At 39.6% G+C, this 143,001-nt stretch overlaps 9 protein-coding genes across 11 annotated transcripts in view; 5 read left to right on the top strand and 4 right to left on the bottom strand.

The window, feature by feature from the left end:
- scara3 (scavenger receptor class A, member 3) overlaps nt 1-813 on the bottom strand; it is a 21,763-nt gene extending 20,950 nt beyond the window's left edge. Inside the window, exon 1 of the mRNA XM_030721504.1 lies at nt 300-813. Within this exon, the coding sequence (XP_030577364.1) occupies nt 300-306 (7 nt within the window). The 5' untranslated portion in view covers nt 307-813. The remainder of the gene's footprint in view (nt 1-299) is intronic.
- Nucleotides 814-25,541: 24,728 nt separating this feature from the next.
- clu (clusterin) lies at nt 25,542-35,452 on the top strand. Its single transcript, XM_030721157.1, has 10 exons — nt 25,542-25,677; nt 28,851-29,026; nt 29,995-30,143; nt 30,464-30,634; nt 30,970-31,140; nt 31,268-31,481; nt 32,433-32,573; nt 33,830-34,050; nt 34,416-34,588; nt 34,871-35,452. The coding sequence occupies exons 2-10, from the start codon at nt 28,906-28,908 to the stop codon at nt 34,881-34,883; spliced, it is 1,374 nt and encodes a 457-aa protein (XP_030577017.1). The 5' UTR covers nt 25,542-25,677; nt 28,851-28,905; the 3' UTR covers nt 34,884-35,452.
- Nucleotides 35,453-38,818: 3,366 nt separating this feature from the next.
- On the bottom strand, nt 38,819-60,529 carry reps1 (RALBP1 associated Eps domain containing 1). Its single transcript, XM_030721676.1, has 19 exons — nt 59,795-60,529; nt 58,320-58,443; nt 53,632-53,861; nt 52,569-52,731; nt 51,128-51,258; nt 48,975-49,137; nt 48,823-48,886; nt 47,368-47,522; nt 46,737-46,858; nt 46,255-46,335; nt 44,779-44,866; nt 44,170-44,271; nt 43,345-43,405; nt 42,953-43,151; nt 42,640-42,849; nt 42,016-42,105; nt 41,283-41,437; nt 41,091-41,196; nt 38,819-40,995 (listed from the first exon to the last, which is right to left on the bottom strand). Exons 1-19 carry the CDS (start codon nt 59,945-59,947, stop codon nt 40,927-40,929), a joined length of 2,466 nt encoding a protein of 821 aa, XP_030577536.1. The 5' UTR covers nt 59,948-60,529; the 3' UTR covers nt 38,819-40,926.
- Nucleotides 60,530-63,395: 2,866 nt separating this feature from the next.
- Nucleotides 63,396-70,065, top strand: abracl (ABRA C-terminal like). Its single transcript, XM_030721589.1, has 3 exons — nt 63,396-63,498; nt 65,231-65,296; nt 67,690-70,065. Exons 2-3 carry the CDS (start codon nt 65,236-65,238, stop codon nt 67,872-67,874), a joined length of 246 nt encoding a protein of 81 aa, XP_030577449.1. The 5' UTR covers nt 63,396-63,498; nt 65,231-65,235; the 3' UTR covers nt 67,875-70,065.
- A 2,559-nt stretch (nt 70,066-72,624) lies between these two features.
- heca (hdc homolog, cell cycle regulator) lies at nt 72,625-90,567 on the top strand. The gene is made up of 5 exons (XM_030721729.1): nt 72,625-73,034; nt 76,063-77,134; nt 78,684-78,850; nt 81,374-81,528; nt 90,078-90,567. The coding sequence occupies exons 1-5, from the start codon at nt 72,896-72,898 to the stop codon at nt 90,240-90,242; spliced, it is 1,698 nt and encodes a 565-aa protein (XP_030577589.1). The 5' UTR covers nt 72,625-72,895; the 3' UTR covers nt 90,243-90,567.
- A 2,269-nt stretch (nt 90,568-92,836) lies between these two features.
- Nucleotides 92,837-95,452, bottom strand: mtif3 (mitochondrial translational initiation factor 3). Its single transcript, XM_030721730.1, has 4 exons — nt 95,352-95,452; nt 94,189-94,648; nt 93,834-93,985; nt 92,837-93,494 (listed from the first exon to the last, which is right to left on the bottom strand). Exons 2-4 carry the CDS (start codon nt 94,643-94,645, stop codon nt 93,246-93,248), a joined length of 858 nt encoding a protein of 285 aa, XP_030577590.1. The 5' UTR covers nt 94,646-94,648; nt 95,352-95,452; the 3' UTR covers nt 92,837-93,245.
- Nucleotides 95,453-101,708: 6,256 nt separating this feature from the next.
- Nucleotides 101,709-114,846, top strand: LOC115774636 (adhesion G-protein coupled receptor G2-like). The gene is made up of 13 exons (XM_030721992.1): nt 101,709-101,721; nt 101,912-101,992; nt 102,255-102,408; nt 103,557-103,719; nt 104,289-104,423; nt 104,497-104,607; nt 104,702-104,738; nt 106,368-106,468; nt 107,452-107,573; nt 112,302-112,570; nt 112,688-112,790; nt 112,884-113,164; nt 114,104-114,846. The coding sequence occupies exons 3-13, from the start codon at nt 102,287-102,289 to the stop codon at nt 114,244-114,246; spliced, it is 1,587 nt and encodes a 528-aa protein (XP_030577852.1). The 5' UTR covers nt 101,709-101,721; nt 101,912-101,992; nt 102,255-102,286; the 3' UTR covers nt 114,247-114,846.
- On the bottom strand, nt 114,751-119,986 carry knstrn (kinetochore localized astrin (SPAG5) binding protein). Of its 2 annotated transcripts, none has more exons than XM_030721994.1 (9): nt 118,034-118,084; nt 117,380-117,444; nt 117,161-117,296; nt 116,859-116,888; nt 116,671-116,770; nt 115,607-115,721; nt 115,461-115,522; nt 115,092-115,166; nt 114,751-115,008 (listed from the first exon to the last, which is right to left on the bottom strand). In XM_030721994.1, exons 2-9 carry the CDS (start codon nt 117,399-117,401, stop codon nt 114,880-114,882), a joined length of 669 nt encoding a protein of 222 aa, XP_030577854.1. In that variant the 5' UTR covers nt 117,402-117,444; nt 118,034-118,084; the 3' UTR covers nt 114,751-114,879. The 2 variants fall into 2 exon arrangements, with proteins under 2 accessions (XP_030577854.1, XP_030577853.1); XM_030721993.1 differs by lacking the exon at nt 118,034-118,084 and adding an exon at nt 119,757-119,986 and having other exon boundaries at nt 114,752-115,008.
- A 69-nt stretch (nt 119,987-120,055) lies between these two features.
- knl1 (kinetochore scaffold 1) lies at nt 120,056-134,380 on the top strand. 2 transcript variants are annotated; one of them, XM_030720858.1, is made up of 33 exons: nt 120,056-120,230; nt 121,503-121,537; nt 121,681-121,717; nt 121,809-121,868; nt 121,979-122,061; nt 122,141-122,196; nt 122,276-122,300; nt 122,415-122,458; nt 122,546-122,598; nt 122,744-123,419; nt 123,728-123,780; nt 123,992-124,373; nt 125,039-125,076; nt 125,189-125,789; nt 125,919-125,965; nt 126,221-126,937; nt 127,055-128,524; nt 128,784-128,898; nt 129,022-129,080; nt 129,176-129,274; nt 129,372-129,487; nt 129,755-129,845; nt 130,037-130,153; nt 130,263-130,350; nt 130,703-130,765; nt 130,852-130,891; nt 131,005-131,109; nt 131,204-131,304; nt 131,483-131,542; nt 131,897-132,006; nt 133,035-133,156; nt 133,273-133,398; nt 133,599-134,380. In XM_030720858.1, exons 2-33 carry the CDS (start codon nt 121,509-121,511, stop codon nt 133,693-133,695), a joined length of 5,880 nt encoding a protein of 1,959 aa, XP_030576718.1. In that variant the 5' UTR covers nt 120,056-120,230; nt 121,503-121,508; the 3' UTR covers nt 133,696-134,380. The 2 variants fall into 2 exon arrangements, with proteins under 2 accessions (XP_030576718.1, XP_030576717.1); XM_030720857.1 differs by having other exon boundaries at nt 126,221-128,524.
- Nucleotides 134,381-143,001: the final 8,621 nt, after the last annotated feature.

Genomic DNA, 143,001 nt, shown 5'->3' with positions numbered 1-143,001 from the left:
TTATAGAGATTTAGAGCTGACTGATCAAAATATCACATCCAACAACAACACACATGCACTTTCTCAGGATCTGCACTGCCAAGTTTCACAGCTGACGAGAAGCATATGTGGTCGCAAGTTCCCTGTGCAGGTGCCTGCCTGTATCCCAACACAACAGATGCTTCTCCTAATTATATCTTTGTTTTCTACACTGGGAAATGCACCCAGGTGTTGGTAAGACAGGACTTTTGTACCATAAGCTAATGAAGTAAGACATTTATAGATGCTAAGATGTAATTTTCTAGGTGAAGTCTCTTTACCTTTCATGATTTCTGGCTCCAGATGTCCTGTGCAGGATTGCCCACTTCGCTGATGCTCAGCCTAATGACGTTGCAGTCTTTTTTTCCTTCTCACAAATCAAGTGCAGAGCAAAAGCAAAAGTAGTCAGCAGTGTACCAATTGGTCATTCATGCGAAATGTTCCAGTTGTAACCAAATCTCCAAAGAAAGGGGAAAAAAGTGCCTCCAGATTTGAAAACAGAAGCAACTCACTCACAGAAGGGTTCACGCGCATCCAATGTGGTGGGAAGAAAAGATCCGCTCTACAACTTAAACTATATCATTATTATTAAAAAAAAAAAACGATGTAATTTCTAGATTATTGGAAATATTCTTAAACATCTGTCAATGCCAAAGGAAACTGGTCAAAGCTCATCTAACTTTTGCACGTGTGTTTGTCTGCAGCTCTCTGGCATTATCCCTCTCCCATCCAGAGCCAGAGAAAGCTAAACCTTCTTAGACAGAAACCATGTGTAGCTTTAGAGAGGGAGGGACAAACAGAGCATGGAGGGATGAAGAGAAGGAAGAAGATTGGTAAGGCAGATATAGGCAAATAGAGAAAGAGAGAGAGAGTGCGATATGGGAGGGGAACAAAGAAAGTGGAAAACGAGGGAGGGACTGGAAAAGGGACAGGATAAAAAGGCAAAGGAGGGGGAGAGAGAGGCAGGGAGGGTCCATGTGTTTTGTTGAAAGTCAGTTTTGTGGCCGGCACTAATTGCTAACAAATGTTTGAACATTGTGGACTGAGCACCTTGAATATCTGTGGCCTTGGCCTGCGAGACAGGAAAATAGTTTCTGTGAAAACACACCAATGAATACACTACAACACACATGTCAAAACCATAATCCAGACCTGACACCAGTTTGCAGGCCTCTCAGCTTGCTCTCCTTAACCTTGACTACAAGTGAGTTAGACTAACAGCAGGTGTAATTCTCTCACACACACACACACACACACAAACACACACACACACACACACACACACACACACACACACACACACATATAAACATCCGGCCGATCAGCTGACAAGGCAGCTCCAGGGGCTGTCTGGCAAACTTACAACTTTTGCTTCTGTCTACCCTCTCACTGTGCAATCCCTGTGCATTTTAATGTAGCAGTTTACTATTAAATAAATAGATAACAGAGAGAGGCTAACAGAGAGTTACAGCAATTCAAATTCAAATCAGCATAACATAAAAAGGTATTGTGCCAAGCTGTTTAAAACCATATATGAGGATGTAAATACACTCAGTTGGCAGTTTATTGGGTACACATGGCTAAAAACCTTACAGCATAATACAGTAAACCTAACTTTGAACTGAACAGCAAAGTAAACCATTTGACCACAAGTTCCATTTGTTCTGAACCATTTTATTGTATTAAATGATTTATCATTTGGTAAACCTGTTCATCTGCTCATTAATACAAATATATAAATATGCAGTGGTCACAAAAAAGCTAAATTGAAAGATACTTTTTCCTCAGTTCTCAGGATGATATCTACTAGGCCAATCACATGGTAGCAACTCAATGCATTGGCAAGGCATTGTCAAGGCAACCTGCTAAAGAAAATGGACCCAAAGAGGGAAGTGAGTTAATTCTCTTGGCAAAAATGCCTTGTTTATGCCCGAGTTCAGTAGAGAATGGATATACTGTTTGGAACTAAGAGGAAGGCAGCAGTAATTCAAATAACCACTTGTTACAGGTGTGGCCCAGTTAAAAAAGGGAAGTGAGAGAGGAAACGAGAGGAGCTACCGTAGAAGTGTGAAATCTAGTAGTGATGGGAGGCAAAAGTTTATGGCTACAGACATTTTGGATTGTTGGTTAGATAAGTCAGAGACTGTCGGCATTGCAAAACAGCAAATGTCGACCTGAAGTTTGCTGCTCATTGAGTGTAGAGGGTAGCTTAAGTGAAAAGAGTAGCTAATGAACAGAGCGACAAGACTGTAAGTGGCTAGTAGCTAACCCAGCTTCAAGATAGTTCCCCTGTCTGGAGATTTTCTGGGCCTCCCGGCATACATGGGGTTGAAGTCTTTGGAGTGTCTATGAAAACCACAGCTTGTGAGTGCCCAAAAACAGGATGCAGTGATTAGAGCAGCTTTCCAAACAGTTCAAAATCAACAATGGTCTGATGATACAGAGAATAATCCAGAGCTCTCCCAACTTAAACAGGAAAAGGATAAGCTGATAATAAAGGATGGGCTGCTTCATTGAATAAGCAAGAAACCTTCAGGTGAAGAATTCACTCAGCTTGTCCTATTAAAGGAGTTTCATGAGGTTGTGTTGAAGTCATTGCATGATGATTTAGGACACCTTGAAATTAAGGTTAAGATCATGGCTGAAATGTTAAGAATGTTAAAGGCTGTATTTGTTTTAATTATTGTATCTTTCTTTTGATTTAACAAAAATGTATCGCTTTGAAAGAGTGTTTTTTTTTCCCCAGTGGAAGTGAACTAGTCACAGGGACAATGGCATCTCTGAAAACAAATCAACTCCCCAGAGTCACACTAACATTCAAAATGCTCAAATCACAGGTCGAGGAGGAGAATTAGCCACAATCTTCCATTCTAGCTTAGTAATTAATCAAAGACAAAGTTTTAATTCTTTTGAAGGTCTGACTCTTAGTCTTGTCCATCCTAATTGGAAAATTGAAAAAACCCATTTTATTTGTTATTATCTTTCTGTTTCTGTATGATTTCTCAGACTTTTTATCTGATTTAGTGCTCAGTTCAGATTAAATAATTATAGTGGGTGATTTTGAAATCCATGTAGATGCTGAAAATGGCAGCCTTAATACTGCATTTAATCTATTGGTATATTCAATTGTCTTCTCTCAAAATGTAAAGGAGCCCACCCACCACTTTAATCATACTCTGGATCTTGTCCTAACATATGGCATAGAAACTGAAGACTTACCAGTATTTCCTTAAAGCCCCCTCCTGTCTGATCATTTCTTAGTAACATTTACATTTACTTTAATGGATTACACAGCTGTGGGGAATAAGTTTTATTACAGTAGAAGTCTTTCTGAAAGTGCTGTAACTAAGTTTAAGGATCTAATTCCTTCATTGTTATGCTTTTCAGTGCCGTGTGCCAACACAGTGCAGAGCAGCTACCTAAACTCTGCTCCCAGTGAGGTTGATTATCTCGTCAATAGTTTTACATCCTCACTGCGTACGACTTTGGATACTGTGGCTCCTCTGAAAAGGAAAGCTTCAAATCAGAAGTGCCTGACTTTGTGGTATAATTCACAAATGGGCAGCTTAAAGCAGATAACCCGAAAGCTGGAGAGGGAATGGCGTCTCACTAAATTAGAAGATGCTTATTTAGCCTGGAAAAATAATTTTTTGCTCTATAAAAAAAGCCCTGTGTAAAACTAGGACATCTTACTATTCATCATTAATTGAAGAAAATAAGAACAACCCCAGGTTTGTTTTCAGCACTGTAGCCAGGCTGACAAAGAGTCAGAGCTCTGTAGAGCCGAGTATTCCTTTCACTTTAACTAGTAATGACTTCATGGATTTCTTTACAAATAAAATTTTAGACAGAGAAAAAAATATTCATAACCATCTCAAAGACCCATCCTCATGTTCGGCTGCTTTCAGCACTGCTGGTATTTGTTTAGACTCTCTCGCTCCAGTTGATCTTTTGGAGTTAACTTCAATAGTTACTTCCTCCAAACTATCAGCGTGTTCATTAGATCCCATTCCTACTAGACTGTTCAAAAAAGTCCTTACATTTATTGATACTTCAATCTTAAAAATGATCAATCTGTCTTTATTAGTTGGCTATGTACCACAGACCTTCAAGGTGGCTGTAATTAAACCGCTACTTAAAAAGCCATCAGTGACCCAGCTGTCTTAGCTAATTATAGGCCACTCTCGAACCTTCCTTTTCTTTCAAAAATTCGTGAAAGAGTAGTTGTAAAACAGCTAACTGATCATCTACAAGAGTTTTAAGAGTTTCAGTCAGGTTTCAGAATTCATCACAGTACAGAAACAGCATTAGTGAAGGTTACAAATGATCTTCTCATGCCCTCTGACAGTGGACTCATCTCTGTGCTTGTCCTGTTAGACCTCGGTGCAGCTTCTGATACTGTTGACCATAACATTTTATTACAGAGATTAGAGCAGGACATAGGCATTAAAGGTACTGCGCTGCAGTGGTTTAAATCATATTTATCTAATAATCTCCAATTTGTTCATGTAAATGGAGAGTCTTCTTCACACTCGAAGGTTAATTATGGAGTTCCACAGGGTTCTGTGCTAGGACCAATTTTATTTAGATTATACATGGTTCCCTTAGGCAGTATTATTAGAAAGTATGGCATACATTTTCACTGTTATGCAGATGATACCCAGCTTTATCTACCCATGAAGCCAGATGAAACACATCACTTAGTTAAACTGCAGGAATGTCTTAAAAACATAAAGGCCTGGATGACCTCTAATTTCCTGCTCCTAAATTCAAATAAAACTGAAGTTCTTGTGCTCTGCCCCACAAATCTTTGAATACTTACTCTGGATGGCATTACTTTGGCCTCCAGTAACACTGGTCATTTTTGACCAGGATATGTCCTTCAATGTACATATTAAACAAATATGTAGGAAACATCCTGTCTCAAACTGATGCTGAAAAGCTAATTCATGCATTTATTACTTCTAGGCTGGTGTATTGTACAGTAATTCATTATTATCCGGCTGTCCTAAAAGCTCCCGAAAAAGCCTTCAGCTGATCCAAAATGCTGCAGCTAGAGTACTGACAGGGACTAGAAAGAGAGCGCATATTTCTCCCATATTGGCTTCTCTTCATTGGCTTCCTGTTAAATCTAGAATAGAATTTAAAATTCTTCTTCTCACAAACAAGGTCTTGAATAATCAGGTCCCATCTTACCATAAAGACCTTATAGTACCATATCGGTCCATGTATTTCTTGGCCAATGGATTTTCGTTCAGAAAACAAAAATTGGAAAATGGCTCATTTCCGGGATATCATTGTAAAATTGGTAAACAAAAAAAAAAGAAAAATGAGCCGTTTTTTGATTTGTCAAAAACAAATGGAAAACAAAAAATGTACCATTATCTGATTTCATTTAAGTGCTTAAAAATTAAATTCTAGATTTTAAAAATCTGGTGTGGAAATCTTATTTCTCATTTTGTGGTGAAGTTTTTGTATCTACCCAGCATCATACCTGTCAAGTTTTGTATTTAAAAATACGGGAAATTTTCCCTGAAAATAGAGGTCACTATATGACGTCATCACCTAATTTGCATAATTGTTCATTTGGAGGTACTGTAGTTGCGATCGAGGCTGCAGGAGAGAGGAAAAACATCTTTGGAGAGACAAAAAGTGAAGAAAGAAATACCATAAATATGTTTAGAACTACAAATAAACTTTATGAAATAACTTTAATGCTTTGCCTAGACCCACATTACATAGATCAATTTTGTCCCATATTGTTTAATGTTAGAATACCAAATTTAAAACACTGTGGGGTGAGACTGTTAGCTACATTCAACCCTCCTCCTTTATCTGGGCCAACTTGTGTAAGAAAACTCACTGTCGCCTGTCTCAAAGGTTGATAAAGGCCGAAGTGAGGACCGGGGATGGGAGCAGGTGGGCAGGTGTTTAAGTGAGGTTCGGGGGTTGGAGGGTGTAGACAAAGTGAGGTCTGGGCGATGCCAAATCGTAGGAAAAGACATAGTAAGAAGGCTTTATGTACACAAAACGTGGTGACAACGGAGGATTTTGCTGTCTCTAGTCGCAAAAAAAAAGACCGCTAAGTTGGCAACACTGAGCCCAGCTGAGATCCAGTTGTTTTTACGGGGTTGTTCCAGCTGTCGCCACTAACCTAGTGACAATTCAGTTTGGAGCGGCACAGGAATGCTTTAAAAAAAAACTGAAAATTGAAAACTGAGAATATGGGAAAAATACAGGAAATACAGCATTATTTAAACACCACAGTCTATCTAAGTATTGTTCCTCACTATGTCCATTATGGCTGCTTCCAGCAGGATAGCATGCTATGTCACAAAACTCACATAATCTCAAACTGGTTTACTGTATTCAAATGGCCTCCACAGTCACCAGATCTGCAGCAACTGTGTGATGACTGAAATCTCTGGGTAATGTTTCCAACACTTAGTTGAATTTATGCCACAAAGAATTACATTTAGGTCAAAAGTCACACGCGAGCAAAAACACAATCCGCTCAAATAATTTCATTTCACGGGTGCAGGAATGCATTCACATTTGCTCAATGAATTTCCGCGCGTGTAAACTTTGTAGCCATGTGCACAAAGAAGCCAGTGCGCAGGTGAGATTGTCTGCTGTGCACGCACTGCAGCAGTTTCACGCGCCCGTGGGTGACTTTCTGTGCACAGAACAAAATTCTAAATGAGCGAAGAAACTGACTTTTGACCATCCGGGGTGGAGCCCAAAGGATTCACAAGCCCTCACATGATTGGTCACTTTTAAATCGATCACGCCCACAAGGTGAGGGCCGAAGTGGGCGTGATTTAAAAAGTAATTATGTTTTATTTTGACTACAGGCCTCTATAACATTCACAAATATTATTGTTTCGAAGAAACAGTTGTGCAATGTTACCTAACATCTTAAATTATTTGAGCGGATTGTGTTTTTGCTCGCGTGGATTGTGTTTTTGCTTGCGCGTGACTTTTGACCTAAATATAATTCCATAGGTCCAACCCATTACTTGCAAGGCATACCTAATAAAGTCTCCAGTGATTGTAAATGTTTCCAAATGGTGTGGCCTGGAGCCTACATGGTCTAAGAGACTGGCTGACATCAAAGGGGGCATTGAATAGATGAGGACCAAAGCAATATAAAAGTCAACAAATAAAGAAAATCTATTCACATAAATACTGGGGATTGGTCTAGGTCACAGGTGTCAAACTCAAGCCCCGCGCTATAATTATGTAAGGCCAACAAGATAATTTCATATGGATATTATTAATGGCCCACCGGAAAATGGTGCTCCACCACTTATACAGTGTTTCTCGGTTTTCTGTTATGCCCCCCCCAGGAAGAAGAAAACCTTTTGTGCCCCCCCACTCTGCCGCGACTATAAATAGTCATGACAGAGCCTCCTCTACGTTGTGAGTAGGCAAAAAACGTATACCATGTGCATACTCTGACAATAAGAGCGCCACTGCCACCTACTGTAGTGGATGTGCAATTACACTTCATTCTAGTACGGCAAAAAAAAAAGCATGTTCCCCGGGGTCAGACGTGCCCCCCCTGGTAGCGCACCGACTTAAGCATTGACTTATACCCCAAGGGGGCGCGCCCCACTATTTGAGAAGCACTGACTTACACCAATCCCACTATGCACTGCAACAGCTGCAGTCCAGGTCAAGACCTGTGCACTGACCCGTTTTCCTGTGTTTCCAATGACAAACTGATCAGTGGTCCGTGGATAAAAAGATCGGTCAGAACATTTTACAGGGATATTTAAGCTAGCTTGATCCCCAAAAATTGTCCAAACTGTCACGCTTGGTGGACGAAGCTCTAGTGGTCCCAAATGTAGCTGTGGCAATGACAGCACTTATAATAAATTGAGTTTATTAAGTACATAAACTAGAAAAGGTACTACAAAGAAACTTCTAAGAAACGGGGCTTTAATGAGTCTGTCAGGAAGCCAACTCTGAAACACCACCAGTTCAGAGGTGGAGCAGTTCATGGATGTGGGGGGGTCACTCTAATCAGAAGATGCAGGATTAGTAGTGTGAAAACAAATGATGAAAATCCATAAGTAGGGACGATATGCTGTAGTAACGCGAGACTTCGTTAATCTCAGCAGTATTGTACAGCGCGACTATCGCTACAAACTCTTGAATATGTTTTTTTCGCCAACTTATTACTAGACAGCCTTAAAAGTAATAAATATAGATAGTTTTCTAGCTTAATTTCAATCACCTTCAGCAGTCTGGAGTACAGTGAATCGGACCTGGACAGTTTGCTGCATTATATTGACGGGTGTTTGGAGCAAGTCGTCATGGGGAAAACGGACAAGACACCGACTCCCTCCACCAGCAAAGGAACAAAAAGAAGCTGTCTTTGCTGTTTTTATTCATTTATTTATTTTGTCTTTTTCTCATTATTCCCAGTTGGTTTCATTGTTTGTATCCTCAGGGCTTTTAGTTTAGTTTTCTGGGTTATGTTCTTGGCTGTTGTTCACTTTCTTTTTAAACCTTTGTTTCATTTCTCTGGGTTCTTGTGTTTCTGTTTGGTGCTTTATTGTTTCTGGTTTATTCTCCTTTTAAGTGGATTTAGTCCTTATCTCTGTTTCTTGTGCCTTAGATTAAGTCCTCCTCTTGTGTCTATGATGATCTTATAAGAGCTTAATAACATATTTCTTGCACTTCTTGTAGCATTGGGCCCATTTGCTGACCATTTGTGTTCAATATTATTCCATTGATTCTCAGCAATTTTGTATGCAGAATAATTATTATTTACATATTACAAATGGCTTATTTACTAGTCTGTAATTAGCTGCACCTTCAAAGTTATGCAAAAATATACATATTTTGGATGAAAACAGTCGAACGTGTCCAAAAGCAGGTCAACACCCTTAATCACAGATTTCCTAAACAGCTTATGCCCTCTAGATTGGACATGGCATGCATTGATACTTGTCCCAGAGCTTGATAATCCAAAACACATGGAAAAATGACTGCATATAGCCACAGAATCTAGACAAAACATGTTAAAACTGAAGCTGAATGAATGAAACTATTAGGAATTTAGAATCTGCCAACCATGAAAGACATCATAGCACATTTTATAGAGACTATTTATATAAAGTCAGCCACCCTCTGACATTACCCAGCATGCATTAACATAATGACAGATTCAAAAGTTATAGTTTATAATTACACTATCTGCTGTAATTTTCCCCATTGTAGTTATTTACATTACATAATTTATTGTGGTCAGTAGATGTCACTATAATGTGACCTTGGAGTCATGTCGTAGACATGGAGGGAGCTCTGTAGTGCTCAATTATGGCAAGCCAAAAGGGTCATAATTTGCTACTTTTCCCATAGTATCTGGTAAAGAAATGCTGAAAAAAAGGTGTAAAAGTCTGCAAAAATCCCACCAGAATGCTGGATTTTATGGCATTTTATTCATAATTTCTTTACCAGACACGTTGGAAAAGTGGCGAATTATGACCAGTTTGGCTTGCCATACTCAGTGAGGGCACTGTTGCCAACTTGGTGACTTTGTTGCTAGATTTAGCGGATTTTCAGACCCCACTAGCGAGTTTTTTTCCAAAAAGCGACTAGCGACAAATTTAGCGAGTTTTCCCGGTGATGTCGGTGACTTTTGGAGAGTTTTTTGTTAACCTGAAATCCTCCGCTGTCGCCAGGTTTTGTGTACATACAGCCTTCGTACTGCGTCCGTTCAGACGCTTTGGCATTGCCCGGACCCCCAAGAGTACCTGGCTGTTGGTATGTACCGTAAGTCACGTGACCTTAATAGCGGAAGTGAGTCTGTTCGTGTCCTCTGCAGGCGGTGGATACAACGCCGCATTGAGCGGGTGGGGTCGTTGCTGTGATACGTCAGCATATATGTCTATGGATTTACAAATCCTGCTGACTGAAGAATGGAAGTTTGTTCATTCAATCTGTTTACATATTTTGTTATCTTACACAGGAGGAAGCACTTGGGTGAAGTCTACTTCACTGCAGACTGGCTTTTTAAAGAATCGGTCAGCCTTTTGCTATTTTTGCTCTGTATCTTTTCTGATTACATTTTAATAGCACGGCTGTGAGTCTTTTGTTATGGAGGAAAAAAGCATTAATTTATTTGAGGAGCATTGTTATTTAAATGCCAGTGGTTTATTTTTGAGCAATTTCTCATGTACATTTACAGCTACAGCTGAATGTTAATAAAAGAGCCTGTGTGACATTTGGGACATGTAGCTTTGACTCAGAAGTGCCTTTTTGTTTATACCTTTGTGAAGGAAAAACATATCAAGATATATTTCGTAAATCACCATTCAGGTAAAAAATATTGAGATATTATTTTGGTCCATATCGCCCAGCCCTAGTAGTTCTAAACATATTTAGGGTGCTTTTCTTCACTTTTTGTCTCTCTGAAGATGTTATTCCTCTCTCCTACGTCCTCGATTGCAACTACATGCAAATAACCAATTATGCAAATTAGGTGATGACATCATATAGCAACTTCTAGCGACTTTTAGGACAGCCAATAGCTACTGTCCTTGCTGAGGAGTTGGCAATAGTGAGTGAGGGTACCCGACACATTGATCAATGAGGCAAGGTGGCTATCCCACACGACATGTGATGCAGAGGGACCCTGACTAAGCATCTATATGTGACAAGTAAGGAATGAGAACATGTTGAGCATGTGTTCCACCTATGGGAGGCACAGATGCAAAAGGGGAACTTATGCCACTTTCCATGTTGCCAAAAAAAAAAAAAAAAATCATAGACCTGATCTCCACCACTGTGTTTCCAGATGTGCTTTTTGCTGATAAACTAGTAAGACTGTGCACTGAGTTTATGCAGCACTTTGCCCAACATCAAAGTGCAGAAATGTAACTTTGAACTGCTCAGAAGTCCATTTGCAGTTGACTTCAAGAAAGCTAACAACCAGATGGAACTGACAGAATTGAGGCATACTGAGGGCAAGTATGACTCTGTATGACGTGCACCCAATTCATTCCTGACACAATGCCCCAACTCAGCCTAGAGGCTGCTCGAATTCTCTGCATGTTTGCTAGTGCATACCTGTGTGAGGAACTTTTCTCTGTGATGAAGATGAACAAAACCACACAAAGAAGTCGTCTCACTGTTGCACATCTCCACTCCATCCTGACAGCTTCCACAGCTCAGAGCCCAACAACAAACATAAATGAACTTGAAAGAAAAAAATTCCACACATCTGGCTCAGAGAAATGGAATAAGAAAGAAAACTAAATAGCTTCTTGTTGCTCAACTTTTTGCTGACATCGCATCACAGTTTTCATAAGCTTGAAATATTCATATTTTGCCTGATGTTTGTTATTTAATGTGTTGAGGGAAAAGCTGCTGCATTCTGGCCATTCAAATTCATTACTGATTAAAATATTTTCAGCTTTAGACTGTTCAATAAAGGTTAATCCTGTTTGGCCCACAATTTAGACTGTGTTTTCAATTTTGGCCCGTTCTGTGATTTAGTTTGACACCCCTGGTCTAGGGTGTACCCTATCACTTATCCAATGTCAGCTGGGAAAGGCACCACCAGGAAAGTGGTTAAGAAAATGTATGGATGGACTTTCCAGTACTGAAATCTGTAATAACTTGAAGGACATTCTTTGCAGTCAATACTATAGTAAATACTCTTATCTGGATACTTCAGTGCTGTTAAATGGTTTCACATTGTATCATCAGGACTGTTTTGAGGATGATTTACACATCAGCTAAAATGAAGCCCTATGGACCTCTCAGTTTGTAAAAAAAAGTTTGAATTCCATGATCTAATTTCTTTACATGAAGCCACTGGCCTTTGATGACAGTGTGTCATTTTTTTATTTATTTATTTAATCAGCTTCGCTGACACATTCCAGCACACTTGCACAAAAACTCATTCTTCCCTAAATTGATACCAGAATCATCCAAATGTTTGACGTTCTCCTGCGGTCTGCTAGCTACAGACATTCAGCACACCAGTGGGACCAATTAAGCCTGCTGATAATTATGTTTTGTGTTAGAAGGCAGCAGAGCAAGCCCTCTTCTTGCATGTGTATATGCTGAAATACTCAAAGTCATGGCACCAACTGAGGGTTGGCTCCAGAGCTGTGTAGTTTCAGTTCAGTAGTTATCCAAGTGAACACGGCTGCAGCTTGGCAGCTCACACACACACACACACACACACACACACACACACACACACACACACACACACACACACACACACACACACACACACACACAATAATACACCACACTTACACAAAAAACATATATGCACACTGGGCAAAAAGTGCATTTGCTATGGGTCACGCAGCACACAATTGATTTAGTCACACTAAATTGGTTGCTGGTTGCCATCAAAACTGAGCTAAACAAACTGAGCATACCTCCAGGCCAGAAACATTCAGCTTCACTTGAACACTGCTGGACTGTGTGAAGTTAAAATGTTGAACTTGTAAAATAATTTCCTGCCTTGTAGCTTTTGGAACCACATCACACTGTTAACAGCTCAAACAGAGGAAGCAGCTTTCAGGTTTTTTTGGTTTGTCGCACATTGTAGTATTTGAGCAAGCATATGCAGACATGTGATATCCAAAGGTTTCTGTAAGAGCATATGTAAGCTGCCATGACAGACTGCTACTTCTGCTGTACAGTTTTATACTTCCGGTTACCCAAAGTCAGAACCTGAGTTAATGACAAAATTCGGTTACTTTGCACTGTAATAGACGGCTTTATTAGTTGGAACATGAGCTCGGGTTCAACTTGTGCTGTTGTCGGTTGTCACTACACCAGTCTGTACATTTTTTCAGATTATTTTATTCTGTAAATTTGTTCTTTTTCCCCAAAATTATACTACCCAGTTGCACATCCTATTACCGTATTTTTTCCTTATGTTTTAAGTTTTCCTTTAATGTACAACCAATTATTTTTTTATTTTATTTTATTTATAGTGTGACACTACAGCGTACAGCCTACACAAAGCTTAATCTGAACATTCTGATATCCAGATAAGTGATATACCTTCCACAGAATAGCTGCCGCATGATTACATGATTTCCCTAATCTGCGATACAGGAACAGCTGACTGTCTCCACTACTCCACTTTCCCTTAGCATGACTCCTGCTAAGTGCTTAGCTTGGCCAATGCTCAGTGTTGTCATCTTATGATTCTGTGTACATCACATTAGGTGACATAATGATACTACTTAATGAAGGAACGTCTTGTGCGCTGCAGACCGATGAAGACCGATGAATTTGAGAGCTTGAGAAAATGAACCTCCATAATGAATTTACTGCAGCTGATTTAACACTGTTTTTGAATGGTTCTTGCTTTAGGGATGAGCGTGGCTGTAATGTGGGCTATGCAGTTGTTTAACCCTCAATGGCATACCATTGCCCTGAGGCAACAAACCACTATTTTGGCCCTCACACCACCACCCATGATGGCAATATCACTAGGTGATAATGAGCACCAATTTTGAGCCAGGGCCACAGCATGATCTGTTTTAACCCCGTGCCTGCAGCCTGATAAAGGGACAAACCAGACCAATCCATGATCTCCAGAATATTTGGGAGATGGGAGTCTGGAAAGATGGGCCTTGGAACTCAGCCCTGTGCCAGCACCTTCAGGCGTTTGGCTCCTGAAGCCCGAAGGCTCACCTCTAGTCCTGGTTGGGGGGCCTGCATGGGGGATGGGGTGTGGGGGTGGCACTTCCCCCTGGGCACAACAATTCTGTAGTGAGATCAAGATGCTCCGTCTGTCCTAGCTGTCCTATGACGGATCCCTGTCGCAGGATGGTGGTACACAGCACAGCCAATGGGGGCCTTCCAGCAAATGCAGTTTCTCATACCCTTCCACCCTCAGGAACGGCTATCTTCCAGCCACTTGGGCTCTGGGGGCAGGTCCACATGGCAGCTTTCCACCTAAAAGCCTTGCCCTAGTCAGGTCTGTACGGGCTTCAAAGCACAAATTGGAACACAGCTCCAAAGTGCCCCTAATCTCTAACCCACTGACTGAAAAACCATTCGCGTCTAATGTTTGTTACAGTAAGAATTGTTAAAATAGTTGTTTGCTGTTGGAATAGAACTTCTTCTAATGTATTTATTGCTTGTTCGTTCCTTATTCCACCTATTATATGATTTAGAAAACCTTGGTGTTTTTGTACCCTCATCCCATTTTTTTTCTAAGATAAAAATTCATGCCATAGAGCCAAAGTAGGAAGTTATGGACAAGCATTCATCAGCCTCAAGGGGGGATAATATAATCGCTGAAGGAAATTAAAAAGTGAGGCTGATGATTTGCTATGTCATTAGTAACAATAACAGTGTCAATACTACTTTGGTATTGGTAATACTGTGCAGAAAGGTTGGTCAGTCTTGTCTAAATATGATAGTATAATTGGTCAGGTCAAAATTTTGTCACTAAATCAACAACAAATATTTGCTAAGAATCAATTAGAGAATAAGTAAAAGCTGTGTAGCATAGTAAAACCCAGGATAATAAGCTCAACTAAACCTGCACGCAAACAAGTATAAATAATGTGCCAAAATTTTTTAATGATTGAGAGTCTGAGGTACTCTTATGTGAAAGGGTAAGTTATTCCAGAGATGAGATGCCACCACTGTGAAGGCTCTGTTGCCTCCATTTTCTGCCTGGATTTAGGCAGACTGAAGTATAGTTGGTTAGTAGACCACAGATAGGAATAAAGGGTTTCAAAAGTTCAGTTAAATGACCAGGCGTAACAAAGTAGCAGCTGATTGCATCTAACATATAAAGAATTCTAATGGTTTAAAAAAAGAGGTAATCAAAGCATAAAGTACTCTCAAAGCCATGTGACAGGGGTAGGCCTTCACTTTACTGAGGAGCCTTAATTGAAAGAAGCTCAATTTAATACCAGAACTAACTGATTGGCTAGGCAACTTGCCTGAACCCCTTGGAGGATCCAGTGTGAAGAAGATGATAACACTGACTGTTTGTCAGTTGTTCTGATAGGTAAACAGCACGTGGAGAGGTAAATTGTGTGTGTGTGTGTGTGTGTGTGTGTGTGTGTGTGTGTGTGTGTGTGTGTGTGTGTGTGTGTGTGTGTGTGTGTGTGTGTGTGTGACAGGATTTCCACCTGCTATCCTGCATCACCTGTTTGAAGGTGTGGTTCCTGTGGAATTGGCACATTGAAAAGTCTGATCCCGCATCCATGATATTTAAAAAACCTGTGAATAATCTGTATGAGAAAAGATGGTTTCTGTGTATCACATGTATTTCATTTGAATAGACACATGTTTGATTTCAGTTTGATTGACTTTAATCTGAAACTGATTCTAATGCGATTCCTCTGCTGTGCTTTTTTCCTGAAAAATAATAATTACAGAATACTAAGTGGAGATGAATAAACATTCTCTTGAGAACCACAAAATGTTTGAAAATTGAAATGTCAGCTGTGAGTGTTCAGCATTTAACAGATTAAACGTTTAAGTTGTTGGTTTAAGTTGTGTCATAGACAATCGGTTTCCTCAAATAATTTGAATTGAACTAACTCATCGGCTTTTACAGTGAACTGTAGATGCCATCCCGTCTGTTATGCACTATAAAAGTTTAAAAAATAAAGAGAAAAATGTATAAAAAGCAAGAAGGAAGGGAGAAAAAGGAGAGTTTTGTTTTAGGCGAATATAGCACTGTATGTTACGGATATTATTAATCTTGTCTTTTATGTTATAAGCAGTAATGGAAGTCCCATTCAGCCCTACGTGATTTACGTGGTTCCTCGCCATCAACACCTTCAAAAAAACAAGATAATTGATAATGTCGATGTAGCAGACTTTGGGCCATAGTTTCATATCATTTACCCAGTCAGTGAGAAGTGACGGGTGAGGCACTGTTACTGAATTGTCCTCGCTGCTTTTTAAAACATCCTTGCAATGTATCCACCTCCGATGTGGTACCATTTACGCCAGGTAAAAGAAACTGCAGTGTCAAAATGTTTAAATGAACGGCAAGTGTGTAAGCCTGCAACCGTAAACAACAACGCAAACGGAAGTAAAATACCGGCTTCCCCTATGAATTACGGGTAATGGCGCGAAGTCAGGAATACTGTGGATAAGAACTGCATTTAAGTCTGATTTTGATTTGTAAAATCTAGTTTTGGCCCCTTGCTGTGAGCTGTGAACACCTGTAGGGGTAGGGGTGGGGCTTGGTTAATGTCTACTCCTTTTTGTCATTTTGGAACACCAAAATGGATAGAGAGAAGTGAGACTTAATTTGAAATGTATTATCTTTTAGTTTTTAAAAAATATGCCTATGTGGCTAAAACCAAACCCAACCCATGTACTTACCTAGCATTTTTCATTCCTTTGAAGTCATGTTTTCGACAGCTTTGCAAATGGATGGCCAATCTTCTTTTACCTCTGTTTTGGTGTTCACCAACTCATGTGGCAATAATAACAATTATGGGGCACTTTTTAAACAAAGATTTTTATTCAAGCAAAAAAAATACAAACCATAAAATGAGTACTATGTGTTTCTTTGGCAGCTAAATGCCTCACTGTGTTCACCATCCAGTTCCTAATTTGACTGACATACAGAAAACTTTGAAGCTTTTATTTTTTCTTTGTTAGATAGTTAGATTAGATCATTGTCATTGTGCGCACAACGCACACAACGAAATGATCGTTCCAGATCACTCATCCAGAGACGAGCATCTGCGGTCATGCAGCCAGAGACCGGCGCTACCGTTGTGCTGATAACAGCTAAAACAAAAACATTGAAATCACTAAAACTGAACCATAACAATAAAACTGTCAAAAAATCAACTAAAAGTTGCAAAAGTATTATCCAGTATCCTGCAGCTGATGTGTAGCCCAGACGACTTGATATGAGTTCAGAGACTTGATATGAGTTGCAGATGACTAATTTGTCCAACCTTTCTGACTTGGTTTTCTATTACAAACCAACTGTAAATTTAAAACACATTTCCCAAAATGCCTGAGTATGATTTTATTACTGGTTTAGTATTTCTCTCACTTTAACTCTCATTTACCCCTCTGTCATTCTCACAAATTCTGAAACTGTTAGGGAGGGTGAGGCCATTACAGTACTTTCTTGCTGTTTTGTTGGATACAGCAGATATCCTGCATTCCTTGTTTAATGTCAGCTCACCAGTCAGAGGAGCCAAATTTTTGAATTGGTTCTTTTAAAGGATTTTTACGGAATTTAACCGCAGCAAGCAGTTTTTAATTTCATGGATCTATTCCTGTCAGAACCCAGCTGCAGGAGACACAGGCCAGTGTATGGGTAGGAAAGAGAGAAGGAAATGTAGGCAAGTAAAGATGAGAGTAGGGACTGGTAAAAGGGTGATGGTTTGGAGGTGTTGGCACTGACAGAAAGACAGGAGGTAGAGCTTGAGACGGCAGAGCTGAAGATGCTAAGATGTTGGGAGTGACCATGACGGACAGGATAAGAAATGAAGGGCAGCACAGGTTGATTGATTTGGAGATAAAGTTAAAGAGGCATGCCTCAGATGGTTTGGACATGTGCAGAAGAGAGAAATATTGCACAAAGCATATGTTGAATATGGAGCTGGCAGGCAGAAGAGAAAGAAGAAGATCACAGAGAAGGTTTAAGGATGTAGTGAAGGAGGGTATGCAGAGGACTGTGTGACAGATAAGGGTAGGGTGAGATGGAGACAGACGAGCCGCTGTGGCAACCCCTAAAAGGAGTAGCCAAAAGAGGATGATATCCTGCATACATTACATGTAAAAGAGTCCAAAACACTTCAGGGTGAGTAAATAAAAACAAAGATGTAAACTTCCTTGTCACTTCATTAGTTACACCATGCTAGTGCCAGGTTGGACCCCCTTTTGCATTCAGAATTTCCTTAATTCTTCATAGCATGATTAACAAAGCGCTGGAAACATTCCTCAGAGATTTTGATCCATATTGACATGACACCATCACACAGTTGCTGCAGATTTGTCAGCTGCACATCCATGATGTGAATCTCCTGTTCCACTACATCCCAAGCTCTATTGGATTGAGATCTGACTGTGGAGGCCATTTGAATACACTGAACTCATTGTCATGTTCAAGAAAACTATTTGAGCTTTGTGACATGGTGCATTATCCTGATGAAAGCAGCCATCAAAAGATGGGTACACTGTGGTCAGCAATAATACTCAAGTAGGCTGTGCCATTTAAATGATGCTAGGTTGGTACTGATGGGCCCAGAGTGTACCAAAAAAACACTCTTGTTGATACAAGACAGGATGGATCAGTGACGTGCGGTGAGGGTCGTGACTGGTGAGGCACTGACGTCATCACATCAGATTTACAAACATATAGCTTATTCACCATTTGATTGGCAACAGTTGTTTTGTTTAACATTAACATAGTCTGAAGCAAACCTTTTAGCTCCGGTGTTGGTCTTCCTTTAATTATTATCTTCTGCTTCGATTGAAAGTCCAGTTTAGAAAATTCTTTCAGTTGAGTTATGTAATCTTCCATGTTGAACATAAGGCCAAGCAACAGGAAAAACTAACTGGCCTTGCTAACTGTTTATGGTAGCTTGCCGCCGAGGAGTCGTAGAGTCCCTGGGATCACCAGCGCCCCCTACCATGAGGCACGAGAACTGCGTGCCTCACCTAGTGTCTCTTCGCAGCAGTTTCATGATCGCTCAACACAAGAATGCATTACACACATACAGTTGTTAATGAAAAAAACAACAAAAAAAACTGTGCATTATATACACCAGCTAAAATATGGAAATTTAGTTCATATAGTAAAAGTGTTAGAACATTTTAATAGCCACATGCAAAGGGAAAGTAATCCGGTCTCACTGCATAGCATGCCAGCACAGTTAGTAGTCATTGGCAATGACTATACTGAGCCGCACCACGGATTGCGCAATCCGTGGTGCGGCTCGCCGGGCTGGTGCCTCACCGTTCGTCTCTTAGTATTTGACCGGCAAATGCAAAAATTCAGCGATTTTGAAAAAACTAATCTAAAAATGGTGTAGTTAAATGGAAAAGAACTTTAAAATACAAATCACTGAATGAATATAACCATTTAATTTATTTTTTAATTTTATATTTCCACGATGACAGGTGAGGCCGTGCCTCACCTGCCTCCCCTGACTGCACGTCACTGGGATGGATCCATGTTTTCATGTTGTTAATGTAAATTCTCACCCTACCATCCAAATGCCACAGCAGGAATCAAGACTTATCAGCCCAGGCAATGTTTTTTTCCTATCTTGTCCAATTTTGGAGAGCTCATGCTAATTGTATTCTTAGTTTCCTGTTCTTTAGCTGAGTTACTGTTGCCTTCCTATCAGCTTGAAGCAGTCTGGCCATTCTCCTCTGACCTCAGCATCAACAAGGCACTTTTGCCAGGAGAACTGCCACTCACTGGATATTTTCTCTTCTTGGGACCATTCTCTGAAACCTCGAGAGAAGGCTCTGGCTGTTTCAGCAAAAATTGAGGCTCATCAGAGCAGGCAACATTTTTCAAATCTTCTGTTGCCCAATTTGGTGAGCCTGTGTAAATTGTAGCCTCAGTTTCCTGTTCTTAGCTGACAGGAGTAGAACCTGGTGTGGTCTTCTGCTGCTGTAGCTCATCTGTTTAAAGGTTTGGCATGCTGTGGCTTTAGAGATTCTGTTCTGCATACTCTGGTTGTAAAGTCTGGTGTCTTTTTAAGATCATTCTATGTAAATTCTTGTGATGGTTGTGTGGGAAAATCCTACTAGAGCAGCAGTTTCTGAAATACTCAGATCAGCATGTCTGGCACCAACAACTATGTTACATTCAAAATCGTGTTTCTTTCCCATTCTGACGCTAAACAACTGGATTGTGGAAGCAGTTTGTCAAATTCAGTGGCTTTTTTTAAACAGTTAAATGGTATCAAATGAAATGTAACAAAAGCTCTGCTGGGAGTTAAAAATATGGAAAAATGACACAAATGTGACTTTTTGTTTTACAATTACTTTAACAAATTACAAAAAAAAAAAAAAAAAAAAAAATTAAAAAGCTGTCACTTTGTGCAAGACTTTGGAAGGATGAACAATATTAGTTTTAGTTCACTGGACTAAAATAGTGCATGTTTTTAAGAACTGTTTATCAGAACCATGTTGCTAAATGATTACTCACTGAATGTTCCATGCTGTATATTTTAGCTGTGTTTTTTTAAATACAGCCGTGTGGTGAGCAGCATTATTCAGGTGTTTCCATGCTGTGGGTGAGTCCAAAAGGGCTGAAAATCATCAAGAACAAACAACACAAGATGCTCCAAGAATCCCATCCTCCACGGCCTTCTGATAGCAATTTGCACTGTGGAAATAATATCATCTTGATCTGGTGAAACGGCATCCAGAGTATGTCGTAAAGATGTCATAAAAAGATCAAAACTCCAACTCCAGTCAAAACAGAAAAAGTTAGTGTTGCTGTGTCACTGTCACCACATGATAACCATCATCTAGGTCACGAACTTTGTTTAAAGCTTTGTTTAAATGCTGATGTTTAATGTCACGGTTGATTCACACATGGACTATGGAAAACATTTTGTACCTTATCTTATGTTAACAGATGTTTTGGTTCACTGTTGGTGATTCACCCTGGTACAGTGAAATGCTGCAGCTAACGAGAAATTATCTTTGTTGTTGTTTAAATTATTAATAATAATAACATTCAATCTACTGTATGGCTTAACATTACATATTGGCATTTATATTTGCATGCCAATGGTACATTCCCCATCCAGAATAAAGTCAGTTCCAAGGCTACAAAGGTGCATCTAAACATACTTAATTTAAATTTGAATTTAAAGGCAGTAAGGTAATACACATGCAATTACCTGTTAACCTCCACTGGCAAACTAACAGGAGCTTCGGTTTGTAATATAAACAATTATTAGATTCTTCTTGTCACCTGAATTTTTCTGCTTTTTCAAGGTCAAGATGTAAAATCACTGGATTAAATACATACTCAGTGCCATCTCATCACACTTTAAGTTGGAAAAGTAACCATAAGTGATGTTTCATGATGCCCTATATTATCTGTGTTAATGATAAGAATGTACTGATAAGCGATATTTGGTAACAAGAGCAGAAGATCTGAGCAAAGCATTAAGCAATCTGGTCAGATGTCTTCACTGTAAGCCTTAAAACTTTAAGCCCTGGGTGGAGGAGCGCTTATAAAAATGGAGTTTGTGCCACCTAGTGTTGCATCCTTACATTTACACTTAGTCACAAACAAACGTGGAAACATAGTTATACTATGTGTTTATTGCTGCTCATCTGTGTTAGCCCTTTTTTGTTGCATTGTTTAATCTAGTGGTATCAAACCCGTGGCTGTAGAGCCGCATGTGGCCCTTTTGCCCATCTCTAGTGGTTTCCTATGACTTAAAAACAAAAGCAAACGTGATGAACATGGAAATCAGCAACGGTTACTTTGTTTTCTTAAGATTTGTCTGCTTTCACCGCCAAAGCTGCTGGCTTACTTATGTGTTTGGGATGCAGCTGTTTTTAATTAGATTACTTTTCACAAACACAGGTAGGACTCAAAGTGGTCTGCATAGCTCATTATATTGATTAAATATGTTTTGCAACTCCATATAGAGTTTTGGGGACAAAAACTGCACATTAATGGTTTTGATAGTAACAGTTGCCAAACTGTTACATGGCATCTGTCTTTACAGGACAATAAGTACCATTCAGTCTAATCTAACCCATGAATTTTAAATTACATAAAGTTCCCCAAGTTTGACCAAACCACTCAACTCCTGTCACTCCAAGAGGAAACAGATGTCTCTACGAACATTTTATCAAAGGATATTTTGGTGAGAAAAGATAAATATGTGAAGAAATTAATATATAAAAATATCACCGGGGGGGGTGTCAATATTGAAGACATCTGGTGCCACACTCCAATCAGCTAATTAACTCAAAACACCTGCAAAGGCCTTTAAATGGTCTCTCAGTTCTGTAGGCTACACAATCATGGGGAAGACTGCTGACTTGACAGTTGTCCAAAAGACCACCATTGACACCTTGCACAAGGAGGGCAAGACACAAAAGGTCATTGCTAAAGTGGCTGGTTGCTCACAGAGCTCTGTGTCCAAGCAAATTAATAGAGAGGTGAAGGGAAGGAAACGATGTGGTAGAAAAAAAGTGTACAAGCAATAGGGATAACTGCACCCTGGAGAGGATTGTGAAACAAAACCCAATCAAAAATGTGGGGGACATTCACAAAGAGTGGAACTGCAGCTGGAGTCAGTGCTTCAAGAACCACCACGCACAGACGTATGCAGACATGGGTTTCAGCTGTCGCAGTCCTTGTGTCAGCCACTCTTGAACAAGAGACGGCGTCAGAAGCGTCTCGCCTGGGCTAAAGACAGAAAGGACTGAACTGCTGCTGAGTGCTCCAAAGTTATGTTCTCTGATCAAAGTCAATTTAGCATTTCCTTTGGAAATCAAGGTCCCAGAGTCTGGAGGAAGAGAGGAGAGGCACAGAATCCACATTGCTTGAGGTCCAGTGTAAAGTTTCCACAGTCAGTGATGGTTTGGGGTGCCATGTCATCTGCTGGTGTTGGTCCACTGTGTTTTCTGAGGTCCAAGGTCAACGCAGCCGTCTACCAGGAAGTTTTAGAGCACTTCCTGCTTCCTGCTGCTGACCAACTTTATGGAGATGCAGACTTCATTTTCCAACAGGACTTGGCACCTGCACACATTGCCAAAGCTACCAGTATCCAGTTTAAGGACCATGGTATCCTTGTTCTTAATTGGCCAGCAAACTCACCTGACTTTAACCCCATAGAAAATCTATGGGCTATTGTGAGGACGAAGATGCGATACGCCAGACCCAACAATTCAGAAGAGCTGAAGGCCACTATCAGAGCAACCTGGGCTCTCCTAACACCTGAGCAGTGCCACAGACTGATCGACTCCATGCCACGCCGCATTGCTGCAGTAATCCAGGCAAAAGGAGCCCCAACTAAGTACTCAGTGCTGTACATGCTCATACTTTTCATGTTCATACTTATCAGCTGGCCAACATTTCTAAAAATCCTTTTTTTGTATTGGTTTTGAGTAATATTCAAATTTTCTGATACTGAGTTTTCATTAGTTGTCAGTTAAAATCATCAAAATTAAAAGAAATAAACATTTGAAATATATCAGTCTGTGTGTAATGAATTAATATAATATACAAGTTTCACTTTTTGACTTTTCATGATATTCTAATTTTATGACCAGCACCTGTATTTCCATAAGACTCATCAAAAGGCACATTTTAAGATGGTCTTATGCTGCAGAGCTGTTTAAAGACTGCTGAAGTTTTACACTGCAGATCACAGCTCTGCAGCGATATGACTGCAGCTGACACACAACAAAAGAATTTGTGTGTTTTACCCTCTGTGTTTGTGTGTACGTGTGTGAAAGAGAGAGATTTACTGGAACATCCATCCCCTGAGATGACACAGCCCTTATGAGTTGTTTTTCAGGAGGATTAATTGTGTTTAAAGACACGTTGGCTTTAAAAAATACACTGTTTGAAAGGAGCTTTAATCCATTTTCCTCATCTCCTGTTAGATGTGTGTATTTGTGAGTGTGTCCTTATGTTTTAACCTTCCTACACTCCTGGGTCATATGTTTCAAATTCCCCAAAATTCCCCCTCATGCTTATAGAAAGCAGGTGCAGAATGACTAATGTCAAAAACAGCCTGAAGTTCAGTGACCTCTGAGTTTTTTTTTGAATTGGAGTTTGTATTACATTACTTTCCTGGGACAAACATGCAAATGCAAAACATCAGCTGTGCATCAGCAAATACAAACCGCTCTGTTTTTCACCTTAAAACCAGATAATTTCCCAGAATTATCTGGTTTTAAGGTGTTTGTTTTGCTTAAAAATATATGAAAGTCCTTGAATTTATCTGAAGAACTCGCTGTCATCAGCAAAACACGAGCCGACTCACAGCCTTGTTGAGTCTTTGTGACGCTTTTAAAAATAAAATGATGAATGATGAGTTTTTTTCCACAGCAGGTTTCACATGCTCAGGTGTGGTTAGACTTTAGGTGTCCAATTTTATTTAAAAAAAAAAAAAAAAGAAGTACAAGATTGTGACTGCCTTTAAGTCTTTTAAAGTTACCCTGAATTCATTCATTAAAAACCACATGATATTTTTGCAGCAGATGTCAAGCAGAGGGAGCAGCACAAACATCCTTTTCTGCAGGATTGATAGAAAAAGGGAAAGTTAGATGTGCAGCAGCCCAAGAATAGACCTCTAAATAAAAATATTTTGTTGTTAATCATGCTGACTTACTATTCATTCAATCTTCATTTATCTTATGAGTGACATCAAGAACCCTCTTTTAGAAACTGCAGCTGTTGCAGAAAAAATACTGCAATGAAACGGTGTGACGATGCTGAAACAAAATTACTTAAAATGATGCTAAGCAGATGTATTTTACTCAAATGTTACATTTAATGCAAGTACTACTATATTTATTACTGTAATCTTACTGCTTGGCAACACAGATTTGGAGGTTTTGTTGCCCGTGTTTGGAATATTGCTTGTTCCGTAGTTTATTACAAATAGTACATTGTTGGTTGTTATGAAACAGTGTTTTTCCAGTACGGTTTGGTAAAGTGGCGAAAAAAAAAAAACGTTTTAAATGTTGAGTCACTGTCAGGATGAGTCCAGTGTTTGTGTGTCTGCTCACCACCTCCGAGCGCTGCCAATAAATTACAAAAAACGTCTGGAAAAGTCTTCCGTTCTCGTAAGTGTCGATTCGTGAGCTGCTGAACGCCGCGGAGACAGGAAAATTCATTTTTATTTCAAAATAAAAGTCCGATTTGCTTGGGAGCTGGAAGAAGCATGGAGGAAGAAATCTAATTAATTAATATAGATTTGGCGAACAAATTAACACACAATTCAATAATCAAATATTCACTGAAGACTATCTTACCAGGAACAAGATTTCTTTACGTCTTACAGATGGTTTTTTACTACTACAAAAAATAAAATAAATTTAAAAACTCTACATAATGAAATACATATTTTTTAACCTCATTATGTTTGCATTCAGCGCCATACATTCTAGGCTTGTATAACCAGTTAACAGTCACAGAGTCTAACATTAATATTTTTAATAATATTTAAATTTATATAGATTATAGATCCATATTATATGAAGGTCAATATATTTGTAGAAATTTATTTTATTATTTTTTTGCTTATTCTTATATTAACCTCCAAATGGTATAATTTTGGTAAATATGCTAAAACTAATCTGGTTACTTTATATGTTCATTTTTTTTTACATAAATATGAAATGAAAACATATTTAATAAGCGTATCTATACTGCCTAAAATATACGACAGGCAAGTAAAATGACTGAACTGTATTTCCTAAATTGACACAGTGGAAAATTTTTCTTTCGTTTTGTCTCTTGAAAACGCTTATTTTGAAGGGTACCACGAGAAGTTGGTTTTCACACCGTGGCGCTTGTGTGAGCGTGGATATAGCGGCAGCATGTTTGGTCAGTGAATCACATATCTGCACCGTCCCCGTTATCCGCCGGTATAAATAAGAGCGTCAGCGAGTCTGGAGCAGCTTCAGACGTGCTGGAGTCTCAGGAAACAAACAGAGGTGAGTCAGAGGGGCTATGGTTTTTGCAGGTCGGTGATGCTCTCAGGAAATCTGATCTTTTTATACGGGCAGACTGCGGTGGTTACAGTTTTATACAGGCTGCAATACATTTGAACAGAATAGAGCAGCACTCGTTTGCATTTTGCAGGTTTAGCAGATAAAACGTCAGAGTGTTAAAAAAAAAAAAAAGACTTCTAACTTATTAATTAAAGCATGTCCTGTTATTTTCACTACAGGCACTTATTTTCCATGATGCAAAAATACTCCCTGTAGGTGATTGTTGTTTAAATTGCTTACTCATGGGCGTGACCTCTATCTCTGGATCAAAACAACTGGATTAGGATGGATGACGTCCTGCGGTGGTTTACTTTAATAACACACTAAAGCATTTTACGCAGTGCTTGCTGCAAAATAAGAATATAAACATGCAACTAAATGATAACTCTGTGATGATAGATATATGCAGGATGTTAAAATTTTATACTATTACAGCAATACAGCTTTATTATTATTTCACATTTTCTGGTTTAGAAATAGCCCTGATTCCTCTGTGCCCATATGACAATTAAGTCCCCAAACACTTTAAATAATGAGGCCAGTGTCCCATTTATGGCCAATAGAGCCCAGATTATCTAGATTAGTCCATTTTTCCTGCTTATTTCAGTACCTGGAAAGTCATTAGTGGGGGGATTGATTTGAAAATAGAAGCAAAACAAGATCTTTTAAAAACACATGAATTTACCCAGGTAAAACTGCATTCTATTATTGCAAAATGTTAAACTATATAAGTGAAATGTGCAAATAGTTGTGCAGCAATATCTTGTAGGGTAACAATGACATAAAAGTAATGAATAAAGTAATATTATATACTACACTAAGGGATATACCATAGACTACACACAGAAATTATGCAATGCAATGAATAAATGTTGCAATTTTTGAAAATAAAAAGATGCAAAAAGTTGCAGATTAAAGATTAATTTCTCCGGACAAAATGGCTTTAAAGTCGCCTTTTATCAATAATCGATGTGAGGATCAAATAAAATATTTGTAGCAATAAATGGATAAATAAATAGTTCCAGAAAACAAAGGTGATGCGTGGGAGAGTGAGCGGAGGGTGCGATCATACATGGTGATTGTCTAAAATTTTAAAGCTGATGCTGAAATTTCTAGAAGAACATCTGGAGTGGAGGAGTGTTGGTATTTCAGTTGTGTAACCAGGCTCCCTGCAGCTGTTATTCAGCAAATAATGCAGCTCGGCCCCTGCATTGTTAATAGTTTTTATTTGTTTAACTTTCTCTCCCTCTCCCACACACTTTCCCTGTTTAATTCATCTGTGTTGTTCTTTTCAGCATTGTTCATTCTGTCCCCTCACTGAACGTCAAGGCTTACTCATCTTTTTCCCCCGTTCCCGTTACAAAAGGCTGGGCTGGACACATTCTGTTTACAAACCTTCCACTAACTGGCATGCTGTAATTCAATTCAATTCAATTCAATTTTATTTATATAGCGCCAAATCACAACAAACTGTCGCCTCAAGGCGCTTTGTATTGTGGGTAAAGACCCTACAATAATACAGAGAATTAAGCAAGAGGTTTAGTATTATGTGGATAATGACCTCGCCGTGTTTGCCATGTGTGTAAAGGCGCTTGCAGTTCACATAGGGAGGAGAAAGTGGGACATTTCTTTGTTCCCAGGTGGACGTCCTGTCCTGCTGAATTTGGAACTGCTGATGGCGTTTTGCTATTTTTGAAGGGCTGCAAAAATATCCAGGAAGGTCACACCAGCGCTGATTTGAGATTATCTGTAATGTGACCAGCTAATCATAATCAGATCATTTTGGGGTGTATGCAAAAGTTCTAGACATTTTTGGGGTGTCGCACATTGGTATGCATACTATACTCTGCTTGTTTCCATAGAAACAGGAGGAGATGGTGGGCGAGCGACTGCAAACAAAAATCACTGCAGAAGATGAGCAAATCCTCACAGACAATATGAAAGATACTAAGATACAATACTTTTATACTCTGTGCGAATCCTCTGTTTCACCTGAAATAGTTTGAACTTAGTTGTGCGCAGACTGACTTGAAAAAGCTTGAAAACAAACAAACAAAACCCTTTTGATTGGTCAGAACTCTAAATTAAAGAACTTTATTAAAAAAAAATTAACAGTTGTAAAAGCTGCATCCTGTTTAATCACAGCAGCAGTGGGGGCTGTTTCCAGTGTGTTGCCAAGTTGTGCAAACTTGCCAAAGTGGTGGTGGGTTACATTTTAAAAGCACATTTAAAAAGAAAAAAATCAGTACAAAAAGTCTTCTAACTAGATTTTTTTTTAGCTTTCTGCTATGTTTTGTGTCCTTCATCAGCGGACAGAGTTTGCCAAGTAAGCGTGTGTGTTATCTAATGGTTGACACAAGTGTGTAATTTTGGTTATTACAGACCAGTAAATGCTAAGCAAACCCTGATAAAGACTAAGCTCCAGAAGGCTCCAGAAAAACCCAGAGAATCAGCAACGCTCAGATAGACTGCCACATGAGTTTTGAGGAAAAAGAAAGATTATAGCTGACTGCAGAAATAATCAGCAGAGATTATACTCGCACAGAGAGAGATTATTACTTATACTGCCTAGGAAAAAGCTGCACAGAGAGGGGAGTAGGCTGCTTCATCCCACTGATGAGTTTCTCTGGCTTTGTCTGTCTTATGTGAGTGTGAGCAGGGTAAAATAAAAAGAAACCAGAAGCCACAGTCATCCGCTGCTGAATATGTCATTGTTGGGCAAACGGGCACCTGACCAAGCACACGTCAAAGAAGAAACGGGTGAACAGAAAAAGAGCCTACTGTTGTATTATATAATGCCTCTGAAAGGCACATTGGTCAGTGTCGCAGGAAAACACTGATCTGAAGTCAGAACATCATTTAATGGTTGAAACTGGGGATGCATAAGATCAAGTGTGAATTTGAATTATTTAGTGTTATCGATTGGTTATTTTTATCTTTTGCCAAGTAAGGGCAGAAAACTGCTGAGCAAACATGATCATTTTTTACTGCGTAGCTCCCTGCCTGCTTTTCTTCCAGCTTATATCGCCCTCTGGTGAAGATGCAGAGTCACTACACTGACATTTCAACAGAGTCAGGAGACGGTTTGGACTGAAACGGTTTGATTTATATTCCAGGTCTTTTGCATCATTTTCACATCATTACCTGCTGGCCCTGTAAGAGTCAGAGAGGATGCTAATGATGATGATGATGATGAAGAAGAAGGGATCGAAGGAGTCTTTGGCCTTGGTGGCTCTTCTTCTGGCCTCAGCCAGCTGTCTCCTTCCTCCTCCTTCAAAAGAGGATCTTAATCGTAAGTTTGTGCGGTGAAATAAAAAGAATGATCTCATATAATTCCACACTCTCATCTATGATAATAATATGATAGAAATGGCAATAATACTTATTTATAAGCTTATTTGGATAAGTTGTTCCTTTAAAAGGCAACAAATGCTTTTTTAAGCTGCAAAAGCTCTGAATAACAAAAAATTTCCAAGGCACTTTAGATTAATAATAAATGTTTTCATCATGTTTAATCCAAAATAACACTGGTGGGCATGTTTCAGCTTCACAAGCCTTTCTCATGGTCTTCCACTAACAGGAATCTTCCACTAGTGCTATAACACTAAAGGTATAGAAGATGACGTCATTTTGGTCCAGCATATTTGCAAAAGCTGAGTCAAAGAGCAGCACAAAGGATAAAAATAGCAGTAAGAGTTAATGTAAATAAATGTATATAGAATAAACAAACAAAGGTATTAAAAATCAAGGCCCTCATTCAGGCCTGGACATTTAGTGGCTTTTAATTTATGACAAATCTCCTTGCCTGTCATCTTTTGGTGATTTGTGCAATGCCAAGGGCTTATAATATGCATTCATTACTGTTATGGAGGTCTATGTAGTGTCTAGACACAGGGTAGTTGATATTCTCTCTGCATAAGCACATTTGTGGTCTGTTAGTCTGTCCTTTAAAGGTCTAAAATACACTGCAGCTGGGACATTTGCAGTCTGCAGAGGACAAACAGGGTTTTAAGCTCGATTTAATGATTGTAAATTCCTTCTAAAAATATAAATCATAAATGTCTTAGTTTGTGTTAAATTTGTGCAGTTATTCTAAATACAGGACGCTTTAGGTTTTGCAGAATAGAAAAATCTTTTGAAGTGACTCACATGGGAGCAGAGAGCAGAGGTCGACAATGAGTGCTATGCCAAAATTATATATTTGATTCAAGGGCATTTAATAAAAATTCACATTTTTGGCATGTTTTATGTGGTTTGCAGAGATTTCCATTCAGGGAGAAAAGTATCTGGAAAAACAAATTGAAAATGCCATTAATGGAGTGAAGGAGATGAAGAGTGTGATGCAGAAATCTTCACAGGAGCACCAGAAGTTTTTGGATGATCTGGAGAAAACCATGGAGAAGAAAGAGGTACAGTAGCACTAATGATACGTACTATATGCTTTAACAGTGCCTTTGGTGTCACTGCTGTAGGGACACGAGGAAAGCGAAGATGTCTAGTGATTGTTTTTTGGCCACGACAGACAGCAAAGTAATCTTTAATGCTCGAGTGTTTTTTTTAAGTTTTTTTTGTAGCAAGTACAAGCACATAAATCTGTCCCTGCTACAAATAAGCAGTTACATATTTCCTGAGAGAAAATACTTGGACAAATCTCACATTTAAGACAAAGGGACAGAATAACTGTTACCAAAGACGGCATGAGACTAAGTTTACATGTTTTAATGTATAGGAAGCGATGCGTACAGCTCAGGAGATGGAGGCTAAGTTGGAGAAGGAGGAGGAGGTTTGTAATGAGACCATGAAGGCTCTGTGGGAGGAGTGCAAGCCTTGTCTGAAGAACACGTGTGTTAAATACTACTCCCGAACCTGCAGCAGCGGATCTGGACTGGTGGGGCGTCAGGTCAGTCACTAAAGAAGATAAAATACTCTGCATCCTGCATCGTTCATAACTGGTTTACTGCAATATGTCTATAGAGCACTCAGGACAAAGTGGCTCTGATTTCTTTCCATATCATGCACAAGAATATGTTTCATAGTAGTTTTTAGATTTCATTCCAAGCCCCAGAAGATCGCCGTTAGCAAACACAACCAAACACATTCAAACTAAAGCACTAATACTTCCAGTACAGCACTTGCTCTCACCTTCCTCGTGCTTCTTCTCTCCCTCTGAGATTTTAAGACATCAAAGATATTTTAAGTTTGATTTGAAATTAAACCCACTACTTTTATCTGCAGCTGGAGGAGGTCCTGAACAGAACATCTCCCTTCTCCATCTGGATCAACGGAGAGAAGATCGACATCCTGGAGCAGGAAGGGCAACGGCAGAACAAAGAGTTTAAGAACCTGGAAGAAAAATACACAGAGATGGCCGACGGTGTGGACAGCATATTCACAGATAGTATGAAGGTATGGTTCACCTGCACGCTGGACTTGCTTTTACATATTTCCTTGTTTGCATGCAGAATAAATCTTTGATCACAGCCTTCTGTTTGAACACGCTCCCTACTTCAGTCTCTGTATTTCTTGCTTTCAGGTGGCTGATCATGTGCACTACAGCCCTCCTGTTTTCTATTTGCCTAACTTTCTGTCACCGTACACTCGCCATGGCAGAAGCATCCGCTCTCTGTTCCATGATCCTTTCCACGGCTTCCAGAACTTGTTTACCCCGATGATGGGAATGAGCAGGAACTTCTTCAGTTCCATGGGCTCCATGATGGACATGGACAGTGATGCTGTTCCCAATGAGGGTACGTTTTTCTGCCAGGCGCAATTTTTTTATTCAGAAAGTATTTGGAGAGTTATCGGCTGCAGAATCACAAAGGCTGCAAACGCACAAACCACTCATTTTAATTAAAGTGATGTGTGATGAAAGCTTTAAGTCTAACTACAGACTTTATACATTTAAACATAAGGTCTAGATCTTGGGAGACCTTTAAATTGTGTTCTAATGGCCAGCAAAGGGGGGGGGGGGGGGGGGGGGGGCTCGTCTGGTTGCAAAATAGTCAGACTCTATAAAAGCCTAAAGAAATGACTCTACAACTCACTTGATCTTTGATCTCAATAAACAATTTCCTGGTAGTTTTATGGTCTCAATTAATAGTTAATACTTGTATTCATGCCAACATTACAGTTGGCATGAATACAATCCTCTTAAAAAAAAAAAACAAATGAAAAAGAAAAAATCTGCCAACATATGAATTATATATATGTAGGGTTTGTAGTTCGCTATGCATTATTGAGTATTTTCATTTAAAATTGAAAAAGACAATAAATTATAAACAGTAACTGGTCACACCTGAGTACCAAATTTAATTGCGATAGATGAAAATTTCACTGAGATGTGAATTTTAAAAAGGTTGCCAGGGCTGAGAGATGGCCATTACTAAATATTTAAATATTTTTGGTGGACTTGACCTTTGACCTTGAAAATGAAATCATATGATCTTGGGCCCCTAGGGAATATTTCCATGAAGTTCCATCAATTTTGGTTCCCACCTTTTTGAGTTGTATTGCTAACAGACAGAAACAAAAAAAAAACCCCACAGGGGTGAAAACATAACCTTCCTCTACCGATCGGTGAGCGAGGTGACAGTGGCATACGGACAAGAAACATTCACATTCATGTGCAGAAACATGTTACCACTGGATTTTATTTTCATTTGAAACACTCATATTCTGTGTTTACGCCATCCACACAGATGGTAACATGAATGAGGATGTGATCATCACCAAACCTTACGGTAACGGCAGGATGACCTGCAGAGAGATCCGCCGCAACTCGGCCGGCTGCTTGAAGTTCCGCGATGAGTGTCAGAAGTGCAGAGAAATCCAGCACATTGGTAAGATGGTGTCTCATTCAAGGGTTAACTGACAGGACAAAACAGGGTTCTGACACAACAGACTTAGAATCTATTTACAGTTTAGACACTTGGAAAATACAATCCAGAGGGATCGAACAGATAGCTTTGTCTTCCCCTGTTTCTCATTTTTAAATCAGTGATATTTTCACACACACACGCGCGCGCGCACAGTGTGAAACAAAGTGCTGTTTAGCCATGCAAGCATCAAAGCTCTATTTATGGTGGTTTTAACTAAAATACTCTACTCTGGACAGAAGTATTGATTAACAGAGTCTCTTAATCTTAATCTAATTCAGGTGTCTTCAGCCACACTGCCACAGGCATATAAAATCAAGCACCTACCCACAAAGTCTGCCTTTGCAAACATTCATGAAAGAAGGGGTCATTCTAAAGAACTCACTGAATTCGAGTGTGCTGCTATAATCGGATTACACTGTTGCAACAAGTCACTTTGGGAAATTTCTTCCCTCGTGGATATTCCAGGGTCAGCTGTAAGTGTTATTACTGCAATGTGGAAGAATTTAAGAACCACGGAAACTTAGCCACAAAGTGTCAAACCATGTAAAGTTACAGAGTGGGGTCACTGAGTGCTGAAGCGCATAGTGCGGAAAAGTCAACAACCCTCTGCAACTCACTAACTGCAGGGTCAAAATTTTGCACAATAGCTGCAAGACATATGAGATTCCCATCTCTCTATATGACTTTTAGGCTAATTATATGCTAACATGTTAACAGTCAACATGACTATGGGAAACATGGTCACAGCTGCTAAATATCAGCAAGTCTACATACCTATAGCATATCTGTAGACTGTTCTGAAATCGAAACCTGACATCACCTTTGAGTTAATGCCTTAAAGATGGCTTGTTCCCCATCTTGTGTAAAGTATCTCTATCCTTTTATAAATGCAGAGGAGTCTGCCTTTTTCCTCAGTTGCAACAAGCACAGACTAGTGTTTTATCGTTTACTTTGCCTTTAATGAACTTATTGGATAGTAGAAGGTAGAGAGACGTGCTACAAAAGTCAAACTAGGAGACTGCGTTAGTGGTTGAATCATCCGTGTCAAACAAATTCCACTTTACTTCCTAAAAACAACAACAACAACAATTTAAAAAAAAAAAAAAAAAAAAAAAAAAAAAAAAAGCTCAGCCTTTGTCTAATTCATTTAAGCCTGATAAGCCAGTTAAGTGATTTCCCAACCTTACTCGAGCTCCATGATGTTGTTTCCCACGCAGACTGCTCCGGGAAGAAGCCTCTGGAGGGCCCCCTGAAGGAGGAGCTGGAGAAGGCTCTGGCCTTGGCCGAGCGTTTCACCCAGCAGTACAACGCCCTCCTGAGGAGGTTCGAGGAGCAGATGTTCAACACCTCCACCATCATGGACGAGTACAACAGGCAGTTCGGCTGGGTGTCTTCTCTCGCAAACACCACCAGTGACGGCATCTTCCGTACTCAGGCGGTATGTAGGACCACTGTGAAGGTCACTGTCGCTCTGAATTATCGCAGTTTAAAAAAAAATGCAATTTTAAGGATGCAATTTGTTATCTAGATACAGTTATGCTTTCAAACACTGTTCTTTTTCTTTTTTTTTGATCTGAAAGGTCTGAAAAACTGGTATGAGGTGTCTAAATGCCAGTATCTTCCCATGACTTGTTCTCACCAACTATTATAACACAAAGAAAAGCACCAAAATTCTGCAAAATTATACTTCTGAGAGACCTAGAAATGATTTTTCTTTTTAACACCAGTCATTTAAATAATTCTTTCAGTTGTAACTTGCAGAATAACCCGACAAGCTGAAACCCCCTCCTCCTGGTATTGCAGGTGATGTGCAAGGACTCAGATGAGAAGGAGCCTGGAGAAACCAAAGTGAGCGTGAAGCTCTTTGACTCACCATCTATGAACTTCACTGTGCCGGGCGAAATCCCCTGGACCGACCCCAAGTTCTCTGAGGTGGTAGCTCAGGAAGCTCTGGACCGCTACAAGGAAACCAGTGTGTGAGTGTCAGAGGACTGCAGCAGGCTGAATATCATCGTTTAAGGGAATATTTAAAAACTTTATGGAAGAGGACTTATTAACTTTATTGCTTAGAGTTAGACAAGAAGACTGACACCAAACATGAAGCCAGTAGAAGTATTAATTTACCTTTTCTTAACCCAGCACTGTTATTTTTATTTGATGCCCTCTGTGATGTTAACAGTATCTGGATTATATAGGATGAGAATTCACACATCGGTGGTAAATTCTGATCTCCATCTCTCTGTCTCATTTTCCCCCAGTGTGGTCAAATAAGCTCGCAGCTGGATTCACACCTGAACCTTCATTGTCTGCTGACTGGAGAATGTTCTGGATTCATCCAAACACACCCGAAACCCTGAAGCTAACCCACCGTTCCTCTTTAAGTCCTGCTTTTGCACAATTTAACCTCAGAGGTTTATATTGTTACAATAGGCCTGCTGTAAGAGAAAATATTTAGTAGATAACAGGCCCCACTGGTGTATAGTACCTGCAACAAACAGCCTTGCACAACTGGCAAACTGGTCATCTTTAATGGGAGTGGGGGTGGGGTGCATTGTGCAGTTTTATTTTTCTGGATTTGGAAAGTTATTTTTTGCATTCAGCAGCAAACATGAGATTAAAAATAATATTTCTTCCATTACAGATTCTGCCAAGTTTTGAATGGTTGCAATAATTTGAAAAAAACTTGATCACTGAAGTAATTTAAACTGCCTGATTGTCCCTTTTACAGAGCTCAGATACTGTCTGAGTTGGTTTAAGTGATTTATTGGCTGCCGCTCTGTAAAACAGCCTTGCAATGAAGCAATACGTAGAGACTGAATAAAAACTTGCTCAAACTTTTCTCTCTCCTTGTGCTCTGTGCTTCTCTTAGAGGGGTGATAAATAGCTTTGGTAAACAGAGAACTGCTGCACAGGTAAAACTTTCAAAGTTGTTGAACAGGTTTTATCTAACAGATAATTAACAGAAAGTCTTTTTGGAGACTTTTTTTTTTAATAACTTGTGCTGCAGTGGTTAGCAAGAAGCTCAGCTGGGACCTCTGAGTGAACTTCCTCCAGACTTCCTGTGGTGGACTTACTCTCAGGTTGATTGCTGATACTAAACTAGCTGTAGGTGTGGATCTAAGAGTGTGAATGGTTGTCTGTCTCTCTTTTATGTTACAGATTTGCAACCTGTCCAGGTTATACCCCTCCTATTACCCTGTGACAGCAGAGATTGGCTCCAGCTTCTCCGCAACCCCAAGGGGGATAAGCACTAAGCTCTGTCTTATAGTCAGGTGCTATATGTTTTTTTTCTTGCTGTGATCACAACTTGTTTTAAGTCTAACAAAGGATAGGGCCCAAAATCCCCAGATATGACCAGTTTATCTAAAGCCAATATAAACTCAACTAAGATTTGGATAAAGCTGCTTTCAACAGCTCTTTTGTTCACAAGGGGTCACCACAACAGGTCGCTCCACATGTTTGATTTGGCATATTCTTCCTGACGCAGTCCCAAAGGGATTTCTCTCTCCTCCAGGAATCAAACCAGGAATCTTTCTCTCGTTAGGCAAAAAGTCTTGGATAACCATACTAATCTGTTTCTTCCTAACACCTTCAACTCTCAGTGTGATAAATTTAAAATAAATTTGCTCCATATTGACATTTCATCAACATACTTTCAGCAGTTGTCAGATGTACATCCCTGCTGGCAGTTGGGGGAGGGGCCACTGAAGACCACTAACATGGTCATAAAAACAGAAGAGTTGAGTTTCTTGGCACAGTGTCCTGCTGGAAGTACAGATTAGAAGATAAATGATGTTTATTACCTCAACAGGCTGCCAGTCAAATCAGTAAGTGAACTCCAGTACTTGTGGAGTTAAAGTCTTATATGCTTATGAGGTGAAAATCCAGGAGACCGGCAATTTTATAAATGCTCAGAGTAGCCCATCTGGCATCAGCAATCATACCATGGTCAAAGTCACAAATGTATAATGTGAACACGAGCTGGAGCGCCTAACCTCTAAATTGTATCCATCACATTATTTAGTGATTAATGCATTAACAACCACATGCACCTGATAAAGTGCTCCATTTCCCCATGTTTTGTAAGGCCTTATTTTAGTGCAGTTTCCTCTTTTTACTGTTCTTCTGCAGCTAATTAAGGAAATGTACAGAAAGCTGTAAGAACGGGACATTAATTTACCCGTTTGAATAATTATAGTGAGCAAAACTTGTTTTCATGTAGCCTGTTTATTTATGAAGTCTATCTGAACCTATGACTTAAGATTTGGGGAAGCACCTTGGTGAGTTGTATTCCTAAAATGGATACACCATATTGACATATACTTACCAACCACACCATTAGGTGTGCCTGTTCAAGTGCTCATTAACACAAATATCTCATCAGCCAATCACATGGCAGCAACACAGTACATTTAGGCATGTGGACATGATCGAGACAACCTGCTGAAGTTCAAACCAAGCATCAGAACGGGGAAGAAAGATGATTTATGTGACTGAATGTGGCATAGCTGTTTGTGTCATGGCTGGTGAGAGTATTTCAGAAACTGCTGATCTACTTTCCCACACAGCCATCTCTAGGGTTTACAGAGGATGGTCTGAAAAAATAACCAATGAGCGGCAGTTCTCAATGACAGGACTACTTTGAGCTGATAGGAATGCAACAATAATTCAAACAACTAGTTGTTAAAACCAGGATATGCAGAAGAGCATCTCTGAATGCACAACACGCCAAATCTTGAAGCAGATGGGCTACAGCAGCCCCAGGTTCCACTCCTATTAGCCAAGAACAAGAAGCTGAGGTTGCAATTTGCATAGGCTCACCAAAATTGGAAAAACATGCGTGCTGGGGCATTTGGATGGTATGGTCAGAATGTAACTTATACGACTTAAAAGCACAGATCCATCCTGACATTGTATCAAAGGTACAGGCTGTTTTCTTGGTACATTTAGGGCTCCTTGGTACCAATTGCGCCTAAGTATTGCTGCTGACCATGTCTTCCTTCTGTGACCACAATGTACCATCTTCTTATAGCTGCTTCGAGCAGGATAACGCAGCATGTCACAAAGCTCAAATCATCTCAAACTAGTTCTTGAACATGACAATGAGTTCACTGACCTCAAATGACCTCCACGGTCACTTGATGTCAGTCCAGTAGAGCGGTGGTAGAACAGAAGATTCTCATCATGCGATGCCATCATGTTAATATGGACCAAAATCTTGAGGAATGCTTCTAGCACCCTGTTGAATCTATGTGGGGCTAACCCAGTATTAGTAAGATATAACCAAGTGGCCAGTGAGTGCACTTATCTTCCTTAGTCTGTTTTACTGCACTGCTGCTGCTTTATACAGAGAGGATTTATGCAAGCTGTGAGTCAAAGTTTAGAATCACGAAAGAAAGCAGCGAGTAAAGAGAGTAGTTTTTAAAATATTGTGCCGTTTTTTTTATTTTTGTGTAAAAATCACACAGCTGCTAGTTGAATCTGCAGAGATACGGTACATCCATGCAGTTAAACATCTAGGGTTCCCACAGCCAAGAGAGAAGGAATTAAATAGAATATTCTTCCGCTGTTAGTCAGCAATTAATGCAAATTTACATATGAGTCCAAAAGTGAGTATCATATACAATATACAACACAGATCTGGGGGCGAATAGCATTCAAAATCCCATCAAAGACTTCATTACCGACTGATTGCTTCTGCCTGCCTGGATTGCCTTTTTTGGGTTAAAGGATGAGGAGGGAGGTGTTGTGCTAGCAAACAAATCAATCCCACTTGAATGTGTTTAACAGGGTTTTAAATGGTATTAGTTCCAGGTCTGGAAACAACATGCGCACGCGCACACCCACCCACCAAGTACAACATCGTCCTCAACAGCAGAAAAATAAAAGAAGGCAAACCTTGATACGACAGAAAAAAAAAAAAAAAGAGGTCAGTCAGCTGCTGTGGAAACCTGAATGCCAGTCAGGGAGAGTAAGGCTTCATAAGAAGATTGATGTTTCACCAAAACACAGGAACAAAACATAAGAAAAATTCACTGACCAAACAAAACAGGGCATTTTATGACACTGGCACAAAATGGAGGAAAAAAAAAAAGTGGTTCATTATTTTTTTCATCTTAAAGCATCTTTTTTTTTTTTTAAATACACATGAAAAGACAACATGCAGGTTAAAAGTAAGCAAAGAGAGACAATGAGGGACGGGGGGGGGGGGGGGGGGGGGGTCAGTTCAAAGTGCAGTTGGGTCATTCAGGTCTCCCATTCTGTTGACTGGTCTCCTATTAAGCTTCATCTACACCCACATCTTGCAGATTTCAGATGAAACTGCCCTGATGAAACACTGATCTGGAGTTTATTTCCCTCTGGAGCTGGGAGCAGGGGGAAGTGGACTGCATGTCAGTACCAAAAAAACCCAAAACAAAAGGCAAAATGAATTACAAACATACAGTAGATGATGTTCTGGAAGATCTACGATACAAAAACCAGAGTATACTGTTCACGCGGTTGCTACCATCATCGCACAAACACTTCAGTACAGTTGGTCTGTGAAGATGTATCGCCCATTCTTGCATAGTGCTGACTGCCAGATTAGAAAACTGCAAATTTACCTATTGTCAAAATTCAGCTCTACCTGCTGCATCAGTTTGGATCTGTGCACGTGTGTTTGCTGAAGAGAAATCGCAGGCAAACTTCTCCCCGATCAGCAACAAATGTATTCTTCATAAATGCCGCCTCCTGCAGTCAAGCAGCTGAAAAATCTTCAAACCCTTCACATGAATGTCTGTGTTGACTCATAAAGGTGAAGTTAAAGACTTTGGGGGGGCTGCAGCATTAAAAAGAAAGCTGAAATGTCGAGCCACAGCCAGGTTTGAAATGAAATTAAGAAAAATCTGTAAGGAGAGGGAAAAGAAAAGGTTGCATTTTTTTTTCTTCAAACACAGCCCGAGTGGAGGTGAAAGAGTGAAAGTTCAGTCATTTGGCATAAAGTTAAACCATTCAGTCACGACGATCCCAAAACACTAGAACATGTAGAAAAACCAGAAGACACGGCACTTTCACTCACTGCATCACGCCATCAACCACACAAATGTTTACATGTAGACTTGAAGGGGCAGTAAGAGAGAAGGGTGGGCTGAGTTCATGTCACAGGATGAGTCCAAAAAAAAAAAAAAAAAGCCTTCACCGTGTCGGTTTAGTCATTAAAGCCCCACACAAACACACACACACATACAAAAGGTCCTGTCTGGAGATAGCCCAGTATGCTTCACAAAGAAGGCAACGACACCAAACTCCATTAAAAAAAAAGAAGAAAAAATGATAAAAATAACACAGATTTATCGTTCCTTGCTTACTGACCGATGTAGATTTGTGCTGTAGACTTTCTTCTGTCTTCATATGTCCCACTGCAAGCCCATAAAATCTGTGTTCTTTGGATTATTTCACAATAGTGGACAGCCAGTGACATCCAGGCGCCACATGTTCAGCAGAACAGACCACTTACGAGGGTTGAAAAGGAAGAAATGCCTTCAGAGCACTACAGTAGTAGCACGGATCATAAAGTGAAAAGACATTAAGAGGAACAGTTTGACTTTTTTTAACCAGAAACTTATAAGTTTAAGCACATAGTGCTGTTTTGTACTTTTCAGTGTCCCTACAGATTTAACCCAACCTGTCAAGCTCATGATATTAATATCTGAAGATATTAGGTCTAATACCTTTACGGATCTTCTCAGTCCACTCTCACAAAGAAAGCAACACAAAAAAAAAAAAAAAAGCACATTTTCCCCAACTGGTTCACACTTTCTGTAAATTTGCCTGATTTTCAGCAGGAGTTTGGTGCAGCCAAGTCACACATACCGGTGCTAGCCTCCAGCAACACAAATGCACAAACAGTCACACATACATGACAAATACACTCTGCATTTCTTCTTCAGTCATTCAGAGAGTGAATTAATCAAGACACCAGCAGTTTTATCTTCAGACCGGACTCGGAGCTGGAGCGCTCCGTCTCTCAGTTTGCCGTCATCCTCCTCACCTTCACCTCTCTCGAGCAAAAAAGTGAAAAGTGCCAGTTTGTAAAATCCCCTCCTGTCGCCTCCTCCCACTGGTAAGACTGTGCTCTCAGGTCTGTCCGGTTTATGATTGAGCAGTGTGTGATTGAGCGTGACATTTTTAACGGAACACCCTGCGGCAGGTTGATGCCTCCAGGAAAAGCCGGGGTGATGGAAGGAAAAGGAGAGGAGGGACGGGGGAGTCACATCGAGGGCCACAGCCTTGATTCGGATGAACTACAGTAGAGTTGCTCTTCATATGTTGGTTAAAGATGGGAAAAAGGTCTGAGTTGCTCCAGCTGGACTTCTAGAGATATCCTCTCTTCGAGCAGGTCCTGGAGGAAGAAAACAGGTGTGAGTAAAGCAGGAGTTTTAAGGAGAACAAAGTCTATTTGCCTAAACTAGAAAACTTTGCTCATGTCTTCCATACCTTCAGCTGTTGCTGCAGTTCACTGTTAAGTCGTGCCAAAACTGTGTTTGTCTCCTTGTTTCTTCTAATTGAAGCCTGAATCGCCTTTTTGTCCTTTCCAACTGACCTGTAAACACAAAAATACACTTTTTCCAAAGTGCTGATAATCTCAACATCCTGCAAAGGGTCCTCTACCAAAACAAGTTTCCCCACCTGGGAATGGAGGGCTGAGTGGCCAGGACGGCGGCTATGACGTTTGATTTCTGTGGACCGTGCTGCTCGTCCTCCGGCCGCAACTCGTCTTCAGACTTTAACCTCCGACGTACAGGTTTGGGGGGAGGAGCCAGGGGCCCGGAGGAGCCTTTGGTCTGATAGGAAAACAAAGAGTTTACCTCGCTGTCACTGAATTACATCAGCTATTCGCAAGGAAGCAGCTTTCAGTTGTCTCTCCCTCAAAGTTAACAATCTTTCAGTGGAATATAAGATTGTGATGACATGCGTTCAGATCTCAGTGGCTATATGCCTGTAATTTAGGTTGTCTATTGTAGTGATTCTAACAACTCCAGGTGTAACAACTACACCTTATTTTGTAAAACACAAGTTCTTTAAAATTCTGTCAAAGGTAACTGCAGTCTGTCCACCATGTTGCTGGATGGTGGGAATTATGAGAGCACAACACACAGAAAGCTCTTATTAACAATAAGAAGGGTAATAAGGAGAAAAATTGATCACTTTCTTGTGTGAGGCAACCCACAGAAAACCACAGGTGACCTAGCTGTCATGCTAGGTCCAGAAGCCACAATCGGGCTGCCATTAAAAAACCACAGTCAAAAGAAGAAGGGATACAAGTGTGCCTTGAAATTTTCAATTACGATTTGATGATCCATACGCACACAAAAGATTTGAAAACCACCAGTCTCGATGAGTTTATAGTTTAAAGACATACAGAGTTGACTGTAGCTGAGGGTCTCTCATCTGCTTGGCCGTCGCTCTTAACTGTTCTTAAAGGGCCGGCACCCTCTGAAGGCTTGTCCCCCTGTAATATGGATTCTTATTAGACTTAGAATTTGGTTCCTTAATAATGAAAAGCAGAATATGCAATTAGAAGATTAAAGGACTCAAAAAGGTTTAATACTGCAGGCAGAAGTTACAGTTAAGATATTTCAGCTTTAAATTTTAACAGTCATCTTTAGCATCATAATTCATCACTGATCTCAATCTTGAACATTTACATTTATAGGCTGGAAGGTTTTCAATATGTGATTGGCTCTGAGACTTTGTAACAAAACTTACAAGAAGTCTAATATGTAATACTGGAAAACAATTCAGATAATACGGAAAAAATCTGTCAATACACATGTGGGTTTAAAAGATTTTATAACAAATGGAAGGACAACTAAAATTAAAAACCACTCAGGTTTTTTTGGGACTAATGAAGCAAAAGGAATAAATACTTAACAAATCAACAATAATAGTACAGAGATGGTGAAAAAAGCCAGACTGACAGATGAAATAATGCCTAAAGAAGCATTGTTCTAATTCTTAACCACGTCTCCCAGCACCAACCTACCGGTCCTGCCTCGATGTGTTTGTCCACCTCTGGCAAGCTTGAGGGCTGCTCAGAGGCAGCAAAGGCCTGAAATTGACTGAAGTCTGCAAAGTTGGGCTGCTGGGGAATCTGCTGTGGGGAGGTTGTGGTGAGCACCGCCCCGCCTCCTGGTATACTGCCTCCTGGTATACTCTCCGCCTCTACGCGATGCCCCGTGAGTGGTACTGATGTCTGGGGAGGGGGTGAAAGGGTGTTTGCGACGGCTTTTATAGCATCAAAATCAAAACTGTTGCTAATAACAGATGAAGCACAAATTATTATTATTTTTTCTTACTTGTGTGGGTAGCGGTCGAGGAGGCACAGCAGGAGGGTAAGCTATCGTAGAGGGCTGGGCCTGTCCTGTGGCAGACGTGGCTGCAAAGGTGCGATTCATGTCCAGAGATGAGGAGCGAGAGTGGGAGGCGTGGGGGCGGGGTGGAGGGGGAGGCGGAGCTACCACCTTCAGAGCCTCTGGGGACGTACCCGACTGAGACCTGAACACATTAACAGATTTATGCATAGAATGCAATGTTTTATATATGATACAATTTATCACAATTCAGGTTGAGACATGACAAGATGACCTACTGCTGTAGCAATAACAGTGTGAGGACGTTTAAAAACCACAAGGTCTCCTGTCAGTACTTGTCAGAAAAGAAAGAAGAAGAAGAAGAAAAAAAAACTAACCTTTGCCTGGTGATTGGCTCCTGGTCTGAGGTGAAAGAGTCTGAACTGCTGTAACCATCACCTTCATAGGGGGACCCAAAAACATGGGATTAACCCACTGAGCAATAAGACCAAACTAATCAGCTCATAACACAAATTATATAGGCATAACAACAAATTATGAGGCATTTACAAAACATTTAACTGACCCTAAAATATCTTTCACAAAATCATTTGACATTAAAAGCAGTAAATTAATTCATTTTGGCCAAGCTGTTGAAAATGATCTCGTTTCATCTTTAATTAAATTAAAGATACAGGTGTATTTTTTAATAGCATATAGAATAAAGCCATATAACAGAGAGGAACTAGCATTAGCTGCTACTAGCGTAATAGCAATTCAAACCTCTGGAATCTCAGCCTGAATTTGTAAAGGAAATATAAAGATGGACTGGTACTTATATAGCACCTTTCTACTCAGTTTGAGCACTCAAAAGTGCTTTCTACTAGTCTCATTCACCCAATCAGACACACATCTGTACATTGCTTTTTATCTGTGCACTTTCTAACACACACACACACACACACTGGGGACAACTTGGGGTTCAGTATTCAGTAGTATGCCCAAGGATATTTTGACATGTGGACTGGAGGAGCCAGTGATGAATCCACCAGAGTTTTCTTTTGTAATTAAAGAGGCTGTAATTTTGCTTCAAATGGCTTTACCTTAAAATATAAAATGGATTAAGATGACTAAACAAAATAAAGAAGTGAATCACGTATCTGATGTTGTTTTGGGAGCACCATGTTAAATCTCCCTGCCATGGTAGCACATCTGATACTCACCTACAGTGTTGGCGGCTACAAACTTCATGGAGGCAGGCAATTTGGCTTCTTCAGACAGTTCTGGAGGTTTAGCCAGCAGAGGACTGGTGGGATGGTTGTGGTCTAAATGTTTGGGGGGGAAGAATGGAGGAAAATGTTCAGTCTGCTATAAGCAGTGCTGATTAACTGTTAGCAATCCTGCTGTTAGTTTGGACCCAAAGTGCTTCAGTAGCAACCACAGAAACATGTTTACGAGTAAAAACTGCTGCGTGTGACGACTGAGGTTCTGTTTACTGATTTCAAATTGCGATCTTTAGGGTTGTTATTACCTTTCTTGAAGCGCAAACTCAGCAAAGCACACAGTAATCTGACTGTACTGTAACATCTGGATGTTTTCCCACCTGTTACAAACGGGTCTCTCAAGTCTTTTTTCTTTTAGATGTACCAAGAATACGCTGGCATGGTTTCTAATGTAATTAGGCCATATACTGTATCTGTTTCAATCATATTAAAGCTCCTTCGAGTTTTACTCAGAAGAACAGATTTGCCTGCTGCTGCACTCGTGTGTTGATTTCTCATTTATTCAACTGTAAGTCAGGATTTGGACAGTCAGGCCAGACAGTTTCTCACCGCTGGTCGTCCTCTTCAGCTCCATCTCCTGCATGTGAATCTTACTAGGCGTCATCCGGATGGGAACTGGGTGGACGATGGCCGTGTCCTGAAGAAAAGAGACACACAGAGGGTCAGACAGACAGGAAGAAGACGGCCACAGTGAAATATCAGAAATAACAGCTGGTGCATCAAACACTTAAAAAGTGAAGATGTGAATCGCTTTAGACTCCTGATACAAGTTGATTCTCACTTCTTGCTTAATGTGCAGGTGTTGTCACTTCAAGAGCATAAATGCAGATAAATTTTCATTCTTTTAACTTTTTTGTATACTATGACAGGTCACAGTAATAAAACTGTAAACTTGTTAAGGCAGGACATGTGGTTCTGGTCAGACGGGGTGAGCTGGTTTGCTGCTGATCCTGTGAGGAGGGAGGTTCAACATGAAAACCTGTGTTGCACCCTTTTAGGAAAACATTTTTGCTGACAGGCTCACTGAGTATCTCATCAAGCATTTTAAAATGAGAGGATTTAAAAGGATTTAAAACATATTTTCTGAATTAGTTTTTCAAGAAAAAAAAAAAGCCAATATGGTTATACCATTTTCAGACAAAAACTCATTTTTTTCACAAGTGATTTTCTCTTATTAGTGTGTTCTTCACAGTTGGACAGCAAAAATTTCAGGCACCAATCAGGATTTGGTGCATGGATGGTGGTGGTAGAGGATTTGGCAAAAAATGTCATTTGTGCAGTTTGGTTCTGGTGTTGATCCAGGGTTTTTCCAGCATATAAGAGATGTTGGCACATCTACATGCCTCTACAGTCCTGATGAAGCAATCAAAGTCAATGTCTGGGTGTGAAACGCTTATTAAATAAATATCATTGTCTATTCTGACTGTTTTAAATTCAATGGTTCATTCCTACTAATAAGGATTAAAAACAATGTAGGCCCATTTATGGGTCAAATTTGATGTCATGTTTTTTTTTCTCTGTCAGTTCAGAGTTGGAGTACATAAAAAAGGATGCAATAAAACAAAGATTGTTGAAGTCAATTTTGTCAATGGTGCAGAGCTATTTTGGAGGCACTTATTGAAAGAAAAAAAAAATCTGCCTCATGGACCCAAAAAAAACAAACAAAAAAAAAAATGTGGACTTGGACTGTTCAAAATTAAAAGCACAACAAAATTGTGAACAATTTTCAGTACTTACAGCACTGATCATGTGAGAAAAATACATCTTTTACAATCTGAAAATAAAGTAGTGACTGGTGGATGTGACTGTAGAAAAAAAAAAAGGTGATTCCAATAGAAACTAAGCCAGCCAAATCACATACACTTCCACTGCTGATGCACTTAATTGCACTTTAAAAGAACATCATGCAGACAGTGAGACAGAAAGAAACAGAGAGATCGAGAGAGAGAAAAGGAAAAGAGATCTGAAGAGGGTTAATGACTGTCCATTAATGGTGAAACCATGCACACTAAGTGATTGACTTACAGGGTCAGCTGGTGCAATGTTAGAGTCAAATTGGGTCAGAGTTTGTGAGCTGGAGGAGCGCTCGCTAAACGTCTCCCACTGCTGCAGGAGACAGACAGACAGTGAGAAAAAACACGTCAGTCAGTCAGCCAGTGCAGTGACATCACACATTTACATCATCAGTCTGAGCCTCTGCTGTGATGTGGCACCGGTCATTGCCACATGACACGGCGGGGGTTAAGAAAAAAAAAAAAAATAGACATTGCCAACTTTCATACACAATCTCAAGAAGTGAGAGAAGAGGTGCTGAATTATCAGAAAATATGCTCGATGGTGAGGAGGATGAAGTTGCACTCAAATTACAATGGATGGATAAAGACAGAGCTACCTCCCTTAATTAACCCTGAGCAATTAATTAAGATGAATGGAATGCAAACATAGTAAAAGCAAACAGCATAGAGTTTAGAGGATAAATTAATCATGTGATGTGTGCATGTTGGAACCTCATTGCTCTGGTTCATCTCTGGCCAGGCTTGGTTGAGTGAAGGCATAGAGGGAGACTTGCTGGGGGTCACCTCCACTGGTGACGCAGAGTATCCAACATCAGCAGCCGGCTCTGGGACTTCTGAACAAAAAAAATACACATAAATAAACTCCAAAATCCAATTATGACATTACTTTTGGTTGTGACTGTACATGAACTTCAGAGGATGGTTTGAGATAAAACATTTTTAGCATGTACTCAAAATGAAAACTATAACAACAAGCCATGCCTGATAAAGTCAAACTTCAAAGTGCAATAGTTTCTGCTTCTGAGTATTGCATAAATACATACGGAACAAATATTATTTCTGTGCCGTTATTCTGATATGTAGAAACAAGGTCAGCACTGAATTATAACACTTGATAAACATGTTTATTACGGCTATGAGCAAATGAGTGAATGTCACATTAAAAGGGCACCAGAATATGAAGCTCTATCATGGATAGTGCAGCCCAGCCCAAATCCGTTAACTACTTCCAAGATGCAGGTTTGCACAGCAGCACTGTTACCCCACAGGTTTGATGAGGTCTGAGGTTGGGGAAATTAACAGAAGGTGAAGCAGAGAGAGCGAGAGAGGCGAGCCTGTGCACCTGCTGAGTCATCGAGGTCAATCAGCTTTGGCATCAGGCTCTCGGGAAGCTTCTCCGGGAGGTCGTAGCCATTCTTCCTGGCCACAACCAGGTGGAAGGCAGCACAGAATTCATCCAGCGTCAGCGCTCCATCTTTATCAAAGTCTGACAGCTCCCTTTAAACACACATTAGACAGGTAGAATATCATATATGTCATTACAGCTGGCATTGAATCTGATCTGACTGGCTCATTTACATGCCACATTTAGTGCTTAGAGCAAACGATACTAGTCATAATGAATCCTGTCAAAACAAGTTGTGACAGCTGGCACTGCATGCTTCTTTGGAAATAATGGCATAAACAGGAACAGACAACATGCTCTATTAGCCACACAATTATCCACAAACACTTTACTCTGCAAAAATAATGGCAGCTTGGTTTGGAGTTCAACAAGGAAGTGGTGAAACAAATTTCTGCAGTAATTACATAATTGCAAACCGTCTCTGCTGATGTTGGACATTTCTTATTAAAAATTTGTAGCAGTTAGATTTAACGGCAGGCTGCACAGGCTGTCTGATCACTGGCACGACATTCTGACAAACTGAACAGCCAAGAAATGCATTCAGTTTCTTAGTGTGTTTTTTTTTTTTTAGAGAGTTAACTGCCACTCACTGCACTTCACTGGAAAAATTGAATAAAGCTTTTACTATGGTTTCATATCAAGTTTTATAACTATCAAATGAGGGAACTTTCAATAAAACAAAGCAAGAAAACAAAAAACAAAGCAGCACTGACTTATGACTTATCGTAGTTAATCTCTGTACTGTATATTTTGTAATATTGTATTATAGTTTTATACTTCTCTCTAATCTCTGTGCTGTATATTTTGTAATATTGTATTATAGTTTTTATACTTATTTGTTTTTATGTAAGCACGAAGTACCGCAGCAATTTCCTAATGTTGTGAACCTGTTCACCCATATGGCAATAAAACCTTCTGATTCTGATTCACTGGTGCAAAGATTGGGGCCATTCTGCCCTAACGTACATACAACTTATCAGCATGTTAAACCCTTAAATAAGATAAGAGATAAGATAAAACTTTAATGATCCCACGACGGGGAAATTTGCGCATTACAGCAGCTCAGTATAGAGAAAAATGAAAAGGATGAGTAAAAAACAAATGAACTAAAATAGAATAGAATAAAATAAAATAGAATAGAATAGAAAAAACTATACACATATACATAAGCACTATATACATAAAATATATATATCAATGTCAATACACACATGTACATATACACACACATCAAAACACTATATACAAATATCAAAACATTATATACATTTGTTATATAAATGTGACCATCAACTCCATCCAGGTGGCTAAAATGTGTATATGAGGTACTTAATCTCCCTTAAATAGACAAACAGAGCAGAGGCCATAAATAGAAAAAGAGCAGTGACTCACCAAATATGTGACAACTCTAAAATCGGTAGCTTTGATTTGGTGAAGAACTCTTTTGCTGCTGAACCTGAAATACACCGAAACCACAGTTTATTAATAACCCGTGTTTTTGTTTGGTTTTTTTTTCATGATAGCTTGTGTGTGTGTTTTCCTACCAGGTATGAAGCCAGTGAGGTCAGGCTGAATTGTTTTAAACTGGTTAATGTAATACTGCCTCTGCTCGTCTGTGATCTTCCACGGATCATCGTACGTGCTGGACTGTCGCTGGATCTCATTGGTCGTTGCAGCTGAGGCCACTGTTCTTATCGTTGTGCTGTCCTACGGGAACCCATATGGGACATTTACAGAAACATTTAAGAAAGGAAAGCATAATGATGCGCATAATTAAGTATTAAGAATAACACTTTAATCTATGCAAATCCAGTTTCTTCACCGTTTGCATGTACAGTGTGCGTCTCCCTGGCCGCTATTCAAATGTCATTCTAAGAAATCAAACCAGTAAAATACTACTACAGACTGAGAAACAACAATGTTGGCAGAATTTGGGGCTTAAAGCAGGACTGACTTTTTGTCTTATTAGCTCAGAACGACAAGAAGAAACTAAAAGCGGGCATTACGTGCACCTAAAATTAGACACTGTGTACAGAGGCCTTTGCCTGAGCAATGTCACAGAAGCTGCTCAGGTTTCAGTCTAGCAGCGCTTGCAGATAAAGCACCGATACAAGATGCTGGCTGACACTCAAGGCCTGAATGTGGTTACTGAGATATCTCGTGCTTTATGTTTGCAGTTTCTGATGGCTGCTTTTCTGAGGCTTATCACATTTTCCAGTTACAATACTGTGTGTGGTCATCCTGTAACTTACTGAACTGTGTCACCTTCTCTAGGTCTGTATGCTGAGAGTGTGCATGTGTCTCTCAACAATTTATCGTCTTATTTTGCTGTCCTCTTGTCACAGCGCCCATTTCTGCATTGTGAAGGGCTAATGATGGTAAAGATAAAATATATACAAAAATCTTGTGGGTATTTGAGCATTTTAATAATTCTGTCTTGACAATGACCTTACTTAAAGCATTCAATTAATTGCATCCAATTAATTCATATAAGGGGCAAAGAAATTCATGGGTTTAAAACTAGATGTTCAAAACAATATTATCACTAATTATATTGCTTCTTCATATGTGTATAATGTCAAAGGAATAATTTATTGGTAACAAAGTTGTGTACTTGGATGGAGGTTCTGAAAGTAAAGATCCCATAGGGATTTTGACCATTAGCCATAATATTGTAAGCGTCCAAAGCAGACCTAACACGAGCTACAACACTGTGAATGACTGGAATGTGCTCCAGCTATCAGCTTTGTTTTAACAAAGTCTCTTTTATTTGCGATGTTGCAGAAAATAACTACTCTACCCAGAATCCTAAATTGAAACAGCGACAACTCTGATTGGTTGAGATCTCTGTTACCATGGAAATGTTTAAACCCTTGAATGTCAGGTCGCTTAGTGAGCAGAAAACTTCAGAAACAGAGTGGCGACTGCAGTCAGGAACAATTCACTGTAACATATAGATAACTAGGGTATAAATTAACACACACACCGAACTGTATGAAAAGCTACACTACTATTCAACACCACAATAATGAAAATAAAAAGGATTCAATTTGAGAAGGTTGGAAGCCTTTTTGTGTGGAACCTGGGGTTTGCAGTGGGTTAAGGGTTGAGTAGTTCCTTCACTGTAAAAGTAATTATGTATACAGTCCTGTAGCTTTGCCTCGTTTTTTTATTTTCCTTCATAATTTTTTTTTTAATCCATCATCTTTTTATAGTCATGATTCACCTCATAGCAGGTTGGTTTGGTTCAAGGCTTAAAAATCTTAATATAAAGTTTATGTGAAATGTCAGTGGAGAGAATAAATGGAAAATTCACTTCTGTAACCAGAGCCCTTAAATAAAAGTGGGCGGTCACTGTGCTGTGAAAAAAGAACACTTTCACAGGACTATATGATGTCCTGTGAAATCTGAACAAACCACAAGACTTCTGGAACAATGACAGCTGAAGCTTGGCCTAAACTGGGTCACGCAACAGGACAATGATCCCAGTTACACCAGCAAATTTATAACAGAAAGGCTGAACAAGAAAAGAGGGTGTTGCAATGGCCCAGTCTAAGTCCAGACCTCAATATGACTGAAACCCTGCAGTGGGACCTTAAGAGAGGCTGAGCAAACGAAGGCCTGCAAACCTGATAGAGACCGATAGCTTCCTTGTTTAGTGAAGCTAGCTGAAACAGTTGAACAAACACCACTGTACCTGGACTGACGAGGGGTGCATTGCCGGGAGCGTGCTGGATGGCGGGGTGTCTGCTGTAAAACTGACCCAGCTCTCCTGACCTGGAAGAGGAGGCGAGTGGGACACCCACATGCCATCACCGGTCACTGGACCTGAAAGGAGGAGGACAGGAAAATGTGTTTTAAAATTTAATATTATTCAAAAGTTTTGTTTTCATACATTTTTTTGTGCTGACAAGCAGAAGTACATCGGCCCCCTAATGACAAACTGCACCAAGTGCCTTTCTTAGCAAACATCATTAACAGCATGTAGGTGCTGCGAACAACAGGAAGTGGCACAAACGACAAGTTTATCACGTCAGTCACAGTTAAAAGCAACTTGTACTCCACATCTGTCACTTCTGTTCACCATTACAGACGTTATGGTTATCATCTGCTGCTCATTACAAGTGAAACCCTCTTAATCTCCTATAGGAAATGATTTGTTTTGATAAAACTCTCTCCTAAAAGAAGCCACTATCACTCAAATTGTGGCGATTTTCTTTTGTTTTCAATTAGGTCCTGCTGATCATCTTCTTAGATAATCATTTAGTCTATAATATGTCTGAAAACAGTCTAAAATGTCTCACGATGACGTCTTCAGATGTTTCCTTTTGCCTAATCAATTAAATCTGAAAATCATAATATATACAGTTTAATTTTTTTTAACCAAAACAAGCAAAAAACAAATAAATAATAATCTCTCATTAGGAAAAAAAAAATCTAACTTTTTAATTCTAGCTTCTTTTTTTTCCCCCACAGCAAATTAATTTGCACTCAAACTAATGGTTGCAGCTCTAATTTAAAAGAAAGATGCAAAAACATCACATAAATTATAACAGTGTGAACAGAATTATTGATATTAAAGGGGACCAACAAGGATATTCCTTAATTCCCTGTCATATATACAGTATATTGTTACAGTGATGAATGCTCAAACATGGCCAAAGTTGCAAATAATGAGGTTGATATGGTATATGTGCAAGTACTGAGTTTTACACAACTTTTTTTTTCTACTCTTGGCTCTGTATGATGTCAATGACTGGGAATATCCCTAATTTGGTCATTATATCTAAGGTTGCTGGCTGTTGCCAGGTTAAATCAGTGCAAAGAAGGTGCTGCACTAAAAGTCTCCTTGTGATTGCTTTGATCTTTAGCAGAATGCCACAGTCACCTGTAGTTTGCAGGGAAGATGACGACTGGTCTGCAAACACTCGCCATTTATTCTCTGAGCTGTAGTGAAACTTGAGAAAGTGAGCCACAAACCGGAAATGGGGAATTTTGTCTTCAAAGTAAATGATGTGCCTTACCACAGCGACCGACACATTTCAAAAGGTGGAACTTTTACTTTGTAGGGGAATGTTCACCATTTCCAGTTTGTGGTCTGTGGTTGCCACATGGTCACAGACAGAAGCCCCACTGACCTGTTTGTGGTTCTCTGAACTGCGTCCACACCGCCCCACTTGCTGCCACCACTGGTTGTCTTTCTGCGTTTCCTCCACTGTGTTGCCGCTTGTGTTTCCTCCAGGAGTGAGGCGAGGTGGGGGGAGACTGGTGAGGGGAGACCACCGGGGACGTTGGTTCAGGCTGGTAACGTAAAAAAACATTCAAACACATGAAATAAACAAGAAATTAAAGACATTTAGTATACATATGAGGAATCAGCAAACTTTAATATGATCTTGCTCAGAAGAAAAAAAAATGCTAATTCAAACAGTTCAGTGTTATAGGCGTTAACCTTCAGATTCTATCTCATACACTACAAGCCTTCAGTCTTCAACACGCCACATCCAAACCAAGTAACAGCTGATAAATACTACATCAAATGCTTCTTATCTGCATCAGCACAGATAAGGCTCCAGAAGCTAGTGAATGAGCATTTCGCAACAGATGCAAAAAGATACAACTTCAGGAAGACATCTAAATAACTGACACACATGTCAACACACTGTGAAGAAAAGTCAGCAGCAGAAAACTTCAGAAAGCAATTTAAACTACAAGTAATCAAACATCAAAGTCCTTCTAGTGGCAAGTCTTTCCACTCTGGGCATTTATTTGCAGTGTTACTTTGAAGAAATATATCTATATTAACTTTAATTTCAATGAGTTATTGAAACATAAAAGCAACACAGAGATTCACCACTCAACTCTTGTAAAGATCATTTAAAAATGTCACGACTGTTCCCCAAACTAAGGTTTAGCAAAGCTTCTTCCTTGGAATGTATACTTCTGTCACTTTTTAGCTGCTGTGAAATTCTAACCCTAGTGTCATGTCTCTCTCTTACAATGTCTCTGTCATACATGCACAGGAAAAGCACAGGAAACACAGCAGTGCTCCAGCAGCTTATCTCTATGTAACCACTGGGTTCAGCTGCTCAAAAAAATATTAACACTGATTCTTCATTTTCCACATAAAAATGTATATTTTAGTTCAGCACATGACACACTGACTTGTTATCCTGTTATCATGCATATGCTACTACAAACCTGTGATTCTATGGTAGGTGCCAGGGGCTGGATGACCTCGTGGACAGGAAGTGAAGTGGATGAGGGATGTCCTTTCTTGTTTTGGTGACCCCTGCCTGGTGGCCTGGGTATTACTGCAGTACCAGAAGCTGGGTACAATCCCTGGCTGTCTGGATCCTGGTACAGTGCAGCATGTCTTGCTTCTGCCTCATTCTTCCCCACCACAAACCTCGGCAGCGGCAGATCCTTGACTGGCGAGACAGAAAATAAATTTGGTTTCATTCTGTGTTCAACAGCTGACGCAATGAACTCAACTGGGTGACCAAATCAAACTGTTTATAGGGTTTGTAAAGAGAGTGACTGCTATAAAATGGGAACAGTAGTACAGCTTTCAAAAAGAGCTGCTTCCTCAAATAGAAAATGAAGCACGCTGGCACAGTAAACTCTTGTCAACTCTTAACTTTTGATGCTGCACCACTGAAAATATCTACTTTAGTCCTGGTCTGAACACCTTTATTTTTTTTTAAAGATCAGTGTTAAACAAGGAACACAATTGATGACAGCATGCTTCCACCAAGGCTGAAAATTCCCACTACACTTTAGTTTGTGATATTTTCTTGAGAACATCAATGTGACACATGCCATTTTCTTTTGTTTGCACCATCTCGCAATGATAAAGAAAAAAAAATCCTAGATCCAGATTGAGTTAAAAATCAAGATCAAGATATCCAAATTAGCTGATCCTGGCTGCATATGACCCACTACGGTTTCGGTGACTCAACAACAAATGAATTAGTTAATAGAAAGAAAATGATCTGGATCTTTCATATCTTTTTTTATTATTATTTTCAGAAAAAGAATCAGCTTTACAAAGCAAGAAATCTCCTTAAAACCTACTTACAATATCCTCTTATACTTGAAAGTTGATTAAAAGACTGGTTAAATGAATTCTTTCAACAAAGGATCATTATGTGAAAGGGTCTGTCTTGTAGTAAGCACAGACACCAGACCCCCCCCCCCCCCCCCCTTTTTTTTTCTTCTGAACACACAGATTATTACCCCAAAAGCCTCAGCTCCAGAAATAACTTTCTATTTAATATTTTGGAATAACTGTGCTGACTCCAACCTTTCTGAAAACACAGAGTAAACTAAACATTTTTACCAAATCCTATAATTAACTGTCTACTTCTCAGACAGCACCAACTTTTCAAAAAGAGAGTTGAGAGTGAGATTTCCAAAGACCAAAAATCCCTAAGTCTTCTATTAGGAGGAAGTGAACCATTTGCTTACTTATATTTTCATCAAATTATGAAATCAATTTTGCAACATATTCAGGCCAAACGAGTCATGTTGTGTAGAGGATGACCGTGACAACGTCCTCTGTGTTTTTGTTTTGTTGAGCGAGGTTGCACCAAAGACAAAAAAAAAGTGTAATTTTGCGGTCAAACCCTCCAGGGCTTAGACTACAAATGTTTGTTTAAGATAAATAGGGAAGTCATTGAAACAGCTCATACCATCTCACTCATCCAGTAACACAAATACTAAGATAACAGTGCAGAATGGCCAATCCTGTTCCACATAATCAGTAACTTGATGCGATTCTGCCCCATCAACTGATCAAGATGAGCTGTTTTTCATTTGTTTCCTGTCAGCATTTGAAAGCATTCAAAAGGTTTAACCAAAAGCCTTTTCATATAATGGTTTTTACAGCTTACTTTTGATGTACCAGTATTTCTTTTTCCCAGATCTAGGAACACAAAGTTATGAGGCACCCCATGTGTCAAACATCAAGAGTATAATTTACTAAGTCGCTCTTAGTAAATGATTTAATAATTGTTCAATGTATTGATTTATTCTGCCTAACAGAAACTTGGTTACAGCAGGATGAATATGTTAGTTTAAATGAATCAACGCTTCCGAGTCACACTAACAGAATCCCTGAAGGACAGATCGAGGAGGAGTAGCAGCGATATTTCCCTCCAGCTTATTAATCAACAAAAGACCCAGGCAGAGTTCAATTCTTTTGAAAGCCTGACTCATTGCCTTGTACACCCTAAGTGGAAAAAGAAAAAGAAAATATATATATATATATTTTATTTGTTACTATTGTCCATCTGGACCTTGCTCAGAGCTTCTATATAATTTCTCAGACTTTTTATCTGATTTAGTGCTTAGTTCAGATAAAATATAGTGGGTGATTTTAATATCCAAGTAGATGCTGAAAATGAGCCTCACACACAGCACACACAGAACACACAACAGTGGGGAATAAATTTCATTACAGTAGTTGTCTTTCTGAAAGTGCTATAATGAAGTTTAAGGATATAACTCTTCCACTGTTATCTTCAATGCCATGTGCCAACACACTGAGATATAAAAGATAATCATAACCATCTCTTCATTACATACAGCTACTTTCAATACTACCGACATTTATTTACATGCTTTCTCTCTGATTGAGCTTTCTGAGTTTAATAGTTACTTCCTCCAAGCCATCAACATTTTTATTAGATCCCATTCCTAAAAGATTGCTCAAAGAAGTCCTACCATTAAATATGATCAACCTATCTCTATGAATGGGCTACATAACACAGGCCTTTAAGATGGCAGTAATTAAACCATTACTTAAAAAGTCATCACTTGACCCTACTGCCTTAGCTAATTATAGGCCCATCTCCAACCTTCCTTTTATTTCAAAAATTCTTGAAAGAGTCGTCGTAAAACAGCGAACTACAGCAGTATTAGTAGAAGGCATAGCATACATTTCCATTGCAATGCAGATGATATCCAGCTTTATCTATCCATGAAGCCACCATGACACACACACCAATTGGTTAAACTGCAGGAACATTTTAAAGACAAAGGCCTGGATGAGGAATTGTACTCAGCCAAACAAATCTTAGAAACACTGTGTCTAACCCAATACTTAGTTTGGATGGCATTACTTTGGCCTCCAATAATACTGTGAGAAATCTTGGAGTCATCTATGACCAGGATATGTCCTTCAATGCACATATTAAATAAATATGTAGGACTGCTTTCTTGCATTTTGTGCAATCTCTCTAAAATTAGAAACACGCTGTCTCATAGTTATGGGGAAAAACTATTTTATTATGCATTTATTATTATTCTCTTCTTTGGCTCCGTTAAATCCAGAATCAAATTTAAAATCCTTCTTCTCACATACAAGGTCTTGAATAATCAGGCCCCATTTCATCATAAAGTCCTCATAGTACCATATCACCCCAACAGAGCACTTTGCTCTCAGACTGCTGGCTTACTTGTGGTTCCTAGGGTAAAAGGAGAATGGGAGACAGAGCCTTCATCTTTTAGGCCTCTCTTCTGTGAAACCAGCTCCCAGTTTGGATTTGGGGAAACAGACACACCCTCTCTATTTTTAAGATTAGGCTTAAAACTTTCCTTTTTAATAAATCTTATAGTTAGGGCTGGATCAAGTGACCGTGAACCCTCCCTTAGTTGCGCTGCAATAGGCCTAGGCTGTTGCATGATGTTTCTTCTTCACTCACCTCTATTGTAGGTTCTTTACCTTACAAATTAAAGCACCTTGAGGCAACTATTGTTGTGACTTTGAATTGAATTGAACTGAATTTGCTTGTGCAAAGGCTGAAAAGTCCCTGAATCCTTCTGGGTGTCTGCATCTGTTTGATATTTTTTCTTAACATAAAGAAGATGCTACCTAATTTTTTCCATTTTAATTTGATAACCATTTTGAGAGGGAGGCAGGCATAACAGTCAAGATGCAAGAAGTAGAGGCAGTTAGAGCGTGTGAGTGAATGAGTTTAAATACCTGGGGTCAAACATCCAAAGCAACAGAATGTACACGCGAGGTGAAGAAGAGAGCGTAGGCAGGGTGGAGTGTCAGAAGTGATTTGTGACAGAAGAATAGCTGCAAGGGTGAAAGGGAGGGTTTACAAGATGGTAGTGAGACCTGTTATGATGGAGGTGGAGCAGGAGGTGGTAGAGTTTTTCCTTGGGAGTGAGCAGGATGGACAGGATTAGAAATGAGTATATCAGAGGGACAGCTCAGGTTGAATTTGGAGACCAAGCTAGAGAGGATAGGTTGAGATGGCTTAAACATGTGCAGAGGAGGATGGAGCTGTCAGGCAGGAAGAAACGAGGAAAACCACAGAGGAGTATCGTGGATTTAGTGAAGATATAACACAAAATGTCCAACTTTGCTCTCTCTCACAACATAAAGCATCCTTCAAAACGCTCTTTGATCCAAATCTGGATTGACTCTGAAAGTTAATCACTTCTAAAATGGACCAAGCCTCATCCCTGGTTTAAAAAACAAAACAAAACAAAAAGAAAACCAAACAAAAAAACACAAGGAGATGCTTATGTGGAAATCTTAAAATAAACTGCGTACTTAATAGAAATACCACGTGGATGAAGTTTTGAGATACATTTTTGTCCTGTCCAAATGACTCCTTTAAGATTTTCATACATAAATGGTAACTTTAAGTGTATTTCATAGATGATAAAGATACCACTTACCACTAAACATCTTCCTAAATGAAACTCTAAATTCATTAAGCTGTCATTTCTAAACTGAAACACTTTAACCAGCCTGAGAACAACAGTCATCTGTACCCAATGTCTTAAGGTACTTCAGGGAGAACCGAGAGCACTGTTGTGCAATGGTATTGTTTGGAAACACAATGACTCACTTCAATTTATGGACTCACCCGAGTTGAGGCTCTCCACCCTCAGAGGCAGCCCGGACTGGGCGATGGCGATGAGCTTCAGAGCAATGTAGAACTGGCTCCGTCCAAAGTGACCCAGCCGAGTGGCTCCGCATAGCTCTGTGATCTAACCCACACACACAAGGACAAGGAAAACAGTTAACAACATTGTATTCATCTGAAAGAGCTGCTTTTACCTCTTAGCAAATATTCAAATAATAAACAGGAGAATAAACAACACCTATCATTTAGGGTCTTATTAAATTATCTGATAAACTGTTTCCTTAACAGTGCATGGACATTGTGCTTTAAATCACAAATATGGACACAAACAATGGTTTCATTTGCAGATGTCCAGTGGGTCTTACCAGTAAAAAGCCTGATTATCACATACTTTGTTGCTTTTTACATGGCAATGAACCGGCTTTCTACACACAAAAGATAGAGCAGTCACACAAATAAAAGAAACATACGCCCAGCTGAAACCTGTGGATTAGTACCACTGCTGGGAGTTCATAACATTAAGATAACTCATCAAGAGGAAGTCCTTCAGTGCGATGAGGCACTCAATCAAAAACCCACCACAGCTGACCGATCCCTTTCTCGCTGACGAGGGATTTTATCCCAGTATGAGTGGATACAAAGCAGCAGTGACTGTTCTCAGCCTGTTACAACATGACACTAGTAGTTTGTGTCTCACGGGCCAATGCAGAGCTCAGTGTAGATTTTGAAAGTGGCAGGATTACCACGCTGCTTAATTCCCCCCACCCCCTGACCTTGAAAAGGATGCTGACTCATAAACTGCAACTATTGGCCCTGCTGAGCGATCTGGAGTCACAAGAATGGGCTGCTGCAGTTTAACTGGCTATTCATGACTCTCAGTTGAGTGTGAAGGGACACTCTAGAGCGGATCACTGCAAACTGACCGAGAATCCAATATATATTTGAGGATTAACACACAAAGTCTTCACTTTTATGGCTCACACAGGCGTGTAGGCATGGGCATTTCCACCAAGTCAGCCAGTAAAGAACAAAAAGGCAGATGTTGATGGAGGGAGAAGACAGGAAAGAGTGGGCAGCAAGAGCAATGATCATTATTTACAGCGTTAGATACACAGTTCAACACATACCCACAGAAAGGTAACTGGATAAAAGGCGTACCATATGTATATGTATGTATGTATATATATATTATATGTATAAGGTGTCAGCTAGAGGCAAACAAACAAACAAAAAAAATGAACTATGTGAGTTGAGTGCCTACTCTCTTTGGCTAAGGCTAACATTAGCCAGAAGAAGGTGTGTCTCTCTTGCTGCGCAGCTCTGCTAAGCACCCGGGCTAACTAACCACAGCTACACTGGCTGACAGGTCAGCTCTGACAGCCCGCCTGCCAAGTTTTGCCAAATATCCCCCCAACAGCGCTGGGTTTTGTGGCCAGCTTCACAGTCTGACTGATATCACGGTTGCGCTAGCTTACCTGCAGGACAACTTCGCTGGGTAGCTGGGCCGCCCGGAAAAGGTCAAGAACTCTCCCGTTGGAAGCCACTTTTTTGGTGTTGTCCGTGTCGCAGTAAACGAACAAATCCGAGTAATATTTCTGCTCGACATCACTCAGCGTTAGACTTTCCATCGTAGTACCAATTGAGCCTGAAAACCAGACAAGTTGGCTGTTGATTAGCCCTTAGCCAATGGCTGGGGCAGGATCCAAAAAATGGGCGAGACTTCAGGTTCCCAACTTAGCTAAGCCGAGCTAACGTTGAGGTTAGCTGTTGTAATGATGTTCCCAACGCGCCTTATCCCAATCTCTGTAAACGTCCCTAATACTGTGTACCGAGCAGGAGCGCGATCCCGACTCGAAGATTCAAATAAAGGCTGCTTTCACACAGTTAATAACTTGTTGGGCCAGCCAAGCCAAGTAGTAGCCAACAGCTGGCTAGTAGTGCAGCGGGCTAACAGCTACCTTGAATCAAAGTCAGTGCCACTAACGTTAGGCTAACTAGCAAAGTGCGTCCACCTCCTCGACCCGGACATCTACCGCCGTGATCTCACGTTACAGCACTTCTTCTCCCTGTAATCCGTTACGGGAGGGTGTTTCTGCCTTACACTAGAAACACATTCCTCTGCGGGGCCGTCAGAAGTAAAGTTTCAGGGTCTCTTGGTTCCTTCCTCTAATGATCATAGCCGCCATTCCTGCCACCAGCGTCAAGTCACTCGGAGTAAAGAGGGGACTTCCGGTACGACTCTTCAAATTAAAATACTCATCGAGTACCAATCCTCACCTATTCACTCAGAAGCATCTAGTTACCTATATCTTCTAAAATAAAATATATTTTATTGCTCTAGGAGTGAACTACATGTAATTAAACGCTTGACTACTTTTGCAATCACTTGCTGGCAGTTCAACTATTGTCATATTTGCATAGTGATTCAAGTTAAATTATTGTTTTGCAATGAAAGCGCAAAAACTTTTGGGCCTTAAAAAGAAGATAATTTTATTTTTTATGCCACAATTGCCACTGCAATTGAACTTCTTTTGATGAACCAGTTACAATGATGAGAAAAGGTATTTGTCCCCTTCCTGATTTCTTTTGTCACGTTTCAGGTCATCAAACCAATTTTAATATTAGACAAAGATAACCCGAGTAAAGATACAATGAAGTTTTTAAATAATGATTTCATTTATTAAGAGGAAAAGCTATCCAAACGACCCATCATCAACTTTATTTTATTTATTTATTTATTTTCATCCAGGAGGTCACAAAAGAACCCAGAACAACATCTAAAGAACTGCAGGCCTCACTTTCCTCAGTTAAGGTCAGAGTTCATGATTCAATAATAAGAAAGACTGGGCAAAAATGTCATCTATGGGAGAATTCCAAGTAGAAAATCACTGCTGACCAAAAAGAACACAAAGACTGGTCTCATATTTGCCACAAATCATCTTGATGATCTCCAAGACTTTAGGGTAAATATTCTGTGGACTGATGAGACAAAGATTGAACTAACAAAGGTTTGAGTCTAGAATCTAGAAAAAAACTAACACAGCATTTAAAAAATCAACAGTAAAACATGGTGGTGGAAGTGGGATGGTCTGGGGCTGCTTTGCTGCTTCAGGACCTGGATGACTTGCTGTAATTGATAGAACCAGAAAATCCGGAAAGAGAATTCTGGCCATCAGTTCGTACCCTGAAGCTCAAGCACATTAAAAAAAAAAAAAAAAACATTTAATTTAGTAGTTCTCTGCCTAAGTCCAATGTCAGGTGAGAGTATTTTAAAGAAAGAAAAAGAGAAAATCTGGCCGTATGATCCATCCACGTCTGTTCAGATCTTCCACTGAATGTTTCATTTTAAATGCTGAATAAATAAGCTATCTAAATGTCAAGTTCATTTGTCACTGGCGTCAAAACTCCGAAACATTTAAAAAAATCAATGAACTGGAAGAAAAACACAAAGTTTTATTTTATTCTGAAGGCAAACTGTTTAGATTTCCGGTCACATCACAGGTTTCTTATGAGCTAACTTGACACGTCGCGACGTCCGAGTCAGCGCGAGCCTGCTTGGCCTGCAGGGTCCCGGATGAGTGATTTCAAAGTAAAAGCCGCACTCGTGGTTTATAATTGAATAGAATAATAGAGACGCGACTCTTTAGGGCGCTGTAGTGGGCATACAGATATTAGAGTATAACCACAGACATTATTTTCATAAATAGGTCACTCATTGTTGTCTTTTTATGCCTAATAATCTGACAATAAATTCGAATGATTAGTAGTATAGCCACATATATTGTTTTCACTCATAAAAACAACGCAGTGCATCGTTTCCTTGAAGCCTTTAAAAAAATCTATTAATTCAGTCTATGGCCTGGAGGTATAACAGTCTGGGTTAGTTTTTGTTTGTTTGTTTGTTTGTTCTTTAATTCAAACATTTTCAGCTCTGTTCCTCCCGTGCAGTGGCCATTAAAAATAAAATAAAATAATGGTAATTAAACTGCATTTTGACACAAAGAACCTCTTCAGTATCTCAAGTTTTTCTTTTATTTTAGAGTTCTAAAGCTTTTTGAATCGCTGGATAATGTTTTTTTTAAAAACTTGCAGAATCGAGCCGCCAAACACAACTTTCATTCCTTTGCCCGGTGAGCCATCCTTCTCATGTTGAAGACTTTCTAAACATAATGATGCTGGAGTCGCTGTTTTATTACTTGCAGTGGATGAGAGGTGTAGGGACGGGGTCGAGAGGAGGAGAGTGCAAAAATATGCAGAAAAAAGAACATGTGCGCATTTATTTTATTTTATTCTATTTATTTTTTGCCTGTTCTTCATGCTGCACTCCATGCGTTGATTTTTGGAGTCAGCACGTTATTCTAACGACCTAACATGTATGTTGCAGTGGGATTTTCTCGCACTGAGCACCTGTTTAACCGACTGTGTGAGCCCTTCTTGGAAATGCACAAAAAAAAAAAAGAAAAAAGCTTGGAAAGGTAGAAACGCAGGACAGCACATGATCTCCTGCCTCTTCAATGCCTTATATGGATCACAGCCCGTCAAACTCTCGCACTTTGTCACGGTGAAGTCAGATGCGCGCTTGCGTTGCCTTCACTTGTTGTAGGAAATTTGTCCCAAATAATAAAAGTAAGCCAGTAAACGAAAACAGTTTTGACACTATACCGTTACCAGTAGGCACTTGTTACTTAATCACGGGAATGTCTGAAATATGCGACTTGTTGCAAATACCTGGTGTATGTAGGATGAAAGCTTTAGTGCTGCACAGTTTTGGGGGAACATAACAGACCTTGTAAACTGCAATTTGTGGGAAACAACATACATCACAAATCTTTTCCAGCACTGTCTGCACACAAGAAGTGTCTTCAAGGTAGGTTGCTCTTGAACTACAGTGATAGGAAGCTAATAGTTACTCCACTTTTTCAATCTTCAATGCAACTAACACTAGCATGTATTTTATATAATATCTATCATTATTATTATTATTATTAGTAGTAGTAGTAGTAGTAATAGTAGTTGTATTCGTTTAACATTTTTCCATGTAAGACAGCGATCCATTGCTCCATTTCAAAAGGGGATTTTTCGAGCACACCCTGAACGCAACGACGTTTTCCACCGGTGCCGATTCATCGTAAAGTCGTCCATCACCTCATTACAAGCAAAAAGAAGCACAAGTAATCAGGTAGATTTCATTTCTCTGTGTCGGTGTCATGTTTGCTTGTGTTACATCGTTTTCCACCATTTATTCCACCCGTTTATTGGTCTGAACAACTCCGCGCTCCCGTCTCAGCGGAGCATTTGTCGGAGATTAGAAGCTAATCATGCCGGCGAGCTCATATTTACCTGTTAAAGGAGTCTTTTCTTTTGCGCCTGAAGTCACGTAAAACATGCCTGAGCTGTGGATATTATTGAGTACTTAAGAATAACTGCACATCTCTGAAAGTAATTCATTATAAGTAGCATTTGTTCGCAGATTTGGCTAGCCGTGAGCGCTAATCCTTACTTCCGCATTGATGATAGTCCGCCCTGCTCATGTTGGAGCTTGTTGCAGTGCTGCAGTCAGTCCTTCTTTTAAACGTTATGCTCATACTGAGTACTTCTATGTGCCTTTTATATATTTAAATTGCATTTTTTATTAATTTACTGGATATTAGACGTGTTTTCTTTTTAAGGACAGAATCCCAGCTCCCCGATCACTTTTCGCAAATGTAACAAAACTGAAAAAACGCCTTTCTGATAAGCCCATTTCATGATTAGATTAAATGTTCAGATTTTATATGAATTATGAACTATCGTTTGGAAAATTCGGCGCACATTTGATGACCAGATGGAGCTCTTCAACTAACTTAAATCACTGCAATCGCAATTATCACTGCCATTGTTTGTCCAATGTTAGAAAAGTTGACATTTCTTTTTAAATAATCGATGGATAATCAGTTCAATTCAGGTTTATCACTCAGTAAATCAATCAGATTTTACTCGGATCGCACCTTTCTGCAGGTATGTTTACGGATGATTAGAAGACAGAGGTACACAGAAAAAACAAGTAATATATGCTATTAAAACAATAAAATTACATTTAAATTACCCTATAAGTACAATAGAAGTGCATCAATAAAGTAAGGTCAATCAGCAGATAAATTAGCTAATAATATTACATAAAATAATGGTGGATAAAATGCACTGAAACACAGAAACATCATAAATAGAATTAAATGTGCAATCTATAAGTGCTAATCAGTGATTTAATAATGCAAACTAGATTTTAAAAAATGACTTAAAAAGCCAAATATTAAAATTAAATCTACAGATTAGATAAAATGAAAAAAATAACTAGAAATAAACTGTCTGTCAAACAAACACTTCAGCTGCTCTCTTTCTCTCCAGCAGACTCTTCCTGCAGGCTCAGGGTGCAAAAGCTAAAAAGCTGCCTCCTCAGATGTTCATGCCGATGGACCTTAGGGTCCTTACTGCTTCATATGCTACGAGCATGTGAGACATAAATACTTGAGTAAGAAGACCGTGCTTTTAAAAACAAGTAAATAGACTTTAAAATCGATACGGAAGCTGACAGGCAGCCAGGTTTTATGTAGTCCGACCAAGCACTCTGGCAGCAAACTCATAAATCAAATGTAATGGTTTAAAAACATTTTTAGGTAGATCAGAGAGCAGAGCATTGCAGTAGTCGAGCCTGCTATTTTCTCATGAGGCACATACCGAGGTGGGTGTTTGGCCTTAGTGAAAAGAAAAGACACACACTGATTTTTAAATAGACATGTTGGATTAGAATAGGGTGATACAGGTTTAATCGCTCCAGTTTCATGTCCTGTGCACTTAAAACAATGAAGACATATTTACAGCTAACACAGCTCTTTGCATTGACGTTTGTCTCTTGATTTTGTTTCACCTTCCAGCAACAATGAATGTCTCACATGAAATTGATTTGCTGGTTGAGGAGATCCAACGACTCGGCAGTAAAAGTAAGTCAAAGCTGTCATTATATATATTGCAGAATGACACATTTGACCTACCTTGATTTATCATTCCATCAGTTTTAATAAACATGCATGCATGCATCCAGTGTTTATTAGTGGCTCTAGCAGACCACTTCTAAAGCTGGACGTATGAATAAACCGCACCAATTATGCCATTCGTAACAGGGGTGTGTCAAGGTTTTTTGTTTTGTTTTTGTTTTTTTAAATGGGGTGGCACTGACTTGTTTATGGAGGGTGGTCTCCATAAACAATGTAGTGGAAGGTAGTGGAACAAACCACTGTCGGGTTAGAGAGTGTGTCCATTAGTTTGATTTACAAGTACAGCTGCAGTCAGAAGTTTACATGCATCATCATAGGCATGAATGTTATGGTAATTTTGGGCTTTTAATGTTTTTTTTTTTTTAAATGTTCTTTTTCCACGGTGGAGTGATTGTACAGCACTTAAAAAAAAAAAAACAAGAATTGGGAGTACAAGTTTGAATTTATTTAGGATTTTCTTTAGTCCTTACTGGGTTAAAAGTGTCCAGACTGGCTAAAATATAAATACTTACTCACTTAAATCTTTTAATAAGTGGTGCTGAAGGTTCTACAATGTCTTTAGACTCAACGAGGCGAAGGCTTGTCAGTTTCTCATTAGTGATCATAATTGACTACAACTGGTAAAGAATCACTGGATTGACCAATACTCAGAACAATGGGAAAGTCCAAGGAACTCAGAGACAGTCTAGGAAGGAGAATTGTAGAAACGAGTTGGGAAGGTCTCTTGGAGCCATTTCTAAATAACTGCAGATTCCAGGATTATCACTTCAAACAAATGTATGGAAATAGATGTTATTCGGATGTGTCAGCAGTTTGCCAAGGTCTGGAAGAAGAAGACCCAAACTCAGTGATCCCAGACACACACCAAAACTGGTTTTGGAATGGATAAAGCAGGCTAATATTAACCTTTTGGAAACCCCTGACCTCAACCCTATTGATAATTTGTGGACTATGCTTAAAAGTCAGGGCTGTACCAGGAAACCAACCAACCAACCAACTCTACCAATTCTGCCAAGAATGGTTAAATATCCAGCTGGAATTATGCCCAAAGCTTGTTGATGGCTACCAAAAGCATCTGGGTGAAGTGTAACTTGCTAAGGGACATTTGATCAGATATTAGTGGGTGTTGTTACACCCCTCTGCAGTCCCTACACTCCTTGTTGTGGCAGTGGAAAAGTCTTCAGAGGCTAAAGACATGCCTTTGGTTGACTTTGGGGAGACACCATTTCTTGCCTTTATAATCAATGGGTTGTAACAGTTTTAGCTGATATTATAAATTTGGAATAAAACCCATGTTTCTTAAAACTCTGGTATCTGTCTCCACATTATGTTGCAACTTTGGGGCCGGGTTGTAACAGGGTGTATGCATGTATTTTGGCCTGTATGTGTACTTTTGACCCTGTGTGGATTAGAGAAAATCCAAAATCAATTCAAACTTGGGCACCCAGTTCTTGTTGGGGTTTTTTTTGTTTGTTTGTTTGTTTTTTTAAAGTCATGCATGCTGTACAATTATTCAGAAAAATACCAGTTCAAAAAAAAATACTTAAAAGCCCAAAAATACCATGACATTCATGCCCATGATGAGTGTATGTAAACTTCTAAACCACAACTGTATGCCTTGATGAGAACATAAATCCCTGTTTTCTTTTCCCAGAAAAGAACTTTCTGGACTTTCTTGTAATTTCCACCCACGGTTGCATTCATATGACAACACAGTGCCACCTCAGGCCCCAACTTTAGCCCTGCCCCTGATTCACAATGCCTTGATTGTGGCCCATTTATGGTTGCCGCATTGGTTGCTTTGCGTGCCAACAGTTACAGCGAGTATAGTTCATTTGCAATCTTCTCCAGCACTGTTGCAGAAATCTCCCTCCCGTGAGTTCTGTGCCATCTGGGAGTCTTCGTCATATAAATCCCTTTACAGGTGAACGTGCTCACACAGTCTTGCCTCAAACTTACAGTTCGAGCATAAATGGCGCCTTAGGAAGACGAACAGACAGAGAGACACCACAGCCGGGAAGCCATTCCTCTTACACTTCTTCAAAGTCTGTCACCTGGGGCACATGCATAGCTGGTACATTGTAATCAATAAATAAGGAGGCATGGCAGGGACCCTCACATTCACAATCTCATGACATAATTTACATCCCTCAGACCCTAGTGGACTCATGGGTGCAGAAAGCATAATCAAGGCTTTCGCTTTAACTGTGTCATACACAGTTTAACTGATTTAGTATGATATTGAAATTGAACTGAGATTGAAATCCATACAGCAGTTGTTTAATTATCTGCCCAAAGCTGTAATAATCATTTAAAGCCGCACTTATCTCTTATTTCAGATGCTGATGGTAAATTTAGCGTAAAGTTTGGGGTCTTGTTCAGTGACGACCGTTGCGCCAACATCTTCGAGGCATTGGTGGGCACCCTGAAGGCCGCCAAGAAGAAGAAGGTGGTCGACTTCCAGGGGGAGCTGCTTCTGCAGGGTGTTCACGACAACGTTGACGTTATCCTGCTGCAGGAATGAGAACCCGGTGTTTGGATAGACCGGCCTTCAAGCAGCTGTGGGTCTTTGCTTCATAAGGCTTAGTATTTGAACTGAATTGCAATAACCAATCAGATTTGACTCCCAGACACAGCTGGCATGTCTGCATAGGATTTTTTTTTTTTTTTTTTTTGCTTTCGGTGTGCCAAATTTGATAGTTTATGGTTTTCAGAGGCTAAACTTTAGCGATATTGAACACAAATCAGGAATATAATACTTTGTGCAAATGCATTCATTTGCCTCCCTCTATACTTTCAGTGTCATGAAACTAAATGACACAAAGGATAGCATGCTCAGTAGATTTAGCAGCTTTAGCAAACTTCTGTACACTTTTTTGTTTGTGATGGCTGCACTAGGCTAATTCTCCTTTTGGTAGTGGGAGCTACGACTTCATTACCTGGTGAGTGTAGCTGTAAGACAAAGGGTAGTGTGTGTGCTCTGCAACTGTGTCACCAAATGGCCGTATCATTAATTGTTTACACGACACATGTCTACTACCTCTTATTTGACCAGGGCTTTTGGAAATTCAGCAACTCCTTGATAGAAACTATTACTAAATGAAAGCTCAAGTGCATTTCAAAAGAATACTTTTTTTGTACTTGCTTGAATGTGCTGAAGTCGTTTTTATTCCATCTTTTTGTACATAGTTATAATGAAATTTCTCTGCTAAACAAACTCCAAAAATTGCCTTTTGTAGAAATGGCTTAGCAAACGGTGAATGTATTTCTTGTGCAGTTTTTATTGGTGTATAATTACAGGGTGCCAAATGCTAAAGGTGAATCTCAGGACCAAAACAACACAACCAAAATGTGTTTAACTATCATGCTGTGGCTTAAATTAGAGACACAAGATGTGCATTTACAGTTTTGTCAGTTTCTTTAATTTTAGCACTCTGTTTTGTACTGTAGGTCAAACAAAACTTGCGGATCAAGCATGACCGCTCCTATATCAAAACTCATCACTTGGAGGTGATTTATTCCACTTGTTTTATGCCTTTTTGTTATCAGTTTTGCTGAAATATCAACAGCCATTCTTGGCTTGTATGGAGGCCCAAAGCAGTCAAAATTATTTAAAAAGGAAAAGAGAAATTGTGAATCTGGTCATTATTTGAATAAATATTAATAACCATTAATTTCGTAATGCTTCAAAACTAACTTCCTTGCACTAAGCAGAGTTTTTTTTTTTCCTGACTGAAAATGCAGGAAAATATTATTCGGACTATTCTTGTTTTATGACCACTCTGTCCTGTAGGTTTTGATTGACAAAGACATGGCCATGAAAAATTACATTCACAAGTCATTACAGATAAATTCCTTTGTTAATACTAAATAAAGAGCAGGGTGAGTCAATGTTTTATATTCATGAGCTGAATTTCAAAGATTAAGGGCTGATTTCCACAATTTCTCTGTTTACTCATGTAACATGAATTTGTCATTTCATTAAAATTTTGAGCATTTTGGGCCTCCATACTTTAGGAAAAACTTGTAGCTATTTGAACGTGAACACAGGGACTATGTATTAACCTTTTTGCTCAGTGTAACGTCCCCCAATTGACACCTAGTTATTAAAATCATACCCATTTTTTTTTTTTTTTTTTTTTTTTTTTTTTAAGTTTTTAAATTAGGCCTTGGTCATGTTATCATTTGCACATTATTTGTTTCCCTTGGTCATGAGAAACATGTTATGAGCCTTGTGAAATGACGCCTGGTCTGCGAGTTTTGTAAGACCCATGTCACATTAACTGCTGTTGTGTCAACTTTGCTTAATCTTTTACATTCAGGTGCTGCTTAAGCTTGACTTGAAATGTGCTCCCCCCCCCCCCCAGTATCTGTGGCACAAATGAATCCAACTTGATTATGAATGAAACTGATCTGTAACCTGATTACAGAAACGTGCCGCTTGCCGTCCTGCTGGTGCTCTGGCGCGAGTTTCAGCTCACTCTCTAAGCACAAATGCAAATTTGGCAGGCGACAGAAAGTAATGATCAGTGCTGAGCCAATACCTTGAGTCATTTCTGTGAACAAATGGGATACCTGCGTGATGCGTTCCAAGTGTGTCATTACTGTGCTTTGTATTGGCAATAACACATTCCTAGAAGAGGTTTCTGTTACTGTGGAATTCAGTCCAAGGAATAAAATCTCTACACGTGAAGCTTGAACCTGCTTTGCTGTATGTGTTCTTGTGTGTTTTGACTCTAGATCTTAAAACTGGGGAAGATGCTCATCTAAGCGCTCGACTGCACTGTAATAAAAGATTGTGTAACGGTTTACATTTTATGGGCCACTGTGGCATGGCGAGAGAAGATTGTGGTAATGGCAACATTATTAACACCATTATTAAAGCATTTGTTACTTGGGGTGTTGGCTGTAAGCTGAATTATAGTGTGGCTGCTGCTACTTTGTAAATCATCCTTAGTCAGGTTTTATGAGCTTCATGTAGTACCCTACAAGCAAGAAATCTTGAAATTGTCTGATTTATGAATGGAGTCTGGTTCCCCCTAGTGACATTCTCTCCATTTTAATCAATCTTTTCATTGATCCTGGTTGTAAATTATCTGCTTTAATAATTACTTTGGTATACAGATGCGTTGATTTACACATTTGCTGCACCCTTGAATGCTGTTTTGCTGTGAAGCTCCACATCAGTATTTATGAAACATTATAAAATATTTACGATTCCAACTCCTAAATGAGGCAGTGATGCTTCCCTACAGGTATGTGGTGCTGATTGCTTCCTGTCTCTTCTGCTCTTCAGTTTATTGTAAACTGAGCCTGCTGCTTCGTTCAGGCACCGTGGGAATATCTGGCACCGCAGTGCCAGCATTTAAATAGTTAACCAAAGGCAGTGTAATGTAATGTGTTTTTATTCTGTGTGTGTGTGTGTGTGTGTGTGTGTGTGTGTGTGTGTGTGTGTGTGTGTGTGTGTGTGTGTGTGTTTTTTTTAATGATCACCCCTTACGCATGTCCATGGAGATTGTATAATTACAATATTTACAATACTGTTAACAGCAATAGTTACTATTGCTGTGAATATTTCAATAGCACCTTGAAGGATTAACTTTCCAATAATCTTGAGTTGATATGTTTAAACTTTTTTTTTCCTAGATGAAGCACTATGTAGAGAAACTTTGAGGATGAGTGATTGAACTGTATCATTGTAATGCTGTAGGATGGCCTATCAAATTATGAAATGAGTAATAACAAGGGTATTTTTGTTTCAATCCTTTATTTCATTATTTAAAATAAAATATTGACACCATATTTTGGGGTTAGAGCAGGTCAACTACAAATCAGAAGGTCGCTGACTTGATCCCTTGCTCTTCCAGCCTACATGTTGAAGTATCCTTGGTTAAGCTACTGAATCCCGACTGTGAAAGCAGGGCCTCATGATCCTTCTGACTTTTTGGGTTTTAAGCAGGAGGTATCCGAAAAGTTACCACAGGGATAACTCGCTTTTGGCAGCCAAGCGTTCAAACCGAAAAGCGGCACTTCCATCGGGGTGTGAGTGTGTGAGCATTGGGTTAAAAAAGTGCTTAGGCATAGAAAAAAGCACTTGGGCAAATGGGTAAATTAGGCTTGTAGTAGGAAAGCACTTTGAGCCCTCAAATTGAGTAGAAAACCACTATATAAGTACCAGTCCATTTACAAGTTACCATTTCACAAATACACCAAATCTACACTAGAGTGCTTAAATTACTGGAAGTATATTGTATAAGAATTGGTGTGTGTGTGTGTGTGTGTGTGTGTGTTTGTATTATTAGACTGACACTTCAATGAATTATTGAATATGGAACATTTTACTGTTGCAGCTGATTTACATGGAGCTAATGTGAGCTGTTTGTTTTTTGTTTTTTTCAGGACTGCCGTTTGATATCTATTATTTTTTTTACTATCTGCTCAAACAACTGAATTAATACAATGGGACAAAAATCACATTTATAACAAAACATTACACTTCCAAAACATACTGTATATTCATAATGAAGTGTAAGTAACTAAACTGTCAAATAAATGTAGTGGAGTAAAAATGACAGCATTTACTAGTATTTATCTTAAGGACACACAAAAGCAATTAAGTAAATGCATTTTGTTTTTGGGCTTTGACTAATAATAATTAATGCCACTAATAATTCAGATTGCTATTACTGCCTGTATTCTTCTGTTCAACATTTAGTCTACGAAATATTATGAAACACTGAATTATTAATATTATTTATTCATTTATAATTTTGTAAGAACCATTGGCACTGACAGGTAACAAATTATGGTAATTTCTTAGCTTGGAAATAACACAATATGCAGTATACAAATCAATAAAATAAAATGCAATATAAAAATATCTTAAGAATGTGGAATCTAAATAAATATTATTTAAGTATTTAGGGTAAAAAGTATGTATTCAAAGAAAAATACTTAGTAACGATATCCTAATTGTATAACGTTGAAGTAACTTGCTAGGCTTTCGTTTTGCTGAGGACTTTTGAGCTAATATGTACACTACCAATCATGGGTAAGTGTGTCCAAACCTTTGACTGGCACTGTATGTAAGAAGGCTGTATGGAACATGCAACAATGTTATGTTTTTAGTTTTTAGTTGCGTCTGACCCTTGATGAACTGGAAAATGTCAATAGAGGCAGCAAATTCCGAGCTTTCCCACGGGACATGAACGCGGCAGAAATCGCTGACAGCGAACACGGGAGGCGGGGTCCTGTGACGTCAGGGGGTGGAAGAGAACGGCGGAGCAGGAATCAAAACAAGAGACGGACACGCCTTCGCTCCTAAAGGTTATACCAGCTTATTTGTTATACCTGCTGCACTAAAATTCGGCCCGACGTGCACGAAGAGGCCAAAATCATCACCACAAAGAGAAAACCCCGCATTAAAAAAAAAAAAAAAAGGTGCAAGAGCCCACTGCAGAAATGGAGTCCACAGAAATGTCAGACAGCGCTGACAGGAGTCGTTGATAGAGGTCGAAAATAACACTGACACCCGAATCCTGTAAAATGCCCAACCAGAAGAGCAGCAAGGGAAAGAAAAGCAAACGCACGAACAGTAGCGGGGATGAGCAGGAAAATGGAGCCTGTGCGGCTGTAACAGGAGGCGCGGCCGCGGCGGCTGCACCCAGAAACGAGCGCTCGAGTGGTAAGAGAGGAAACGGACGCAGATGTAGTGAAGTTTGGTGATGCTGCCTTCCTGCCAGGGGGGGAAGCCCTTTCTGTCTGTCTGTCTGTCTGCACGACTGTGACATACATGCACTGCAACAATGCAATTGTCTCTATCCCCTCCATCCACTTGTTCCTTACATGCCAGGCTAAACTTCGTGTAAAATATATGGTCTTACGGTTCCTTGATTAGTGGTAAATACGGGCTACATTTGTCGAGCACGATTTCAGGCCTTGCATAGTTGTTGGAGTAGCTATTGCTCAACTGCGCTCAAATGTTGGTTGGGAAACCGATTTTTTAAAGGCTACCGGGTTTTGTGTTAACGCAGGAAGACTGTTGGACAACAGGCAAACCTTTCGAAGTAGTAGGTGTTGCTTGATGTGTCGGATTTGTGCCGAACTTGACAACGACTGCTGATGTTTCCTAAATCGACTGTGGTCGTGTTTTATTGGCTTCAGCGGTGGATGATGGGAAAGAAACGAAATCGTGAAATTTATGAATGGAGTTCGGCTCCTCGGAACTCCACTAGGAATAAAGGGGATTATCTTGTAGCCACGAGAAGAGTTAACAGCACCGTGCAGCTCTTTAATTTGATTGTCTGCATATGCACCGTGAGGATCGCCGGCCTTTACGTTCGGTGTTGCGGGCTCTCTTGCAGGCCTCAGCTGTCTTTTCCTGACGGGCACCTTGTCCACAACAGTTTTTTGGTTGTGGCCTTCCTCCTCCAGGGTAATACTGACAGCTCACCGCTTGTGTGCGCACTCAAGTTCAAATCCAGCTCACTCGGACATGAAACGGCTAGAAAAGTAATCCTGCTGGGCTGCAGGCATTCATGCAAACTACAGATTAAAGAAAGCTTCAGTTTGGAAGCCACTTCACAGCAAATCTCTTCTTAATTGCCAGGTATTGCTAGCGCAGCATTGCACATGCAGTGAACATAGTCTGTTTTTACATTGTAATAAAACTAATAAATACCTGCTTTGACTGTTTTAATATATGAAAGGGAAAGTAAAGCAAAAATCAGCATTTTTTTTTTCCTGTGGAGAAAGTGAAGAAATATACTGTGTAGGTACTTAGTAATTACACTTTTAAAATCTTTAAACTGCCGTTTCATTCTGTTGGGTCAAAGTTGCAAAATCTGTGCAAAGCTTCTGTTCTGAAGATGCAGTTTTAGACACCAGAGTGATACAGTATTAAAAAAAAAGTGTGTTGTTTATTACCGTGTGGTGAGTTAGAAAGTGAAGAAGAAAGCCCTAAAATTGTACCGGAAAAGGAAGGAGGAAACCTTCTCCTCACATACAAGGCCTTGAATAATCAGGCCCCATCTTATCTCAAAGACCTCATAGGACCGTATCACCCCAATAGAGCACTTTGCTCTCAGACTGGGATACTTAAGAGTAGAATGGGAGGCAGAGCCTTCAGCTTTCAGGCCCCTCTTCTGTGGAACCAGCTCCCAATTTGGATTTGGGAGACAGACACCCTCTCTATTTTTAAAATTAAGCTTATAGTTAGGGCTGGAGCAGGTGACCCTGAACCCTCCCTTAGTTATACTGCAATTAGCTTAGGCTGCTGGGGGCTTCCCGTGATGCACTCAGTGTTTCTTTTTCATTCAGGTCTTTTCACTCTTGTTTATACTCCACTCTGTATTTAATCATTAGTTATTATTAATCTCTGGCTCTCTTCCACAGCATGTCATTTGTCCTGTCCCGCTCCCCTCACCCCCAACTGTTCGTGGCAGTTGGGGATTCTGCTGGAGGTTTCTTCCTGTTAAAAGGGAGTTTTTCCTTCCCACTGTTGCCAAGTGCTTGCTCATAGGGGGTCGTTTTGACTGTTGGATGTTCTTTGTAATTGTTGCACGGTCTTTACCTTACAATATAAAGCACCTTGAGGTACCTGTTCTTGTGATTTGTCTCTGTATAAATAAAATTGAATTGAATTGAATTTAAAAACAAATAAAAAACATTAATTAAAATCCCAAAGTGGCGCGTTCAGTTTGTTTGAAAAAAACAACAACACAAATTTCTTCAGTTTCTAACAGTTTGAGACAATGAAAAGCAGAAGCTTTTGTCATTAACAAAGATAAAAGATGAAACATAAAATGTGAAGTTTATGAAGGTAAAATTAGCTTCTCAGATTCTTTATTTTATGTCTTTTTGGAGAGAAATTAAAAACTTCTTGGATTGCATGTTAAATTAATAGTAAATATTGCCACTGGATTAAACAGTACTGAAGTTAATTGTTAGCTGTAATTACCTCGCCCACCCATAGGTGGAGGGAGGTTGTTTTCTTTGAATTTGAATGTAATGTGGAGGAGCAAAGCTACCAAATTAAAGCAATAAATTACATGGAAAATGAAAAAGGAAACTTAATAAGAAGGAGACTTAAATCAAAGGTAAATAAGAATTATAATTATGTCATATTTTATCAGAAGTTTTTGAAACTGTTTGTAGTTCAATAAATGGCGAATCAGTGTGTTTATTGATACTTTTATTTATTCATTTTGGCATTTTATGTCCTTCATATCTTTAAAAAGCATTTCTGGTATTTTATGTAAATAGACTAATCATTTGAGACACTTGAGGTTTATTAGAAGAGTGAGAGGAATAAAATAGGCTGTAGTAAGAACACAATAAAATCACACTCTTTTTGCTTGGTTACATTTGTTGCCAAATATCTGATAGATGTAGATGTTTGTTGTCATTTAAGATGTGCAGGAAAGCATAAAAAGCTATATTTGAAAATTTTTGTTGGAAAATGTGGAGAAAGGTATTAAAACCGCAATTCCAAAAAGTTTGGGACAATATGTAAAATGTAAACAAACCCATCTTTTATTCACACAGAAACCAAATGCTCTGTTGTGAATAAGATATGGGTTTGTGAGATTTGCAAATCATTGCATTCTGGTTTTATTTACATTTTACGCAGCCTCCCAACTTTTTATTAATTGGGGTTGTAAATACAGTTGGCTTTTTTTTTTTTTTCTCCTTCCTACTCTCTGCTCATTCAGAGGTCCAGTGTGCGACCCCCCTGGGCTGCAGCTTGGGTCGTGCCATTGATCTGGAGAAGGACGACTGCCAGCGGGTGGTTTGCAACAGCGAGCTCTGCCCTTACGGCAACTGGATGCATCTGCAGTGTTTCTACGAGTGGGAGAGCTCCATCCTCGTCCAGTTCAACTGCATCGGCCGTGCGCGGTCCTGGAATGAGAAGCAATGCCGGCAAAACATGTGGACCAAGAAGGGCTATGATCTGGCCTTCAGGTTCTGCTCCTGCCGCTGTGGCCAAGGTCACCTGAAGAAGGACACCGACTGGTACCAGGTGAAACGCATGCAGGACGAGCGTAAGAAGAAGTCATCGGAAAGAAGCATGGGCAGGACTGGAGCCAGCGGAGGGGCTTCTGGGTCCGGGGATGGGCTTTTTGATGAACCCAAGAAAAGCAAGCCACCTGGAGGAGCTGCAGGAGGAGGCAAACTAACTAATAGGGCCTCTAGTCAGGAGTTACCTCGTAGACAATCAATGGACCGACAGAACTCCATAGAGAGAGGTGGAGCAGCAGGAGGAGGGGGAGGAGGAGGATATGCAATAGGAGGGCCCTTGCCTTTTGGGCCTCATCAAAAATCTCCATGTGACTCCCCAGGACAATCTCCTCCTACTGGCTTCACCTTCTCCCCCACTGCTGCTGTCGGATCGGTGGGTGGAGGAGCAGGTCTGCGGGGTTCCCGTCAACTGGGAGAGTTCTTCAAATCAGCCGTCCACATGGATGCACAGAGGAAACACTTGCTGCTCGGGGGATCTCTCAGTCGGAGTGGAGGCTGCTCCATGGGAGCCTCTGGCGGTGCAGCTGGTGGTCCTCACCTAGATGCAGGGTCTGTCCTGCCCCTACAGCTATCCTTTACCCTCCCGCTTCACCACCGGCTCACCTCTGGCAGTGTGGGTGATGGCAGCCACCCTCACCCAGTGCAGTTCCTGAGGAGGCTGGACCTCTCGGAACTTCTCACCCACATCCCTCGCCATAAGCTCAATACCTACCATGTCCGCATGGAGGATGATGCCCAGGCAGGCCAGGGAGAAGAGCTGCGCAGGTAGGGCTTCTGAGAAATTAAAGTTTCTAAGGCTTAGAAAAATGGTGCAATACTGAAACTTACTGCCAGAATTTTATGAAAAACATTTAATTTGTGAACAAATGTTAAAATCATAAACTTGAGATACTTACATTTTCAAATCAAACCTTAACAGAAAGCTAACACATAATACATATGGTGTTAGACACCAGTTACAGTTGCTGTAAAATTACAGCAATTGCACTATGCTATTCAGGTAGTACAGTACTGTGCAAAAGTCTTGAACCACCTCTCATTTCTTTACATTTGGCTTCCAATGAGCCAGAGTTTCTTGTAATTCTTAAGGTGGTTTTGAGCAATAGTTCTCCATCTTTTGAAAAACCTTCTTTAAACATTAGTTGATTGTTCACTCACTTTCAGTCCAGTCCAGTTTAAAAAAGGCACCTAACCCAAAGGATGAACCTGTGTTGTGCCTGCACACAACAGAAAACTTGGCAAACAACCTTTTAAATTGTTCTCAATTTGACCACAAGTAAGTTGTTCCATTTTCTTTATCTTTAAATCAATGAAAAATTACAAAGATAACACAGTTTGGGAAGGATACAATAGTATTTTTGAACAAACAAGGTGATTCCCAAAGATCTATTAGTTGGAAATGTAGCATATCTCAGCATGGTGTGCAGTATGTCCTTTAAAAAACTGAGAAATGAACAGCATCTGAAATGGTTGCTAAATTACACAAGAACTGAACTGAAAATCAGTGGGTTTTGGTTCAGATTCTTAGCGATATTTACAGAGGAGGTCAGGAGAGAGGAACAACAGTGAGTGTCTACGGCCATATGTAAAATATAGTGGATACTCTGTCATGGTTTGGGGCTGCATTTCAGCCAGCGGTGTTGGAGATCTTGTCAAAATTGATGGAATTACAAATGCAGAAAAGTACCATCAGATTTTGATCCACCATAGAATACCAAGTGGAAATGCATCTGACTGGCAACAGCTTAATTTTTAAGCAGGACAGTGTTCCCAAACACACTGCCAATGCAGTAAAAGCATACCTGGATAGAAAAACACACAGTAGAACACCATCAGTCATGGATTGGCTTCGCCAGAGCCTGGACCTCAAAATTATTGAAGCAGTGTTGGACAGAGAATAAAACCAAAGGCAGCCAACATCCAAAAAAGAATTATTCCTGAAGACTACTTAGAGAAATTATAAGAAAGCTGCCTAAGAGAGTTCAGGCTGTGTTGAATAATAAAGGCAGTCATACCAAGCTTGTTAAAATTGTGCAAACTCTATTTTTGCTTTATAGAAATACATCTGTTTATGTTTGCATATCTTCAGATAAATCATATATTTGACCCTTTTCCTAGCAAAATATAAAGAAATAAGGGGTGACTTGAGACTTGCAGAGTACTGTATATTTGCATAAGAATGGGCCAAAGTGAAGTAAAACAACACCTGTTCATATTCAGAAAATTGCAAACTCTTTAAAATGAATCCATTATGTGTTTTTTATTTTTTTTTCCTTCATGATGGTGTTTTTACTTTGCTGCCGTTGTTCTGTAGGTTTATTCTGTCAGCTCTCAGTGCGAGCCAGAGAAACGTGGTCAACTGTGCACTGTGCCACCGGGCATTGCCTGTGTTTGAGCAGTTTCCTTTGGTGGATGGGACGCTGTTCCTCAGCCCTTCACGCCATGATGAGATTGAGTATGATGTCCCATGCCACCTTCAAGGTCAGACATGGTTTTAACTGCATGGAATGAGACCTGTGCTTAATGTGTTTAGGTAAATATTTATACACGTAAGACTCACAAATATACAAATTAAAAAAAAAAAAAAAACCTCCCTCTCACCCCCCTACAGGGGTGATATGTGTGTGTTCCTTAAGTTCAGTTCTTCTATAAGAGGTCTGGGAATTTGAGGGTTCTGCGTAGTAGCTCAGCTGTACCTCTTCTGAACAGAGACCTCTTATGTTGTGCCTGAATCTGCTGGAGCCACCCTTACAGTTTAGAAGTTATAGCTCTTAAGTCTCCTATTACCACTGGGACCACTTTAGACTTTACCTGCCACATCTGCTCCAGTTGTTCCTTCAGCCACTGGTACTTCTCTGTTTTCTTGTGCTCCTTGCTGATGTTGCTGTCCACTGGGATTACCACATCTATCACAACTGTGGTCTTCTGCTCCTTGTCAACCACCACTATGTCTGCTTTGGCCAGAAGTGCTTGTCTGTCTGGACTGTGAAGTCCCACAGGACCTTAGCCCTGTTGTTCTCAACCACCTTTGGTGGTGTCTCCCATCGGGTCTCTGGACCTTCTAGTCCATATGTGACACAGGTGTGACACAGTCTCCTTAATGTATTCGTGGATGCTCCGTGTTTCATCCTGGATTGTTGCTCTGACACTCACTAATCCTCGCCCTCCCTCTTGCCATTGCTCATAGAGCCTCAGGGCGCTGGACTTTGGGTGGAAACTTCCATGTATTGTGAGGAGTTTTCATGTCTTGACATCAGTGGCATCTATTTCCTCCTGTGGCCAGCTTATGTATTGATGGTTTGGAAACATGGCACTGAGTATTATGGCCCACTATATCCACTTTGGTGTCATCTATCCAAAGATATTGTTCCAGAAGTTTTGTGGTTTGTTCAGATGCAACTTTACAAACCTAAGCCATGTTGCCCTGTTCTTTTTAGAGGGAAGAGGCTTTCTCCTGACAACCCTTCCAAACAAGCCTTACTTGATCAGAATTTTCCTCTTACTCTACTGTCATGAACTTTAACATTTAACATACTGAAGCCCTTCGAGTGTGAGATGTAGCTCTTGAGGTTTCTGAAATATCTGTCAGCATTGCATGGTCTGATTTTGGGGGGAATTTGCTGGGATGTCCACTTCTGGGAAGACTGTGGCACTGTGTTAAAACATGTGAATGTTTCAGACCAGCAAACTGCCAAAACCTCTACTTTTATAGAGGTGGTCACGCTTGCTCCTGATCAATTAGTCAAGTTCATTTAAGTAGCAGCACCTGGCTAGAAGATAGACAGAAGATAGAAATAGTCGAAGTAGGATTGTTTTATTGGCTTATTTTGCATCAGATGTGGTGAGGAAACAGCCTGTGTACTGTACATTTGATAACAGAAGTTTCTAACCCATTCTCTATTTGATTCTTGTTCAGTGGTGCAAATTGAAATAAAAACATGCAAAGGTTTTACACTGGCTTTATTGTGATTAATTTTCTGACTTTGGCAATCAAATTAGAAAGTGAAAAAACAAATGTAATGCAGTGATGATATATCATGCAATCAGAATATTTAAGTAAAAATGATATTTAAAACATTTTTATTAAGGGAATTAAACTGATTTCAGACTCATCCTGTGTTCTGTGTTACTTGGAGCCTTTCAGTATTTGGTTGTATTGTGTTTTCAAACTGACAAGAATATATTCATTTTCTTTTGTTTTGTCTATTTGCATGTTTTTTTTCTTAAGTGGCACTTCACTGAGATCTCAGGGTCACTGCGCTGTTAAGACTACTGCAGAGTACGACAACAGGATTGCTGCTAATCATGAAAAATGTATATACTCAGTGGTTATAAATAAATTATTAGCACATCATGAGGCTCAATTATACATTCCTGTTCCTTTTTCAAACTGTGTTTTCCTATGTAAAGAGAAATTGATCCATCAGTAAGCCCAATCTACACTGTGTGAATAGACATAAAAGGTTTTCTGCTGGCTTCTGCACAGTCCTACATGAATGTGAATCAGCATGAAGCTTCTTTGATGTGCTGGCCTCCAAGCTTTGATATGGATGTCCCTGATATGCATCACTATGAAAGGCTTATTTATTCAATTTTTGCAGTTTTTTTGTCAGGCAGAATATAAATGTTGGTGAAGGAGTAGTTTAATTTGTGTCATACAGATCTAAAATAGAGTTCAGTTAAACGTTTTTCTAGTGTTACAGTTATATTTGAGCTAGAAACAGGAGAAGTAGGAGGAAAAACACACCAAAGAAATCATAAGCATAACTCAGGCTTGAGCTATATAGCAAAAACATGATGATATAAATGACTCCTGTGTAATGCAATACAGTGGAACGACACCAAAGCAACAGGCTTGCCCAAAAAAAAAAAAAAAAAAAGCCAAAAAATATTAAGCATTCATTTAAGCACTATGAAAGTCTATTGCATGAACATGACAGTGGACTTTTATGGAGGTTGTTTTTTCAAATGTATTATAATTGTTCCTTGCTTTTCTTTCAACAGGCCGGCTGATGCACCTCTACGCCATCTGCGTGGACTGTCTAGAAGGCGTCCACAAGATTGTCTGCATCAAGTGCAAGTCACGCTGGGATGGGAGCTGGCACCAGCTGGGCACCATGTATACCTACGACATACTGGCTGCTTCACCATGTTGCCAGGTAGAAACAGTGTTCACTGAGGGGCAGAGGAGAGTACGTAACTGAAATGAATTAAACAAAAAAATAATAATAGAAGAGCAGTAATTTGGCAGGCAAGAGAGATAAAAGCAACAACCAAAGACCTGCTTCTTACGGGGTGTGTAAGCAAGTGTTTGCTAAGGTTATCTATTTATGAGGTGATGTGTTTACAGCCTAATTAAAACAGCTCTAAATCAAATCTAGAGATTCAACAGCTGCTGCTCCCAAAAGGCTGTGACCCCATTATTAGCAAATTATTATTATTAACATTTGCTCATGAATACTAAAATATAAAGTTGTACCTGGTACTAGTAATCTCTGAAATTCTATGATTCAATACAATTCAAAAAGTCACACAACACATAACTTGTTTTATGAGCTATTGCTATGTTATCCTTTGTGGATGCTGTTTGTGGAGCACTGCCACAGTTTATGTGTTCATATCTGGCAACCCTTCAGGATATGATCGCTTTGAAAGCATGTCGTTAATATAAAGATTTACAATGTCAAGTTTGACAACAATGTCAAGTTGTCAAACTTGACATTGTATTAATAAATCTTACTTTCTGTAGCAAAATAATATCAATTCCAAGCTACTTATGTGCTTTTTAGAGGAATTTGGTTGTCATGTTGCCATGAATGTATTTTTTGGGCACCAGGTACTGACTGTTGATTGATGGTTCTACAATGTCTTTGAACTTGGCAAGGCCAAGGCCTATTAACTTCTCATTAGTGATCATGATTGACGACAGCTGGTAGTTTTCGCTTTGCCAGTATAAAAAGGATTTGTTGATAGCAATTACTGGACTGACCAATACTCAGAACAGTGGGAAAGTCCAAAGAACTCAGTGAAGCTCTAAGGAGAATTTTGTGGAACTGTAGCTGTAAGATGGCGGACCTTGTTGGTACTAATTAGGTCCGCCATTTTACACTGAATCCAAATGAAACCATAGTGTTCTTTGATGTGGTTTCACTTTTCACCTGCATACCTACAACTGAGGCAGTGGAGACTGTCAGAAAATGGCTACAGCAAGACAGTTTCTTACAAAAGAACTTGCTTTACTCCAATCAGATTTGGACACTGTTAGACCTCTGCCTTACCACAACATATTTCAAATACAATGACGACGTCTACAGACAAAAGCAGGGGTGTGCCATGGGCTCCCCAGTGTCACCTTGTAGCCAACCTTTACATGGAGGAAGTGGAAAGTAAAGCTCTTGGCTCCTTCAAAGGGATAGTACCTAGACACTGGTACAGACATGTGGATGATACTTGGGTCAAAATCAAAATGCAAGAAGTAGAAGCCTTCACTGACCACATCAACTTAGTGGATAAAAACACAAGGTTTACCAAGGAGGATGCCAATGATAATAGGTTACCGTTCCTGGACTGTGCTGTGCTTATTATGGAAGATGGAAGCCTCAACATTAAAGTTTGCTGGATGCCCACACACAGACCAGTACCTACTCTTTGACTCCCACCACCCACTGGAACACAAACTTGGGGTGATCAAGACCCTGCAACACTGAGCAGAAAACATTCCCTATGAGGCAGAAGGGAAAGAAAAGGAACACTAACATGTAAAGAAAGCTCTTAAAACATGTGGTTAACCCAACTGGGCATTCATCAAATTAGCAAACTAGGGACAAAGAGAATGACAAACGGAACAACATTGTCATCCCCTGTGTAGCAGGCTTGTCAGAGAAACTTGGGAGAATTTTCTCCAAGCATGACATCCCAGTATACCTATACCTAGTCATACCCTAACAAAAAACTTGTTTATCCAAAGGACAAAACTCCTAAGCACAAGCTTAGCGCCATAGTGTATGCTCTCCAGTGCAGTTAAGAGTGTTAGTACCTCTACACTGGAAAAACCAAACAGCCACTTCTCAAGTACATGACACAACATAGAAGAGCCAGTTCAACAGGACAAGACTCAACTGTACATCTGCACCTAAAGGACAAAGGATACTATTTATCAATGGATAAAGAGTGAACATTAAGGAATTGACATTGACATAAATGGATGTCAGTGGTCACATTTTTGACCAGGAAGACAAATGGATTGAAAGAGGAGTTAAAGAAGCCATGTATGTCCACTGTGATTGGCCATCTCTGAACAGAGGTGGTGGATTATGACACCAACTGTCTCCCATTTATAATCCAGTCCTGAGCTCTCTTCCCAGGTGTTAGTCAATAAAGATAACTTGCTTCTTTACTCCATCTTTATTCCGCGTAGTCACCCACCCGAACAAACAACATTCCCTGTACACCAGGCAGAACCCCCCAAAACATAAACACTTCTCGCATAACAGTGCCCCTAGTGGACGGACATGTAATACAAACAAAGCAAAGGAGTAACAATCTCCCACTTTTCTTAAAAGAAAAAGAAACAAAGATGTATATATTAAAACTCATGACAAAACACAACCATTAAGGATTTTTTTTCTTCTTTCTTTTGTTAGACCAGTTCCAACCTGGTAGAATGCGAAACATCTTGCGAATAAATTTATGGAAGAACCCAATGTCCTTCATAAAGAGCCTTAAGGAGTGAGGTTGTGGATGCTCCCCTCTTTGTTAAACAATCTGCGAGTTGGTCTTTTGTTTGAGACCACAACACTTGAACTTTCTCAGTTTGCACCAGCTCTTTGATCAAACTGATTTCCAGGCGTAACCTTTTCTCTGTAACAAACTTAGTTGACTTAAGACCATCTACAAGAGAGAAGTTATCGGTCACACAGAATATTGGTGGAGGACAAGCAGTACTACCGTCACTGAGTTCAGAAAAGAGTGTGGAAAGAAAAATGGCATTATCGATCCCCTCAGACATCGCGAGTGTTTCACCTGCCAGTGTGCTTCTGACAACTCTCTTCAATTCAACTGACTTGGCCTTGAGCTTACACACAACTCTGTTTGCTTCTTTAATGGTCTGTACTGTAGCATGCTTGAGACCCGATGCTAAATTACTAGCATCGAACATGACATCAGGCCTGCTCTGTCTTGCCACCCACAGAAGTTGGCCTATCTTTGATCTGAGCTGCTCTGTCTCCTTTTCAGTGAGAGGTGAAGCTGACTCTGCTGCTCGTGAGGGTGAGAGGTGTATGGACTGCAGGTGCTGAATGTATGTTTCTTGGTGTATTTGTACCTTCTGACCTTCAGTAACAAGATCTACCCCCACATACGAAAAACTATTGTGTGCTTCACGACCGACATCAAACTTTGATCTCAGGTGGGGTATGACTGACTCTGCAAACATGTGTGATCCACCCCATATAAAATCATCAACATGACAAGCAAGTACACCAGATACATTTTTGTGCTCATCCAGCCAATAGAAAACTGCAGGGTCCACCTTAGACATGATGCCTCCTGCTTCCATCATGATGCTTTTTACCCTGTTATACCAATACAATGAAGCATCAGCTAGACCATACACACATTTTTTTAGTTTCCAAAGCACACCTGTTCTATTGGCCTCTGGGGGAGGTTTGATGAAAATGTCTCTGGACAGTTGCATACCTTGCAAAAAGGCAGATTTAATGTCCATAGAGTGAAGTTCCCATTGTTTTTGACATATAACTGCCACCAGAAGTCTCAGTGACTCTGAGGCACAGGTTGGAGAGTCCTTTTGTAGGTCAGAAGCTTGTAGCTCCTCAAATCCTCGTGCAACAAGTCTTGCTTTTGGTATTATTCCATTTTCAGTCTCTTTGAGAGTGCACACCCAACGGGTGGAGACGCACTTTTGTCCTTTGTCCTCCATTTCTTCAAACACGTGGTTCTGTTTCCAGCTTTTTATTTCATTTTCCTTTGCTTCATCAAACGACATGTCCTTGCTCACAAAAACATTCTCGTGCGTATCCGTATCCTCAGCATCTGCCTGGACGTGAAGATCCTCCAACTGTGACAGATCAGCTGATTGACTGTTGCCAGCCACTTCTGCAGGCTCAAGCAGCACCAAGTTAAACCAGTTCTTGTATTTCCCAGTTGCTTTACCTGCACGCCCCACAACTCTGGCCTTTTGTGAGACCCCCTCTGCATTTCTGAATGTCACAATTTGACCTGTCTTTATGATGGTGTTCCCATTGTGCTGTCTCTTGGCCTCTGCATTTTCAGGAGCAGGCAAAGGATAATTCTCAGGATTTTCTGCAATAATGTCTTCTCCTACATTCTCTTCAATGATGTCCACTGTATGTTGTCCTTGATTATGCTCTTCATTGCATGTAGAGTGAGGTGCTTCATTCTCGTGAGTAACTTTTCTCAATCTGAGTTGATGCACTCTGACACAGATGCCTCCATGTCTAACAAAAACAACTGCACCATCTTGACCAATCACCACTCCTGGTCCTTTCCATTCTGGACAATCCACTCTTTTGTAAAAGACTTTGTCTCCAGTTTGATATCGCTCGTCTACGGGCCGCAGCTGTTTCTTTAGTGCTCTGCGTATCCTTTCTGAACATTCTGCTTCCGTAAAAGCTTTTCTTGCAACATGCAAGGCTGAAATGTGCTTGGCAACCCATTCACTCTTGGTGGTGCCCTCTAGAGCTGGAGCTTTATCTGTTAATACAGAGGGCAGGTTGGGATTCTGGCCGAACACCAGTTGATGTGGGCTGTATCCATGGACACTTTGCATGGAGTTCTTTGCCATCAGGGCCCAGGCCATAGCAGTGCTCCAGTCACATCCAGTACTTGCTTTGACTTTCAGTAGGATCTCCGTCAGAGTTTGATTATGGCGCTCTAACAGTCCATTGCTCCATGGACTGTAAGCAGGTGTTGTCTTAACTTCAATATTAAAGTTCTCGGCCATGTCTCTCACTTCCTCGTTATTAAATTCACCACCATTATCACTGAACAACTTTTGTGGTGGGCCATGCACACTGATCCAATCATGTATAAAACATTTGACTATTTCAGAAGACCTCTTGGTGGTTAAGACACTACCAGCACTGAAACGGGTGAACTGGTCAATAATGTGTAGGTACCAAACCCCAGGTTCAAGTTCGTGCAGATCTACGGCAACTGTTTCATTGTATGTAGATGCCAATAGTAAGCCGACAGCAGGTTTTGGTTTGATCTTACAATACCTTTGACACACTTCACACTGGTCCACAACCCTTTTCAGTAGGCTACCACATTCTGTGTCTTTGTTGCCAGAATTAGTCAAAAGTCTCTGTATTTTATCAGCAGAGGCGTGTCCAAACTGTTTATGAAGTTTCTCCAGAACTTTCATCTTTTCACTTATGTCCATTTTGTCTGTTGCAGTCAGTATTTCTTCCTCAGTAGTTTCTAATAGCTCATCAAAGTGAATAAGATTTTTACTGTCCACAATGTTCACGCAGTAATGACCTGAACTGGTAAAGTCCAGTTTGACAGGCTGGTTGAACATCACTGCACTGTCCCTATCCATGTCCAAAACAGTCCCTGCCCTTTTTAATGAGGTTTTACTCAGAAGTAGCGGGATGTTAACAGGTACTACTTCAGTTTCTATATTACACTTTGTGTTGCCAATTTTAGCAGGTATTTTTACCTTTTTGATGGAGTAGACGATTTTTCCATCACCAAACTTGAAGGGCCTGTGGCTCTGTGTTTCTGTCTCTTTCATAATCTTCAGACTTTTCTTTTGGAGTATAGTACTGTAGTTGTCCAACCACTCTTGTCCACAAACTGTCCTAGTGCAAGCAGTGTCTATTATTGCCGAGTCAAAACATTCTGTCATGAATATTTCTGCATCTGTTGGTGATTCTTTGGTGTACAGAGTTAAATTGCACTCTTCCACGTCGTTTGTGTCCTCAGCAATTTTAATACTATCAGCTTTGTGCGGGCAGTTTTTAGCCCAGTGAAAAGTACTTTGGCACACTGCACATTTTGACCGTCGTCCGTACTTATCCAGCGGGTTTGTACCGGGCTGCGGAGTTTTCTGATGGGGACTTTGCCGCCAGTACTTGCCCTTTTGCCGCCGTTGCTCCGTTACAAATACAGACTCCTGGCTAATGCCTTCTGCTGCCGCACCTCTTTTCTCTCCAAATATTCTCTTCAATGCGGACTTCATAGAAGCAAATGTTACATCTGAGCATGCCGTTAAAGCCAACTGTCTATCCGTTATATCCAAACACGCGGTATCCAAAAGCTTAAAGGCCAAAACCGCGTCAGGTAGCTCCATGTTGTATTTCTTCATGCGCGAGTAACGCTGCTCAAAATCAATAATATAGTCCGCCATCGACATGTTTACTTCTTTTATGATATGGTCAAAATCCGAGTACGCCTCATAGATCCTGTCCTTTTCCTCTTTTAGAAACAAGCCATCTAGTTTAGCAAACAATGTGGTCATTCCCGTGTCTTTATTTAGATCGTCTACCGGAATTTCCATCGCCGTGTCCCGCGCTCTTCCAGACAGCGCCAGGGCGACAGCAAGCGCTTGCTTTTTCTTCTCCAAATCTGTAACTCTCGTCCAAATGTTGACTTCATTCTTCCAGCTTTCGTAAGGCTTCCCTTCTTCAAACGTTGGCGGAACTCTGTAGTTACTAACCATCCTCTGCTACCAATGTTAGTCAATAAAGATAACTTGTTTCTTTACTCCATCTTTATTCCGCGCAGTCACAAACCGGAACAAACAACATTCCCTGTACACCAGGCAGAACCCCCCAAAACATAAACACTCCTCGCATAACAGTGCCCCTAGTGGACGGACATGTAATACAAACAAAGCAAAGGAGTAACACCAGGCTCTTCAACCCCAACTCACACCTTTCTACAGGTGACCTCAATAGGTCACTTGATAGAGTGGGGTGAAATCTCACAGTGGTCTCACCCAAAACCACTCATTGTAATGACCCAGGCCTTTTTTCACACCATGGTGCATGTGCATTAATGAGTGTATGTAAACTTCTGACCACAACTGTAATTCTCAGATAATACAAAGATGTTAATTTTAATCTCAAAAAAAGCAGTGAATCCACACACATTTGAAAAGTTATTTTTGTTTTAACTCTTTCCACTACAAAGATGACATTTGATGACCTCTCTGTACCCCGAATGACAAGTTTTGACACCTCAGTATATATCAATAAAGATGTGGTTAGACTATTATTAGAATAATTCCAGATTTTTCCAAGTGTAGGCCTGGTAAGCTATATGGGTAGAGATCACCCTCAGTAACTTCTGATGCACTGATCATTTTATTCTGGAAGCAGGCCTGATATATGGCAGAAACTGCTCAGTTCAGAAAAGAGAAACAAGGGTTACCCCTGGTAGGTGTCCACGGGAGCCAGAGTTAAACAAAAGACTGAAATTAGTCAGTTTCCAAGTGTTCCTTTTGGCTCTAATTTGAAAGTTCTACTGGATTCTGTTTTTTTGAGTTTGAATGCAGTCAGTGCTCTCAGCATTTTTCATCTGGTGTTCACAAGAAACCCATGATAGAAGTATTTAGATATTTAATTAATTAAAAGTATCTAAGCTCCAGTGTAGAAATACTTTTATAAGAAAAAAGTCATGGACTGAAATTAGGAGTCCAGAATATATAAAGTACAAAACCATTCTACTAAATAGTTAAAGTAAAATAGTCATTATGCAGAATGGCCCATTTAAGAATACTGTTATCACAGCCTCTAATAATACATTAATATTTACTCATACATAATAATTTTCTTGCTTTAACTGCATCTGCAAAGTAGTATAAATAGTATAAAAAGCACATTATTTGTTATCTAATTTTAGAGAATTCAATTTATTATTTATATAGCTATCTCAAGGCTCTTGAAAATGTAAGGAGAGAATACAATACAATATTAAAGAGAGAATCCCAACAATTAGACAACCCCCAATGAGGAAACACTTGGCGACAGTGGAAAGGAAAAAACCCCTTTTCAACAGGAAAAAAAACTTTCAGCAGAACCAGGATCAGGGAGGGGCAGCCATCTGCTGCAAATGGTTGGAGCGTTAGGGGAAAGAAAATAAGGAACGAGGAGCATAGAGAGACCATGAGTACTACAACTACAGGAGAGAGTAGGCAAAAATAAATGGCATGTAATAGTGATATATAAACACATGGGGAATGAATAGCATTGTACTGTGCATCATGGGAAGTCCTCCAGCAGCTTGATTCGGGGTCATCTGATCCTATCCTAACTCTAAGCTTCATCAAAAAGGAAAGTTTCAAGCCTGATCTTAAAAGGGGAGAGGGTGTCTTTCTCCTGAATCCAAACTGGGAGCTGGTTCCATGGGAGAGGAGCCTGATAGCTGAAGGCTCTGCCTACCATTACACAAATAGTAGTAGTATTATAACATTAAAGCATTGTGTATATACTATATTTTTGCAAAGTGCATTCAGTCTCTTATCTAGGGTCACTGTGAGTTGTTGCATGTAAAGACTCCAGAAGAAGGCAATGGGATGCAATTAAAAGCTGCACGGGCCATTAAACTGACATTATTTTGTCACTTTTACAGCTCAGAGAGTCACAAGTGATCTTCCATGCTGATATCTTGCCTTTTTGCAGCTTTAGTTGAGCCTTGAAACTTGTGTCCTGTGTGTCCTCAGGCCCGTCTCAACTGTAAGCACTGCGGGAAGCCGGTGGTGGACGTTCGAGTCGGGATGCAGTATTTCTCCGAGTACAGCAACGTCCAGCAGTGCCCTCACTGCGGCAACCTGGACTATCACTTTGTTAAACCTTTCTCCTCCTATAAAGTACTCGAGGCTTATTGACAAATGTTGCTCTTGCATGCTAGTTGAGCTGCTTTTTGTTCTAATTTTTTTCTAACACAATCTAGGAAAGATTTTATTTTTTGGGCCTTAAGGTGGTTTTTAAGTTCTCTCTCTTTTGATTTCTGTACAGGAAATGTATGACCCTAGTTAGAGAAATAAAGTTTCCATGACAGTATCTCTGCAGTTAGAGATAAGTGTTGATAAAGTGTTGAACTGACACTTAAGTCAAGTGAACACATTTATCTGTGACGAGTGAATGTATCTGTATGCCAAATTTACTTTTATTTTTTACCAAAAACAATCTTGAATAAAGCTGAGAGAGATAGACACTGGTGTTGGTTTGATATTTTCCTCATGTTTAAAGCAGCTTTTTTCATAAGAATATGTTCTATCTTGATTTAAAATCTTTACTTCCTTTGTGCAGACATGAAAACTTTCCATCATCTTCATCATTAGGCAGATTTAAACTGTTTACATGTGGAAAGAAAAAAGAATCAAATAAATTCACACCTATTATGCCATTTATCTATTTTACATTTCACAGAATCATCAATTTATGGGTGTGCCATTGTCGTCCAACAGGTAGTAAATCCAGATAAGGGAAAAATACCCTGGGCCATGGTTAAATAAAGGTAACACTGACTTGTTGCACCATCCTGTGGCAAAAAGTGGTATTACACGAAAGTGCAACCCGACCCTTGTTCGACTTCAGTTGATATCAGTTCAAAATTTTGACATTAAGTCAGTTCTTCATGTTGTGTTGATGGTTTTTGTAATTTTTTTTAAAATTAAAACTACTTTTAAGCCCAGAAATTTACAAAAAGTACCTTTAAACCCTCTACTCTTACATGACAGAATGTAATTTAACTGTCATAATAATACATGCCATACAAGTGTTGAATTATGATGGGGTAGTTTTGCATTGAATTATTCATTATAATATCACTTTTTGTGCGACCAAATGAAAAAAAACAGTCTTTAGAAATAATTACCTCCACCAAGGGGGGGTCATGTGATTGGTTTGATTTCTCTGTTTGTCTGATTATCTGGATTACTCAAAAAGTCATTTGATTTGCTGATGTTACCTCAAACTTAAAAAAATCATAAATATTTGAAACTGATGCAAAGATGGATCCAGAAATTTGATTCAGTAATATGTATCAAATGTAAAAAATAAAACATTCATGACATCTTGAGCTCAAGAAAATATAAGTTAATCCAGATCCAGATCTATCCGTCTCGATCCAGGGACTCACTTTAATTATTAATGTAATCTGGAATCTGTATAAGCAGCAAAAACTGATGCATACCTGAGTTGATGGGGACTCGAACTACTGCAGCTGTCAGTAGTGATTTTTTTTTTTTAACTTCATGACTAATAATTCTGTATCAGTCACCATAAAACGTCTTTTTTGGGGAATTTGGCTGCCAGAGGTTTAGGCCGATCTTAAAACCTGTAGGTCTCTAGATGTACTGTACACAGCATGCCGTAATGCTCTTCACTGCCTGGTACCCCACCTCACAATATCAACTCAAGGTGTTTGGGTTTGGGGCTAGAAGAAAAAAAAAATCAATTTCAATGATTACAATTGAATAATTGAGTTATCCTTTAGGATATTTTTCTGTGACCTGCACAGATCAAGCCATCGGTGTCGGTGTTGTTTAGCTCCAATTCAAGATGTGGGAGAGGTGTTTAAAAGTTGTTCCCAGTGTAGGCAGTACCAAAGAGACGTGCAGTTTTCAGTCTCTCACAAGACAGTTTCTCCTCCCCTATGCTTCTTCACTGCACACCACACTTTTCATCAAATGGGTGGATTATGAGACAACAGGCCCATCACTGTTTCATGGAAGCAAGACAATAAAATGGTAAGAAACTCAAACACTTTATTTATAGGTGGCCCGTGACATGTCTCTTTCTGGCTGCGTTGCATTTCTGCTTCATCTACCTGCATTTTGCACTTTTCATTGTTTTTGTCTCTGTAGTTCATAAGTGTTGCTTAATTTTGTTATTTTGCAACCGCTTCTTGTTGTTTTGGGTCTTTCAATAGTTTCATTTTGTATCTCTGGAGTTTTTATGCCCATTTAAAGTCCGTTTCTCTTTGCAGTTGTTTGGGATCTTTTAACCACAAAATTGTGTCTGTCATCTTGTGTTTGAAGCGATTTTGCATGTGTTTGGAGTCACTTTGTGTCTCTTTTGGATATTTTTTTATCCATCCATCCATCCATCCATTCGCTTCCGCTTATCCTGTTCAGGGTCGCGGGGGGGCTGGAGCCTATCCCAGCTGTCATAGGGCGAGAGGCAGGGTACACCCAGAACAGGTCGCCAGCCTGTCACAGGGCCAACACAGAAAGACGAACAACCTTTCACACTCACATGGGTTCGAATCCACCTTGGCCCAGGCCTCTCCCTCTCTCTGTGTGGAGTTTGCATGTTCTCCCCGTGCTTGCGTGGGTTTCCTCCGGGTACTCCGGTTTCCTCCCACATTCCAAAGACATGCACTTACTGGGGTTAGGTTAATTGGCTATTCTAAATTGCCCATAGGTGTGAATGTGAGTGTGATATTTTTTTATGTCATTGTCATTTTATATAATCTTTGTGGTTATTTTACATGTATTTGAAGTCATTTTTTCTTTTGGTGGCTGTCTCCATAAAATATTTTTTTGTATTTGTACATATTTTATGTGTTTGTTATCTGGGTATGTTTCTTCACTGTTATTTTGTTGTTTGTAGATTTCTATCCAGTCATTTTGTGACTCTTATGTCATTTTGTCTTAATTGTTTGGTTGTCTGTAGCTGTTTGGCGTCTCTTTGAAATGCCCCTCGACCTCAGGCACAATGACCCCTTGGATCTGTGGTCTGGCGGCCCCTGGGCCTCATTCAGTTGTCCATCCATGCTCTGGGTTATATACTTTTAAACAACAGAGTCTGACTGAGCAACCAAGCTGTGGCATGTAGGCACAGACTCCAACTTGCTTTTGTGAAAAAGTTTTATTTCTGTCACATCAATGCTGTACGGACCCTTCTGTTGTGTCCGTGCTGCCAACAGGGGACGTTTCACTCTGAGTGGCCTTTAAAGTGGAGCTGGCAGGCTGTGGCACTGCAGCCTTGTTCTCTCCTTTTTGTGACAGTTCCTTTGCTGAAGGCGGTCGGAGGATGCACATGGCTGCTTGACCATCACGTATTGCTTTTGGCTTAGAGACAAATCCCACCATTACTTCCATTTTTTCCACGATTTGCTCCAGAGTGGCATCCTGTGGAAAGAAAATAGACTTTTCTGCATGGAAAGATTTTAAGGAAGATTTGTATAATAGCCCTTCACCTTGTTAGCTATTAAGGTAAAAGCCAACAATGAGACAGAGACTGGCAAGAATGAAATGTATGAAAGTACAGAATGCCAAAGCAATTCTTATTGGAGTATGAATGTGGGGGATTTTACTTGATTTTATTTCAGTTATAAATGGTCACTGTTTGCCTTTATATTCTTATTATAAACAGTCTTAAATGGATTAACAGAGATTTTAATTAAGTACTTAGTGAACAAAAGATTAATCTAATCATTTACTCAAATTGATCTCAAATGTCTTCCTCACCAGGTTAACTGCAGGTTCGCCGTGTCCTGCCCGCACAGTGATCCTCACGTGGTGTTTCTTCTCCAACCAGTTCTCCACCTGTTTCAGCTTGGTGGCGAGGTCGTGAGATGCGATTCCAGACGAAAAGCTGAGCTCCTTCACCTGCACAGGAGCTGGAGGAGAAAATACAAATCAGCCAAATTTAATTTTATAGCTTACATTGTGTTTTACATATGCAAATTTTGATGATCCTGAGATTTGCTAATGACAACCTATTTTGCTGCGTAATGCTTCATTTAAAAATAGTATTTGTTCTCCTCCACCTTGCCTCCCCTCTCCTCTGTCCTTCACATACAACAAATCAGTGAACGCATACCTCCTTTCTCTTTCTTCTTCTCCCGCATTTTCAGCTGCTCCTCGTGGATCTGTTTGCCACTCATCAGCTGGTAGACCGGTGGGTCTTTGTTTTCACTGAGTAGCACCAATTTGAGACCCTCCTCATCCATGATTCTGATCACATCTGCACGGTGCATGAGGCCCAGGTTCTCACCAGTTGCACTTATCACTTGTATCTGACGCTGAGGGATCTTACGGCCGACGCTGGTGATCGAGGGATTACCTCGGGAATCTTGCTTCTTCTTTGGTGCGCCTGGAGTTTGTTCTGTATTGTGTTCTTTAGTGGAGAAAGCAGACCATCTCCAGGCGGCAGTAATGATGTTATATCTTTCGCTGCATACTGTAAATCTTAATGCTGGTGGTCTATAGACAGGACTCCCACCAGACACTGTTCTCACTGCATGGCTTAGCATCCATCTCACACAACCTGCAGACATATCCTAAATCACAAAGAAATCAAGATGTGAATATGTGATGGCGCATTTAAAGGTTAAGAGCCAATATCACAAAGCTCAACATCAGTTCAGCATCAGTAACTGTTTCCCAAGTGGAAAAAAACCGGTTGATTCTCCAGTTTTCAGAATCAGGCCAGCCTCCATTAGAAAACAGTCAAATCAAAGGTTGCTTTTCTTGCTTGTCACTCCACAAACCAGACACGCTACGAGTAAAGACGTTTTCCAGATTTTTAGGGTCCAAGCTATCATTCGGGATACACCCGTTTTGTTTCATCGCCCGTCTTTGTGTGTTTTACACAGACACAATGCCAATCTGGAAGGAGATGGCAGCACTGTAACTGCAGCCCGACGGCGGAGTCTGAAATGACGCCGAGCTGTTTAGAAAACAGCGTATTCGTGAAAAGCCTTGGGGTGCATGCACAGTGTTTCAATGAGTGTGAAAATAACACGTATAATTTAAGCGATTTTTAAATGGGAGACTGGAGCTGAGACACTGTTTTGCAATTCACAGAAAAAGGGTTGCCCTTAATACGAGTGCGCTTCGGATTGGTCGTCCTTAAATGTCCTAAACAGAGCAGTTGGTTTCTAGGAGCCAGCGCGTTACACGCAGTAATTAGAGAAGCGCACTAATCCAGACACAAACGAAACCTCCCCATTTAATCTCCTATAGTGCATTTTTACTACTCACTCGTGTCACTGTGGCTTATTATTGCTCTGGCTGCAGCAGGGTGACTGCTGTAACTTCTTCCGCTAGGTACTCCTTCGTTTACTTTGAGTTAAATAGCCAATACTGCCCCCTCGAGGACAAGCTGAGACACAAACTGATATTAAAGGATCGGTTGACTGACTCAAACCCACGAGCCTGAATTGGGTAAGCGGAAGAAGATGGATGGATGGCTGGATGGATCACTCCTATAACAAAAATAATATACACTCGCAAGTAAGTTCATTATAGGTACACCTTGCCAATACCAGACTGGACTTCCCTTTCCATTCAGAACTGCCTTAATTATTCATGGCATAGATTCAACAACATTCCTCAGAGATTTTGATCCATATCGACATGATAGCATCACACAGTTGCTGCAGATTTTTTGACTACACATCAATGAGTCTTTTGATCCACCACATCCCAAAGGTGCTTTATTGGATGGTGATTGGATGATTGTTACTGTCAATGATTACTCACCTCAGCTGCTGCTAAGGCACCCAAAGTGTGCCAAGAAAATATCTCCCACTCTATTACACCAGCAGCAGCAGCAGCACACCCAGCGTGGTTTTCTGCCTCAAGGTTTGATGTGCTGTGGATTCAGAGACACTCTTCTGCATACCTTGATTGTAACGAGTGGTTATTTGAGTTATTGTTGCCTTTTGCCTTTTTTTCGTCTTTTAAAGATCATTCTCTGTAAACTCTAGAGATGGTCGTGTGGGAAAATCCCAGTAGATCAGCAGTTTCTGAAACATTCAGACAAGTTTGTCCAACAACAACAACCATGTCACATTCAAAGTCACTTAAATCACCTTTCTGATGCTCAGTTTGAACTTCATCAGGTCACCTTGACCATATTTACATGCACTGGATTGCTCCCACGTGATTGACTAATTAGATATTTGCTTTAATGTACCATTGAACATGCTTACCTAAAGAGTGGCCAGTAAGTGCCAACCTAATGTCGATAGTCTTGCAAGCCATATATTTTTAGTTTATTTGTCCAGACTTTTAGACATGTGGAAGAACATTTGCTGGTGTTTATATGGAGTAACATCAGCATTTTATCTGGAGACATATTTTGCCGCCTAATGACTGTAAGGTGAGTGTTAGACTTTCTGCATTCTAAGAAAGCCACAGTCCACTAGGGTGTGACTAAATTACAGTTTTGGTGAATGAAACCCTAGCATTTTATTCATATGTTACTCAGCAATAATTAACAGGTATGTGTGCCAGTGTGATGCACCCATAGAACTCAACCACAGACCATATAAATGATGGATTTTGCTTTCAGGTAAAGTCAGTGTGAGGTGACTTGAAAATCCATCCTTTTCGACAGCCAGAAAGGGGTGAGTCCTGTGGGTTCAAAACCACCTTTGGGAAAATGGCCTCTGGATTTTTGCTGATGAGTCTACGAGCTCAATCACTAGTTTCAAATCTTATTGATTAAAACATGATGTTCATTTTACAAATTAGGGTCTCTATTATGGTCAGAAAGGTTAAACCAGAGATGTTGATTTGCTACTGGTTTTTGACTGAGAAATTGTTATAGCCAATGAGTGTGTAGTGTCCCTCAGCTTCACATCCAGATCTGCCCCACATGTGAGAGTTCTGGTTTTAAAAAAGCTAAGACAGTGATGTTGAAAGTACTTGATGTGAGGCTTCAAACAACTTTACGTATGTGTAATGGCACATACAGTTTATAAACTCAGCCCTCTTGTCCAATTAGGGTCACTTCTGGTTCCGAAAGCACATGGTGACTAAAGTTAAGACTGCAGTGAAGGACATCACAGATAGCTAACCTCATCTGTACAACTTTAAAGAAATACACAATTATGGACCATCATAATAAGAAGAACACATCTTCCTATAGTTGCCCATCCAGATTCTACTGTGCATGTATGGAATACTATGTCTTTCAATCAGATTAGAAAATGGTGTAATAACAACAATTATACATCCTTGTTCTTTGTATCTGTCCATGTGAGTGTTGCATGTGACTGCAAGGGTCTTCTAGCTTATGTTTGCTCTTTGCAGCATCAGTTCGGTGTCCATCTATCCATACAGGAAAAAGCATAGGTTTGTAGCTGATGATAAATGCTCCTCTGTGTTTGGAGCATTTGGCTAAACACTGAGTACATGTGTGCTGTTTTGTGCTAGACAGGAAGTGACCAGTGTGCTTACAAGAGTTTATGTGCTCAAACAGGTACATACTTTGCCTAATATTTGCTTATGTGACACAAGGTTGATTCACAAGAATTTGCGCACCACACTGTTTCTTGACTGAAAACAGTGACTCCCTGAACTCTTAATGCCAAGCTATGCTAACCTGGCTGCAGACAGTGCAAAGATAACGTGGGGTATGCATCATCATCTACAACTGAGACAGAGATTCATAAATCTAAAGATTATAGACAGCACAAGCAACTTGTAAGTGAAAGAAAATAGAAACCAGGTCCAGCTCAACAACTCCACTTAACTGCAACTGCATGCAAATATTGCTACCAAAGGGAAAATATGAAATAAAAAATGTAAATGATCATATGCAAGGCAGTGTGGAATGAAAAGCAAAAAAAAAAAAAAAAAGAAAAGAAAAAAGAACAAATAAAATAAATTTCCGGCCTACACTTCCCAATCCTACAGTTAGTACTATAAATACTTCCAGAGCAAGATCCTATCAGCCAGCAGTACCTACAGGCTCTTCTGTAGTAGTAAACAGTGGAAATGTGCTAGCCTCAGATGGAAAGACTGGAAGACTGGCCTATTTTGGAAAGCCAGCAAAATTCCCACAATGTTTTTCCAAGAAAACATAGTATCAGTAACGTTGTTTTACTCATCAAAACAGATAAAAACTTTCATTTCTCCACTGTTATTTTCAGTAATGCTGATTTCGTTGTCACACCTTTGAAAACGTAGGCAGTTGTGTGTGACGCTGAACTGTTTCCAAAAATATAATACAGACTGATACTGAGAGCTCATACTCTGTTTTTTTTTTTAAATGTCATAGTCAGGCCTTTACAAAACTTGTGATTTTGCTCACTGTAATTTTACTTTTTTTTTTTTTGGCAAACTTGACTGCAACATGCTTGAACTTCAGTAACATGGATATATTTGATGTTCTTGGTAACAGTATTCTCTTTAACTCTTCCACTACAGCAACATTTTTTTCTAAAAGCAGACAGCAAACTCCATCTATCCATCCATTTTCTTCTGCTTATCTGGGGCTGGGTCACAGGGGCTGCAGCCTAAGCAAAGAAGCCCAGACCTTCCTCTCCCCAGCCGCCTCGACCAGCTCATCCGTTCTCAGGCCAGCCAAGAGATAGAATCTCTCCAGCATGTCTTTGGTCTGCCCCGTGGCCTCCTCTGAGTAGGACATGCCCGGAACATCTCATCCTAGAGGCGCCCCGGAGACATCCTAATCAGAATCCCGAACCACCTCAACTGGCTCCTTTCGATGTGGAGGAGCAGTAGCTCTACTTTGAGCCCCTCACCATGTCTCTAAGGGAGATGCAGCCACCCTTCAGGGGAAGCTCATATCTGCCTCTTGTATTCGCAATCTCATTCTTTCGCTCAGTACCCAAAGCTCATGACCATAGGTGAGGGTAGGGATGTAGATCGACTGACCACATCGTTCGCATCGTTGCAGATGCAGCTCCAATCCATCTGTCAATCTCCCACTCCCTTCTGCCATCACTTGTGAACAAGACCCCGAGATACTTAAACTCCTCCACCTGGGGCAGCAACTTGTCCCTGAGCCGGAATGGGCACTCCACCCTTTTCCAGCTGAGGATCATGGCCTCAGACTTAGAGGGGCTAATTCTCATGCCGACCACTTCACACTTGGCTGCGAACTGTTCCACCACGAGCTGGAGGCCGCCACCTGAAGCCAGCAGGATCGCATCATCCCCAAAGAGCAGAGACGAGCTTCTGAGGCCACCAAGGTGTAAGTCTTCTGCCACTTGGCTAGAAATTTTGTCCATAAAATTATGAACAGAATCGGTGACAAAGATCAGCCCTAATGAAGTCCAACACCCACAGGAAACGAGTCCGACTTATTGCCAGCAATGCGGACCAAGCTCACACTGTGGATGTACAGGGACTGACTGGCCCTCAGCAACAGGTCAAACACCCCATACTCCCACAGCACCTCCCACAGGATACCCCGGGGACACAGTCAAATACCTTCTCCAAGTCTACAAAACACATGTAGACTGAATGGGCAAACTCCCACGCACACTCAAATATCCTTGAGAGAATGAACAGCTGGTCCAGCGTTCCACGACCAGGACAAAAACGACCGAAGTCCAACTAACGGAGGGACCCTCCTTTCCAGCACCAAACTATTTAAGTGTTTATTCTCTCAAATATTTCACACTTACATTACATTACAAAACCTTTATGATATTTGGCTGAGAAATGATCAGTTAGATTTTTATGAACCTAATCATCCTGACATGTACAGTACCAGTCTAAAGTTTGTCTAAGCTTTGACTGGTACTGTATGTCATTTGGTTTTCACATCTGACACATCTTAATTTAACAGAAAATGATACTGTCTGTACAACATCATGACAACCACTATTCAGCTCAGCCCTGGATGCTCACCCAAACATATCACAGTCCCTATTCCTGCTTTGCATGGAAGAGTAGCACATTCATTTCTGATGACATATTCAAAAAGTGTGAATTTGCAAGGCAAAATTTTTGCAGTGGGTATCTATAGAAAGGTTGACGGCACATGCATATCACCAAAGGTTCAGTTCGTCTCCAGGTGCTCTGCTGATCATTCCACAAACAACACTTGCTATTTGTCAACTGCAGCACTAAATGAATCACGCATCCTGACTCGGACTGCATGCCATCCAAACAACATGACACGACACAGCTGGATTATTTGGGTTTTGTTGGTGATACTTTTGCAGATTTGTGCTGTACATGAGTGTGCATTCCCAGGTATTAAAGCTTTATATGAACCTTATTATCTTGGCTAGTGCTAGTATATCACAATTTATTTTTCTTTAAATAAACCATACGTTTGGAGCATGAAGATCAAAAATTTTGAATGTTTATTACAAGGTTAAAAACAATTGTAATTTTTTCATTAAAGAACATTCACAAAGAAATGGCGACAACACAACATATTTAACGAGTATCAGAGACTGTTACACTCGGGAAAAAGCATTCATTGTTGCTGATACCTTCTACGGACGCATCAGTACACAAAATTGGAATCAGCGTAAGTCAAATATACATTTTAATTAAAATTGTTGCTCATTTATTGCAATATGTGACTATATGAAATTCTTTGTTTCTATTCATATTTTTTTTTTATCTAATGTTTCCTGATAAATACGAAATTAGAGGAAAAAGCTGAGTTGAGACCACTTAAAAGGCCAGTATAATCCATCCAAGTTCTGCTGAAACGTTCTGAAAACTGACATCAACATCCAATTTGTGCAATCACCAGCCAGCAATGTGGAATTCAAACAAAAGCCAAAGATTTAATTTGTTGCATTGGGATTGAAATTTCCGGTTACTTCAGATATGCTTTGACAACACTTTGTGCAAAGTAGTTAATTTAAAGCAGCCTTTAGACCTGCTACAATCTATTAACTTGTGCAGTTAACTTGCATGTTGAGACAGACTTCACATTTAGATGTAATATGTTTACATGGATGGATTTGTCCTGTGTCAGATGCATCATCCATGTAAATGCACTTTAGTTAGTTTAAATAAACCTGGTCAGATTCAGTGTACATCCATTAAACTTTTTTTGAACTGTTTAAAGTAACTGTTTTTCTGGTTTGTTTTGTTTTTTTATTTGTCTTCTTTTGTGCAGATATTGATTTGTATTTGTAAAAGATTTAAAGCTATATAAAAAAAAATTCTGCGTTCTTTGTCTTTATAGCGGGAAATTATTGCACAGTATTTGTGAAGACAAACGGAACTAAAATGCGTGAGTTCAGCTTACCTGTTACACTGTTTAACTCAAAAATACTTTCTAAATCTAGCATCATTTCAACAATTTCTTTTCCCCACAGAAAACTATTCTAGTGATATTCGGAAGATTTGGCCTGAAATTAACAACAATACTAATTTCCTGCTTTACATTTCACGATGGCTTACAAATAACAAATTATCTATGTATGTTCTGCATGGGAAACACTGCAACTTCACAGAATTGAACTTTACAGGTAAAATAACTACTCTGTATTTTTATAATTTTGAACATCCATTTTTGCACAATTAGAAAGTGAAAAAAAACAACAACAGCAGCTGGTAAAACATTTTTGTCAATAACTTTTTTGTAATCTAGGTTCAACATGTGACTTCAATTACACAAACACAAGTGAGTTCCTGTCTTCAAAGCTCATCATTCAGTCTTTGGTGGAACAATGGACAGATAAAATGCAGAGCAAATAAAAAAAATATTCAAAAGTTGAATGAAAACAAAGTTTCCTAGACAATGTTATGTATTTGTTTTTGTCCCCCTCTTTCTTCTTTTTCTTACTGTGGTGGCAAACAAAATAACCTTGAAGATTCTTGCCAGATTAGATGTATCAGTACAAAAACAGTATGTCAGCAAGCTGCCTATGATGAAAACATCTGCAATAACTTGGGTAAGTTCTGATTAGAAATGTTTGAATATTTCTTCAAACTTGTATAATATCTGTTTTGCTGCACAATAAAATAACAAATCTTGCCATGAAAAGTCTTTAAAGAGCACAGTTATATATTGATTTTTCATTTACTAGTGACATTACTTCATAATTTAAAGAAAAAATAATAATTGAAGTAAAAAGTTAAACAATCCTTTTCTATATTTGTATTTGATAAAATTTTGTGTTTTTTAAGTTTAAACCAAAATTCCCTGCTTTTCAGCTCCCAATGTCCAGGATTATTACATCATCAATATGAGCAAACCAACCCCCAACTGTGTGAACTGTAACAATCCAGTAAAAAAGCCTGAGAAGAAAATAACTCTTAATGAAACACTTGTCGAAGGTGGAAAAGAAGTTAGCGGTGCCACAGCTGCGTAAGACATCGTTGCTTATCAAATAATATATTGTATATATTCATAATTTATTTTCCATTTTTCATTGAGATTTACTTTGAAGATCTATACCACTGAACTAATGTGATAGAGGATTTTCAATGTTTTTTCACGGTGTTTTGCAAAATGCTGCCTGCATGTCTCCATTACTCATAAGGTTTCATTGGGCACTGGTGTCTTGATGCACCGGCCACAGCCGTAGTGGCCACATAAGAACTGAGCCCCGTTTCAGAGATCTGCAAAATCAACATGGGTAGTTTGGAGGGTTGACAGTGGATTATGTTGCAGACTTAATCACTAGGAGTTCATGGTTTATTTCTCATTTGAACTTTTAAGTTTTCCTTGGTTTTGCTCATTTTTCACTCACTATCTTGTTTTATTTTTACATTTTTATTTTTACATACAAGTACATTTTGCATTTGTCCAAAACATATTTAGGGTTAAGGTTGTAACTAGGGTTGGGGTCTTCACTAATGATGACTTAGACCTCACAGGGTTAAGGCCACCCTCCTAAAAGACCACTTTCTTCTGACTGGCCTTCTTCCAAAGCTGTGTATTTTAATGTTTGCTTTGGTTTGGCCACTCAAGCTCATTCTGAGTCTTACTCTGAGCCACTCCATTCCAGCATTATCCCAGCTTTGTTTCTTAGTCGTGCTGAAAGGTAAAATGAAGCTACAGTCAGAATTCTGGAGAAGTTTTTTTTTTTCTCAGGGACCTCTTTGAATTTGGCTGCAGTTACCCTCCCCCCAGTTATGATCAGTTTTCTGTCCCTGCTGCTGAAAACCAACCAGATAGCATGATGCTGCATCCACCATGCTTCACATTAGGGGTGGAATTACCAGGTTAATAAAAAATGACCAATGTATGCAAGACAGGGCGTGAAATTCTACCCACAAAAGCCTGTTGTTGACTGATCAGAAAAACCTTTTTTTTTTTCCCCCCAAGCATGCTGCTTTGTGCCCTTTACTCAGAGTCAATAAATTCACATATAAATCCATAGATGTTATTTAGGTTTGAGCATGAAACTAATAAACAAACAAACCCACTGTCAAACATGTTTTTTAAATACTGATTCTACAGATGACATCTTACATTTACAAGGTATAAAATATTCTCCCATCTGTCAACAGTAAATTAATGAACAGCATGCAAAACTTGGTTGGCAACATGACTGGATCTTCAGCTGCAATATCTGCAGGAGACGGCGTCACGGGAGTCTTAGTGAGGGAAACACAAAAAGAAGATGTGCAGGAAGTATCCTTTGCTTATATGTCTCCAAATGACAGCATAAATGTAGGTGGAATTAAATTTATTTGACTTTCATACATGTTCAATTATTAGTGTCAGAATGCTACACAAAAATATATGGAAAGGATTGATGAAATGCACAAATAAAAAGCTACTAGTTCCCCTAAAATCCCAACAGCTGTGCTTTTAAAAATGCACAAATATCACTTTAAAGTATTTTCCATTCATGTCATTACTTCTATTTAAGATTTACTAGAAAACATATGACAAATTTACATATTTTGCTACATTATCATTAAACATATTCATCAAAAATGAAAGGGGTCTTTGAGCATAGTTACATGCAATACTACATAAGACTTGCCTGTAATTGAAGATTTTTTAAAATGTAAGAGGTGCCTGTACAACTGAAAATGTTGCAGTAGTTGAAATTAAGCTAAAACTGGGGTTTTCAAAACTAATTTTATTATGTAGTAATTACTGTCTGTTTATGACCGCAGGAATTTTTCTCATAGCTCATTTGTGTGTCACTGATTGCTGTATTTTGTGGTATTTTGAGTGAGATTCAGGTAAATATGCCCTGTGCCGGACCATGTTTCTGTTCTTTTCTGCAGATTATAGAAAACAGAGAAAGTCTGAAGAGCTTTTCGAGATCCGTTACAGTGCCAAAAGAAGCTTTTGATAAGGCTGTAGCTTCAAACATCACTGTCCCATTCGCAGCTCTTTTTCGATTCTCTAATCTGGCAACGGTAAGAAGAACTAGACAAATTCAAATGTAAACTTGATGTTAGGTGATGGATTGACTAAGAGTTGATTTTTCAGGATGAGAAGAACAGCACTGTTTTAGGGGATGAGATTTTAGCCGTTGAGATGGGAGCTGAAATCGCCAACCTCACAGACAAAATAAACATAAATTTTAAGAGCGTCACTTATGTAAGTGAAAATTTTATTCTTGTGTCTTTTCCTTCTGTTTTCTTTTCCATTCTAAGAGCACATATTCAGTGCAGTTCTGTTGTCTCGTTTACAGAAAGGGATACCATCTTGTCATTCATGGAATGGTGAAGGTACTTTCTTTGCTTTGTTTGCATGTTGATGTAAAGCATTTACAGTTATGTGAACAGTTCCAGTTTACTTGGTGATGTATTGCTGAGAAAAGTTGAGCAAAAAGCTTCTTCTTACCAGACATCTCAGTGTGGATAACTGTTAGAAAGACTGCCTTAAATGATCACCTCAGCGGTGATGCCACCAAAATAGCAAACAGTCACAAAAAAATCAGGTTGGTTGTTTGTGTTCGTAGACACAAATAGTCACATTTTTTCATGACAGCACCGATTTGTAACTTTTGTATATTCAACAGACAGCATACACTCACCTGCCAAGTCATTATTTACACCTTGATAGTTCTGGGTTGGATCCCCTTTTGAACTGCCTCAGTTCTTTGTAGCATAGATTCAGCAAGTTGCTGGAAACATTCCTCGGACTGTGGAGGCCATTTGAGTACAGTGAACTCACTGTCATGTTCAAGAAACAAGTTTGAGATGATTTGGGCTTTGTGACATGGCGCTTTATCCTGCTGGAAGCAGCCATCAGAAGATGGATATACTGTGGTCATAAAGGGATGGTCAGCAATACTCAAGTAAGCTGTGGTATAGAAACAATGATCAATTGGTATTGAAGGGCCCAAAGTGTTCCAAGCCCATCTGCTTCAAGGTTCAGCATGTTGTGCATTTAGAGCTGCTCTTCTGTACACCTTGGCTGTATTGAGTGGTTGTTTGCGTTACTGTTGCCTTCCTATTAGCTCAAAGCTGTCTGGCCATTCTCCTTCAACCTCTGGTATCAACAGGCTCAGAGGTCTCTTTCTTTAGACCATTCTCTGTTAACCCTGGAGATGGTCATGTGGGAAAATCCCAGTTTCTGAAATACTCGTACCAGCCCGCTTGTCACCAACAATCATGCCACATTCAAAGTCACTTAAATAGTTTTTCTTCTTCATTCTGATGCTTGGTTTGAATTTTATCAAGTCATCTTTACCGTGTCTACATGTCTCAGTGTGTAGGGTTGCTGCCGTGTGATTGGCTCGGTACGTTAACAGTTGAAGATGTGTACAGTACCCATCTTTGAGCTAAGGCTTCTGTTGGTGTGCCCGTGATGACGCACGCATATACAAAGTGACAAAGTAAAAACAAATCCAGCCACCTTGTCGTGGCTCGTAACTAAATAAACTCAACAATGTCTCATTTCTGTGGTTTCACTGGAATTAATATTAAACCAGTTTAACCTGCATTCAGATGAAAATATGCTGCGGTTCACTCTGATAAAAAGAGCTCACGCTATGCTTTAACCTGAAAGGCACTGCTTTAGCTTGCCCAGAATACATCAGTGTACATTTGATTACTGTGTACACGAACCACTTATTTCTACTTTTGATGTGTAAATGCCATTTCAAAACATAAATAAACAAAGTGTCAGAATGCAGCTGTGTCGCGGGCAGGGCTGGACCCAAAAGCAGGACACGTGAGACAAAACTTAACTCGCAGTGTTGCATTTAACGGTTAATTTTCATAATACAAAAAATCCAAAGGTCTAGGCAGGAGTCCAAAATAAATGCAAAGGAGAGAAACAAACAAACACTTGAGCAAACTGGATTGATTTATGGTTAAATGGTCATTTTGTTCTGCTTATTTTTTTCATAGGAAGTCAACCAAACTGGACCAGTGATGGCTGTGTGACAAACAAAACTGGAGATGGCATTGTTTGTCAATGTTCACATCTGACATTTTTTGCTATTTTATTGGTGGGTTTCCCCTACTATGTAACGATGTACAACCTCAATTCTGAAAAAAAAAGCCCAAAACAAAACAGTTGGATCACCAACTGGGGGGGGGGGGGGGGGGGGGGGGTACACCGTGTACAGTCCACCAGCCTGTCGCAGGGCTAGCACAGAGAGACAGACAACCATTGGGCAATTTAGAGTGACCAATTAACCTAACCCCAGTAATTGCATGTCTTCAGACTGTGGGAGGAAACCCACACAGACATGGGGAGAACATGCAAACTCCACACAGAAAGGTCCGGGCTAAGGTGGAATCGAACCCAGATCTTCATTCTAGCTGTGAGGCAGTCACAGGCTAACCACCATGAAACTGTGCTGAATGTGAAATGTAAATGAAAATAGAATGTAATGATTTGTAAGTCATTATCAAACTCCAAATTGTATTCACAATGGAACACAGAAAACACATCACATATTTTTTGAGTTTGATGACAGCAAGACATCTCAAAAAAGCTGGGACAGAACCATGTTTACCACTGTGTAGCATCCCCTTTAATTCTGACAACAGTCTATTAACATCTAGTAACTGAGGAGACCAGCTGCTGGACCTTTGAGAGAAAAATGTTGTCCCATAGGATTCTAGCTGCTAGCTATCACTGGGTCTTCTTTGCTGTATTTTTCGTTTCATGATGCTCCAAATCAACTGTATCTTGATGTAAAACATCTTTCAGCACTGATGGTGCCTTTCCATATGTACAAGCTGCTAGTTTTATAGCCATTAATGACAGAATCATAACTATTTTTAATGCTGTGCTTTCCGAGGGCCTGAAGATCATGGGCATGTAGATTTTCAGCCTTGTCTCCTGCACAGAGATTTCTGTCACTTAACCTGAAAGTTGCTAAATGTTCCTCCGGCTGTTTCTTTTTAGTACTACTTACTTTTCCAGCATTTTGTGTCCCCATATCAACTTGAAAATTCAAGTGTTTTTGTGTGCTTTTTGCAGGCTCCTCTTAACGAAACCATCCCCTCTGATGACTTTAATCGCCTCACCATCATCACCCAAGTTAGCTGTGGATTATCCATGTTCTTCCTCGCCGTAGTCCTCTTTATGCACTTCCTTTCAAGGTAGAAATAATCTTTTTTTTTTTAATATGGAGCCTATTAACCAAAAAATGGTCACAACATAAAAATGCACATAGAAAAGTCACATGACAACAGAAGGACAGAAAAGGTCTCACAGAAAATCCACTGAATGTTAGTATTGTATAAGATAGTACCCATCTCAGCCTTTTCACTTCTAGAGTTTAAACTAACTTGTAAACTCTTTGTTGCATGAGGACACAATAAGAAAATCATCTGGTCCTTAGCAGGGCTCAAAATTAGATAAATACAGTACTGTATAACCTCAGATGAACTGCAAAACATATTGCACTTTGTCGTTATATATTTAACAACAAAAAGTACACCCTTACTGCTTCTATTGAAGTTATGAGGGTTAGGGTGCTGCTAATCAAGTGCATTTGATTAACTGATTATCAGCAAGTGTGACCACCTCTAAAAAAGTACAACATTTTGCAGTTTGCTGGTCTGGAACATTTACATGTGTGTTAACACAAAGCCAAGGCGGAAAGACTTCAGCAATGATCTTAGGGAAGCAACCGTTGCGGCCCATCATCCGGGGAAGGGTTATAAGGCCATCTGCAATTATTCTACAGTGAGAATGATTATTCATAAGTGGAAAACATTCAAGACATTCCAAGATTGGACCATGCAATGTTTAGAGAAACTGCAAAAAGCACATACACACACACACACACAGACTCTGCAGCCACAAATCTGTGATTTATCCATGTTTTATTAACTGAATTTGTTTGTACTTAAGGAACAAATTTAGAAGTCCCTCTGACCATGTGTACAACCAAATGACAATTAAAAAAATGCATGTAAAGAAAACACAATACTAAATTGAAAGGCGCAGGCTTTAACCTTTTTAATTTAAACATATTCCATTATCCCTTATCTCATTTTATCTTATTTTATTTGTTCTTATCTTTCATTAAAAATGACTTCTATCATCAAGTGTCATTTCTTGGCATCATCACACTTTTGTGTGGATGCTGTTAGTAAATGAGACCCAATGATCTCAAGCACAGCAGCAAATCTACAACAGAAAATGGCTGAAAAATAAAAGAATCAAGGTGCTGCATTAACCAAGTAAAAGTCCAGACCTCAACCCAACTGACATGCTGTGAAGAGAGCTGTAGATAAACAAATGCCCACAAAGCGGAATGAACTGAAGCAACATTTTGAAGAAGAGTGGGCCAAAATTCTTCCACAGTGTGAGAGACTGATAAAGCCACACAGAAAACAATTACTTCAAGTTATTGCTGCTAAAAGTGGTTCTATAAGCTACTGAATTGTGTTTGTTTCTCACTGCTTCTGGATTTTAACTGAATATGAACAAGAATGGATTAAAACATGACCTGCAACTCTAAATGTTTTACATTTTATTCCTTACACAGAGATGTCTTTAGCCTCATAGACTTTGATGGGCTTGGTATATGGTTAAAAAAAATAATAAGAACAAATAAAAAACAAAGCTATGATTTAAAAAAAAAAAACTGAGACAAGAATTTCAATTTAAGCATCACCAGAATAATTACTTTAAATCTTGCTTTTCAGGGTTAGATTATAATAAACTATAGTTTCCGAAGTCCCTAAATTTCTGATAGCTGCAATTTAGGCTTTTTTTTTTTCCTCTTTTTTTAAATTTATGTCTCAGTGTTATATAAACTTCTTAAATTCGTCCTGGGGCTCCTGGCAATTAAGCTAAATGATGCTAAATGAATGGAGCAGTAACAGGTTGTAAAATTGCTTCAAAATTGCTATAAAAATCTCTGCTGTTCAAAATGTAGATTTTTTAAAATTCTGGCAATAAACTGTAACTGTTAAATAAATTGCACCAAAATATGTCATTTTCATGGTGAGGTGTTTATTATATCCATTTACAGCTGTTAACGATAATTAGATGATATATTGTTGACAGAAGGGCGGTTGGGGTCTTTGAAATGAATGAAAAAGATCAAAATTCCCAAGGATGCAATATCCTGTGCAGTCTAAAACACTGCACAGGATATTAAAAAGCATCTTGGTCAGAAAGAGCTGCTTCTCCATGGTAGTTAATGTGATGAAGGTTCATGTAAATAAGTCTGCTTTCTAGGACAGTAGCACATTGTGGGGAGATGTCATAATATTTACCCTAGGGAAATGAGATTCGTCAACAGAGGCTTGATACTGATGCGTTATGGAAATAACAGCATTATGTATTAGTTCACATCATATGTAAATATATCACTTTCCTCCCGTGTTATTTTCCCAGGGATATTTTAAGTCCTCAGGGCACCATCCTCTACAAACAAGCACTGTTTAAAGAAAAGGAGGTGGATATTATCGACATTTGTTCTGTCAGTTTTATAACTTAAAAACATGCACTGTTGGCTTAAGATCAGGTGACTGACTTGGCCATTTCTTTAGTTTGAGAAGCTCTTGAGTAGCTTTTGCAGTTTGCCCATGTGGGAGAACTGTGAGCAGGTCCACATGGCCCACAGTGGGCAGCCCCTGTAATACCCCTGGCATTCTATAATCTCTGTAACAAAATATTATGGTCACCAGTATTAAATGCTGCACTGAAGTCTAGCAGGACAAACACAGAAATGAGTCCATACATCAAGAAGATCATTTGTAACCTTCACTTATGCTGTTTCTGTTCTGATGAATTCTGAAACCTGACTGAAACTCTTCAAATAAGCCGTTCCTCTGCAGACGATCAGTTAGCTGTCTTACAACTACTCTTTCATGAATTTTTGAAATAAAATGAAGATTGGCGTTTGGCTTATAATGAGCCAAGACAGCTGAGTCAAAAGATGGCTCTTCAAGAAATGGTTTAATTACTGCCAGCCTCAAAGGCCTGTGGTACATAGCTTATTAATAGATATAGATTTTCATATTTAAGATCAAAGCGCTAATTAATGGTAGGACTTGTTTGAGCAGTCTTGCAGGAATGGGCGCTAATAGACACAGTGATGGTTTGGAGAAAGCAACTACTGAAGTTAACTAGATAGATAGATAGAGCTAAATAAATATAGGCTAAATGAAGATCTTCTAAATTAGTGAGATGCCATTTCCTCTCCAGCTCACAGGTTATCTGCTTTAAGCTGCACATTTGTGAGTTAAACCAGGGAGTCAGTCACTTCTGGCATGAGGCTTTGTTTTTCAGAGGAGCCACACTATCCAGCGCTATACGTAGTGAGGATGTAAAACTATGCACGAGATAATCGACCTCTGTGGGGTAGAGTTTAGGTAGCTGTTAACTGTTGTTAAGAAATGTTCAGACAAAAGAGGATTTTCAGGGAATACTGTTAAGTGTTTATGCCATGTGTCAGACCAAGGTCTAGAGCAGGGGTGGGCAATTCCAGGCCTCAAGGGCCGGTGTCCTGCAGGTTTTAGATGTGTCTCTGCTTCAACAACCTGAGTCAAATATAGAAGTCATTAGCAGGACTCTGGAGAACTTGACTGCATACTGAGGAGGTAATTCAGCCATTTGATTCAGGTGTGTTGGATCAGGGACACATCTAAAACCTGCAGGACACCGGCCCTCGAGGCCTGGAGTTGCCCACTCCTGGTCTAGAGTGTGATTAAAGTGGTGGGCAGGCTCATTTACATTTTGAAAGAAGACAGCTGAGTCTAATGATAGATTAAACACAGTGATGAAGCTGTCATTTTCAGCATCTACATGGATGTTAAAATTACCCACAATCTGAACTGCGCACCAAATCAGATAAAAAGTCTGAGAAATCAGAAAGAAACTCTAAATAAGGGCCAGGTGGACGATACATAACAACAAATAAAACTCTTACACCAGCATCTCTTTGGGCTTCATAAAATCACAGTGAAAAGCTATAAAATTCAACACTTTGAATCCACTTCAGATACTTCGTCTACTTCATTTGTAAGTAAGAAGGGAATTGGCCTAATCAGGCTGATTATGAGTGAACTTTATGTCTAATGAAAATGTGGGACGGTGTATAAAAATCACATTAATTCCTAAACAGTTAATGTAAATCTCCTTGAATTAAAGCTGAAAGTCTGTACTTCAATCATATATTGATTGTTTGATTTAAAATCCACTCTGGTGGTGTACAGCAGGCAAAACTCACAAAGTTCTTTCCCATCTGCACTCTCTGTTCATCAGCATTGTAATATTTGCCATCTAACATTTATCTGTGTGTAGCATCTCACCTACTGTATTCCTCCATAAAAAAATTTTTACTTTATTTGCAATATGGAAATTTGACCTTTTGTGCTTGCTGGCATTGCAAACAGATGCAGTTTATTTATCTCTTGCATTTCTTGGAATGAATATGTTTACAGTCATCTTTATCAGTAATTTAATCAAATATTATTCTAGTCATATTTTTTATGCAGCTTACCTGAGGAAATGATAATTAGCAAATAATAAAGAGGATTAAGTGCCTAGTCTAAAAGTTGTCATCGTGTCATGTGATGAAGACTTTTAAAAGCCTGCTTAGTCTTTTAATCTACAGTGACGTAAAAACTGCAACTCGCCACATTTCAGAATGTTGATTCTTTGTCAGTTTTTCTGTGTATATTAGTTAAAAATGGCATAATTACCAAGATCAACAAATACCATAATTGCAATTTTTTTTTTTTTAGATCTACATGGCATTGTTATTTGTTTCAAATACATGTGTTTCAGTAGCTGGTGTTTGTCGGCTATCAAAGCAAACCCTAATACATCCTGTGTTTCTCTCTGTTAATGATCGCCTCACACAGGCGGACCAAGGCCAGTTATACCACAAAGATGCTCATCAACCTAGTGTTTGCCTTGTTCATGCTTAACTTCACTTTCTTGATCAACAACCACGTGGCGAAGCTGAAGAATGATGTGGGCTGTAAGATCATGGCAGCTGTCATGCATTATTTTTTGTTGGCCACTTTCACCTGGTTTGCCGCGCAGGCCTTCCATCTCTGTCTGAACCTTTATAAAAAAGGAAAAATCGCAATCCATCGCTACCTGATGAAAGTTGCCATTACCAGCTGGGGTAAGTTCGTAATTTAAAAATGAAACATCTGTAAACTTCCTGATGGCTTCATGTGTTCCTCTTTGCTGTTTCACCTCATGATGATGTTTGACTGGTTTTTGTTTTTAACTTTTCCAGTACTGCCTTCAGTGATTGGGATTGTCCTGCTCAGCATAGGAAAATATGGTGAACAAGTCGTCCACACCCAGAACAGTGGAAACCCTGATGATGATGTGCTGATGTGAGCCTGCAAATAATTTGGCAACACTTTACCATTGTATCACTGTATTTATGATTAAAATTCAGAAAAGCTGACTTGTCTTTTCCTTCCAAGGTGCTGGATAACAGACAATAGCGTCTACGTCATCAACATAGTCTACTATGCTTTTGTCTTCATCATCACCTTCACCACCTTCATCATTATGACGTCCTGGCTCTGTCGTCTCAGGAATGTCAAAGGAGCTAATGTACAAGGGGGGCAAAATGGCAGAGTTATCATGAGCATCATGGGCCTGTGTTTCATGCTGGGAATTACGTGGGGTGTTGCCTTCTTTGCCCATGGTTCCTTCCTGATCCCTGCCTACTTCATTTTCACCATTCTCAATTCGTTGCAAGGTATCCACCAACAACACAACCTTTCAGTCACTTTATTTCAGCCATGTTATACAATACTACTCACAAGATAAAGCTTGATTCTTTTAAATGAATATTTGCATCTTTGCTGTTTGTGTTTTTAAGAAAAGCATTTTTATTATTAAAAAAAAAAAAAAGAAAGAAATTAATCAACTATACACAGCTGCTCAGAGAAAGCATTTTCTCTCAGGAGTAAGTGAAGAAAACAAAAAATCAGTGTGAGACATAAAAGATGTAAAAAAAGAAAAGAAAAACATTAAAAAAAAAAAAAAAACATTAGCACATGTGCATCTGCTGTTCAAGCTGGATCAAAATCATTCCCATGAGAGATGGGCTTCAACTGAAAGTTAATTTTGTGGAAGGCGGAAAGATCTCAGGAGAGGTGGATGAGTTTTGAACAATGATTGGACCAGTTGGCCAAAAATCTTGTGCATTTCCAATGTGAGTGGGCACATGATAACATGGTACAACTGAGGTGTTTTCCTTCTCACTCAGACATATGTTAGAGTGCCTGGGGGGACATATTTACAGTTCTTTTTTTCAGGCTTGAAGGCTGCAGTTTAGGGGTGCTGGTTGTAGATGCAGAACCAGTTTCTATCATTAGTGATGATCACTGACATGAAAATAGTGTCCATTCGATGCAGAAGCTGTTTTCAGTTCCATAGTACAAATAAAGTAACTTGACTTGATAGAAGTAATCACAACATAGCAGAAGTTCTGTGAGGGGCGTATGGCTGTACAAGACGACGTTTGAATGGGATAGCAGCAAGATTTGCAGTTGCACTGAAAAACTAATAGTCCCCCTTTACCAGACAAGGCAACAGGTGCACATTTATTTGAGAGAAAAAAATATAGAAATGTCATATTTCCTTCATGCAAAGCATATTTATGTGCTAGTGACCACATCTCTCTGCCTGCCAGGTTTTTTCCTGTTCATCTTCTACTACAAAACCAGCCGCATTACTCCTGCAGCTGATCAGAACTCAACCAACATCCACAGCAACACCACTGAAACCAGCATAGATGGTTTGAAGAACCCCTACAACTGGCTGGATTCAAAATAAAGATGAACTGGGACCACAAAGAGACATCAAGCCCTTAAGCAGAAAGTTCGCTGTATAACATTGTAATAGTGCTAACACACATTCACCTATGTATGAGTGCATCTGAAAATTGCTTAGCAATTAAAGGGCTTAGTTCAGCTTAGGAGCAGAATTAGTTTTGAAATGTTTTTGCAGCAATTAAATAGAATTTGACAGATATTTGATGGAAAAGCTACAGAATACATTTAACCTTTATCCTTAACTGTTTTAAATACTTAATAATTTTTTCTTCTGTAAAACATTGATGTAAAATATCTTTAAATACTATATGATAAGCAGCCATGACTATACTAATTGGCCATGTGTGTGTGAATAAGATCATGAGCCTCACACTTGATAGCAGGTGAATGCCTTGAATGGCTGCTTCTTACTCAACTCCTACAGAAGCAGTAAGAATGTAGTTTTTACAGGACTTTAAACGAGGTGACAAATTACATAGTGACATATGAAAGAATGTAGAAGATGTGGAAATAGGAATTCTTTATTCAGTTTCACTCACGCTGGCATTAAAACACATATTTGCAAATATATATACAAAGGGGGTTTTTTTTTTTTCAATGAGCATATTTTAAATTGAGAGATTCCTGAAAGCTTTCAGAGTAGAAGTGCTTCTGCTTCTTTGAGAGCTCTTTCCATCTCAGCTGCTTCCAAGGAAAAGTTCTCCCTTTCCTGAATCATTTGTTCCCGTGCTTCCTTGAGGTCTCGCATTGTTGCCTGGATTTCCTAAAGGTTGTGAAATAGAGCGTTTAAAAATAAACTCAAACATCTAGCGTCCTGTTGCTTCCACTGTCCAGAGTTTTACTCACCTCTAGTCGAGCACGTTGCTGTGATGCAATATCACCAAAGGCCTTTAATTCACTAAGCAGGTCTGAGGAGATGCTCTGAAATACAAAGACAGTAAATATGTTTACCTGGTGCCTCTGTAAATTATAGTATAAATCCTGTGGGTGTCTATTATACATGTATACTGTATGCATTTATAGTATTTCTTCTTTACTTGTACATTTATGTTTGCATGGATCAAACTAATAAGCGCATGTTTTATATTTTCTTTTATACTGTATCACAGCTTGCAGTTATTTGTGTGAGTCTGAGTTAAAGTTTGACCAAATACATGACAAATAAAGCCCAACTGTACATACATCATAATGCAAACTGAAATTAAATAAGCATACCATAACTTCTTTCCTCTGATCTTCATTCTGTCGCACAGCATCTCCAACACTTTCTCCTAAAACTAAGAATGAAAGATGTATTAATTTGTGTTATGTCTCTCACAAAAAGCACTAATGAATGTTTTTATATATATTCTTTTGTTCACCTGGGTCTATGTTGGCAGCAACCAAAAGAGCATGACAGTCCTTCAGGTTTCTCTGAACCTCAGCATTCTCTTTTTGCAGATCACTGTACTGCAGCTCCAGCTCAGCTACTCTATGCTGTAATAAGAAAAGAAAATAGAATAAAATAGAATACCTTTAATAAAGAGAAAGACAGGGTGCTGCACAGCTGTGGCTGACAACAAACATGACATTTAATCTTCTGGCGCTCTTGGTTCTTTCTTCTTCTTGACATTTAACATTAACATTTAAATATGTTGGTAATTGTTTATGTTTATATGTGTCACATTTATTCATGAAGTGGCCTCTTTTGCATTTTATCATATATATAGTTGTAGTACCAAATGTAAGAGGAAACATTAATAAAATTAAATTAAAAAAATCACAGTATAAGACCTATAGCCTTGAGACAACTGTTGTGATTTGGCACTATATAAATAAAATTGAATTGAATGCATGTCTTACAAAACATATACAGTCATGCAGAAAGAAAGTTTTTCACAGGATTCTATTCAGTCCTGTGAAAAACTAAGTTCACCCTCACTGCCTTCATATGAATTAAGAGAGTAACTAGTTGCCAGGTGCTGCTAATCATGTGCACTGGATTAACTGATCATTAGCAAGTGTAACCACCTCTATAAAAGCAGATGTTTTGGCGGTTTGCTGGTCTGCAGTATTTAGGCGTGTTAACACAACACCACAGTCTTCCAAGCAAATTCACCCAAGGTCAGATCATGTAATGACCAGAGAAACTACAGAAACTCCAAGGGCTACATCTCTGCAGGCCTCAATTAGCATGTTCATAACAGCACAGTTAGGTTCAAGACTGAACAAGTCATGTGAGAGACTGATAAAGTCACACAGAAAACAATCACTTCCAGTTATTGGTGCTAAAGATGGTTCTGTAGCCCACTGAATCATGGGGTGCACTTAGTTTTTCATGGGACTCCAGAGAGTCCTGTGAAAACATTGAATGTAATGCAGGTGAACTTAACATACTGCATATTTTCCAAATAGGTAGTTATGTCTGAGTAACTACTTTCTATACCTGTGTCTCTGAGAGGTTTTTCTGCAGCTCCTCATTGGCAGTCATCAGATACTGATTTTGCTCCTTGAGCTCTGCTTGTTGTCCATATCTGGTGGAGACCCTGTGAAAATGTGCAATAAAGTTGTGAGAGAGAGGAAAACAAACAAAAAAACAGGCATAAACAATATCCATGTTTATGAAAGGCTCACCCTTTCTGAACTTTCGGAGCAATGTTTTTCCTAAAAGACAAAAAAAAAAGTGAAACTAAATTAGAATTCAACAGATCTAAAGTGAAAATGGCAGGTACTATGAGGATGTACAGATTTAAGCTTACTCGCACAGGTTTGATATTCTTTACACCACATGATGCTGAATGGGTAAGGCAGGAAATTATCAGGTAGAGTTTTGTGCTCACATTTGCCTCCTTACTTCACTAGGTAAATATTCAATATTCTTACTTGAAACAGACCTTTTGAGGTGTGAACTGTACACATAAGTTCTAATTTGTTACCTTGGTACATTTTCTTTTTGGGGTTTAAGGACACCATCTGGTTTCTGGGCAGCACTGGTTGTTGTGGGTACAGTTGCTGTGTCTTTGGATTCATGTTTATGGCCACTTTTCTTTGTTTCTGCAGGTAAGTGTACACCTAGTAGGAGGACACTTGTTAACTAAATTAAAGAAATTAACTGAAATTACCAGCAAAGTTCAAAAATGGCAGATTCGCCTCACCTCTTGGAATTTTTGAAGACATGGCTGCTCCCAAACTGTATAATGCCAGCAATGACAAAAGGCACCTGCATGGACAAAAAAAAGAAAAAAGGACAAGACAGCTGTTGCTTCATGTACGACTGTATTTGTATCCTGGGTGGGATTTTTACTAAAAAAAAAAATTTATGACAGAAAAATAAAAATAACTGCTGCCAGAGGGTCTTTTTTTACATTCAAGCTATTCTTAAATCTTGTGATTGGGGTATGTGGCAACAAACCTTCAATGTAGACAGACTACATAAAATAACTCCATGCTGTCTGGATAGTTACACTTAGCTCTAGCCTCCTAAGACCCAGCAACTAATTTTTGTCCTCTGTAGGGGACATGACTCTTATACCTGAACGTCAAGCACCCTCTATACAATTTATATGATTCCTTCTGTACTGTCAAGCGGACATCCTGGGCTTTCTAGTGATGCCACATTTGTGGGGGTGTGGTTAACAGAGCACTTTAACTTTCTTTTCAAAATGGCTGGCATTGCAGCTTCCACATTTTATGGAGGTTAAATGATTATTTATTTTACAGATATTATGTTTTTGTTGCTAAAAGTCAAATTCTGTCTTCAATGTGAGAGTCTTAAATTTGGTGTCATAAGATTTCAAAAATGTACAAACTTTTATTCACGGTCCTTTGTAGTGGACAACAGAACTTGCTACCTCTTGTTTTCAACCTGTACCCATACTTCAGGAAACAGAGGGCTGAAAGAGATAGAAAGGGTTTTATTCAGAATTGTGGAAGGGGAGTCAGACTTGGAGTTTTCAGGAGACGAGGTGAAGAAGGTCCAGACAGAGCAGGAAGGTGACAACTTGGAGAAGGAGCTTTCAAGGAGCTCCAGTTTTCAAGGAGCCTGAGTAGAGAAAAAGTGACAGCCCCCCCCCCCCCCCCCCCCCCCCCGTTATGGATAAGAAACATTTGTAAGCTAGGGCTCTGAAGTTGTGGGACTTGGTGTCCCTGGCACAGGGGGGACACCAGCCTGTGAAGGGAATCATCTGTTCATCTACACAGGCTTTCAATTCTATATTGAATTTCTAATTCTAATATTTCTAATTAATATTTTTGCTGAAAACTCATTAAATCCTACCACTCTTTTTTTTTATCAATTGAAGCTGAACCCTATTGAAATTGTTTTTAACATGAAACATGAAAATGCTGCCCACAACCACCAAGATTTAAGGCCCTCAGATTACATCAAGTGGTAAATACACAACCAGGTTTTAGAAGAAAATACACAAACCAAATGGAGGTGCTCATCACTGAGGGCAGCCTTCTTCAGTATATCTGTGTTCACGGCATGACTCAATCACCCAAGGATCCAGATATACTGGGGTCTCATGGTCAATGGAATAACTCAAGACAGATTCTTCAAGATTAGGCAGTCCATCAAATTAACAAATTACCTTGATGCCTCTCAAAGGGAGAAAGAATAATGCCCCCTGGAAGGTGCGACCTCTCAGAGTCTTTGAGAGGTTTCACAGAGTGCAACAACACTGCCTCAATCTGCAAGGTCCATGTAGATGAGTAGATGATTCCTTTTACATGCCCTGCATGGTAGTTTGTGCCAGGGTAACCAAATCATATATATAATCATATATCAAACCTTCAGAGCCCTAGCTTAAACATTACTTCTTGTCCACAATGTACTTTGGATATCATCATTTTGGCCCTACTTAGGCCCCCTGAAAGCTGATATGCCCTACTCTGAAGTTTGACCTTCCTGATCTTACTGTCTGGCCCTCTTCCACCTCATCTCCTGCAAGCTCTAAGTCTGACTCCCCTTCAACAGTTTTGAGTAGCAACATTTCTGCCTCTTTCAGCCCTCCATACCATGCTCACTGTTAGTGCCATGTGGTTTAACAATCCAGCTTTAGGTGACTGTTAGTATGCAGAATGCACCTTAATCAAAAAGCTCGACTATGAGAGGCTATTTGTTAAAACAATATTTTAGTGTTAAGATGTGTTTCCTTCATCTAACAATTTTAATGTTCTTAAAATAAAAATAAATTTCCCCCATGAAAATCAAAACAATATCGTTACATTACTTCCTTATCACTCGATGATCAAGCAGGACCCAGTGTCCACTACAAGGGACAGAAGTTAAAAAATAATGACACTTTTGAAAAAAAAAATGCTGCAACATGTTTCAACCACGATACTTCAGGCAAAACATTAAAACCTCTTTTCTTCTGGGTCTCGGGAGGCTAGAGGAGCTTAGAGCACAAAACTCCGTTTTCAATGCAGTTTCTTCAGTACATAATTCGACAAATCAAAAAAGAAGTAATCAAATTATAGTAGCTCACTGAACACGGTCTGATTCAACAACACAACATCAGTGGTTACCTCTGAAGATCCGTTGAAAATAAGCTCAATTGTCAACAGCCAAAACCGAGCCTGACAATTTTTAAAAACATCCCGCCCTCTGTGATCACTTCCTGTTTGAACGTTATTTCCTGTGTAAATAAAAGTACTTTTCGGTACTCAAAGTCCTCAAAAGAGTTGTAATTTTTCTTAAACAGAATTAGAGGTTTTGCAATTTTAATCGACAAACTGTTGTTAATGATAATTCAGTTCAAAAGAAAAAAGAAAAAAAAGGAAAGGAGGACCTCAGTGCGCATGCGTGAAGGCGGCTAAATTCAAAACTCAAGACGTTAGCATCGAGGCTCGCTCCCGTTAGCTTCAGAGTGATACTTTGCATGTGTAATGTATTTAAAGATAACTCGTTAGCTAACCTGAAAATGGTTTCAAGTTAGTAAACAAGTAATAAAAAACGCATTTGTCTTAGAAAGCAGGAAATTTGCACACAGCGGCAGCAAGGTGAGCTCCATTATGCTTCTTCGGTGTTTAGTTGTTTTCTTGTTTGATTTTGTGAATGGGAAGCTAAACAGTAACGCCAGAGCTATCGGTTTGTTTCTCTAAAATATGATTTGCAAAACGTTACCGAAGTGAAGCTGTGCCTGTTAGATCAAATGTTAGTTGTGCTAGCAGTAATTATTGCGATGATATTGATCATATGGTCAAATTTCCTTTCCCACAGACTACATGACAGGTCTGTGTTATCATGGAGGCCATTTCCCTTTTTATGGCTGCTGGAGAAAAGTGGCTTTACTTTAGCACACCTGACAGGTGCATTACCAAGTGAGATTAATGGGTTAGCAATGTATGTTGAGCTTTTTTTCTTTTCTTTTCTTTTTTTTTTTGAGCTGTTTTTACCTGGCTAATCAACATGACTTGCAGTCATATGAAGAAGAGAGTTTTCACAGAACTCATTGCAGTTAAAGTACACCCCATGATTCAGTAACTTGTAGAACCACCTTTAGCAGCAATAATTAGAAGTGATTGTTTTCTTTTTGACATCATCCGTTTCTCACATCGTTTTGGTCCACTCTTCTTAGCAGCATTGTTTCGTTTCACTGAGGTTTGTTGGCATGAGTTTATGCACAGCTCTCTCAAGAGCTTGAAAAGATCTCTTCCCAGGTGCCGCAACCCACACTCCTTCAGGTGACCTCAATAGGTTATATGATAGGATAGCGTAAGGCAAGGTCTCAGAGGCTTCACCCGAAACCACTGGTGGTAATGACCCACGCCTTTTTTCACACATTGGCGTCTCCTGTTGAAACTTTCTTTTTCACTTGACTGTGTAACTACTGAATTTACAAGATTAATGATTTTCCTCCAGCATCTCTATTTGCAGCAACAGTGTTGCATGTTACCGATACATATGTTCTTTAAAGGTCTATATCACCCATTCATCTACGAATGTATTTGATTGGCACAGTCAGCACTCAGCTGGTCCGTTTCATGCAGAAGAAAAGTCACATGGTGCTTCAAATGGCATCTTTTTTAATGGGTTAACACAAAAGGTTCATAACCACTGTTGTGATATCAGTTATCTGTGACTGATGTTTTTAGGTTTTATCAAGCCAAATAAGACTAAGAGCTTCTTTTCCACTTTGGTCCTTAATTTGATACTAAAGTAAAAATTTTGGCTTTCATGCAGTAAGGGTTAGAAAGCCCGTGTCTGCTTAAGTTTCCTCAAAGATCCCCCCCGAGACCCTCTGTCTAAAACATTATTTTATATTTTTACAGTTGAAGATGGAGCCTCTGGATCCTGCAAGGAATAGGTGAGTGCAAATTACTGTGTTTTTAAAAAAAAAAAAAAAAAGGACACCAATATCAGGGCATTATTACTTTACGCCTTATGTTAACAAATGTATCGATATGATCTATGTCTAATATTTTTATTGTTTCATGCTTTGTGTTACAGTGAAGGCAGTGGATTTTCAAGGCGCCGCCTTTCCTCGGTCAGTAGCTATTTGAATTCTGTGATTTTCTTTACTTCTTGTGAACAAATCAGTGACCTCAACTAAACTTTTTGCAACTTGTGATTTTCAGATTTTAAAAGTACCACGGAAATCATCCAGGTCCCTTGATCAAGAGCAGCAGGAAAATGTGGTAAACAGAGAGTGTGATATTAGAGTTCCACCTGGCTGTGGCAATGCACACCCCTTAAGCTTAAAAAAAAATAAAACTTAGTGATATCATTTACCCTTTTTTCCTCCTAGATTGAATGTGCCAAATCTGTGGAAAAGAGGAATTCAAGACGAGTCAGTTTCGCCCCTGCCAATGATGTTCTTTTATTTGCCAGGTGAGTCGCAAAGAAAAGAGTCCTTTTACATGAAGAACCTAACCACAAATCAACCTAACCAGCACTTTTCTCTTTATAGGGATGCCAAAAATGCCTCCCCTGTCCGAAGTCCTTTGCAAGAGTTAATAACAGCCAGTATGTAATGTATTATGTATGAGAATGTAATTTTTAAAACTGTAAGCATTGTTGTAATTTTAGTTGTTTTATTCTACAGCAGGAGCAGCAACCACACAAAATAGGTAAGGTGAAATAAGCCATCAAGGTCTGACAAGTTTTTAAAAAAAAGAGTCAAATGTGTCTTTTAATATAAATGGTTTTTTTTGTTTGCTTGTTTGTTTGTTTTTTTACACAAGGGCCCAGGTGGGAGTCACTGATGATGGGAGTCATCAAATCATCGGTAGGGGTATTGTTTTCAATATAACTGCCTAAATTATTTCTTGTAGTTTTAAGATTGCTGTTACTAAATTCAAGTCTCTGAATGTAGGTATGGAAACCCTTTTGAATGCTCCTCTACATGCTTCCCAACAAAGGGATAAGGTAAATTTGACGTTTCTATCATATGAGATGTTTAATTTTTGCATTATATTTATTACACTATTATAATACTTCAAAATATTATCTTATTATTTTTTTTTTTAATTTAGTGATGATTAATTGACCAAAAGTTATTTACGTTGATTAGGCCACTGAGGATGACTTTGGGGAGAAAACAGTGATGTTTTCCTCCGAAGATGCAGTCATGGATATGACCCAAAGCCACACTATAAACATTGGTTCAGAAATACCTGAAGATATACCCCTTGATAATTACGAAATTTTACCAGCTCTTGGAGAGAAACGATTTATAGGTGATAAATCCACGACCCTATCACTGTCCACGGGCAGGAATGTGGGTGGAAGTGCACCATTGTCATGTTTGGATCCTGCATTTGAAAACTTCCTTGCAAGTCTCTCTAAACCAGGTGTTCAGAGCACAAATGCTGTGAACATCAGATTGACTCTCCCTGCTGGACCATCCTCTGAAGAAACAAATGGGTCCGCGGCTCAGATTAAAACACAAAGAGCTGATCTGGATAAAGAAAATCAAGTTCCAGTGTTTGTTTCTGCTCTGAGGGAGAAGTCACTAAATAACACCAGGAAGATCAGAGAATCATCTTGTAAGAGTGCACTCTGTCCAGAAGATGATGTGAGCATGGATATGACTGAAGTTCAGACAGGTCGTATTCTGGGAGTCTGCGGCGATGTTGATGATGATGATAATCCTTTCCAGTGTCTTTTTCCTACTCAAGACATGTACGCCCACTCACAGATGAAGCTGCAGCAGAGCAGTATCACCTCAGGATTAACTGACCCAAAAGGTATAATTTAACTTTATAAAGTCTAATTTCACTAAACTTAAAGAACTCCGCAACATTTACACATCAGCTTATAAATGATACAAAGTACTGAGTTGAATTATGGGATACCACACGGAGACTACAAATCTATGTGTGCGGCTTCTGTTGCTTCAGTTTAGGCCATTTTTTGATACATATCTTGCCATGTAGTCCCACAAGAAGGGAACTATCCCTTTATGCACTGCATTATTTTTATGCATCATCAGTTTTAATGTTGATCGAATGCAGTTTTAAATGGCATCTAATTTCATTTCACTTTGAATTATTAGATAAGAGGTCCTTGATAAAACCTCCTGTACCTGTTCCTCATCAAAGACATAAGGTAAGTTGTGGATTTTTTTACACTTTTAAACCTCTTACACTTTTAGATTAAATAAAACAGATGCATCTGCAAGTCACATATGGGATGTTTTATCTTTAATCTTTATTTGCTTTTAACATAGTATAGTTTAAAAAATGTTGTCTTTAAATGCTTAATTATTATATCAAAATTAAATTTAGCATCTAGTAATTGTATGTCTTCTGTTCTTCAGGTCAGCCCTGATGCAAACAATGAATGCAAAGACAAAACAATAGTGTTTGCAGCAGATGCCGACTCTATGGACATGACTGGGTGTCACACAGTGAACATCGCCTGTGGAACGTTGATTCTTCAGCAAAAGTCAGGAGCTGATAAAGAGAATTGGCTGCTAAATACCACTCAAAATGTTAGAGAGCCCTTTAAAGGAGCTACCATGTGTCCTGATGGACTAAACATGGACACCACAGGAGCTCAAACAAACCAGGTTTTGGATGATCCTTTTCAGTTTCTTTTCCCCTCGCAAGACATGTACGCCCATTGTGAAAGCCTCAAGAAAGCAGATACTACTTTAGGACAGCGGATAAGTGAAGCACTCAAATCATCTAACCATAAAGGTAAGGTGCTGATCAAACCCGGCTGTTTGTGAGGGGGCAGTAAAAATAAAGATGCCTTGAATGGAGAGGAGCTTAAACAGAGTTTCAGATAGTGGATGAATGGAAGAAGTGAACCAAGACCTGGTGTAAGGTGAAAAAAAGAAAATGCAAACTGTAAACCACGCAAAGCTCCTATAGTTGTAGTAGTAGGAGTAGGAGTAGTAGTAGTAGTAGGAGTAGTAGTAGTAGTAGTAGAAGGTGGAAATAAGTATATGTACTCTTACAAAACGCTATTAACTATTATTTCAGTTATTAATTACATATGTGCAATTATTCTTTTGCACATCATTTTCTTTATTAATAATTAATGGTTATGAAATGTAGGAAATCAGTAAAAAAAAAAAAAGTTTTATATTTTAACCCACAGTTAGATTTGATGTCACATGCATGAGACCAAAACTGTGAATCTTAATACACGTGACTGTTTTTCTATTTAAATAAGTCCTGGCATAATTGTCAAAACAGTCTTGTAGTTGTTGGTTTTTTTTGTTTGTTTGTTTTTTTAACCAACTAATCAATTAATTAACTAGTTTTTGCAGTGCTCTTAGTTTTATACTGGTGAATTTGTGTATGGTTTCTTTAACTAATCCGTTTTTAATTTATCCCCCATTTCCATTCCATTTTAGGTATGGAAGCCTCATCTTTAAAGGGACTAAAAGATCAGGTGAGATTAAATATTTCCCTTTTTTTTTTTTTTAATTATGACCATTTTATTATTAAATGTTCATATCAAGATGGATATTTTCAACTCAGAGCATTTTCATTGCCATTCACAGAACAAACCTGACACTGAGAACAGCTGCAGCGAGAAAACAGTGAGATTTTCTGCAGATGATGCCTGTATGGATGTGACAGGAAGTCCCACTATAAACATCACTCAGTTACAGCTACAGTCTGACCAAAAATTTGGCTTTTTACCCGCTAAAGAGAAAACCTTGACGTTCACTCCATCCAGTACTATGGATGAGAACCATGGCCTCACTGTAAACACTGCCAGAAATTTAGTACCAGATTCATTTAATCCTGGGAAGAAACAAGACAGTGAAACATGTGGTCTGCCTAGGAACACATCTTTATCAGTGCACAATTTGGATCCAGGATTCAGCCTTACAGATTCCTCCAGCATTAAAAATATGATCACCTCTAATGGAGATCCAAGCTGTCCAGAAGACATAAGCATGGACATGACTGAAGCTCAAACAGGCTACATTTTGGTAGGGGATGTGGGCACAGATAGAGTAGATGCTCAGACAGGCCAAGGTGCAGATGATTGTGTTAGGGATCCTGTTCCCACACAAGGCATATACTCCCAATGTGGCAATCTGAGGAAAACAGACTGGCAGAGGAGTGAAGCAACTGGATCATCCAGCTGTAAAGGTTTGAAAACAGCCTCATTCCAGTTTCAGTTTATATGTTTGCGTTATGATCAGGTAGCTGCTTTATGTTGATGTTATGATCAGGTACCTGCTTCTCACTCATTTTTCCCATTTCCACTTTTTGCTATAGAAACCTTCCCGAAGCCTTCTGGAAACACAAAGGTGCAAGCACATCAGGTGAGAGTAAACGCATCTTGATCTTTTTGTTCATCTTAGTTTAAATCAGTAACTGCACCAGATAATACCTTTTATTTTAACAATCAATCAAATTAGAGACAGAAGGTCATTTTGGTGTTATATTCTTTTTAAATCAAAAGCTTTTGTTTCATTATGTTTTTTTTTAATGAACTGAGTAATACATTTTAATAATACTGTCAACCTAATGTTCTGTGAGAAGTCAACTGAAGTGCTCTGCTACACTGCTTTCCTCAGGTCAAGCTTGATGTTGTAGATGACTGCAAAGAGAAGACAGTGAGGTTTACTGCTGATGATGCCCTTATGGATGTTACACGGAGTCACACTGTGAGCATCATCAGTGATTTAGAACTCCAGTCACACCCAAACGCAGGCCTTTTACCTGCTATTGGAGATAAAACAGTGAGGTTCAGTATAGATGATGCAGCTATAGATGTGACACGAAGTCACACTGTAAACATCATCAGCGATTTACGCCTGGAGTCGCACCAAAATGCCGACTTCTTACAGGCTAATGGAGAAAAAACCGTGAGGTTCAGTACAGATGATGCAGTAATGGATATGACACAAAGTCACACTGTTAACATTGCCACTGATTTGAGCATGCAATCACACCAAAATGTGGATCTTTTGCTTGCTAATGGAGAAAAAACAGTGAGGTTCACTATGAACGACGCAGCAATGGAAGTGACACAAAGTCACACTGTGAACATTATCAGTGATTTACAGATGCAGCCGCACCAAGAAGCAGACCCCTTACTTGCTACCAGAGATAAAACAGTGAGGTTCAGTATAGACGATGCATCAATGGATGTGACCCGAAGTCACACTGTGAACATTGCCACAGATTTAAACATGCAGACAGATCACAGTTTGCCTCTGAATGGAGAAAAAACAGTGAGGTTCGGTACAGACGATGCAGCCATGGATGTGACCCGAAGTCACACTGTGAACATTGCCACAGATTTAAACATGCAGACAGATCACAGTTTGCCTCTGAATGGAGAAAAAACAGTGAGTTTCGGTACAGACGATGCAGCCATGGATGTGACCCGAAGTCACACTGTGAACATTGCTACTGATTTTGACATGAGGCTACATCAAAATGCGGACTTTCCTCCTACCTCTGAAGAGAAAACGGTGAGGATTGCTGCAAATGATGGAGCCATGGATATGATGGAGTGCCTCACTGTAAATATTCCCAGTGTTTCAGCATCAGACTCGGTTCTACCAGTGGAAAAAATTCCACCCTTCCAGGAAAACCAGGATTTTTCTAATAAGGCCTTTGATCTACGTGGAAAAACCTCTTCAGCACATGATTTAAATCAAGAATTTAAAAATTTGTCACAGGCATGTAGCCCTTGGGTTGATATTAAACCACAGGACAATGATACACCATCCCCTCAAAAAGCTACTGACTCAAAGGACTTAATGGTACACCCTAAAACACAGAACCCTGCCGTTAATACTGAAAATGAAGCTCCAGTTTTAGTTTCATGTTTCAAAGAGCAGCCAGTAAATACAACCATGACGGACCGTCCAGAAATCAGTGCAAGCATGGATATGACTGAACCGCAAACAGGCTGTATTTTGGGTCAAACGTGCACAGATGACCCCCTTCAGTGTCTGTCTGATCCCAATTCAGAGCATTTGAGACAAACTGGGAGTACGTCACAGAGAAGTGATGATTTAGGGTTATCTAATCCTGATGACTTGGAAAATATTAATGTGACAGAATCTCTTCACTCAACCAAAAGAGAGATAACAGAAGAACCTGGACCAATAACTACAACTTCTCCTACATCACAGGATGTGGAAATTCATTCAGACAGTGCTGCTGACCAAGATGTTGATTCACAAAAGTTTAGACGAATGAGTTTAGCTGATCTCCAGTCAAAAGTAAGGCGTTTGAGCTGCATGATAAATGCAGCTCCTAGTGCTGTTGTGATGGATAGCTGCACAGCACCTTTGCATCTTTTGGAGCAGGACCTTGAGAAATGCCCAAAGGATAAAACCATATCTTTCGCTGTAGCAGAGCCAGAACCTGCAATGGGAATGGTAAACACTGAAGATAATACAGAAGCTCGATCTCTTACAGAAGCAGAACATCCTTGCGGCGCAATTACTACAACTCCTTTCAGTTCAAAGACAAAACAGCTTATGTCAAGAATTTCAGTGGGAGGCTTTAAACCGAAACTGCCCCAAAAATCCAAACCTGATGATTCAAAGAACGCTAAATCTGCAGAAAAGCATACAAGGACAGTCACTGTCAGTGTTGCCAATGGGCTGAAAAACTTTAATGATGATTTAAGTGATATTTATGATGAAGAGCTGGGTAGCTATGAAGATATGTCAGAAACAGTAGACACTAGGAGTCCTCAGAAGTCCCCGGAGGTCAACGTGGTCAAGCCTTTAGAGGACAGTGTATTTGAAGAAGACGTTTTTAACCCTGTTCAGGGACAAAAGAGACTTTTGCCAAAAGATAAAACCAACATGAAGGATCAGAAGAGAATGAAACCATCCTGCGACACCGTTGAAATGGTAGGTCAGATTTCTCTACTGTATGAATAAACAAGTGGAGAGGAACAAATGTGAAATAATGGCAAGAAGTGATTTAACCTGCATAGAGAAAGTCAAATAACAAATTTATATGCTATAGTCATTAAATTGTAATTGTTGTCTTATTAACATTTAGCTTTCTTTAGTATAATGGATGTGTTTTATGATGTACTTTGGCTTTAATTTCTTTTATTATAATACAGTTTATTTTTTCCCTTGTGTTTTCTTTCTTTCATTGCAGTCATATGTTGTAGAGTGTGACAGTAACATGACTACAGCTCCCCTGACTGCACAGACAGCGGATTGCTCCAGCAATCACACAGCCAGCATCAAATGCAACACTGCATCTGAGTCAAGTAAGTTCTTATGTTTCACATTAATGTGTATCATTAAGATCCTTAATTGTATATTCTGTGTTTTCTGACATCAAATCCTTCCTTTGATAAAGTTATTATTAAACATCTTTTTTGTTATTCTAGCTTTTAAGCACAACCTGTTTGAATCCCAACTCGAGGACAATGCTACTGATGTACAGAAGGTATGCGGTTGTGTTTTTTTTTTTTTTTTTTTTTTAACTATTTTGTTTGTTTGTGCATTTTTCATGTCTCACATTTGATCACATTTTAATTACAGAAACTGGAAGATGGCACCATAACCGTGTTGGAGCTCTTCAGACTCTTCAGCATTGACTTTGTCATCCATAATCCTCGGCAGAGTGTCCTTCCTGGCAGAGTAGGCAAATCTTCTATGTTGAAAAAAAATAGATATAATAGATATATAATATAAATATATAATATAAAAAGCATATAAATACATTTTGTTTTTGCAGCTTTTGTCTGACACAGAGACCACACCAATGGATTTATTGAAAGACAAGCACATCAGTCGCCCTAAACAGATGGTCTATGAGATGGACGTCTTTAACCTCACAGAAAAGGTTGAAGGGTATGCACACTTCAGGTTTTATAACATATATAGTATATGTGATTAAACTTAGAAAAAAAAACTAAGAAAACATTTAGTATCTAAATAAATGTATTCCTCTAACCTTGTAGTCTTATTTCCATGAAGGGATCCTGTCTTTTTAGGCTGGCACAGGATCTTTAAAACTGGGTGTAGCTTACATGCTCAATGAATTTTACGGTTCCATTTATGTTTAATCTTGGATGTTACAGTTGAAGCTCAAAAACACTTGTTTTGTCCTCTTTCTAGGCTGAAGGTGCGAATGCGGGATCTAGACAAACCTCTTAATACTGTCAATAGACGTTTGTGGGAAGATATGAGATATGCTTCGGAGAAAGAGGTAAAGGATAATTGAATTTACTTTTCACAGTGTAATTTGTTTTCCTATTTGATTTTGCCATGTTTATGGACAGTTGTACTGTATTTATTTTACTTTACCTAGCTACTGGCCTTTGCTGTGTGCTTGTGGGTAGCATGAATTTGGCATGTGCTCTCACATTTGACCTATGTTGTGATTGTTTGAATCAACAGCGGAAATCTTTTGGTACTAAACTCAAGGAGAGAAATAACTTCTTCAGAAAAACAAGCAAAGTTCAGTCACATGAAATGAAGGAGGTCCTATACTCAAATCTTGTGCAGGCAAATCTGGTGAGAACTTTGGCACATTTTGAAAAATTTCTGAAGTGTGAAATTGGGGACTTCTTGGAAAATGTAATTGACATGTCTTGTTTTGTTTTTTTTGTTGTTTTTTTTACAGGAGGAGCAGCAGAAGTTGAGAGGAAGAATTCAGGAAGCAGATGAGATGATAAAAACTCTGGATGACTGTATTGGTAAATTAGAAACAGGTATGGCTACAGCAAAAACATGACTTTCCTGTTTGTGATACTGTCAGGTTTGTGCATTTTGTAGAAATTGATTAATGCCTCAGCCACACAAGCCTGGAGACGGGTTATCAACTGTATGACAACCTTCAGTAACTTGGAAAAATGTGTTCTTGATCAGTTGGCAAGTGGTTGCTGGCTGTCTCTGGATGAAGTGAGTCACAAACAGGGTGCTGCACCAAAAACCTCCTCGTGATTGCTTTGGTGGATATCAGCCATGGTTGCCCATAGTTTACATGGAAGATGATGACTTGTCAGCTTTGAGGGCACAAGAGTGGATGTGTTGGTACAGCCTAATATAATCTCCTTCATTTAGAACTTGATGCCATTGAAGAAAAAGGCTTTCAAGACAAAGCAGGTCTGAAATCACTGCAGGAAGGTAACTAATTACCATTTGATCTATTTATTTTTAGCTTAATTCAGTTGAATGAGTCATAAGTGTGTTTTCTGGTTTTTCTTTAACAGAAATGAAGCAAGTCACTGAGAGGACAGCTGAGGATGAGAGGTGGGTGGAAATGAAGTGGCTTTTCCATTGAATTTCGTGAACGTGAAAGTTGAATTTTGTGTGCTGTTACATATGTCTTTTTTTGTTAATGCTTTTCTTTGTTCCTGCCACAGACAAATATCTGAATTAGAGATGCAGAAGAAGCACAATTCAAGTAAAGTCAAAAGGCTTCAAGCTGAGACGAGGAACCTGGAGAGTCACATGGGCATTCTGAACACGTCAGTTTCTGTACTCAGTGTTTTTACATCTTAAGGCCAGTTCTGTATACGAATACACTGAAGTAAATCCGGTTTTGTACATCGTTTACTTTAGGATAAATGAATGGAAGCTCAGAGAGATGAGGGACAACTTCAAAGTCTACACGTTCCTCCATGAGACCATGCATCTGCAGCTGGTGTTTGAAAAGTCGAATGGTATTTATTTTTTCATGTTTTCTAATACAGTCAGTTACTATAACTGATCTCTATATGCTTACCTCACCTCAGTGTTCACACAAACCTTTAACAATATTAAAAGTGAGTTTTTGCTCACTTCTGGTGGTTTGCTCATTTTAAGAAGCGCTCTAATGACTTTGTTTTTCTGCGTTTGAAGGAAGTGAGGCTGACAGTGAGCAGAAAATAACACACATCACCTTTAAACTTGAACTGGATGGTAAGCAAATAAATGCAAGAAACGTTCTGTGATGAGTTATCATTTACAGGATGTTCTCCACATCTGTACTGCTTTTGCATGGGTTCAGATCTCGGCTCATCATCTTCATCTTTTCATCCTGCCGAGCTAAATTAATGTTCTTTGGTTACATGAAACGTTACCTGACATTCAGCATGAAGACGATTAAAGCAATTTTGTATTCTATATTTTTTATTTTATTATATTTTATTTTTATTTTCAATTTTTTCTACACTCCTACCCGAAAGCTCTGCACAAGAATTCCTATGTACCCAAACCTTGCGTGTGAGTACAAATGGCAAATAAAGTCTCTTGATCTTGATCTTTTCTAATCAGATGAGAAGTCGCAGTGCCATGCCCGCCTTGTTCACAAACTGGTCTCCCAGTACATTGAAGGTGAAAGTTCCTGGGTGGAGAAATACCCAACAAGCAGACATGTGCCAAAGGTAGGTGTGAAAAAAGATTGAAATGAAGTGACCAATTCTAGATACATAAACAGAGGATACAAACAGCCATTTCTGAGCTCAGATATAATACCTTTAATTATACTGTCTCATATCTGTATTCTCGCATCATACTATTACAGCGTGTACACAGGAAGTCTCCACTAACATCAGCTGACTTGGCTTCTGGGAACAATTGCAAATGTTTCAGGATTCCAGCTGTAGCCAGCAGATATCTAGATAGCAGAAATATGTTCCAAGACTTCCTGTTAAATATCCTGATCATTGTTTACAGGCTGATTATGAATGGGGATAAATTAAAAATAAATGGCTAAATGGTCATCAGACGATGGTTATTTGTTTCAAGGTTGTTTCATTTTGTCCTCCACACAAAAATGGTATACCTACACATAGCCAAAGCCTGCTCAAATGTGATTGGTCCATACTACTCAGACTACAGTACAGAAAGAAACCTTCCAGTACCAAAAATCTGGTTCCTTGCTTACAGATTCTTTAAAAGTCTATCGTTATTCCTCTCAGACACAAGTGAGGCAGATGACTGAAAAACATCTCTTTCAACTGCAGTAAGTATAAAAGGTGGATGTAGTCACCATGATGTCACCCAGTGGTTAGTGAAGTTCTGTTAAGCTTCTAGCTGAGCATTTTCACCATCCCCATCTTGGTGTTTTGAAACTGGGAGAGACTTGGTTCATGAATCATGGGGATTTGGTCAGTGAGCATATCCTGGATAATCCTCCTTTCTGACACTTAGAATTACCAACAGGTACACAGTGGACATGATATTATATTCAGCATGACCTGAAATGAGTCACCGAGCTCATAAACTCGTCAGGAAATCTTTAATGAGGGCTGTTTCTTACAGCTCTTTTTGCAACCACAGAGATCGCCCCCTGATGGTCATTTAGAAGAATGCCGGTTTAAGGCGTTTAGTGTTATCTTAAATTTTCAGATGCAGGTGGCATGTGCATCATTTATGCTGTCAGCATAAGTATTTTGTCTGCTGTTTTCAGCTGCTCCATGATGTCAGCCTGGTGGTGAGTCACTGTCGTCTTCTGGGAGAAGAACTGCGTCTGCTAAAACTGTGGGGAGGGCTGCGGCTGGATATACTCAACATCAGTTGCACTGACACCAAGTAAGAGCTCTGCTTCACAAAAATGACTAGTATTCCCTTTCTTGATCAAAAAAATCATTCACGCAGTTTTGTATTTTGCAATACTGTGGTGTATAATATTGAAATTCTTTTTCCAGAGTGCACGTTGTCTTCAGCAGTTTGAAGAAATGTTCTAAGTTTGAGGTGGTCTTTGCCGTCTGTCTTATCAACCACCTGTATGTCCTTCAAGTAGAGAGCTTTAAAAATATTGTCGGAAGCACAACGTAAGTAAGATTCAAATGTAAATCAATAAATTTTCCTTCTTTAAAATTTGTGTTTTCCTGTCAAGAGACTCATCTTGTTTCATTTATTTAGAGTATAGTGACTGAAATTGAGTTTTGTGCATCATATTAGTATTGTAGGTAACTGTCACAGGTATACTATGTAACTTTAAAGTGGAATATTTATTTTCATGTATTTGTAGGATTCAACAGATTGAAGAGACTGTGGCTTCGTTCAGTCCGGCCAAGAACCTGCTGACAAAGACCGTCAAAAGGATTCACGAAGTGCTTCTATGCTGAGACCAGAAATGGGTCCAGGGTCACATTTTGATTCCAGCTGTTTTTTGTAATTAAACCCGGTTGTACAGCTTAGAGGTTAAAGGACTTAAATTCTTTTACAACTCTAAGAATAAATATAGTGTACAGAGTTTAAGTCTGGCTTTTCTTCTGTTGTGTGAAAGAAGTGCTATATTTTTTTGTATGTGAAACAGCTGTTATTGCTGCAAATTTTAATTTTTCAACATGAGCAAAACATAAAAAGTTAAGTTCAAATTAAAGATGTTTGGATGTTACAAATATTCGCAAACATTTCGATCTCTAAACTTCTAAAAGTAGATGCTCTGGAAGGTTTTTCACTAACAGATTTACTTGAGGAGTAGTGGAATGCTTTTCATCCAGCATAATTGCCTCATCATAGTCATAGTTTAAAACATTAAGCACACTTTCATTGGTGTGGTGCAGTTTCCAGAGTGACCTCTAGATGGTGGACATAAACTATCAACTGTTGCAAATCTTTGCAGGACCTACCACATGAAAATATATTTCTCTTTATTTTGTTCATACTGAAATGACAGTAATCACATAATCTCTGTCAAAGCTTTTAAAATTATTATTAGAGAGCAAGAACTGTAAAATAAACATGCTTTGCATTATAAGGGCTGTGGGAGTATTTTTGTTTTTTTGCCATATTGTTACCTAATTTTCTTTGTGAGATGTATTTTGTTTGTAAACTGATCACTTAAAATAAATTTGTTAAAGTATGTGATACATGTGTCATCAATAATACAAGTCAAAGTGTTAAATTAGATTGCATATAGGAAGACACCACAGAGTGTAATCCATCTTCTTAGTTTGATTTAAAAAATTTTTATGACCTTATAATTCAATCGACTCAGACTGTTCAACCATAAAATGATCAATATTGCCAATACTCAGACACTCATTTCTAAAGTCTTCCTCCTTGTTTGGTAAATGTGGTCCTATTTCTGCATGCGGTCACAGTTTTTAATCATGCAGTATTGCAAAGGGTGTAAACTAGTTTATGCAAAACACTTGAGCTGCAACCTTAAAAACTTGTGGAATGCATTTTGTGTAAAGAAAGCTTTTCAAATTACACATCAAAATCCTTCTGCACTTGCTATACTGTGGTTAGGCTTCAGAGGTCACTATGGGTCTATAAAACAAATTGTTACTCCATTAGCTATTTAGTAAAAAATCATTAATTATGGCTCACGTTTTATTTGACAGTGTTTACTCTGAAATGAAGACAACTTCTTAAAGGAAAAAAATATCACTAAATGATTTTTTTTTAATTTAAAGATACTGAGTTTATAGGTAAATGGAGTAAACAAGTAAACACAGGTTATGGACCTGTGTTGCAACCACAAATATCCTTGTACTAGTAAATCTGTTGCTTTGAATTATCACCCAGAATCTTCTACTAAGGAGCCATGCTCTTATAATAGACGCAGTTTAACATTGTCTTGCTGAAATATGCAAGGCCTTCCCTGAGAAAGATGGGAGCATATGTTTCTCTAAAACCTGTATATAACTTTCAGCACTGATGGTGCCTTTCCAGATGTGCGAGCCCCCCAGTTCCATAGGCACTAATGTATCCATGTACCATCAGTGATGCAGGTGAGCGCTGATAACAAGTCAGATGTTCCCTTTTAGTCCAGAGGTTGCAGTGTCCATGTTTTCTCAAAAGAATTTCACATTGTCTGACCATCGAACAGTTTTCCACTTTGCTTCAGTCCATTTTAAGCTAGCTTTGGTACAGAGTAGACACCGGTATTTCTGGGTCATGTTCACATGTGGCTTCTTTGCACAATAGAGCTTTAACCTGCATTTGTGAATGGCACAGTGAACTGTGTTAACAGGCACTGATTTCTGTAAGTGCTCTTGAACCCATGCAGTGATTTATGTAATAGAATCATGCTTGTTCTTAATGCAGTGCCGTCTGAGGGCCTGAAGATGATGAGCATTTAAATAATGATTTTCAGCCTTGTCCTTTGCACACAGAGATTTCTCCAAATCCTCTGAATCTTTTGATGTTGTCTGCTGTAGATGATGAGATATTTCATTTTTTTTCTTTGTGTTTTGTGCAATTTAATGTTGAGGAACAGTATTCTGAAATTTTTGCTCAATTTGTAGTAAGCAGTTTTTGCAGATTTGTGTACGCCTGTCCATCTTTATTTCTGAGAAAGTGCCTCTCTCAGATGATCTTTTGATACCTAATCATGTTGCTAAGTAACATAATTAATTGTGAGCTATTCTTCGAGTTGTTTTTTGTTCTCAGTACCATCCATCCATCCATTTTCTTCCGCTTATCCGGGGCCGGGTCGCGGGGGCAGAAGCCTAAGCAGAGAAGCCCAGGCTTCCCTCTCCCCAGCCACCTCCTCCAGCTCATCCGGAGGGACCCCAAGGCGTTCCCAGGCCAGCCGAGATACATAATCTCTCCAGCGTGTCCTGGGTCTACCACGGGGCCTCCTCCCGGCGGGACATGCCCGGAACACCTCACCCAGGAGGCGGCCAGGAGGCATCCTAATCAGATGCCCGAGCCACCTCAACTGGCTCCTTTCGATGTGGAGGAGCAGCGGCTCTACTCTGAGCCCCTCCCGGATGGCCGCACTCCTCACCTTATCTCTAAGGGAAAGGCCAGCGGCAGAAACTCATTTCTGCCGCGGCAGAAAAAATGTTCTCAGTACCAATTTTTTTTTTTTAGCCTTTTGTTGCCCCATCCCCAACTTTTTTTAGTGTTGTTGCCATCAAATTTAAAATGTGCTAATATTTATCATGAAATAGTAAAAGGCCCAACGTTTCTAGAATTGGGTTTGTAGACTTTGATCCATGTCTTTTTAGTGTTGCTTGATGCATTTCAATGTTTGTTTGTTTTTAAAACAGCAATGTCATATTTCAACCAAAATTTTTATAAAGCATTTTTATCAAGCTTAAAGGTGGCATATGTAAGCTGATTCTGGCTGTGTTCTCAGCCAAGACATAACTGACATGGACAGTGTCCAGAGTTCATCCAAAAGGTCAAACAACCAGAGCCTCTAAGAAGACGGATGGGGGTGGGCAATGACAGTCTGCTCCCCGAGCCCCAACGTCAAGGGTCAAAGTGGACGTTTCCAAACCGGCACCCTTGAGTGAGCCGTGACAGGAGATGAGATCCTCCCCCCAGTAACAACGGCTGCTGTCAAACCAAATAGAGGACAGCAGCATTTGGGTCTCCTGACCTCCTGAGGGTCAACTCAATTTGATTTTAATCGATCAATTGAAGGATTTTGCATTATGCGTGTGAGCAATTCATTCAGTCATTAGGTTTTCATACAACACTGAGAACAGGAGCAAAATTTTCCTCAAGGTCACTCACATGTTAAATTATGTGATTGAATTCTGTTGGTTTTCTGTTTGCTTTGCAAATACCTGATCAGTAATGTGGTTGAATCAGTGCTTGTCTTTCCCACTGGGGAAAAGCTCCATTCTAATGTATTTACCAGTTTATTACACAGTTACGTGACTGTATTAGAAACCATACAATTAAGTTTTTAAAAACAGATTTCAGTCTTGCTGTATCATTTAATTATATGATTATGTACTTTATCCTTGAAAACAGCCCAGGCTGTTCCCTACCTCTCATCCTGTGTCAGCCGGAATAGGGTCCTGGCCCCTGTGTGACTGGCAGCTGGTTAAGAAAATGGATGGATTGATGGATGTTTTAAATCTTATTAGCATGCTCTTTCTTTATTTTGCATAATTATGCATCAGATATGCCTGAAAAGTGCCTAATAATGCACTTTGCACAATTATCTACATGGCACCATGTTCTCCCAAAAGAAAATAACAGGTATAAATGTGAGCCTAGCATTTAGCCAAATTGGGCTGAAAAGCAACCGAATGTTGATTAAACCACCTGGAAGGAAAACAATTTGAATCGGTGGGCTGAAAAATAGGAGACATGAGTCAACAGATAGAACAGAGCTGCTACAGTGCTCACTAGTTACCAAGCCACATTTGATAATTAGCACCACTTAATTACTTGTGGACCATATTTTGCAACCAAATACAAGGAGTAGTGATGTTGTTTTAAAGTAAAGATTAAGCGATAACAGTATAGTTCACAAGTACTAACCTCCGATTGTCCCTAGAGAAGAAGTCAGTGGATCACAAGAATTAGTGGGATTCAACCTCTGAGGACCCTGAATGTCTTAAGGCTATGGACAATAATAGTTGTTGAGACATTTCAGCTTGGCCATACCAGCAGAAATCTGCAGATGTTATTATTTTTACATGAAAGTAAGTCCTTTAGGACAAATATGATCATGAATACTGTAATTACTGCATGAAAGAATTAGGAGGGCACTTGGACAACACATACTCAACCAATGATGCTACTGTTTTTTCTAATGCTGCTAATGCCCTATTTTGCAGTTTTCTAAAATATGATCTCAATCTGCACCAAAATTTAACAGGTTCCTTTTTGGCTTTGTTCTCCACCGGTTCAGCTGGGTACTTTTTGCTGACGAAACGACAAACAAACTAGCATACAAATGGAAATTAGCACATCGGCTTAAAAGCAATTTATTGGCAAGTGACACTGCGTTTGGCTGGATTTCAGTAATGGTCCAAACAAACTCAAGCATACGTGTTTCACAAAGGGTGGCAAATTGTGCCAAAGAATCCATTTCAAATAAAAGAGTTATGGTCATTTATACCCCCCCCCCCCCCCCCCCCCCCCCACACACACACACACACACACACACACACTTTTTTTTTTAATATAAATTACATGACATTGTTATATGAGACGTGTGATGAAACACTTTATCTTTTGGGAGACAAAAGTCAAGTCTTATTGTGATTTTGGATGGAATTAGGTGGTAACATGTTGTCACTGCACCAAAGGGCACCAAAGGCCTAATTCTGTAAAGTGGAACATTTAGCCTCAAGCGGCATCATTCAAATCTGTTTATCCTCTGATCTAGGAGCAGTATTTCACCTTAGTAACCCTATCAGTGTCCTTGTCTGACATCAGAAAGAAGGAAGGTTTGAGGTAATACAATTGGTTTTGGATGATGGAAAACTGCATTGCAGGTTTATTTGTATTTAGGTCTAAATGCAGCCATCTGCCAGACAATTTTTGTGTGTCTAATGTGTGTTACTTTACTATATTGGACAAAAGGGTTAAAGGTGTTTTTGAAACAAGGGACAGGCACATGGGCAGGCTTTCTGCTGCGATAGTGCTTCCCATTTAAACTCCAAGTTTGTGTTGATGGTAGGGAGCCATGTCTTCTACACAGTTTACTACTCATCATTGTTGTTACCCCCCCTGCTTCCATGTCCATCAGTATCTCCTCACTTCCCGCTCACAGCCTTGCTACTACTACGAAGCTGAGGTTGGGGGCATTATTATTAGGGGGCATAAGAGGGCGTCCTAATTGATCCTTCCAGGCAGGTAATTAGCTCTGATGGCATGTGCGCCCATGGTGATTAGAATGACAGGGACACAGCCACATCCTGCCCCTCACCCCAATCACCAACACACAAATAAAGAGTATGTGACCCACGGAGTTGCCACATTCTCTGGTCATTCTTAGGAAAAGACAATAGGTCTGGCTTGTTAAAATAGGCTCCCTCTCAGCGGGGGGACACAGGAGCCGCAGCAGCTGTCCCATAGTATCAAGCCTCAATAGTCTGAGCAACCACAGAAACCTCCAGTTCAAAGGTTTGCATTTTTTATATTTTTGTGAGGACACACATTATCTCATTAGCAGTGAAATACTAGAAGTATTAACATAAGCTTTCCCCAGATCTCTGCTGCTGTGAAGAGAGAGAATGTTGCTAGAAAATACACTTCATAACAATATGATAACTAAAATGCAGATCTCATTTAAGGTTGATTACACAATAGGGGTAACATGTACAAAAAATGATATTTTTGCCGGATGTGACATGTAATAGAACCAGAGAGATTCAAATAAGGATTTTGCATCATTTGCAGGTTATCCCAAGATTAGACCATAGACTGTAAATAAAAGATGAATGAGAAGTCCTGCCTTAAAGCCTGGAGTTGAGCATTTTGGACATTGCCATCCTGGGGATGGCCATAATAAGTTGGGGATGGGTGTGAGTAGGAAACTGAGGGATATGTGATACTCATATGGTCATATGGTAGTAAGAGGGTGGCCCCACCCTAAAGCAAGCCATGTTTGAGCCTCCATTTTGACTCTAAGGGTGGCCATAATTTGTAAAATGAATATCACGTTCTTTTAAACAAGACATAACTAGCAACTGAGACAATAAACTCATCAGGAGTGTTTTCTGAGGCCACAAATGAAAGAAGCCAAAAGATTGTTTTTCTAAAGGCTTCTAAACAACCAGCACTTCATTTTGCAGCCATAGTTGCTACCCCCTGCTGGCCATCAGAAAGAATGGCCAGTGGTGATTTATGAAGCATCAAATAATACAGCGGTGGGGAAATAATTATCTGATCCCCTTCTGAATTCCTAAGTTTGCTCACTTCCAGTCTTTTTTATGGTGGTTTTAAAGCAGAGAGACAGAATATCAACCAAAATTCCAGAAAAAAACACATTACATAAAAGTTATAAATTGATTTGTATGTCAGAGTCAAATAAGTATTTCATCCTCTACAACCAGCCAGATTTCTGGCTCCTACAGACTGGCTGTGTGCCCATGTGGCACACAGATTACAATCAATCAGTTACAGATACTCCTGATCTCTCTTAGGTGCACACCTGTCCACAGAATCATTTTTCTTCCATTCCACTCTCTCCACTGCCATGTGCAAGACCAAAGAGCTGTCAACAGATGTCAGGGACAAGGTCGGAATGGGCTACAGGACCATCAGCAAGAAACTTGGGGTGAGGGTGATCACGAGAAAGGTGGTGGATCAGCCCAAAACCACATGGGAGGAGCTTGTCAATGATCTGAAGTGCAGTTGGGAACCACAGCCACCATTGGTAACACCCTTCGCCATAAAGGAAGGCACATGTACAGGTCGATCTTAAGTTTGCCAGTCAACATCTAAATAGTTTAGAGAAAGCTTGGGAGAAAGTACTGTCGTCAGAAGAAACCAAAATTGAGCTCCAAATGCGGCAGATCAGCTTGACTCACCATATTTGGAGGAAGAGAAATGTGGAGTATGCCACAGTCAGGCTCGGAGGTGGAAACATTGTGCTTTTGGGGATGTTTTTCTGCTAAGGGTACAGGCCTCTTTCCCAGTGTTTTGAGTTTATTGTAGGTTTTGCTGTTTTGTATTTTTCCTTTATGTTTCAGTTTTCAGTATATCGTTTCTGTTAGTGTTTTGTGGGTTTTCCTCAATGTGCCTGCCTGGCCATGTCAAGTCTGCATTTGTGTCATGTTTAGTTTTTCCTGTCTTATTTTAATAGTGCCTTGTATCATATGCTTTGCATTTAGTTTGCTTCCTGTGTTTCCCTCCCAGCTGTTTCCCATTGTCTCATTTCCTGGTTTGTATATATCAGGGATCCTCAAATCCAGGCCTCGAGGTCCGGTGTCCTGCAGGTTTTAGTTGTGTCCCTGATCCAACACACCTGAGTCAAATATAGAAGTCATTAGCAGGACTCTGGAGAACTTGACTGCATACTGAGGAGGTAATTCAGCCATTTGAATCAGATGTGTTGGATCAGGGACACATCTAAAACCTGCAGAACACCAGACCTCGAGGCCTGGATTTGAGGATCCCTGGTATATATTGTTGCATTGTCCCCTCATGTTGGTGTGTTTCTCTGTTCCTGGTTCTGTCTTGTTCTTGTATTTTTGTTTTTGAACTCAGCAATTAAAGCAATCTTTAGTTTACCCCTGTCTACGGAGTCCTGCATTTGGGTCCACATTATGCCTGCCACACCACCAGCCTTGACAGAATGACGTGACAAATATGGACCCAGTAGATCCGATTTTGCTTGAATTCAGTAAGATTTTATCAGTCAGACTGAGTGCCACTGATTGCGTGACTACAAGGAATCCCCAACGACACCAATTTCTGGAGACTTCTGCTGTGGGAAGGGCCTTGGCAGGGCCGAGTGAGCGGATGTGGGTCCTGGAGTTGGCTCTCTCCATCAGATCATCCTCCACGCTGCTGCTGCAGCAGTTCAGTTTCTCCACACTGCTGCAGCGGATCAGCTCGTCCACATTGCTGCCCGTCTACTGCTCTCCAGCCACCAAAAACATGGACTGAAAAAGAGGAGCCTGCCGCCACCACTCCCTTGGACCCCTCATCTCAGAGGAAGTGGAGCTCCTGTCGGCAGCATGCCTCACCACTGCTAGAGTCTACAGCTCCGCCGAACAGACCTCCAGGATGAGTGAGATGGACTCTTTCTCTTGTGCTCTCTTTGAACCAGGAGAAGTAAAAACAAAGACTGCTCTGTGTGCCACTAGGCCAGCTGGTTCTAAATCTATGTTTACTCTGTTTGAGCTGGCTGAAGATGTGGTTTTTGCATGTGAGCCAGCTGATATTAAAGACTGTTGTATTCCCAAGATAAGAGAAAATGAGAAGTCACCAGTTTCTGAAATGGCCAGTAATAAAAAATTATCTGTTTGTTCGGTTCCTGACCTGGTCTCTGTTAACTCTGCTCTTAAACCAGCCCAGTCAGAGACCAGACATTGTGCTTTCCAGTTAGTTCAGTCAGAAACAGTTATTTGTGTTCCACAGCCTGCAGAAACTGTTGGTCCTGATGATGCTTCCCCAGTACCTGATCTCCCTGCACCCAATCCTGCTCCTCGAATGGGAGCGGCCAAAGACCAGCTGGCTTCTGCACCCAAATCTGTTGCTTGGGTGGGGGAGACCGAGGCCTGGGAGCCTCCGAAGCAGCAAGCGGACCCTCATTAACAGCCCCAGTCATCAGTGGAGACAGCTGTGTGCCCTGCACACCTACAGTCTGAGTCTACAGAGTCACCACAGCCATCAGAACAGTCTTCAGTCAGCGTCTGTTGCAGCTCCATCACCACTGCTGCAGCATCCCCTCTTCAGTCTTCAGAGTCAGCCGCTGCAGTGCCCTTCCCTGAGTCTTTGTCCTCGCCAGACTGTCCTGCTCTGTCTGAGTGTCCCGAGAGTCCAGAGCCAATGGGTCCTGAGGATCTCGAACCTCCAGTAAGTCCAGCTCCGCCTGAGCATCCAGAGCCCAAGCTGCAGTGTCCCGTGGCACCTGAGCTCAAGGGTTCCAAGCCTTTTAGTCCTGCTTCACCAGAACCCCAGCCTGTGAGTCCTGAGGCCGTAGGTTCGCCAGCCTCTAGAGAGTATATCCTGTTGTCGACCTCCTGAACTGCTCCATCACCACTGTTGGCCAT

This window comes from Archocentrus centrarchus, chromosome 24 (assembly GCF_007364275.1).
Source record: "Archocentrus centrarchus isolate MPI-CPG fArcCen1 chromosome 24, fArcCen1, whole genome shotgun sequence".
Lineage (NCBI taxonomy): Eukaryota > Metazoa > Chordata > Actinopteri > Cichliformes > Cichlidae > Archocentrus > Archocentrus centrarchus.
The sequence above is the reverse complement of the archived record's forward strand: the minus strand, read 5'-3'. Positions and strand labels throughout refer to the sequence as shown.

Bases quoted from the DNA above. Each gene is read 5' to 3' on its own strand.
- clu (XM_030721157.1), top strand. From the start codon at position 28,906: ATGCTAATGATGATGATGATGATGAAGAAGAAGGGATCGAAGGAGTCT. The intron at 32,574-33,829 runs GTAAGATGGTGT...TTTCCCACGCAG, and splicing joins CAGAGAAATCCAGCACATTG to ACTGCTCCGGGAAGAAGCCT. The intron at 34,051-34,415 runs GTATGTAGGACC...CTGGTATTGCAG, and splicing joins GCATCTTCCGTACTCAGGCG to GTGATGTGCAAGGACTCAGA.
- reps1 (XM_030721676.1), bottom strand. From the start codon at position 59,947: ATGGAAAGTCTAACGCTGAGTGATGTCGAGCAGAAATATTACTCGGAT. The intron at 52,732-53,631 runs GTTTGTAGTAGC...TTACGTTACCAG, and splicing joins CACCTACCATAGAATCACAG to CCTGAACCAACGTCCCCGGT. The intron at 43,152-43,344 runs GTTAGTTTTTTT...TAATGTGTTCAG, and splicing joins GAGCCAATCACCAGGCAAAG to GTCTCAGTCGGGTACGTCCC.
- abracl (XM_030721589.1), top strand. From the start codon at position 65,236: ATGAATGTCTCACATGAAATTGATTTGCTGGTTGAGGAGATCCAACGA. The intron at 65,297-67,689 runs GTAAGTCAAAGC...CTCTTATTTCAG, and splicing joins CCAACGACTCGGCAGTAAAA to ATGCTGATGGTAAATTTAGC.
- heca (XM_030721729.1), top strand. From the start codon at position 72,896: ATGCCCAACCAGAAGAGCAGCAAGGGAAAGAAAAGCAAACGCACGAAC. The intron at 77,135-78,683 runs GTAGGGCTTCTG...GTTGTTCTGTAG, and splicing joins CAGGGAGAAGAGCTGCGCAG to GTTTATTCTGTCAGCTCTCA. The intron at 81,529-90,077 runs GTAGAAACAGTG...GTGTGTCCTCAG, and splicing joins CTGCTTCACCATGTTGCCAG to GCCCGTCTCAACTGTAAGCA.
- mtif3 (XM_030721730.1), bottom strand. From the start codon at position 94,645: ATGTCTGCAGGTTGTGTGAGATGGATGCTAAGCCATGCAGTGAGAACA. The intron at 93,986-94,188 runs GTATGCGTTCAC...TTTCTCCTCCAG, and splicing joins GAAGAAGAAAGAGAAAGGAG to CTCCTGTGCAGGTGAAGGAG. The intron at 93,495-93,833 runs GTGAGGAAGACA...TTCTTTCCACAG, and splicing joins GCGAACCTGCAGTTAACCTG to GATGCCACTCTGGAGCAAAT.
- LOC115774636 (XM_030721992.1), top strand. From the start codon at position 102,287: ATGAGCAAACCAACCCCCAACTGTGTGAACTGTAACAATCCAGTAAAA. The intron at 102,409-103,556 runs GTAAGACATCGT...ATCTGTCAACAG, and splicing joins GTTAGCGGTGCCACAGCTGC to TAAATTAATGAACAGCATGC. The intron at 107,574-112,301 runs GTAGAAATAATC...CGCCTCACACAG, and splicing joins TTTATGCACTTCCTTTCAAG to GCGGACCAAGGCCAGTTATA.
- knstrn (XM_030721993.1), bottom strand. From the start codon at position 117,401: ATGTCTTCAAAAATTCCAAGAG. The intron at 115,523-115,606 runs GTGAACAAAAGA...TTTCATTCTTAG, and splicing joins TGCTGCCAACATAGACCCAG to TTTTAGGAGAAAGTGTTGGA. The intron at 115,167-115,460 runs GTATGCTTATTT...TTTGTATTTCAG, and splicing joins ATCAGAGGAAAGAAGTTATG to AGCATCTCCTCAGACCTGCT.
- knl1 (XM_030720857.1), top strand. From the start codon at position 121,509: ATGGAGCCTCTGGATCCTGCAAGGAATAG. The intron at 128,525-128,783 runs GTAGGTCAGATT...CTTTCATTGCAG, and splicing joins CCTGCGACACCGTTGAAATG to TCATATGTTGTAGAGTGTGA. The intron at 129,846-130,036 runs GTAAAGGATAAT...TTGAATCAACAG, and splicing joins GATATGCTTCGGAGAAAGAG to CGGAAATCTTTTGGTACTAA.